This window comes from Equus przewalskii, chromosome 7 (genome assembly GCF_037783145.1).
Source record: "Equus przewalskii isolate Varuska chromosome 7, EquPr2, whole genome shotgun sequence".
Taxonomy (NCBI): Eukaryota; Metazoa; Chordata; class Mammalia; order Perissodactyla; family Equidae; genus Equus; species Equus przewalskii.
This window is the reverse complement of record NC_091837.1, coordinates 27063791-27207969: the sequence shown is the minus strand read 5'-3', so window position 1 is coordinate 27207969 and position 144179 is coordinate 27063791. Positions and strand designations below refer to the sequence as shown.

Below are 144179 nucleotides of genomic sequence, written 5' to 3'. Positions count from 1 at the left end.
ATACACACATATGTACACAGTCAAACATACACACAAACATGCACGTATACACATACACACATAAACAACCACACATTACATACCACACACACATAAATATTCCCCACACAGATGCATAAACACACACAAACACATATATACACATACACACAAACACACATGCACATAAACAGGTGCACACACATGTGCACACCACCCACACATACACATAAATACCCCCCACATTAACACCCACAAACATTAACACCCACAAACATACATACACATATACACATAAACATATACACACACACACCATGCACACCACACACATACACGCAACTACACACATGCATGCACACATCCAAGCTGTTAACAAATACAGCTCAAAAGAGGCACAGAGAGACGGCCATCAGATAACCGGGGAGCCTTCACTTCATCTGAGGGTCGGTTTGTTTGGCTCCTGAAGGATGTGAGAGATATTTGACATCTCCCTGTCTTTAGCACCCTGAGTCATCTCGCTACAAATAACTTGTCTGGGCTGCTACAAGAATAAATAAAATGTTTCTTAGAGGTGAGATTTCCCAGTGCTTTTAAGACTTTTTTTGTTACATTTACATTTATCTTTTCAGATTTGCTAAAAAGCACCAAATTCCTTAGATGGAAATGGTAAACCTGAGCTGTATGTTTGCGCCCCTGTGCCAGCCAGCTGGATAACTAGGAGTGCAGGGCCCGTTTATTTGCCTCTGAAAATCTGCATCTGATCCATGCATTCACTCCTATTTGCCAAAACCTTGGGGGAAATTGGGAGTATGTACAGGACTAGAAAGAATCCTGGGAGAATGTGTGGACCTTAGCGTGGGAGCCAGCATGCACAGCTGAAGAAACCGCTTCCTTTCACATGCATGTCTGAACGTGGCCACTCACCCCTTCTCCTCAGTCCTACGTTCCTCCCAGATGGCGATGTCCTTTGAATGACTGACAGGGAAAAGCTAAGGTAAGAGCATAAAAGATTGGAATGGAATCGAAGAACATTTAAATCTTACTTCCATGTTTAAATAGATGACACCCTGTGGTTAGCAGATATCTTTATGCTGCAAAATGAAGTCATTTCATTTCTGAAGTAATTCCAGGGGAATAAAATTGAAAAGGAATCAAGACAGAGACTAGAATGTTCCAGCAGTACCGTCAACCACCCCAAACATGTGCCAGGTTTCAAATTCAGTGCCTCTCATGCTTGTTCTCTCTAAAGGCCTTCTCTCCTTTAGGTTGACTATTTCAGAGTAGTTTGGCTGTATTTTTAAAATCAACAGTTTTGCACTCTTTTACTTTAAAACGTATTTATTCCAATCTATCTTTTGGTGTTTCAATATGTCTACACTGCATACATGAAGCCCACAGACAGTATTTTAGCATAACTTTTCCCCATCCTTTTAAATAAGGATTCTTTGTAACATAGAGAACATGTATTCTATCAGGTATGGTTTTGATTGGGGAGATGGCAGTTTAGTTCAGAAGGCACTTACGGGGCATTTCCACGGAGAGAGAAGTGGAGAATTGAGGCTGTTGAGTAGAGGGGGAAAGAACAGTTTCACTGCTATATTGAGATGGGACTTTCAAGTCGCCTAACGCTGTCAAAATAATAATAGGCTACGGATGTGGGCAGTGGAACAAATAATGCATCTTTCCACCTGCTTTGATGTTCTCTATTCCCCAATCGTTCTGGTTAGATTTAAGGATGATTCCAGCCTGGAGACTTAATCCTGCCTGTTTGCAAAATAAAAGCTAGGAAGTCAGTTTCAGCTTCTCTCTGTTCACACAGGTGTTTTCTGAGGTTGGCGAGGTGCTGTTTATTTCCAACGAAAACTTCCAGGGTCTTCTCTTCTTGCCTTCTCCCAGCTTAACGCACCTATGGATTTAAACTCGCTCCTTGCCTGTGGCCGCTGCCTCTCCATCGCTGTGTTTTGGCCTCTAAAACAGCGTATCTAACCATGGGAATTGACACCTCACGTTCTCAAATGTTTTGGGTGGTGGGGTCTTATTGAAGCCTCTGTACCTTCTATACCTTAAAGAATTCACAAAACTGAATGCACTCGACAGGGATCCTAGTGTCTGTCTGAGCATTAATCTGAGCCTTTCCATCCTGCCGTAAAGGAAGGGCCTTTCCCTATACTACATTTTGGATGAAATCATTTTTTCAGACCAATAATTTGGAAATCCCGTTCACTAAAATTTTGCTCCATTCAGGCAAAAATCCCAGGGAGCCGCATTTCAGACTCCAACAGTGCAGGTCCATTTTTCCACATGGCTTTATGTTTTTTAGGATGCAATGCCTGTTATGCAGGTGAAAAACAAGGGTGACTATAGCTCATGTTTTTTAATCGCAAGAAAATTTTAGAGCAGATATGATGCCGATGACATTTTGTTAAGTTTATGAAGGTCAATGCAAAGCTCAGAAAGATTTAGAGTCACTGTTGTTTCACACTAAAATGTCCATCCTTTCACTTTTCAGTAAATATCACACACACACACACAAACACACTAGAGAGGAAGATGGTTTGGAAAATTTGGAAACGGGGCCCAGTCCTCTGTTCGGCTCCTCACTTCAAGTTGACTGAGTTTTAGCTCAAGGAGCAAGTGCGCCTGCCCAGGACGGACTGTGTCTCCCACAGACTCTAGGTCATCCCTCTTTACAAAGCCCTGCTCAGGGAGGTGGCCATTTCCGGCTCTGACAAGAACCTCTGCCACATTTCCACTCTCTGGGGTGCGTCGTACACCAAGCCAATCGCCCTTGCCGTGGGAACTGCGTATTTTGCACGCTGCTTGCAACAGGCTCCTCGACACTAGGGTGATAGCGGTTGCCTCCCCACCCACCGTGAAGCTCCCCCCACAACTCCACAAAGTCTCCCTTTCCAGGGGAGGAGGCCTGGCTGACTATGTGTGACTCATCCTGCAACTGAGCTGCGACACTTCCATTTCAGAAATGAATTCCTATTATGCCTGGGCCAAATGTCAAGTATCCAAATGGAGAGAACATTGAAAGTAACTTTGAGAAGCAGCAGGCTTCGTTTGAATAATTATGTTCGAATTAGCATGTACTTCTCTCTACAACAGGGGCCACCTCTCCAGCGAACACTCTGGGAAACCCTGGAGCTATCTCCTGGCTCACAAAAGAGCTCTTCTTCCCGGAGCTAGCCATCTTTTAAATGGTCTTTGTTGTTGTTGTTAGTGGTTATTTTTGGCCATTTTATATTTCCTTTATACATGTATGCATTTTCTAGATATTTTACAATAAGCACCCATTTCTGTTATAATTGTGGAAACAGTGATAAGATAGGCAGTCGCTGAACCATAATTGGAGTCCCGGGTCTGGATAGTGGAGGCAGCCTGGGAAGTCCCCCCATTTGGACTTGCCCGTGACCGGTGTTTATTACAGAGTCCTTGTCATTTCCACAGTGGCTGGTGATTCCCCTAAGGAAATAAGGCTCCTTCCCCTCTCATGGGACCATCAGGTTTAGAGCAGTGGAGATGACAGGTAGTGCTTTCACAAAGATAACATAAATTTCCTTCTCTTTCTTAACAGAAAAATTTCGGGGTAAGTGAGTCCTTTTTTCAAGTCCAGCATGCTCACACATTCCAGGTAACATCTTAGAGGCTCTTTAAGGAGGATTTGACTCTGTGTCCTCACTGCGGTGTCTTATTTTCACATCAAATGACTCAGGTCTCCTGGTTTCATTCTCCAGCTAAATTGAAAAAAAAAACTCAAGCTTTATCAGCCTCACTTCTCAATCCCAATGATAGCAATTACAGGACTCAGAAGACCAGCTTCTGGGTCATGTCCACATCACCAGGGATTTGCACCCTGTCCAAAAACAAGAGATACAGGAAGAATACTTAGGTTGCTAGTGTGACGAGAACATATCGGAAGTTGGCTTGGATGTTCCCACCCACGAACAGTGGTGACAAGGGGATGGCTATGCTCTCTTTCGAATACCTGAGTCATCAGCCATTTGGAGTCAAGGACCCTGCAACTCCTGTGCCTTAAAATTCCATTTCTTAGATCTGGTCCTCAGATGTGCACGATCTATCCTTGAGGTTATCTGAGCTAACTGTGAGTAGCCAGGATAGAAGTTTCCATCAACTTTGTCAAAAAGTAGAAGACATCCTCCACACTGTTAAGAGAACAAAGCCAGGAAGGAGATGCTCGTCAAGGTAAGGGTGCGGCATGGAAGGACAGCCTCAGAATGCTAGTTGACCGTTTTGGAGGAGCCACTGCTGGCTGAGTGCTGTGTTAAGCTCTCTCTTTCATATTAAAATTTGTGTTATGAAATATTTGAAATTATAGAATAATAACGAGATGTCAATATACAGACCACAGAAATGTAAGATGCTAGCTTTGCCATTTTTGCTTAAGATCTGTCTCTTTTAAAGAAATAAAACATTACACATTCAGCTTAAAAATAAAAAATTAAAAAATCATAATTCCTCCCCCGTCCCTGTATCACTGCTGTCGTTCATCTCACTTCTGCAGAAGCGCGCATAATCAGACATATTATTGCCACTATTATTTTGAACAAGTTATTTGTTCCATCATTGAGAACAAGAAAAATGAAAGCTTTTATTTTACCTTCAAAAAAGTTTATTTCTTGGAGACGAAATGGCTCAGCAGAGACTAAGATGGCCATTCTAGCCCAATATCCATTTCAGCAGCTGTTCCATCTTAATAAATAAAAATCGTATTAAATCTTCCTACCTTTGAATTCTCGCTTTGCTTGAGATCATTCCTATGGTTCATCCAGCAGCACTTGATATTTTGTAAGTTACACAAGAACCATGTCATATGCAGTTTCTTTTTTCTTTGCCAGAGATTTAGTCTCTGTGTTTTTCCTAAGGGCAGCTTATTCATCTTGGAAGAGCCATTTCCCGCTAAGATTGTGTGTGTGCATGAATATGAACACCAGTTGTTTCTCCCTCAGTGTGCATTCCATGAATGTTTTGTTTCTGCCAGAAAAACAATTGTGCATGTTTTCCTGGTTATCGCATAGCTGGGTGTCTACATACTGTTAGACTGAAATATCATTCTATTTATTTCTCTTTCTTTTTATTCAGGCAAGTGGCAAGCTTCATCTACAGCTGCTTCCTAGGCATTTTCTTTCTATGTGTGTCAGTCCTATTTTTAGATTATTTAGAATGGATATTAAAAATGATGCTCATACAGTGCTTATATAAATACAGCAAAAAGTAGTTTTAACTGAGAGATTGTACCCTCCAGAAATGAACTTCATTGGTTCCCCCTTGAGTTCCAATTACCAGAGGGAAAAAAAAAGCATGTCAACGGCTCTCAACATTTCCCCAAAATTCAAGGGGAAAAAAGTTTCATGTAAAATTTATTTGTTAATAGAACTCTTTAATGGATACTCATATATTAAATAAAACCTCTTGTCCAATTCAGATACAAGATATTTCAATAAGGAAAACTCAGAAAGATAAAGTAGGGGTAAGAGTTTAGGTGCCACCCCTAAACGCTCAAGGGAAAAGTGGAGAAAACCACCATCCAATATAGACATGCAGGAAATGATGTGACATGACAAACCCCAGGGAAGAAAACTTACACGCCATCAAACAGATCTTGAAAAAACTACTTTTTTCCCCTATTTATATTTCCAAAAGAATTCCAGAAGCCAAAGAACCTAGCTGTTGATGCATATGTAGGGCAGGGACTAGGGTGAAGAGAATGAGGAGCCTGAGGGCATCAAATTTAAGGAGGCACTCACTCTTAGTCTTGTGCAGTGCACACCCCTGGCACCCAGCCACACCTCAGTCTCAGCCTTTGGCATACGTTCATCAAAGCAAGAGCAGTACTCACTGCAAGTAAGGGTGGCTACATTGATGTTTTACATGTGTCTGCTCTCCGGCCATGGATGAGTAACTGCGCTCCACGAGGCATGAAGAATAGAAAAATCAATTCCAAAACCCTTTCTAATTCCAAGTGGCTATCTACCCTGAGTAACATCGATGCGCTCTAGGTTCATTGTATTAGCACTGAGCTGGTCCCAGGAAGCACGTAAAAACAGGGTCCCACAGCCATCCCAGTGTCTGCTTGTAGCTATCGAAGGGTACATCCTGGCTTCTAACCCAGCTGCTATAGCCCCCCAGACCTCTGCCACCTGCTCAGGAAGGGACCCACCAGACCTCCACAAGTTAAGCTTTGCTAAATCATCCCCTATTGCTGATAAACTCACTGCTCCACCACTCAGAAAACAGAAGGCATAAAGGTGAGTACGGACATAAGAGAGGAGTTCACATCTGGTCCTGCAGTCTCTCCATATAGTCTCTAAAGTCCTGGGAGTCCCCCAGCCCCATGTCTTGGCAGACCCACTTGATGTTGTCATCGCTGTCGAACAGGATGGAGTTGGTGTACGGGCCGCCGTCCTCTGGGAGGATGGTTGTGTAGGAAGTAAACTTGACTCGCTTCCTCTTTGGGCCCGATGAATGTATAGGTTCATTTTTAATTTCCTTCTCATAGACGTAGTCCGAAGGTCTGAGCAGTTGACTGTGGAAAGTCTTCTGGGAACTGCCGTTCAGAAGGAAGTTCCTCTCCTCGAACTGCAGCCCTCTGTCTATCACGGTTGTGCACTCCTCCGACGGGAGTGTGATGTCCACCGGGCTCTCCAAAAGTTCCACTTCATTCCCGAGCCAGGCCCAGTCACGGGAATGGGGGACGTTGCCTTGCTCACTCACAGCAAACCTTTTGTGTCTGTATTTCCAAGCAAATGCCACACAGTTGATTAAGAAGACCAGAATGGCCAGGCAGAAGACACAGAGCAGGACGTACATGCCAATCTCCAGGTCGGTTAACCCCCTTGAGGTCACTGTAAGGTCACTCGGATTATTGGGTTTCCATAATGGTAACTTCTCTTGAATGGGAAAGCTTGTGAAGGCATGTGGACCACCACTCCTGAGCAACTTCTTATCCTTTCCTTCCATGGGAGACTGGGGGGTTGTGCTTTTGTTGGCACCTTCCTCTTGGCCAACAGAGGCGCCATGTTGGAAGCATTCCTGAACTGCTTTATCCTGGTTTCCCTTCACGCTCCATGGAATTACTGAGGTGGTCTTTATATTTGCAATTTATGCCCTCAATATCATTGGTGCCTCCTTGGTGATCATCAATATTTGGTTCATATTTGACCTTGACATTTCCTTTACCCACGGCAAGAACTCTCTTCCTCTTGGTCTTCTGACAAGGTTCACTAATCATCATTTCCAATTTAATCAAGGGTCCTTGCCCTTCACCCTCTGCCACCACCACTGGCCATTTGAACTGAAGGCTTTCCTGGACAGACACCACCATTTCATCCCATGATGAGGTAGCGATGGAAAAACATTCTTAGGATCATAAATGTCTAAGCGTGTCTCCAAACCATCACCGAACAAATTCTGAGAACTAAGAAAATAATGAAACTAAAGCATTTTGTTATAATTTCTTTTCTTCAAATTTCTAAACATGTTCACAAATGTGGTTTCCTATAAAATATGTTTTCAATATGCAAGCTGAGAAAAATAAATCCCTGTGTTTTAAAATCTAGAGCAGTTTCCGTCACACATTAAACAGACATAATCATGTGCTGTAGCCCCACTGGTGTGAGGAGCAAATTTACATACTTCGCTGAATGCAGTGCTGAGCATATTAACGTATTGAATGTCATATAACAGAATTTGACTTTAATTTTCCAAAAAGAGTTTGAAAGATCACGTGATGCGCCTGAATCAATTTCAGGTGCAGCTAATCAAGCTAGTGCTCAAGATAATATCACTTCAAGCATTCTTTATTAGAAAGACACGCTCGGCCTGAAGTATCTGGGAAAAGATGCTTTATGGGGACTGGCATGCTTGAAAGACACAATGACTTTGATCTAATTTACGTGGATTTGCTACGAGTTTAAAGATGGAGCAGAGGTTTAAAGTTGCCCACAGTTAATATAAACCAACAGATATCTGGTGCCTATTAGCCATACTTGTTTAAATAGTTGAAATAGAATTTTCAGGGATAATACTACTTATTTTAGAAAAGCAGAAACGTGATCCTTTGGTCATGGAGAACCCACTGCAAAATGGTATCTGGACATGCAGTCAATGAATTAAAGCATATATTGTGTAGGCAATGGATCTAAGGAAGATGTCTCTAAGCCACTGAGCGCTTTTCCCAGAGAAGGACAGACGGGGTAAGAAGGAGGAGGAAGCTTCAAGAGTCACCAGTTCTAGCTATGAGGGCTCTACTCCTCTCCTTTGCAGGATGGGAGGGAGAGAGAAACCATCTCAACTGAGCAGTGACAAAGGACTCTGGAGTCCCACCTGCCGCGGTGCTTGGAGAACGTCTCGGGCGGCCGCTGTGGAGACAATGGCTCTTTTGTCGGCTCTGTGCGGCTGCAGGGAAAGAGACAAGCCAGCCACCAGCTGCACGCCCGGGTCTGCGATGGTGACGCGGTCATCCAGGACGGTCACCGTCTTCTCGGCCAGGATGGAGTCAGACAGAGGTGAGAGGACCTTCCGAGGAAGCAAGAAAGCTTCAGCAGAAAATAGATCTGTATAATCAGCTGGATGTTTTCTTTTCCATCATAGCTTTGCCACAATCACTTTAACCCCTAAAGTGTGCTCTCGGTTTACTGCTAAATGAATGCCTCCTCCAGAAAGGAGAAACTCACTCAGACCAAGGCAGGAAATCCCTGCCTCGCCATCAGGTGCAGTAGCAGCTGCAGGTGAGGTCACCTGTGAGGTCAGCAGGAAATGAGATTCCTCCCAAGGACAGGTGACAACTGTAATGTCAGAACAACCCCTTTATTTGGGTGATTACTACTGCTTTTGCTCACTGAGAAACAGTGTTCTCAAAATCAAAGATTATCAAAAGCCTTAGTCTTTGAAATCACACGAGGAAGAACAAACATGCCTCTCTTGCCTTGAGGATTTAGCTCACCTGAACACGGAGAAGCAGCTTAAAATACTCATGATGCCAGAACGACACATTTTGGGGTGTCTGACTTCCGACTCAAGTGCAGGATTTCAGATAAGGGGTTTCTGAAGACAACATTCCTCACCCCTGAGTATTTTGTGTTTCACCAGCAAGAAGGGTCCCAGGTCCATTCACAGTCTGGACGGATGCTGGCTCCCTGCCCACTCTGCCTTACTAAGACCTTACCTACACGCAACCCTCCCCAACATCCTATAGTAACTCTCTCTCTTCTGCTGTTTGATATGATGTCCCATATATCCTCTGGGTGTGGTCTCCTTAATAGCAACAGGTCACTGAACCTGACTCTCAGACAACAGATTTGTACCTGACGAGATTAGGACAGATGGTCCCAGGCAAGGATAACTAAATGAAATGGTTTAGGAAAATTTTTTTTTAGATGTTCAATTATACCCATCAATTAAAAAGACAAGGAATTATAAACATACATCAGCCTAATATATTTTATTTCCTTTGATTTATACACATTAATTATTTGTTTTCTTCAAAGGGTTTGAGTTAATCTAGTAACAATATTAAAAAATCAAAGAAAATTATCTCCCTGATGATGTTGGCTTATTAAAGCACATGAAACATAACATCTTTCTCAAAACCAGTATTTACACTTTGACAACGGCAGAAAATTACTGCAAATATCTAGAGAAATGGTGTTGCAGGGAAGTAAAGTTTTCCACCCAAAATGTGTCTTTTTGGCATGACTATTATTTTAAGCTGATTATTTTTAAGAAACAGAAAGACTAAGACAACTTTTATCTTTCCCTTCACTGCCTGAAAGACTTTAGATAAAGGGAAGAAGAGCTTCACAGGGATATCTACAAAGCACACAAGCGAGGTGTGGTGGTGGAGGGGAGTCTCAGCAAGGCCCGTTGGATCCAAGTCCTCCCCGGGTCCCATTGTCTCTGGGTGGCATGGCAAACACTGGTTTTCCGAACACTTGCTCTTTTCATTCTCCCTGTGAATTGCCTTCCTTCCCTTCAAAATCCCAGACCCTTGCCTCCTCCTTAGCTCAGGATAGCATATAAACCCCAATTACTTGACTGTTGAGGAACCTCGTATCTTTGGGTTCCCGTATGTAAGAAATTAAATTTAATTTTCTCTCTTTAATCTGTCTTATGTCAATTTAATTCTTTGACCAGCCAGAAGAACCCAGAAGGCTAGAGAAAGACTTCTTCCTCTCCAACAGTTTCTAGCCTTCTTCCTCTGCTTAAATTCATTCTTTTTGAGTAGTTAGATGTTTATAAAGCAATAATTGTTGGTCCATGTGGCACCATTGAGCTCAAGAGGAAGACACAGTGGAAAAGGGAATATTAATGTCCTTAGGAAGTTGTCTCATCTCATAAAGCATCAACCTGCCAGCAGAGGTGATGCAGACCTGGACTAATGCAGCATCAATAAACCTGCTTTTGCAAAATTACGTTTGGGCAAAACCTAAATTGTGATGTGATCAAAATATTTAAACATCTTACAAAGATAATGAATGACCTGTTGTATAACCTCTTCACAGCTGTTCTATTCAAATCAGCTATGAAATATTTTCAATAACAGTATAAGAACAGAGAAAGCATGAAATTATGGAAGTGTGTAAAAATGAGTATGACGACAATGCGTCCAAACATTGCCAAGCATCCCTGGGTAGAGAACTAGAGACAGCAGGGGAATAAGATTGTTTTCGTTGTATGTGTCAACTCAGCATTCACTGGCGAAAAATGATTGATCTCAAGAGTGTCTTTAATTTGCAAAAGCTTTTTCGTGCTTCCTAAATTAAAAATTAATTTCTGAATATGAGTTATGAAGATTGATGAATCCTGTGTATTATTTATCATTACTTCCTCTCTCACACACACAAACACACATGCACAGAGTTACCTTGCACTAACTTGTATCCGGACACACACAAATAATGGGTTGGGTATTTGGGGGAAAGGTCAAATAATTAATTAATGAAGCTGCACAGTGGTGATGCCCGGCTCCCGACCCACCAGGGTCCTGCCATCCTGCAACTGAGCAATTTTTGGCTCCTCCACCTTCAAGAAATCCGTCATGAGGTCAGTGATGTCCAAATGCCAGTCAGGGCTCAGCACATAGCTCAGCTGACCTTAGTTGGGCAACTCCACCACAAGTTGGGTGAGGACGTGCACCGTGGCGTGCTGGTACTACAGTGGGCAGCCCGGCCCTTCCTCTCCTTGTCCTCCTCGTCTTCGCTCTCTCAGGTGGGCCTGGGACACAAACAAACCAGAAGGAGCATAACTATCATTAAGACATTACAAATACCCTCAATTTTCCAGCAACTGTGGGACTGTACAGAGTAAAACGAAAGGGCATGGCTCCTCTGCCCGTCTGCCGTGCCCACTTGCTGATCCGTCCCCCAGTCTCTTCAACCATCACCACTGGGGGCGGGGGGCTGACTATGAGCTGGAATCGCTGCTTCATGCCCAGAGCCCAGAGGACAAAGGCAGTGTCTCTTGCCTTCAATTTGTTTCACTCAAGTAGAAGATACAGGCTCCAGAGAGGCAGTTATAGGATCAAGAGGATGAGTCAGTGGTTCCCAAACTGTGCGGTGCATCAGAAGCATCCAGGGAGCCGTTAAGCATCCCATTGCCCAGTTTCAATCATGACATCTCGGAGCTGGGGCCAGGAATCCACATATTCTGAAGAGGTCCTGGTGAATCGAATGTGCAGCTAGGTTTGGGAGTGGCTGGTTTGAGCTCCAGGATGAAGCAAAACTGGTTGCACTGCCCTGCTCCACCCTGACTTAGACGAGGTGCTGGAACGCTCTGACCCCCAGCTTCCTCACCTGCAAAGTGGGCCGGCACCCACCTCTCATGTGCTTGGTATGCATTGAGGGAAATGACACCTGCCGTGTGCTTGGCATGAGACCACCAGAGAGGAAGCCCTCGTCAGAATTCAGGACTGATTGTCCTGATGATGCAAGAAGAGATTCCACGGAGTTCGGCACAGGCTCTGTGAGAGGACAGAGAAAATATGACTCACTACACCTTAGGGAACAGGTGAGGTTGAAAGGGGCTTGTTAGGAATAACTAAAGACCCATTTCACCTTTATGTCTCTGAACTGAGGACAAAAGACCAAATATTATAACAAAAGATGTTCAAATTGCTTTTATCACTTAGAAAACTCCGAGAGTTTTGGGAGCCGTGAGCCAGGAACCATAGAGGAGGACCAGATACATATTTCCTATAAATCACAATGTCACAAGCAATCTCCAGCGTGTCATCAGCCCTTGGGAGCACAGCAGCTGCCATCGGCATTGTTATTATTTCGCCCATAGACCGGATTTCTAAGCATGGGGCTACTTCCAGTTGCTGCGTTTCCTGGAGGGCATCAGAACTCCCCAGCACTCACAACCTTGACCACCCTCCGTCTCTGGGTGGGGCTCTGCTCTCTCCCCTCTTTTTAAATCTGTGCAGCTGCCAAGCAGGAAGATGAGCAGAGTGCCCGTTAGCAGCAAACCCTGTCTTCTCAAATAACAGCATCCTCTTAAGTGGCTGTTAGACTTCATAGGGCATAAACACTTTCCTCTCTAATTCACTTTCTGTTTACACAACGGGATAGGCACTTTATCCCCTCATTTTGGCTTTTCTTCTGCTTCAAAAATCAGATATTCAGCCCCAGGCAGTTATTGGTTCTCTCATTATGACCCCATGCTGGGGAATTCATTGCCTCAAAAATGCTTGATTCCGTGAGCTGATAACTATTTCTGAAGTCAAAGAAAAATAACAACAAGAAAAATCACTTATTTATGATATTAGGGAAAGTTTTCTTTTCTTCTTCTTTGGTCCCCAAGGGTGTTTATTCTGTGTGTCTCTTTATAGACTCTGCAACACCCATTATGGGAGCGAGATTATAAAAGCAAATTTATGTTGCTGTAATTGCTTTGGGACAATGTTAGCAACCAAGAAACTGCAAGCACACTGCTCTGATCTGGGCTATTTTGTTTCTCGATCAAGTATTTGGATAAAGTGAACACAGGGAGCAGTTTCTAAGAGAAGCAGGCTGTCCGCTCATTCCCACCCTCCATCACCCAGCCATTCAGCCCCCAGGAGCCCAAGTCTCCCTGCTTGTCAGCTGAGGCCAGAAATGTGGCCGCCTTCTTTTTTATTTTCCAATTTTATTTTTGTGGTAAGGACACAACCTGAGTTATTTCCCCTTACCAAATGTTTAAGTGTACACTATAGTATTGTTGACTAGAGGTACAATGCGGAACTTAAGTCTACTCTGGATGTGATGTGACAAAAATGGCATTTTACCTCTGCAGTGTTCCTCCCCAAAACCTACAACTACAGTCAAATATGAATACACACACACATCAAATTCCACTAGAAAATGCCTGACCAGAACCCCTGAAAACTGTCAAGGTCATCAAAAACAAGGAAAGTCTCATAACCTGTCACCGACAAGAGGCGCCCAACTTGCATGAACACTGAATGTAATGCAGTACCCTGGAACAGAAAAAGAAAATTGGGCAAAAACTAAAGAAATCTGAATAAAATATGGACTTTAGTTAATGATAATATATCAACATGCATTCATTAACTGTAACAAATGTACCATGATAACGTAAGATGCAAATGATAGGGGAAAGTGGGTGCAGGGGACATTGGAACTCTGTGCTATCTTTTTAATTTCTCCGTAAATCTAAAATTGCTCTAAAAATAAAGTCTGTTTAAAAAATAAATAAACTTGCAAAATGAGTAGAAAAGGTGTATCTGTTCTAGACCTATTATGATAACCCAAGGTTTGGTGAATATTATGCAGCCATGAAAAGAGTTAACAGATAGCCCATCTCTGGTGTGGTAAGACTCCAGGATTACGGTGCGAAGTGAAAAAAGCAAGGATGGAGCTGTGGATGAAGAATGCTAACTTTTATGTTAAAAACAAAGTAGAGGATATGAACATGCACCTAAATTCCTATCTGCTTATATTTAAATAAACAAACGAGGGAAGGACAAATAAGAAACTAACAAAAATAAATATCTATGGGGTACAGGGAATAAGGTAGACATGGACATGGGGTGGCAATGGGACCTCTCAGTGTATATTTTTTACTATAGTTTTGATTTTTGAACAATGTAATTATGACATCACCAACAGATAAGTTATGGATCTTTTTTCCTTCCATCCTTTAGGTTACTGGGTGCTTTCAGCAGGTTTCAGCATTAGGATACTGAAAAAAATTATATGTCTCGTCTTATTAATATTAGGCTAAGTTGAAACTATTCTCTTCATCTTGAGAATGTCAAGATTTTCAGGGCTGTTCCCCTGGTGCCATCTTTAAAAGCTTCCCCTCGAGTAAGAACCAACTCCTAAGGTCAAGGGACGAGAATATTTTCTTCAGCGTGTTCTTTTTTTTTTTTTTTTAAGATTTTATTATTTCCTTTTTCTCCCCAAAGCCCCCCGGTACATAGTTGTATATTATTCGTTGTGGGTTCTTCTAGTTGTGGCATGTGGGACGCTGCCTCAGCGTGGTCTGATGAGCAGTGCCATGTCCGCGCCCAGGATTCGAACCAACGAAACACTGGGCTGCCTGCAGCAGAGCGCGCGAACTTAACCACTCAGCCACGGGGCCAGCCCCCAGCGCGTTCTTTTTTTAAAGATTTAATTTTTTTCCTTTTTCTCCCCAAAGCCCCCAGGTACATAGTTGTATACTCTTCGTTGTGGGTCCTTCTAGTTGTGGCATGTGGGACGCTGCCTCAGCGTGGTTTGATGAGCAGTGCCATGTCAATGCCCAGGAATCGAACCAATGAAACACTGGGCCACCTGCAGCACTGGGCCACCTGCAGCAGAGCGCGCGAACTTAACCACTCGACCACGGGGCCAGACCCTCTTCAGTGTGTTCTTAATACACCACCTTGAAGGCAGAGATTGCTGAATAGTTTGAAGCTTATTTAGCAGTGACAACACATTATCATCAAATTTGTGTTATATCTTATTTTTCCCTCAAACCCAGGAATTCTTGACCACTGGCACATGCCCGAGACTCCACTGTTAGGGAAACGGCTGCATTTCCTTGTAGCTTCTGTTCCTGGCATAAAGAATAGTCACCAGCAGGCGTGCCCAAGGTCGAAGCAGAAGCCAGACGGCAGTGCACTGAGGGGCTTGGGGTTCTTGGCCACATATCCCCGGATGTGACCTCAGGGAACTTTTTCCCTTGCTGATTCAACACAAGGCAGCAAATTAGGCAGGGCCCACAAGACTTTAAAATGTGCAGTAGTAACCACAAGAGGCAGCAGACTGCAGGCTGCCCCACGATCCAGGGCCTCAGCCGCGCAGACACTGGATGCGGGGGAGCTGCCCTCTAGTCGGGGGTCACATTGCCCAGGCGCCCTTGCACCCAGGCATGGCCATGTGATTGTTCCCACAACAGAAGGAGAGAAAAGAGATAAGCCATTTCCAGGCCAAGACAGAAAAAAGTGTATGTGCCTCCTCCATATTCCCTTTTCCCATCCAGCAGCCAACATAGATTCTGGATCCCCAAATCACTGAATGGACAAGAATCAACGGCCCATCTATATATGTATATATATGTTTTAATATATATATTTACTATATATACATATAATATGTGTTTTAATGGATTATTATGCATTTCAAGTATATTTTATATTTATACAACATATAAATAGTTCGTATTGATATGCATTTTATATGCATTGTATATATTTATATGATACTTATTACATATATGATTTGTATGTATGTCTATGGATTATTCTGTATTTCGTGTATACGTTATATTTCTATGAGATGAATAGTTATTTATATACATTATACATATTTATATGTTTTTTATGTACAGATAGACAGAATGGTGCTTCATGCTGCAGAAGCCCCATATCATGTTGAAGATCCCCATATGCGATCATCCCCAATCGCATATGGGGAAACTGAGGAAGAGGGAGCTTAAGTAACTTGAGTAGGGTCACTGAGCTGTATGTGGCAGAACCAGGACAAACACCTAGCCAGGCTGACCCCAGCATACGCACTCCTCACCATTACACCATCATCAGTAAAAGTTTACTGGCTTCTCCAAGTAGTAAAGGAAAAATGACAGGAGGGATGACAGGGGAATCAGGGATGAAGGACGACTGTCAAGCCATCCTTAAGTGCCAAGCCTGGGCTGGATGCTTTGTACGCATGGTTTTGTTGACTGTTAACCACAACCCTACCGGGTCAGTCCTAGGGTTGTTCCTCTTTCCAGGTAAGAGAATGTAACCCAGAGAAGTTAAGTCATTTTCTCCACTCAGATCACGAGCGATGGGCAGAGGCTGGCTCCCCAGTGTACCCCCTCATCATGTCTCTCACCACAAACGGGTGGCAGAGTCTGATCCACCTGAACCCCAAGTCCAGACAATGTTACCCACCCTCATGCTGCTCCCTGGGGCCTGGGTGCCTGAGTGCCAATTTTACCATCTTTACAAGAAGTTCTGGGTCCACAGAGGATGGAATCTTTTCTCTGGCTCTCACCTTCTGCTGCAGGCCACCAGGATCCTCCATCCTTTCATCTGGCTCAGCTCCCTGTCCGAGATCTCCACCTGCAGGGGCAGTCAGGGCGCCCAGACCGTGACCTCCACCTGGGAGGTGAAGCACTGGTGGGTGAAGTCCACGATCGCGTCCACTCCGCTCTCCGTCTCCTTGTCGTTCACAGAAACGGAATCAGTTGCTGGAAAACACGGGGGAGGAGTGGGATCTTGAGATGCGTCAGCAGAAAAAAGCAAAACGAAAAAACGAAAAAAGACCACAAACAACAATACACATCAATGACAGTTCAGGAAACTCCAACAGCCCTGATTTACTAGAGAGCTGGGAGAATATGCTTGTAGCTAACATGATTTTTTTAGTGACAAATGATGATAAATAAATCTCAGAAAAAACATTTTGTCCCAATCAATCACCACTAGCAAAACTGTAAGACTAATGTAAAGGAATGACGTAATCTCTTATGCCTGTGTGTTTGTCTGTGTGTGTGTGTGTGTGTGTGGGTATGTGTGTCCCTCACCAAATGTACTCAGTCTTCCATAAATCAAATCTCAGATGCATCAAATTTTATGCTTGGGCCATTTTTGACAATATATAAGTGCTGGCCATATGGTACTGAGAAATAGTTTTATGCCAACCATAAATAGAATCTTTTTAAAAAAACTAAACAGTAGAGTTTTATCATAGACTGAAATTCTCCTGTGCAAAGTACTCAACAAAGCCTTTAAAAAAACGAGTATAAGTATTTTTTACTCCTTTAAACTGCAATTTTGGAGAATGAAAGTGATGGATGGCATTTTCATTACAGGCTTCGTCTTCAGCTTTCTGAGGGAGCTAATTAGCAGGTGAAGAATGAGACAACCAAGGCCCAGTTTTCCTTGATATCTTCCTATTGAGCAAATAAGACGCTTTGTGGCCATCTCTCCTAGGCCTTCAGAAAATCCCACACATGTACATAGATGGAGGAGACGCGTGAACAAGTATAACTTCATATGAGAAAGATGCTATGTCCGAGGAAAGCTCTCCCCAGAATCACAAGCAAAAAGGGGGCCCACAATCTTATTTTTCAGATGCCAAAACTGAGGCCCAGTAAAGTGAGAAGGCTGGCTCAGGAGAACCTGACTACTTCTGGAGACAACATCTGGTGTGGGCTGCTCACAGGGCTGCCCACTGCTACACACCTACAGTTATTCCACATCTCTCTCGAAGGGCTTCGACACCTTTCACAGACAAGTAAGGGCCGGTATCATCACTGGGGGAGAGATTTTGTCTGCTTTTGTCACTGGTGTATCCTGGGTACAAAAAACACTGCCTAGCACATGGAAGGCACTTAACTCATGTTTATTGCATATGAATTCTAAGGAAAGATATAGAAGAAAATTATCGCTCGAGGATGGGATAGCGCAGGGACAAGAGCATCAGCCAGAAAGCAGAAATAGAAGCGGCCCTCTCTGATGCTCCCTTTGCCTCTCTGCAGCTGTTTGTGCATCTCAGCTCCAATCCCAGGTAAGCGGATGCTACACTTTAACACCGACGTCACTACAGAGTATGGAAGACAGCTGATCCCGCAGGACTTTTCGGTTAATCCTACACCTTTGGGTGTTCCATCAAAATTAGGAGCTAGAATGAGCCAATCCCTTACTGTCCACTTATTTCCTCCTGTATCTCCTTTGAGACTCAGATCTACTAAAACAATACGAAGATTCCAGGTTTTTTTTCTACAAGACAAAATAGTAGAGGAACATTTAATAAAGAGGAAATGCAAAGCATCTTCAATCATACCAAAAGACACAATCTCATTTCTATTTAAAAACATGCAAATCAAACACGATTGAGACACCACTTCCCAAATCTATAAAACGTATATGTTGATAATCTCGGTTGGTACAAGCAGTGGTGTGAGTGTGGAAGCCGAAGCTGGCTCCTTCCGGTTCATAAGAGGCAATAGTTAAAAATTCAGAAATTAAATAATTGCAGGATTCCCCTAAAGCAAAATAATTCGTCAGCTTCTGAAGTGTCAACTAGTTAATCAAACAACAAATGTATTTGTATAATATGTAATATATATGTATATACGTACACATATACATGTATATATAATATATATGAATGTTAACAGAGGCTACTGAAGAGAGAATCTAGTCTCCCTCTTAGTAAAAGGGCATCAAGAACAAAATGAGGAACACAGGCCACGTGTGTTTTTCTTCTTCGTGTTATTGCTGTCCTGGAGCATCCCACAGCCAGTGCACCCAGGTTCAGCCATTTAACATCACGAGACTGTTAGGAAGGAGCAGAGGGGGGCGTTTTCTTAACTCTTCATATCTCCCGTGAGATAGCCCACTTCGTCCATCCCCCTTGCTATTTCCAAATAACCAGACACATAAATTATACCACGCTGAAAAGGTCACACTGACAGAGCTGTTAACTGATTTATAGAGCATGTTTGAGGGTTTTAAAACCTCATTATCATGTCCAGGTTTGTAAAAAGAACAATCGTGGCAGGATTTTCGATAAGAGCTGAAAATGGGATAGATGAGCACCTTTTGTTATCTTAAGAACCTATGATGCTGACAGGGCTGAGCCTGACAGCTATTCCCCGGGGTTCCTTCGGGGGACCAGAGAAGCCCCACGATAGAGGCCTCTCCTCTGAATACTTCCCTCCAGGTCACAGGCTGGGAGAAAAGGAAGATAAGCACATCCCACGCCAGCCCCTGGCCCCAGTGATTGCTGTAGCCTACAGCATACGAGCTCACCTACAAGCAATAAAGTTCTGATATAAACTAGATGCAAAATAGGAGGCTGCCTCTCACCTTCTTCTGTGTTTAAAGTATTCAGTATGTATTTCTAGAACTCTTCTCTTCTGAAAACCCTCAGGTATATATTCAATTTTACTTCATTTGTAGAAAATTTTGATAATTGTTCAACTCTGTACCTTCTTTATCAGTTCCTTTTCTTCCTACTAATTCCTGCTATAAAACTTCATGAATGGTAGCCTACCCTTAGAATAAGAATTGGCTTTGGAAACCATAAGGAATTCTGGATTCATAAGAAATGAACACTGAAATTATACAAATAGCATTCAGGACTGTTGTCCATCTTTTGCGACAGGCTTCTAGAGGATCCAGTGTTAGGTGGGAATGGTTAGACTCTGGAACCATCACCTTGCTGGTCATTGGTTGATGACATCCTGAGGGGAGCACGATCTTGGCTACACCATCTTACTCACCTGTTGGCTAGAAGCTGCCTCAAGAAGTGTGTGACCTCAGTTGAACCACCGTTTTCAGTCACCAAGTGAGGATGTATCAAGAAAGGCAGAATCTTGGGGCAAATGCTGAGTTGGAGCCTGAAAGAGTTGGAGAGCGTTGTCTAGCTACAACTCTTACAAATGGGTAGCAAGTCCTCTGTTGAAGGAAAATCACAGTGACACAACTGTGTGTTGGGCCCAGTTCAGCTTGAGCCACACAGATACAGCTCTCCACTCAGCTGGGTGCAGATGGATGAGCACACCTTCCAGGCCTCTGGGGTACCTCCACTTCTCATGGCAAACTTATGAGAGAGGGGTTTGAGGGATCAGTAGTCTTAGCCACTCCACTGACTATCCATCACAACAGACAGTCACTGTCTGTCTTTTCTATTCTCTCTTCCAAGTTTGCATCACCCCCGCCTACACCCTGCTCAGGCAGTTCAATACCATCAAAGTAATAGATCAGTATGATGTTCTGTGGTGTGCCCAGATGGTCCAGATCTCTTCTGAAGATATTCTGGAAAAGGAGAGAAAACTTAACAGAGCCCTGGGTAGAAACTGCAAATATATGTTGTTGTCTGTCTCACGTGAATGCAAACTGTCTCTGAACTCCTTTCCTGAGTGGGACAGAAAATAATGCACTAAACAGATTAATTCGCCAAATGATAGCCAATATGCCTGAGACCATATTGATATGCCCTAGCAAATATACCACATGTGGCGCTGTAGCTGTGATCGGGGCTACCACTTGTTTGAGCTTACAACTAAGCACAAACAGCCAAATGATCACTGGTCTATCTGGTTTCTTCTGGGACCTGTATTGGTGAATGAAATGCAAATATGAAAGGACGTTTGGAATTGCTTCTCCCTCTGCTTGGAATACTCTTTTTCCAGATCTTCCCCAGACTGGAATCTTCTCATCCACATCCGACACAGATATTATTGGTGGTCTATTCCATAACCACTTTTATATGTCCCAAAACACACACGTACTTTATTATTTCCTAAAATAACCAATATTTTATTGAGATAATCTGTTCACTTCCATTTGCCAGTCATTTTAATCCCATCCTTCTTGCTAGGGACGGGTTTAGGAATGGTGATATGCTGTGATTCAGGCCAGTGGGAGAGGGTGCTTCTGGAAAGGGTTTATTTGCTTTAAAAACAGACGCAATAATAGGTGCCTTTCCTGGAACTATTTCAGCAGAAGGACCAAGTTGATATGAAGAGCATAGAGTGAAGAAGGAAGAAAGAAGCTGGGTCTTTGATGACCTCATGTAATCACAGAGTTAACCAAACTGGGAGGAGTCCAGACAGAGTTCAGCAACTATGAGCTGATGGATTAATACATCTGTGCAGCTTTCCTCTCGCCCCGTTTCATTCTGTGAGCTGGGAATGACTCGTGTTGAGGAAAGGAGAGGAAGTTCTCTCGTTTCCATCACTGGAAACGATGAGGAATGAAGTTCCTTTCAAACAGTGAGGAAGCATGACAAAGAGGAGACGGGAAGAGTAAACTTTACAAAGTTGGCCAGGAAGCTGATAAATATTGGACTTTGCTTCCAAAGCGGCAAATTTGGCCTTTTGACATGGAATTCAGACCTACCTGTATCACATCAAACATTAATTGTATGTGAGGCGGGAGGAGGAAAAAAACAGACACAGAAAAATATGAGAGTCAGAAGTCCGTCATTGAGCTGAATGATACTGCCAGGCTCTCTGAGTCCCAGGAGGGGCAAGGAGAGACAAATGCCAGGCCTTCGAATGTTGTCAGAAAAGAACTGAAGGTGACGTGGACTTGGAGAGTAAGGATGGATGGTTCGTGCCGTTTTCCTTTGTGAACGTGCGTGAAATGGTCTGCAAATACCATCTAGAAAAAGGTCACCTTCGGAGAGTCATCATTTTCCTGCTCGTTCTTGCTGCAACGTTACTTGAGAGTAATAGTGGCACGAGGCGCCTCTTGAGAGGAAAGTATCTTTCATCTGAGGGTCCCGTAAGAAACGCCCACTGCTTTGTTTTCTGTCTAGAAGAGAAGCAAGAATTTAACCCCTGCGCCCACTCGCCACTGAATTTGCCACTGTATTGATCTGTCTGTCTGGACTGAAGAAGACCTGGCCGTGCATTGCAGTCCCCCCTCACGACCCCGCCCTCACCCCGACACACAGGAAGCTCTGTACCAATGAAGACAAGTTCCAGAATCAGATATGCTCCTCACACATACACGAAATGGACACTTCTGTGTGAAGATACGCAAACTACCTTTAATAATCTTTAATAATCTTCTTCATCAGAATCAAAAGAATATTTAATATCCCTTACATAGTTCTGTGAAGTGATGGCTTAGTGTTTGACACTTAGGGAGTACCCAATATATTTTTTGTTCTGCCTTATAGTCAGTAACTCCTGAAATAAGGCAGGGATAATAATCACTACCCTCAAGGAGGGCTTGCTGTGTCCTGGGCATTGTTCCTAGAACTTAATAGGCGCTATAGCCAACTAATCCTTGCAATAACTTTGTAAGGTAAAGTATTCTTATTCTTATATCATAACAGAACAAATGAGGCTCAGAGAGGCCAAACTGCCAAGGGTATAGAGCTGGTAAGAGACGGAGCCAGGATTCGAACCCACGCCATCTGAACACACAACCAGGGTTCTTAACCAATGTGGGTGAATACTTCAGCACAAACACACAGGGACAGAAGACCCGGCCCTCTCTGGAGCAGCACGGTCCTTGGGAGATATAGGAATACACCCACAGTGAGAAGTCGATGACTAATCACCTTGGTCTTTCGACTAAACTCCCAGCCAGGGGAGCCAGTGACTAGAACCAAGGGACCTTGGGCCACTGAGCTCTTCTGCTGCCAGGTTGTGTTCCCAGGTCTGACACTCACTCTCCTAAAGACCCACATACAAATGATATACTACTTAGTAAACTACTCAGGGTTCTGTACAGGCAAATGAAATTTTAACATAAGAAAAATTCAATTTTGTTTTGTGGGCTTTTTTTGGCAAGGAAGATTGGCGCTGAGCTAACATCTGTGCCAATCTCATTCTATTTTTTTGTATGTGGGCTGCCACCACAGCATGGCTTGACGAGCCTTGCATAGGTCCGTTGCCCTGGATCCCAACTGGCAAACCCAGGCCACCCAAGTGGAGCATGCAAACTGAAGTGCTATGCCAAATTAATTTTAATTCTTCCCTGAGCAAAAATGGAAAGAGAGTCTCCCTTCTTTTAGAGAATTTACTTTAGGAAACTTGTAATTGTGAATGCTTCCTCTGCCCCTTTGAAATGTATATGGTTCTTTTCAAAAGCTAAATAAGCCTTTTGCCCGCTGTACAACTCAGGAATGTCTTTCTCAGAGACCTGGGATCCCTCACCTTGCAATGTAAATATCAGGGGCGTTATCGCCCCTATCTCTCAGTTTCTGTGGGAGGCTGGGAGCCTCTCTTCAGCCAGTATCTGCCTTCAAGTTGCAAACCCACCTCCTATCATAAGACTGAGAAGTTTTTCTTTCAAGTCAAGTAGCGAACGCTGGTGACTCCCCTAATTCACAGGTGAATTTAGGATGCCCTGCATCTCACCATGGATGCTGAATCCTTTTATTTAAGGACTAGTTATTGTTTATCTTGAGAACATGTATGAGATGGGCTGATATCTGTATATAGATATGTACATATCATATCAATCTATTATGTATCTGCTTCACTATATAAAATGATGTGATTTCTTTCTGTCTTTGCAATCTCTTAGTGAATTGCCTGGAATGCACATCACATTCTGGCTTAATATTTATTTGATAATAAAATTGTTTTCTTTCTCTTCTACTTTTTTAGATTTTTCTTTTTTTGGTGAGGAAGATTTGCCCTGAGCTAACATCCATTGCCAATATTCCTCTTTTGTTTGCTTGAGGAAGATTCGCCCTGAACTAACATCTGTGCCAATCCTCCTCTACTTTGTATGTGGGATGTTCCACAGCATGGCTGATGGGTGGAGTAGGTCTGCACCCTGAATCCGAACCTGTGAACCCGGGCTGCCCAAGCAGAGCAGGTGAAACTTTAACCACTTGGCCATGGGGCTGGCCCCACTCTTCTACTTTTGTTAAAGAGATTTTCTGAGTTGGTAGAAGATTTTATTTTTAATTGTATTTCCCCAAAGCTCTCATGGGGGCGTGGGAGGTGCACCTATTCTGTGGCTGCTTTCACCTCAGAACTACAGGTCCCCTGCTCACCTTAATTTGGGACCCACAGAGCATCCTTACAACAGAATTCCTTGACACCTTTCCCGCATCCAACCTCCAACACATTGCTGGGCACAGAATATTTTTGGATTCTGTTTGATGGGCCACTACTATGGGAAAACCAAGACATGTCAGTCTTTCTCCCTTGGGGAAAATGCTCTACCCATAACACTTTTAATAAGCTTTTACTTTTTCCAGACAAGTATGTTCCAAAAATTATTCCTTATCAAAATTTCAGAGCATCCTGGGTCCATGACTCAGTGCAAAGTTTAGCATATGCTTATTTGTGGGATGTTTTCATTTTAGCGTTTCATCCCTTGACTCAGAGGATTTTAATCAAAGCTCCACCAAAGCTTGTTAGCTTAGGAAAAGATCCAAGCACTTCGTATTCATCCAACGATGCCTCGGAAGGGATTAAGAGTTGTCTGGTGGAAGCCCGGCATATGGCACTGCCCCGCTCCCCGCACCAGCTCTTACTGCGACCCTGGACCTGCTGGAGAGAAGCCCTCTTAATTAGGCTCCATCGGCACAGATGCCGGAGCCAAAGCTGAGGTGTTCGAGGATTGCACATAAATTAATTAGGTTAAAAAAAGATATTTTGGCAGGATAAACAGGTTTTCAAGAGGAAGTTCTGCAGAAATTTTCCAACGTCTATTAAAGCTACTCAGGAAAGTTTCTATTAGAAAAAAACAACACTTGAGAAAATAAGAGAATCATGTGTTGTGAACCTAAGGTATGAGGCATGGATAACAGAGTTTTCTCTGTGATTCCAGGAAAAGGGACATAAGCAGATACAAATGGTGGTCTCTCAACCACCTATTCCACAAACAGAAAGAGAAAAGAGGGACTTTGAAGGACCCAAGCAGACAGGACCTGGCAGACACAAGCTGCGCTCCCTGCTGCCGAGAGAGGGCTGGACATCTGAACTCGCACTCTCAGTGAGTACTTCTCAAGAGATCCAGAAATTCCGAACCCAGCCGACCCCTGGTGTTTCATGAGGAAATTCTCGGTGCACTAGCAACGCCCTCAGCATTATAAAATGCCTTAACAATGACAGACTTGTGATCGTTCCACCCACGAATAGAAATAGACGAAATTTCTGCCTGTAAAAACTTTTTCTCAGCTGCCTGAGAATTCCATCTGCAATCAAAATGACTCTGAACTAGGTAGGATGACACATATGCTGTTTCTACCAGCCCTTCCCCCACCCTGACTGCCATGGTGAAATTATACCCGTTTCTTTATGGGAAAAGTCGATTTACACTGGCAGAACACAAAAAACCTTATTATGCTCTTATCTTGTACATTCATGATATAATTCAATTTACAACAAAGGTAATTTACCCGTAAGTTCTCAGGGCTCCTGGACAGGAATGGCATTCATGAAGTACTGTTCAGACAAGGTAAACAAGGACAGAACAAAAAACCGTGCATGGCTCAGAGAGGCAATGTAGCATCAGGTCTGGTGTAACGCAATTGGGAATATTGAGGACCAGCCACGCTGGAATGAGCATATCTCACTCAAGGGAGGCAGCCACCACAGCCACAACTGTTTACAGGTGGGAATGCTGGCCCTGTCTTTCTAGAGCATCTGATTTTTTCAAGAGAAGCAAGAAATCCAAGTTTGGAATGAAATCTGTCAAATCTCAGGATTGGCCCCACTTGGAAAACAAGAAAGCAGGATGCTGGCCGAGGAAAGCAAGAGTTGGGACTGTCTCGGCCTCAAGAGCTGCCACCTTGTGGACTTTGGCAAATGCTTTTCTTGACAGTGTGATTCTGATGTCCGAGGAAAGACATGGAGGTGGGTTTATTTTTATTTTTATCTTCAATGTATAAAACAATCTGGTACAATTGCGTACCTCATTGACATTATGCTCCAGTCCTTATTAGATACTTGTCCTGGCTCCCATTGATTTCATCACATTTCTGAAGACAAATCAATTCCTAGAGGCTCCTGGGAAGAGCTCCATCCTGAGAAGGAATCTGGGCTCTGGCAAGAGGAATGCAAGGATTGATTAGTGATGCCTGCCTTGGACAGGTGCTGGGGAGCTGTGGCATGCATCTTATTCCTGCCATTTTTGCTATAAATCCAAGTCCAAATTCCTTAGCAGGTTCTGAAGGCCTTCAAATCTTAATAGCAGCAAAGCTTCCAGGATGTTTTCTCAGTAGCAACGATTGGTGCCTTCATCTCTTTTGCATGAAAGCCAAAAATCACATAAGCAGTATTTTCTAACAAATAGTTTTCTACCCATGTTTCACCCTACATCCAACCATCTTTGTTTGAGGGTAATAACCCTTTGTACTCTTGCCACACGTGGTTCTTTGCACAAAGTGTCTTCCCTCGTGGACTAAAGGAGACCCTGTGGCCTGAGACTCTCCAGAACATCTCTCACAGTCTTTCTCTCATGTAACCTGGTCACGAGTTTCTAAAATTAAGATAAAATTCACATATCATAAAGCTGACACTTGTAAAGTGTACAAATTGGTAATTCGTTAGTAGATTCACAGTTGTACAATAATCACTACTATCTAATTTTAGAATATTTTCATTAGTCCCCAAAGAAACCTCATCCTCGTTAGCAATCACACTTCATGCCTTCTTCCTCCCAGCCCCTGGCAATCACTAATCTACTTTCTGTTTCTGTGAATTTTTCTATTCCGGACATTTCATGTAAATGGAATTACACAATATATGGCCTTTTGTGATTGGCTTCCTGCCCTCAGCAGAATATTTTCAGGGTTCATTCATGTTGTAGCACCTATCAGTATGTCATTCCTCTTTACGGCTGAACAATATTCCATTGTATGGATATACCATGTGTTTTTATCCAATCATCAGAAAATAGACATCTGAGTTGTTTCTACTTTTCTGATACTATGAATAATGTTGCTATGAATATTCACGTACAAGTTTTTGTATGGATGTATATTTTCATTTATCTTGGATGTGTAACTAGGAATTTCTGGGTCGTATTAGAACTCCATGTTTCATATTTTGTGGAATTGCTAAACTGTTTTCAAAAGTAGGTGCACCATAGTACTTTCCACCAGCATATGGATATTACAATTTCTACATCCTGGACAGCCATGATTTTGAGAATAAACTCTCCACACGAAGTATGAGCTGTTACATTCCAGAGTTCTCTACCCATCCACAAGTAAACATTTTGGGAAGATCTTTCTTTGGGTTGTCTGTCAAAGGAAGACTTCTCTACTGAGGAGGGAACTCTTACAGCATCTAATCTGTGACACAGAAGCACCAATTGAAACATCTATCTGTTTCTGTTTATCAATGTGGACATTATTTGCTTTCAAATACCCACGTTTCAGCTAAGATTACTCTTTTTAATGAACCAGCTGGAGTAGGCATTCATTAAATGCTGCATTGAACATATGACTAGATATATGCATGAGTGAATAATGATTGAATAAATGAAGAATAGATGGATGAATGAACAAGCTCAGTGAATATTTACTGAACACCCTGTATGTACCAGATGCTGTGCTAGATGTGGATACAGTAGAGAAAGACAGAGACGTGTGAGAATTCACGGAGATCACAGACTGTTGTGGGAGATAGATAGAACCAAGCAAACAAACAAGTTAAAGGAAAATTTCAGCTAGTGGTAAATGCTACAAAGAAAACCAAAGAAAGTAATGGGGTGGAGAGTGGCTGGAAGGGGGTGGTCAGAGAAGGCAGGACCCAGACCCCACAGGACCTTGCAGTCATGGTCATGGGATGGAGACAAGAGAGGATTTTTGAGGATATTATGGTGCCTCCCACTCTGAGTCTTTAAATTTTCAATGAAAATTGTCACCGATGTTTCCATTGGTCTCCCTTTAGGTACTGCAGTAGATTATTTTGATCCTTGGAAGAGAACTTGAGAAGGACTCGTTCCTCTCTTATCCATCTCCTACAGTGTTGTCTGAATTTCTTTATTTTCTAAGCTAATTTTAAAAATGGTCGCTGGATGACCACCGTCCGGTGACTCTTCTCTGACCACAGCGTCAACTCCAAATTCCTTTGCTCGGCTTCCACGCCTTTCGTGCTTGTCCTCCAGTATCACCTCCCAATGCTCCCCTTCATCTGCTCTTCAGGAAAATTGGTGTCTCGAATTTCCCCAAGCACATCAGGCATTTTTTAAAATAGCCATGGCTTTTTCAATTATGAGAATGCCTTGTTTCTCATTGTCTTCCTAATCAAATTCCTTCTGTTCCCTCCCAACTTCTACATCTACTTCCAGACCCATTTCAATTATTCCCCAAATCACTAACATAGAGTTTATTGTTATCATTTGCTGAGATGACGTAGCACTCTGTCCCAGTTTAAGCTGCATATCTAATACACTTCACTTTTCAGAGGCAGGACACAAGTGAGCTAGTCATCTTTGTACCCCCAACACACAGGATAGTGAGTGGCACAAAGTATGTGATTGATTGATTGATGAATGAATGAATGAGTGAGTGAATGAATGAGAAAAGCTTCTTCCTTTCCCCTCAGCAGGAAACTCCTGCCCAGCAGATCACTTGAGCTGGCCTGGCCGGAGTCCCTCAGCTCCCTCCCAACACAGACAGCTCCAGAAGTGACTTTCAGGAAGATTTGTCACCAAGCTGGATGAGAGCCCTTCCTCAGGAGTTTTTTAACTGAACTCAGTTGGAGAAGATTCTTTTCCTTCCTTATTATAGAGTTCTACAAATAGGAGCTTCAATCTACTTGTGGCCATGGTCCCTATTTTGTGGAGAAGCTTGTCTGGAGGAATAAAATTGATGCCTAGAAACAATAAATAGAAAGTGTCCAGTCTCGGTTTCATCTCTGGCTCCCATCACCTGTAAGTCCCCAGCCTTCTCAATATTAGCTTACAAGGTCCAATATATTTTCCTCCTTCCCACTGATTTTTCTGGAATTTGAGCTCAGTGGTTCTTACCCTGGAACAAATTTATCCCCAGGGGACTTTTAGCAATGACTGGAGACATTTTTGCTTGTCACAACTCAGACAAGTGGTTGCCAGTGGCATCTAGTGGGGAGAAGTTAGGGCTGCTGGCGAACACCATACAACACATAGGACAGACCCTTACAATAAAGGGTTATCAGACCTCAAATGTCAGGGTTGAGAAAACCTGGATTAGTTCAAACTCATCACATGCAAGGACCTTTGTACGCCTGTACCTGGGATTTGTAAAGGCCATGCCCAGAGGCGGCAGGCTGCACTCCACGCTCTGAGGCAGACCCATCAGGTCAAATCTGCAAGTCAGTCCACAAACCCTTCATCCCACAAAGGGGGAAGTTCCATGTTAAAATCATTGATTTTCACTTGCACATTGTCTTCCCTGAAATGCAAGTGAAAAACACTTTCCTGCCTTTCGCTCAATGTCACAGACCAAGCTTTGAAGTGAAATCAAGTAACAACAAAGCTTATTAGCTGTGGTTTTTGGAAACAACTCTATCAACGTTTCATGGTTTATGCAGCTGGAGATGTGGGGCTATTGATTCAACTTGAAAGAATTCCTTCTTCCCGGAGAGTAGACGTCTACTTTTCTGCAATTTGCTGCCTCTGTCTGTCTGACAGGCCGTGGTCCCTGAAGTTTTATCGATTGGTGCAGCCACTGGTTATTGAACGAACCCGTGTACGGTACAGAATGTGCATAGCCTCGTATTGATTCAACCTCAAAGGATGCCTTCTTTCCGGAGAAAGACCTCCTCTAAATGTTTCTCATCTGATTGGGTTTTTTTTGTTTCGTTTTGTGTACACATTATCTTCAGGACACAGTGTAATGAGATGCTGCCCCGTGTGGATAACATCAGTCTGGGTCCACGTGGAAGTGCTGGCTCTCCAGATGCTTCCCAGGGGGTCAACAGACTCCGACTGACCTTGGTATGCTCACTTCAATCCTTCAGCCTTCATTCTGAAACTTGTGTACAGTCACGATGCATGGGGCCCTCCCACAGATACGCTGCCCAATTAAAAGTCCTTGAGATTCATAAAGTGTTTCCTTAATTTACATCATCATGGGGGCTAGCTCCTAACTGACAAGACACAGACTCTGGAGTAGAGTGGATCAGGACTCAACCCTCATTTTACTTGTTTGATACCTGAATGACCTTGGCATGAAAACTTCCAGAGCCGTGATCTCTCACTGTGAAATGGAGATGCTATCCCTTTTATCCTCAAGGACTGCTGTACCCATCACTTTAAATAATGACTGAAGGGCTCCAGGAGAGGGCCAGGCACCTGGGAATCATGCAGCAAATTACCTTCTCCATTCTCTTCTCTCCTGGTTGCTGGAAAGAAAGGACAACCTGAAGAAAGTTGGGAAAACTGGAAAATCTTCTCATCTTGGTCCTAAAACAAACCAGAAGACCCTTCAATAGAATAGAATGAATATTTTGAAAAGATTAAGAAACCAAGGCTCAGGCAGATTAAACAATTTGTAGCAGAGAGAGTAGTAGAACCAGGATTTGAATCCACGCCATGCGGCTCCAGACTCTGCACCCTGCAGTATAGACATCTATGCTGGATATCTACCCACATATAACCACAGTTGTAAAGACTGTTTGCAGTGTGTCATCAGGCATATGAATAGAGAGGAATGCAGTATTCTATTTAAGTGTTGAGACTGAAATGTGGACACAGAACTAGGGAAGAAATAGAGAGACGGGGAGAGTGGTGTGGATAGAGGATGGGGAGTAGAATTTGAACGTTTACAGCATCTGATTTAAAAGTCAAAATGCAGGTCCAACAGGGGCAGGGAGTAAACATAAAAGTCTGCTGGACTCCAGGTGGCAGGCAGAGCGAAGAGGTTCGGGAGAGAGCAAACGTGCCCGCGGCTCTCCGGGCACCCGCCGGGAGCTGCCCCGTCATCCGGGGGTCCGTGCATCCCTCAGCCACACCAAGCGACGGGCCAGGCCTCTGCGTTGTTCAAGGTCGACCAGGGTGCTTCTTCAGTGGGAGAAACTTCAGCTTTGTCTTAGAAAGTATTCAGTTTGCACTAGACATCGGTCACAAAGCGAGAATTTGGCAGCCTTAATGCAGTGACTATTAGCATCCTATAAAGTTTAGCAAAAGGAGCCCAATAAGGGCATGGGCAGGTCCCCAATGGCTCCAGTCCAAGCCAATTCCAGGGCTCTTGGTGAAACTCGTAGGAAAGAGAAATTCCCTTAACACTGGGCTTTCTAGATGGAGAATTTGTAAGCCTGGGATTGTCCGGGCCCCAAGGGGGATGACCTTTCCTGAAGGTGATTCTAACCAACAGGAGAGCAGGGCCGAACATCGGGGGGACCCAGCATCCTGAACCTGGTGCTGGTGAACTGAGACCCTTGTGTCTGGATCGTCTAGTGACATGAACCCAAATCCCATCACTTCTCTTAATCCCACTTGCGTTGAATTTCTGTCCCCAAAGCTGAAGGAACCCCAGTGAACACTCAGGGTAACTCCTGCAGGGACGCAGAGGAAAGGCTCAGGAAGCCGACTCACTGCACGTGGCGGGAATTTAAACTCTGCGTAAAGCACCAAGACGGAAACGAAGATCTTCTGTTCTCTCGTTGAGCACAAATTTTATACATCTCCAAAAAAACAAGACAGTCGGGCAAGGTGTAAACAGCACTTGAGGCCTGAGGCGCGTTCACAGGCCGCAGAGCTCTGAGGGCATCGCCCTCCTGAGAACCAGGCTGGAGGTGGCTGGAGACGTGCCCAGGTGAGGCTGGACTGGGAGAGAAGGAGAAAGCCCCTGGCCATGTCTCTGAGCGAGGAGGGAAGCTGGGGAGCTTGCAGCTCTAAGCTGCCACGTTTCTTTCTTAACTGAAAGAATTTCAATTAAGAATGTTAGTTTTTAATTGAGGCAGCCAAAACAGAACCGAAGAAAAACAACAACTACCAGCTGTCTAATTAATATGGAAATGATAATCTACACAGCAGGAACCGAGGGTTAAGAATGAAGCATTATCTATAGTCCGGCCAACAGGAAATACTTGCCGTATCTCCAACTGGAAAGAAATAATCAATGTCTAAATTGCTGATACAAAGAAAGACGAAATTAGTCAATAACATCCAAACTGCCTGACATTTTATACTTAAATTCCTGGCTCCTGGTGACAAAGAGAAGCTTTTTTTATTTTCCCAAAGATGGGCACCTAGGCTAACAACTGTTGCCAATCTTCCTTTTTTTTTTTTAAGGATTGGCACCTGGGCTAACAACTGTTGCCAATCTTTTTTTTTTTCCACTTTATTTCCCAAACTACCCCCCTCCCCCCGCCCCGGTACATAGTTGTATATCTTAGTTGCAGGTCCTTCTAGTTGTGGGATGTGGGACGCCGCCTCAAAGTGGCCTGACGAGCAGTGCCATGTCCGCGCCCAGGATCCGAACCCTGGGCCGCCGCAGTGGAGCATGCAAACTTAACCACTCGGCCACAGAGCCAGCCCCAAAGGGAAGCATTTTTATTCAACTTCTTCAACAGGTACTGGAGGTGCTAGCCAGAGCAATTAGGCAAGAGGATGAAATGAGACTCAAGAGGATGAAATGAGACTCACCTGGGTTGGAAAGGAAAGGATAACATGATCTCTATTAGCAGATGACAATTTTGAATACAGAAAACTCCAAGGAATCCACAAAATAACTATTAGAGCTAATAAGTGGGCTTAGCAATGTTTCAGGATATAAGGTCAATACGCAATAATCAATTGTATTTCTATACAGCAACAATGGAAAATCCCTGAATGAAATTAAGACAATTCCATTTACCATGGCGCCCTCCAAAAATACTTGGGAAGAAATTTCATAAATGAAAATAAATACTCGTATATTGAAAGCTGTAAAATATCATTAAAGAAATTAAAAAAAAAAAAGACCAAACTAACTGGAAAGACATCCCATGTTGAGGAATTGGAAAACAATATTGTTAAGGTGCCAATATTCCCTAAATTTATTTACAAATTTAATGTAATTCATAGCAAAATCCTAGTTGCCTTTTCCATAGGAGTTGACAAGTTGATCCTAAAATTCATACGAAAACTCATGGGACCCAGAATCTGCAAAAAAATCTTGAAAAAGAAGCACAAAGTTGGCGGACGCTCTGTTTCCAGTTCCAATCTTTCTGCAAAGCAACATTACACAAGTCAGTGTGGTATCGACATGAGGATAGAGATGTAAATCAAGGGAATGGAAGTAAGAGTGCAGAAATAGACTCTTACATTTCTGGTCAGTTGATTTTTGACAAGGGTGCCAAGATCATTCAGTGGGGAAGGAATAGTCTTTTCAACAAATCATACTGGGTTGACTGGATATTCATACACAAAAGAATGACATCGGATCCCCTGACTCACACAGTATAAAAATAACATCCGAAAAGACATAGAAATGAATATAAGAGCTAAAACTAGAAAAATATTAGAAGAAAACATAGTAGTACATCTTGTAAATTTGTACGAGGCAGTAATTTCTTAGATTTGACAAGAAAATCACACACAACAAGAGAAAAATTACATAAATTGAACTTTAACAAAAGTAAAAACTTCTTTGCTTCAAGAAATTCCATCAATAAAATGAAAAGATTCCCCACAGAACAGTAGACAATACTTGCAAATCATGTATCTGATAAGGGACTTGAATCCAGAATATATACAAAGAAACTGTACAACTCACAATAAAAAGATAAATAACCAAATTTTAAAATAGGCAAAAAATTCAAATAGACATTTCTCCAAAGAAGGTACACAAATGGTCAATAAGCACACGGAAAGATGCCCACCATTTGTCATTAAGGAATGTGAATCAAGTCCATAATGAGATACAACTTCACAGCCTCTTTGATGGTTAAAGTAAAAAAGACAGACAATAACAAGTGTTGACAAGGATGTGGAGAAACTGGAAACTTCCCAAAGAGTTGGTGGGAATTTAAAAGGTGCAGACACTTTGGAAAACACTGGCAGTTCCTCAAAATATTAAACGTTGCATTACTATATGACCCAGCCTTCCACTTCTAGCTATCTACCCAAGATAATTGAAAACATATTTCTCCATTAAAACTTCTAAACAAATGTTGTTCTTAATAGCCAACAGTGGAAACAGATCAAGTGTCCAACGACTTATGGGGAGGTAAGCAAAATATTGTATATCCATATAATGGAGCATCACTCAGGCCGACAAAGAAGCAAGTGTTGATACATGCTGCAGTAGGACGAACTCGGAAGACATTGAGTTAAGTGAAAGAAGCCAGTCACCAAAGGTCATTTACTGCGCTAGTGCATTGACATGAGATATCCAGAATTTAGCAGGTCCCTGGAGACAGAAGGTCTCCATTCGCACTTGCAGAGGATGGAGAGGGTGGGGTGAAGTGGGAGTGAATGAGTACAATGTTTCTTTTTGTGGTGAGGAATACATTCTAAAATTTGATAGTGGTGATGTTCCACAAGTGTGAATTTACCAAAATCCACTCAACTGGACATATTAGAAGTAGGAATTTTGTGATCTGTGAATTGTATCTCAATAAAGCTGTTTTAACAAATCCAGAGGTTTTCTTTTACATCAAATTGGACTTCTGCTTTCCTTATGGGGGGAGGGGACTTCTCCCACCCTGGGCTTGCATTCCTGTTTTGAAGAGATTGGGTGGAGCTGAGTTGGGGCTGCAGGCTTTGGCTGGGGCATGGGCAAGGCAAAATATTCCTGTATTTTCTCTGATTCTCTTCCTGCTCCACTTCACCCAATTATACGGCCAGATGAGCTTCTGTAGGCGGTGGAGGATGGCGAGACCTGCAGGAGAATACTCAATCCCTCTGATAGTTTAGAAACATCGTATTTAATTGAACTTGAAGAGAAAATGGAAAAAGGAAGGGTTATATTAATTGCTTGTTCTATAAATTTTACGTAAAGTAAATTCATGCTTATTAAAACCCTATTAAGAACCATGTACTGAAACTTTTCTGTGCCTGATAGCTCTAAATCGAGGCTAAAAATAGTACCAACCTCCTGTGGCTGCTGTGATATGAAATGGATTCCTGTGTATTGTGCACTAAATATGCACGAATCAGCATGTTAGTACACATCAAAATGCTTATTGTGGGGCTGGCCTGCTGGCGTAGTGGTTAAGTTCTTACACTGCGGTTCGGCAGCCCTGGGTTTGCCAGTTTGGATCCCGGGTGTGGACCTACACACCACTGATCAAGCCACGCTGTAGCAGCGTCCCACATATAAAATGGAGGAATATTGGCACAAGTGTTAGCTCAGGGACAATCTTCCTCAAGCAAAAAGAGGAAGATTGGCAACAGATGTTAGCCTAGGGCCAATCTTCCTCAAGAAAAAAAAAATGCTTATTGTATAATATTAGCATTACCTAGTATGAGTGCCTGGTAGTAATAATATTGTTGTTGTTAATAATAGTAGTAGTAACACAGACCTGGATAATATGAAGATAGATAAGACACAGTCTCTGCTTTCTAGAAGTTGAAATCTCAAGGAAGGGGCAAAGCTCTCCCACGCACATCTTCACAAAACAGGCCCCGGCTGCTGCGCTGCTTGCACAGGGTGATCTCAGCCCAGGGCAGAGAACCCTTGGGGTGAGAGAGGCAAGGAGAAGGTGCTTCGCAGAGGAGCGGGGAGCGGAGCTGGCCCTGGAGTGACTTGCATTTCTCCCGGCTTAGGCAGGGGGAAAGGAGAGGATTCTACATACAGAGAACAGCATGCAAATCACAGCGGGTTTGGGCACCTAGGTGGGCTCCAGTGTTACTCAGTACAGAGGGCCTCTCTCAGGAATGAAAAATTCTACCAAAATCTAATGTTTTGCTTTAAGCAGAGAAGACCTTCAGGATCCAACTTTGCATAAAGCCATCAGGACACCCTCTGTTCCATGAGCCAACACGCTTCCTTCGTGGAGAGAGTGCTTAAGCCAGTTTGATCTGGGTTTCTACTGTAGGCAGCCAAAACACCATAATTAATTTAAGAATTGATGGTAGACTCGCCAGTACCCACCGCCTCCCATCCTGGCGCAGGTCCCTCCAGCCAGAATCTTCCGTGGGATCTTCACCTAGTTACTGAGGCTCAAGCATGCCCCTCTATAGGATGACATTCAAGACGTCCATCACTCACATTTTATCCTTCCTGTAAATTCAACCATTTAAGGAAAGCTCGGTAGGAGCGCTCTTTTGTAGTACATTAACCCAGGAAATGCAGCTGCTGTCTCGAAGCTGCCGATATTCTCCAGAGGTGACATCAGGTTCTATTTCGGGACCCACCGCCTCTACATTTCTGAGCGAGCAGCAGGTCACTTTAGATTTCCTCTGACAGCACATGCATCAGGAGACGCTCTCTTACCTAAGCCACCAGAGACCAAGTCTGAAAATGAGATGCTTCCCTGGGGCGGAGAAGGCTTTCAAATGTGCACGTAACTACTTTGAGCCCTTTAGCATCTCATTAGTGCCCGGTCCAGCTGATATTGGAAGCCTGAGAACTTAATTATCTCAGAGTCGGTTGGCAGGCACTATCTTCCAGAGCAGCAATCGTGTTTTATTTATTTCTCTCCAAGAATGAAAAAGTTCGGCCCCATGCTGATGATGCTTGACTGGTTTCTGGTGTTCTGGAAGCCAAGGTTCGTTGGCAAATCTTAAATTACTAATAACTTAAGAACACGAGCTCATCCTTTAGTCAAAAAGAGATTCTCAAAGTTACAATATAATCACGCCCTGGAAATCATATTTTTCTTCCTTCCAGAAAAGACCTTCAAAGAAACTTAGTGAAAAGAAGAAAACAGGCTTTAGAGGTGATGTGGTTGAAAACACAAGTGTTTTGAGAATTCAAAAAAGCTTGTTCCAACTAACGGATCCCTTTGATGGAAAAGCAGGAGGAAGGGTACTTTGCTACTAGTTTCTAAGAACGCCCTATGTCTACACAACCACACTGACAATTCAGTAATGCACAATGCTGATGCGGGGCAGCTCTGGAGACAGCAAGCACCTGTGGGCCCATCAAGCACCAGCTAGGTGATTTAGGATGGGTTAAAGTCTCTGTACCTCTGTCTCCACATATATAACATCACATAATAAATAGTATTACCTACCTTGAAAACTTGTGTGGCTTAAATGAGTCTATACATCTAACGTGTTTATAATAGTGCCTAGTGCAGAAATGAGAGCTCAAAAAATCTTAACCGTCTATTTCCATTAGCCTGATTATAATCCTCTAAGGGAAGAAGTGGTAAATATCGCATCCAGGTAGCTTGCAAGGCTCTTTGTATATTACTCTGCTGAGAGCTCATCAGTGTATGTATTGGAACAAAAGCATTCCATGAAATCAAAAGAGCACTTGGCTCATTATTCCTAAGGTCTCACTTCAGTAAAGATGTTCCAAAGACCAATCCACACCTCTTTCAAGATTTCCAGTGGCAGGATATTCGCTGGACATGTTCTAGCAAAGACTATGTGGCCATTTGTATAGGAGCTCACTGCATCTTTGGATGGTGTTGTGGACGGAATTGTGTCTCCCCAAAATTCAAACGCTAAGCACCTACTCCCAAAGTGATTGTATTCGGAGATAGGAAACTGAGGAGGGAATTAAGGTCGAATGGGGTCATAAGGGTGGGGTCCTGACTCCACAGGACTGATAAGAAGAGGAAGAGACCCCAGAGAGCTCTCTTTTCTCCCCACGCCGCAGAGAAAAGTCCACGCGAGGACAGAGCTCGAAGGCAGCTGTCTGCAAACCAAGAAGAGACCTCGCCAGACACCAATCCTAACGGCGCCTTGATTTTGAAACTCAAACCTCCATTATTGTGAGAACATAAATTTCTATTGTGTAAGCCATTCAGTCCACGGCACTTTACTACGCCAACTCTAGCAGACCAAAACCCATTTCCCTAATATTCATCCATCCCACATACATATTGAGTACCTTCTGTGTGATAAACATCAGTGAATAAAAGAGACAGAGTTCTTACCCTGTGAAGCTTATAATCAAGTGGAGGTTAAAAATTGTGTAGATTTATACCCCTACAAACACACACACACTGTCATACACTTAAGTCGTGTTTATTGATACTTAACAAATAACGAGGTATGTGCAACGTCTTTTATAAACATCATCTTATTTTATCCTCTCCAAAATATCTCAGTAGAATTACATTGTACACATATTTAACGAATAAATACTTTAATTACATGGGCTTGAGGTAAAAAGAGGAATGAGAGAAAATATAATTGAGTCTCTGACTCCCCAACACTCTCTTTTGGTCTATGTTGATTTTGGTCTATGTTGATTTTGGTCTATGTTGATTTTGGTCTATGTTGATTTTGGTCTATATTGTGTCAGAGAATTTGGCCACAGTCCAAGTGCAAAGAAAAACAAGAAAAGGTAATTCTTGGCATTTGAGCGTCTAAGATCTCAGGCCCTGGTGATGGAAGTGGACTATACAAAGGGCTTTCCCTTACAGTCGCACTGGAACTAATATTCCAGGTAGGGATGAATTCCACACTATTATCATCATCCTCTTGCAGACAAGGGAAATGAGGCTCCAAGTGGTTAAGTAACATGCTCAAGTTCAAAGAGTTAGAAAGTGGCGAGGCCAAGATTGGATCACGATGCTGGATCTTGAAAGTTTAACCCCTGGACTGTGTACTGAGCCGTATTTTTGTTCTTTATCCTGAGCTAAAATTGGTTGCCTTCGACTTCCACTTTGGGATCCACTAAAAAAAGAATAAAGGATTCCACTGACATGACGACCCTTCCAGTCCTTAACAAGAGCTTCCACCCCTCCCCTTTTGCTGATCACCAGGTAAACACGGATACTTTCTGTGATGGCCTCTCCTGTGGTTCCATTTCCAGGGCCCTCGGCAGCACCGTGAACACCTCTTAGAGAACACGTGCCAACATGCCAGAGCTCATCACACACCTGGAATAAAAGAGGATGTGCAAAGGGACCAGGGACGTGAAGTTTTCCTGCCAGATTGGTAAAAGTGGGGAGCCTTCAATGGGCCTTAGAGTGCATAGTTTTGACAGAGACAAGGCTTATTGGCAAATGAGTTAGTTAGGCATGTTCTCTGTTTCCACAAACACACAGTTCTTTCTTGAAATTCTGGGCCTGCTCATTCTGTCTTTTCCTGGCTTGCTCTTGATAGAGACCAGGGCACCGGGGTCACATTCCTCTGAGCTTTACTATTAGAACATGAGCTGCACAAGCATGGAGAGAAGCGGGATGTGTAATTACAGTGCTAACTTTCCCAACGATCTATGTGATAAGTACTATTTTTCTTCTCTTTTATAGACGGATGATTTGGCTTTCATTGATATTAAATTTGGAACTAATAGCTGCTTGTCAACAGAACAGAAAATTTGGAGTGAAAATTTGAAAACATGATAACTGAGCTGGGGAAGGTGGAGCGTCTGTGTGTTTTACACGTGGGTTTTTTTTTCCCCTCTAGATAGTACTGTATTCATTCGTTCATTCATTTGTGCACCAAGTGTTACCCGAACATGTACTCTTGTCACATTTCTATTCTGGGCATTAAGATGATAAGTAAATAATCAACCCAATGGTACAGAGTCCAAGCTTGGAAGAGTCCATTCTCACCAGGGAGATTAAACAAACACGAATAAATATTTAAGATGTCCGTCAAGGAAGGGAAGCCCTGAGGAATTTGGGATAAAAAGAGCTCGTTGAATTGGACAAAATCACAGGTGTGGAGATAAGTTTTAGAACTGAGGCTTCCCTGAAGAAGGAATGATCCAGCCCGTCTACTGCAACATCCCCTCCTGGCGCATCCCCTTCCTGACGGCCTCCCCTACGGATGTCAGCCCTGCCTCGCCAGCCCCTCCCACCCCACAGGCCAATTCCTTGCAATGCTTCTCTTAATATACGCATATCAGTCTGGCTCTGTTTCTTACCCCCTGCTGGATAGAGTTGAAACAATGGCTGCCTAGTGGCACAGCCAAGACTGGAACAGAGACACACAGAGGTCAACGCCCACTTTGGTAGCCACCACGACATTGCTTCAGCCAGTCATCTCCTCCCGTAAATGAAGCTAAAATTTCATCCTATCTAAGTAGAAAGGGACCTTTGACTGTAAACACAAAACTCCTAAGACCTTGATTCAAACAAACAAGGAGAAAGACACAACGAAAACTGATTCAATGTGTTTTGCCTGATGTGAACTTCTGTTCACAGCAGCAGTATCGAGGAGCCTCAAAGCTAATGAACACTGACCACAAGGCTCGTGGTTCATCATTCACGGCATTCTCCTGTGTCCAGAAAGCCCAGGAAGCGGAACCAACTCTGAGCTCCATTTTCTAGTCGCCTATTGGCTGGTATTCCCATGCCAGCCTCTGAAGGGGGATCTCCATAACCTCACCGCCCTTCCCTCCCTTTGTCCTCAGAATCCTTCAGTTAGGATTGATAAAACGGCAAGACGGCTGTAAACTCAGTCAGAGAACAGCTAGGGTCTTGCTACAACTTATATAATGATTTTCAATTCCAGTGCTGGGCATCAGCTGTCTCTGAAGTCCGCCTAGCTCACCATTTCAATTACATTTTTGTGGCCTCTGATAACATACTATCCCAGTAGTACATGCTTTCAAAATCCAGCTACCTGTTGGCCCCTGAAGAAAGATATTTCAAATAAGATGTACTTAGAGGAAAAGTCAATAAAAATTCAGCGTGGCTCAAAGCACGGTTCTTGTGTCAAGGAGGTAATAGGTAATACAGGGAAGACGAGGAAACTGGAAGAAGCTTCCATTATCACTCTCCCTGTGGACGGAGAACATCCGCCAGCAGTGAGGGGTAACTGGAGAGTAGAATCACCCTGCCTGACCCTTCTAGGGGTCACTCCAAGAAGACGGTGGCCAGCGGGCCTTATGTGTTGTTCAGCAAGTTTTCTTGATCAAGTGTTTCTTCCCGACTTGCACAACAGAATATAAAACAGGCGAGTCTTTAACCTGTCCATAGAAAACTTGAAGCTGTGGAAGCAACAATAAAGACAACTGGTCCTCCCATAGGGAGTGGGGGGAATTGAACCAAGCAAAACCCCATGAGGGTAGAGACGAGCTTTCATGCCCGGCATTTGATGAGTGGTCATCCCATGTTTGTTGAATGGATGTGAAACCAACAAACAGTGCTGTTCTAAACACTCACTAGGAATTTCACTTTTCCTGGTATCCATCCCCCTGGTAACAGCAACAGGGACCTTGGCAGTCATTGTGGGAAGCATGGCCCCGCCCATTCTGGCCACTGTTGGTTGGTCCATAAGTGAACACCTGGCCCAAACCGGGTCAATGAGGCAACCGGAATGGAATTAAGGGATTGTCTGTCTTAGCTCTTTTCTTGAGAGGAAGGGATATAAACTTAAGAGCAGTTGGTGGCCATTTTATGCCACATGGATTGAAAAGCAGAGAAAGTGGTTCTGTAGGAAGGGCAATAATGAGATACATATGTAGAGAGAAGTAGTAATAAGAGCCCCAGTTCGTTTCCAGGTCATTCTTAAGCAAGGAGTGATTAATTTCCTACCCTTGACGTCTGTGAAACATTCTGCCATCATAATAACGAAAATCAATGCCCTTTTCACCTTGAGTCCTCTAGGAGGGTTGCTGGCCTAAGGCTCTACATTTTTCACATAATCCTGAAGCATTTAAGGCATGCCCACTTACACCCCTTTTTCACTTATCAGCCAGAGAGAAACACCAGATCCCACCCTCCCAGGTGAACGTCCTTGGTCTCACCACTAGGAAGATGTGATGAGTCATTGTAAGAGGCACTGAATCAAGAACGACAAGACGTGGCTCGACAGTCTGTCATGGTGAAGTGTCCCAGTGAATCTTGCTGGTCTCCATTTCCTCATCTGTAAGACTGGGAGCCAGTCTATCCCCCTGGAGCTCCCAAGGATAGTGATTTGACAATGATGAGAAAAGGAGGGAGGGAGGCGAGGTGGATGGACAGGGGAGGAGAAGAGAGAAACACCATATTGACAAGAAGAGAAAAGGTCAGTTTGGAACCCTGAAAAGAACAGGAGTCCCCGACACAAACCCCTCCAGAGGCCAAGCAGCTGCTGGATGTGAGCAGAACAGCCCAGGGAGCCCCGGGAGAAAAGAGAGCCACCCCAGAGGAGGCAATATTACTATGCCCATTTTACAAAGGAAGAAACTGAGTGGCAGAGAAAAGTGACTTACCTAAGATCATATGGCTGGTCCGTGGCTGAGCTGGGATTCACCGAACTTCAAAGCGCAGGCTTTGAACCAACGCCCCAGAGTTCCCCCCCGCCCCTGCCGCCGTGGAATCACATTGTGAGACGATGCACTTGCCCCAGGAGCTAAGGATGGAGGCGCAGTGCGATTGCCTTTACTGTGTTGGTACCTGAGTAGAACTGTACCGTACCACAGTGAATAAAACTATGAGAAACTGGAGGAAATTCCATTCGCGGCCGAGTCCCTCTCTGTAGCTGATCGATAATAAAGAACAGGCAGAGGGAAGCCTTGATGCTCTATCACCACTCAGCGCCGTCTCAGTCTGCAGAGTCTGAGTTGGGAGACGTATCTGTCAGGCTTCCGTGGGTGGGGGAGGTGACAAGTCATCTCCTGGTTCTGCATCAAGGAGGAAGAGCTGAGGACCCTGAGAACAGAACCCTCATCAGAGCCGGTGAGAGGGAAGGAACGGGAGACAAGCAGTCAGTCAGATAGAGACAGAGAGAAAGACAGAGAATTCACACACTCATATAAAGCAGAGAAAGACAGAACGAGACAGAGAGAGGCAGAGAAGCAAGCACGTGTTTAACCATAGCTAGAAGCTAGAGCGAGACACAGACCAAGAAATACAGAGACCACAGAGCCCCAGGGATGAGCACAGACAAAGATGAGTCGCAGAAGCAAAGCAAAAGGAGAGAAAGAGAGGGAACTCGGATGTGGACACAGGTTTACAGGTTGCATGCAGGGCACTGCGCTCCTGCCAGTTCGGGTGGACCCCGCTTATCCACAGAGCCCCACACTAACGCACATGTGTGGAGAGCAACCTCCCAAAGGAGGGGCCATTATCATACCCATTTTACAGGACAGGAAACTGAGGCTCAGAGAGGGTTACTGTGGGCCCAAGGTCAAGCATCTAACGAGCAGCAGGGGAGGGGACCTCAGTGCCCAGCTACAAAGCACAAGCTCTCACCTGATGCCCAGAACTGCCTGATGGAGATCACCTTGTGAAAGGAAGTGACTTCTAGAGTCCCAGACCTCGTAGGCCATGTTGGGGAAAGATGCACAGAACACACAACATATTGGCACATCCCTCTCCATCCTCCTGAGCGAAGGGAGGGAAAAGGAAGTCATGGCGTCCTCTCCCGCACGGCAGCTCTGGCCTCCGCTGCTCGGCTCAGAGGAGGATCCATCAGTCTCCACTTAGAGAAGCCAGCTCATTTCCAGTTCTGGGCCAAAGGGGAGCCGCTGAAGAAGGCCCTTCTCCGAGTGGTGAGAGGAAAAAGAGACAGGAGAGAGACAGAGAGCATGTCCGTGGTAGACGGAACACTGGTCCCACACCCTGACCCCGGGAATCTGCCAATGTCAGGTCAGCGGCTAGAAATGGATTTACAGACGTGAGTAAGTTCAGGATGCTGAGGAGACGGTCCCCAGGAGATGGTCCTCGACCATCCAGGTGAATCCTGAGTACAATGACGTGGATCCTTATCAGAGGGAGGCGGAGGGATCCGACCCAGAGAGAAGAGGAGAAGCCATGTGACCATGGAAATCGAGGCTGGAGTGATGCGGCCATAAGCCAGGGGATGCCTGAAGCCACCAGCAGCTGGAAGAGGCGGGAAGGATCCCACCCTAGGGCCTCCGAGGGAGCGCGGACCGGCTGGCACCTCGACATCGGCCAGTGAAACTGACGTCGGGCTTTCGTTCCTCAGAACCGTTAGAGGAGACATTTCTGTTTTTTTCAGTCTCCCATTTTGTAGCATTTGTTCTGGCAGCCATGGGGAGCTAACACACCATCGGCAGAGAGTCAGAAGGCAACAAACACACAGGTTGAGAGACAGAGACCAATTGCGAGGGAATGGGAGACAGAGACACTCAAGAACCAATAAAGACAGAGAAAGAGTGGAGCTTATCGCAACTTAAGCACGGACGGACTTTTGCATTCTTGCACCCCAGGCCGCCGTGGTTCAGGGACCCGGGTCCTGCTTATTCCCGCACCCTGGCACCAACACTGGAAAATAAGTGCAGGAGTGTCTGTCTGGAATTCCTTCCCGGCACCTGAATCCATTAGCAGTTCCGTCAAGCGCGGCCTAATTACGTCTGTAAGCTGCCAAGACAACCAGCTTTGTTGAATGAAGGAACCTTCTTATCCAGCTTAGGCCAAATTAGAATTTAGTATGACACCCAGTTGGCACAGAACTAGCATGCAAATATCAGTCATTTAATTATCACCTAAACCTGATTAAGGCAGCCCTTCTGAGAGAAATGCTCCGGAAGAGAAGCACGAGCTCAAGCTCACAGCAGCGACTCCATGGAGGCGGGAGCCAAGCCTCTGCACGGTCTCTGCAAATGGGTCCTGGGCAGGTCCGGCCAGCTGGGGAGATGGGGCTGGGGTCTCTGGCTGGTTCTCAATCCCTCAGACAAGTCCTGTTTCTGGATGTTTGGACAGAGATGGAAAGGGAGAGGGAGAGAGATAGAAGCCGATGCAGAGGGAAAGAAAGAGAAAGAGAAAGACTGAGAACCTACCTGCCCACATAGAGTCAAAGAGGGAGAGAGAGAGAAAGAGTGGGAGCGGCTGATTGAAAAAGAAGAGATAAGTAGCTGCAGAGAGAGGGAGAGCTAAGACACAGAAAGATATAAAAGCCAACAGAACAGATAGATGGTGAGACAAAGAGATACAGAGAGAGACAGAAAGAAATGCGACAGGAGAGGCAAGTTGACCTCTGACCCAGGGATGCTTGCCGTCAACATCCCACAATGCCCTGGGCTGCCTGGGGGACCACTGTGCCAATCCACACCTGTGACTAACTGGGGTGTTCTGGGACTGAGCAGCAGAGGCTGGCTCACCTCGGCCCCCACCCCAGGGCTCATCCTCACCCAGCCCCGTTTAAGCTGCGTCCCCAGTGCTTATCCAGCTGTCTGGCAGGTAGCAGATACTCAACAGACACATGTCAGGAAGGAAGAGAGAGGGAGGCATAAAGAAGAGAGGAACAGAAGGAAGGGGCGTCTCACACCCCTGAGAGAGAGGCCGCTTGCCGTCTGTTTTGCAAAGAAGCTGAGGTTCAGAAGGACTCGATTATCTGTGCCCAAGTCACACACTGGCGAGTGTCACGCACATTCCAGTCATTGGGCACATGAGACGCACACACTTCCATGAGGTTGCATCAACCTTCTCTCCTTCCCCACACTTCTGCCTGGAACACCCAGCACTGTGGTGTGATGGCTCAGAGCCTGGGTTCAGGGACAATCTGCTCCAAAAGCTGCCTGCACTTGGGAGAGTCAGTTCCTCAGCTTTCTGTAAAAAGGATTTAATGAGTCCCTGTAAGTCATACTGTTGTTAAAACATGTAAACGCACATGTGGCACACAGTTGCTGCTCAGTTAAGAGTAACTATTGGTTTTATTACCCACAGCTCTTGGTTCTTCCTGGCAAACTCCTATCTATCCTTCAAAACCCCATTGCCATGTTGCCTTAACCTTAACACCTTCCCAGATGAAATGTTTCCCTCTGGGGAGAATTAGCTCTTTCTTCGAATACATAACTATATCATTTGTAAAATACCTCCTCTTAGCATACAGGAACATAGTCAGCTTATATATCTGTCTCTCAGCTTTACTGCAAAAATCTTGAAGGTAAGGGGTGGGTATAATTTGATTTTATAGAATCAGGTAGAGGACCCACAGCAGAGAGGGTACTTGAATGAATTAATAAATACAACACCATAGAGAAATCTGGGAGGGCGAGGTGTGCGGAACTCACAGAGCGCAGGCGAGCTGGAGAAATGGACTGTGGTGGCAGCTTCTTGGCAGGAGCAGTTCTCAAGGTGCGCCCCCCGCCCCCTTAACCCTGAGCCTGCCCTGGACCCCAGCCCTCTCCGCTGCGTCTCACCAAGAAGCACAGGTCATCTCAGGAGAGTTTGTCTGGTTACAACGTTTGTTGAAAATATCTACGTGTAAAGAAAAGAAGGTTGTGTGTCATTATGGGAAAACCTGATAGAAAACTGTGCTTTTTTCCTCAAAGCCTTGGAATTGCTATCTTTCAGAAAAGGCCAAAGGAAGGGAGCAATAAGCCACACTCTATGAAAACCACAGCTCACGTTCCATTGATCGCCTCCACATTGAAGCTGCCCATTGGAAGCGAGTGCTCTCCAGAAGGGTGTGGAGGAGCCATCCTCCTACGTGCCATTTAGACCATGTGTGTGTGACTTTCTTCCTAGGTGAAAATTATTCACTACTTCTTTTGCTTTAATGAAAGTTCAACGAGATATGTCTGTTGAGCCAGCTTAATATATAAATTAGATGATTTGCCAAATTATGATAATTCAAAGCAATTCCGACGTGCCGCCCCAGTACTTGAGTCGTACCTCGGGGCACACATACATATGGATCAACTCCCTGGCTGCAAGGCTGTTTTGATTTCTGGTGTTTTCTCAAAGCAACTCCATCGTGTCTGTCTGCCTGCGTCTCACAGCCGGTATGTGGCTCGTTTCTCAAGGCTTCGTGAAGCAAGGCAAAACAAATCAGTCCCCAGCATTTATCTTGCCAGAAAAACTGATGGTCCTCACCTTTACCCGCAGTAAATCTTTCTCCTCCTCTGACACATACTTAAGTAGTTTGGGGAAACCATTCGTTTTCCCATTTTTTCAAAAAGTTTTTAAATTGTAAAACAAGCCTTTTCTAGGCGCCTTACTGGTGGGAAGCATGACTGTCACCACGTTATCATAAAGATCATCAGAAAGGTCTCATTTTGGCTTCCAGAGGTTCTACCCTAGAAAAGGATCCTTGTTTATGTCGATGAGAGGAAAGGAATCGAGACCTCACTCGTCACCAATTTGGTCAACAGCACACTGGTCGCTGAGATGGGTCACTGGCCGGGACGCAGGCTCTAAAGGTCGCAGATCCGGGACTCGATTACCAAACAGTGTTGATGGCGGGTGGACGGTGTCTCGGCTGCCTCCCCCCCGAAGAGGAGAGGGGGATGCTGATGGTCCCACGGGAGCAGAAGCCAAAAGCAGCCAGCAACTTCCTTCCGTCTGCTGTTCCCAGGCACAAACTCCTCCAAGTTCCACTTGGAAGAGGGCCCCCCGGGCAATGGTTTTGGATATTTGATTTGAGCTGATCCTATTACGAGATAGAAAACAAAATGCCCGCTCCCACTTCGTACATCAGTTTAAGGAGTGGCGTTCTTTCCTGAGGAGGCAGGTGGAGCGTGACAGGCGAGAGGGAAAGGTACTGGGCCAGGAATTTACACTGGGTAATGTTCAGCCGGTGCCCAGAGTTAACCTGATTTCCACATTTATGTGTCATGATGGAATTTAGAAACGACTTTCAACAGCGAGCTGTAAATGCTGAAGCTCTCAGGGTCACGTAAGCCCCACAGAGTGGAAGAAGGCGGGGGCCTTGTTATCTCAGCGGGAGGGACGCCGGCCATGCCTGGAAACCATGTGACCATGAGTTTTGCCCCAGGACAGACCTTCTGGTTCTGTCCATCAGCTTCACAGATTTCAGACACGTTTTCCAACTCTCGACTCACCCGTCCCCTCTCTTGAGGGGAAGACAGACGCTGCTAACCCCTGAGTGACAGACGGCGGAGCAGAGCGAAGGAGAGACCAGAGTGGATCCTCCAGGTCACCGGGCAGGTCCCCATCCTGTGCACCCTCTGATGCCTTCTCTCGAGAGGTGACAAAGGCCAGGAGGGCAGGTTGGTAAGACGCTCCCTAAAGAGGAGGGGGATGCTTGGACCCAGGTCACCGACAGAATCAGTCATCTGCAGAGCGTCCTGCCCGTGAGCAGACCCAGGTCATCCCAGGACCCAGCGCCCGCAGGTCCCACCTCTCTGCAGGCTACTCAGGTGAGGGCCTGTGACCAGTGAGCCCAACCCTGCACGTTCCCCCGACCCCCAGATCCGACCTTGGCTGGATTCTAGTCATCATTCCTGTCTCTGCTCAAATGCCTCCCGTCAGGCCTTTCCCTCCCTTCTCACCCGATGGGAAGTGGGTTCTGCCCCAAGTGAGCCTCTGCCCTTCCACCCTGCACTGTTCCCCGCAGCTCATCGCAGTCTGAGGTCACCTGCTTATTGGCTTGTCATGGTGTGTCTCCCACTCTACACTGTGAACTCCGTGAGCGTGGGGCCTGGTCCCCCTGGCTTAGTGCTACATTCAGGGTGCCCAGCCCAGAGCCTGGACTCAGGAGGCGCTCAGTAAATACAGATGGAAGAAATGAGCAAATCCAAGTCACCCCAAAGCAACATGTGGCTGCCACCTCTGCAGACGCCTCCTTAGGTAGGAGGCCGAGTGATTGCTACCTTTAAAATAACAAACATTCGCTGACAGAGATGGCCTTCTGCCTCCCCAGCGTCTACCCTCCTCCCTGAAACAGCGCCCAGTTTGATCAGACAGCTGGTGAATGTCCTTGACCTCAGAGAAGGTGGCCTTTCTGCAGCTTCAGAAATCAATCATAGTTGGTGTCTGCCAAAAATGGGACTTCAAGCCTCTAGCATGGTGATCTGCCCAAAGTCAGGCTCAACTCTGGCCAGTGAGATATGGGGAGAAGCCATAGGGAATGCCTTTATCTTCCTGGGAAAAAAATAATAGTAATAATAATAATTGGCAAGTAGATAGTGATCACTTAGCCAGTATTTAAATCACTACTGATATAACTGAATTAAGATAAAATTTGAAGAGGAAAGCCCTTTACTCTTGCCTGTTAGCCTTTTTTCCCCTACTGCTGGCATGTAGATGTGATGCCTAGGGTACAGCAGCTATTTTGGCACCATGAGGCAAAAAGAATGAGGAAAAGACCAAGAGATCTCAAGTGCTCTGATCCTGATATTATGGAGCTGCTGAACCAAAGCAGAAACTGACTGCTTACAGAGCTCCTGCCCTGGACACAATAAACCCCCTTTTTTTTTTAGCTACTATGCTTCAGCTGTTCTCCAACAGACAAAAGCATTTCTAACTGACACAGGCTGGCTAAAGACAAGGATGAAAAAATAACATGATCCATCCCTCTCAATGGCTTAGTGAAGCCCAGGACAGGACAAACAAACAAAAAAGACCAATGGGGCATCAGTCTCTGTAAAAAGCCGGGGAAAGATAGGGAAAGTGGAAAAGAAACTAATTGACCAGAAAAGCTCCTTCTTTGATTCCATCTTTTGCAAAGGATGGTCCTGGACTGCCTTTCCCCTGAGACACAGGGATATCTACTGTAGTGCTAACAGTGACTGTGCAGCCTCTTTGCTGGAATTAAAACAGACTTTCATGTATGCAAAGGAAGCTTCTCTTTCTTCTCCCCCAAGCCAGGAGCCTTCTGACAGCAGAAAGCTGCCTAGCATGTTGCTGCTGTTTTGTGGATTTCTCACAATCTTCTAAGGTTCAGAATTCCACAGCATCTTATCCTATATCTGGGTCCCCATCTCTCTCACCGGCACGCCCCCTTCTCCACGGCATCACTACTGAGAAAGAAACCGACATGCGGAGAGAGGAGTCTGTCTACTTTGCTCCCCTCGATGGATTTCTCAGCTTGAATTATACCTCATAAAATGAATCTTTGCTCTTTATCTCAGCTGCTATCGTTTCTGCTGCATAATTCTTCAAAGGGCTGTGCTAATTGCTTTTTTCCTCCTTTTCTCTAAAATTGGAAGGAAACGGTTTCCCCAGTAAAGGCGCCCTTCCCTCCTAATCTGTAACAGTGAGCGTCTCAAGACCTGCAGGCAGCTGAGACCTAGGCTACACTGTGAGTGGCCTTCTCACCTTCTACAACACTGCCCCACTTGCTTTTCTGAGTCACGAATTCAGACATCTGGGGTGGCTGAAGATCAATGACATGGATGACAAAGAAAGAATGTGTTTCAAGTGGGAACACAAGAGCACACCGGCTCCCTGATCAGAGCTGGAGTTGCTGTGGGAGAGAGAGCAGAGCAGCCTGAGACTCACCCATCTGCCTCCTTAAGGAGGCTGTGTCCCTCTAGGGGGTGGTGGGGGGCCGTCTGTGCAGCATCTCCGCAGCTGTGTCTCTGAGACGCTGAGGACGGCTGACCACACACTGGCCCATGCTGTGGCCACAGTTGGGCAGGTGAGCTCCCACCCAGATCTGAGGGAGGCGCAGACATTCCTCACCCACGACTGCCCGTACGCCGCCCCCCGTGGACACACGGTTTATTATATCCATGAGCCTTCACAATATTATTTACTTGATATTCTTATTTAAATTGACCTCACAAGGTAACGAGCCTTGTTGTAAGCAATAAGCGCTGTGAAATCCTAACTCTGGTATGCAGGCTTCATTTTACTTTGTTTCCAGTGCATTTTCATTATAGGAATAGCTGCATATATGATGTAGATGTGTGTACACACGTATAGATCTCCCGTTCACACACAAACACATACATGCACACCCTCACCCGTGCACCACGTGCATTATTGAAGAACCTTCAGTGACGAGTGTGTTACACTTTGACAAACATGAATCTTTTTGAAATGACTCATTTTAGTTGGGAGAAGATGAGGCCTGGACAGGAGAAAGGACCTGTCCAGAGTCACTGAGCTAAAACAATGGCAGAGTGCCCCCCCGGGTGTGGCGCGATTGGGTGGAGCACGGTCCACAGCCCCGGGGCCTGTGTTCAGACACACAGTGGGGGCTTGGGGCCACTTGGGGGAGGGGACACGCGAGCTGCAGCAGGTGGGTTGAAATCCATGGCTTTAAGCTTCCCTCCTACCTCGGAATTGACAGCCCAAGATGACTTCTTGCTCCAGCCGGCCAGAAGCCCCACTGTGCCCTTTCCCGACCCTTCCCTCGGTGGAAACCCCATCATGACCTCAGCAATATCCAAATAAATGCCAGATTCCAATATCCAAATAAATGCAGAGAATGTTGAAAAAAAGGAGTGAAGAGAAAATAACGGTAAAGCTATTGAACCCTAGTTAACCCACATCCTAAGAGTGTGCCCTTGTCCAAGTACAGGCACAACACAGACCTCACAAAGAAAAGAGTCAGTGACTTTGTGGGCACAGTGAGCAGGACACAGAAGGAGCCCTTTCTGTGGGGTCTTCGGCACAGGGACAGGAGACCGAGAAGACCTCAGGGTTACTGTTTCACAGAGTTGTCATTTCGTTCCTCCCTAATTGCATTACAACCCATCATAATTCTGTGGGACTCAGGGACTCAGCTCAGTCGAGGCCAGAGTTGACACCCGGTGCAGATTGGCAATGTCTGGAGATATTTTTGGTTGTCTCACTCAGCGGGAGGGGACTGGCATCCAGTTCCTAGAATCCTGGGATGTACCTGAACACCCTACAAGGCACAGAGCAGCCCCTCTCAGCAAAGCATCACCCAGCACACAATGTGAACCACGCTGAGATCAAGAAACCCTGAGGTCAAAACAATAGCTCGGAGCGTCACTGAAGTGACCGTGAGCGCAGCAAAGGAAGGCACCCCACTTCCATGCACCGAAATGTCAGAGGATGGGTCCTGTGGAGGCCTCCCCATCTCTTCCTGCCCTCTCACGGGGAGCCCACGCTGTTCTTCCTACCAGCTGCACTCAGCTGCTCCAGGAGAGGATGCTGCACAGACAAGGATGCTACCTACTCCTGCGATCGTTAATTTCCTCGTTTCCATCTGAAGAGAAAATTGCAAAGGCTATTTTATCGGACGGTGTTTTAAGTTATGTTCATATGCAACGTAATGTGACAGGAAGTATTACTGAGAGGAAACTGGGAGAAAAAATGAAAAGTTATTTCTTCTTTGAGAATGGAGGAGACTGGGGAAAAGATCCAAAAGGGGATATTTTGCCCCCTTAAAAGGGACAGCCTGTCTCTCAGCGTCGTCCTCTGCACTGCGGCTCCCAATTACGCCATCTGTGGACACGCTGGACTTAAACAGAGCCCGACTCACCGTGAGCGTCGCCTGGCACGAGGGACCCCTGCTCACATGCACTTTCACAAGGTCCTGCACAGTTTTAAATTTTCACCCCTTGTGAGTGCCCTTTGGGGTTTGTAAACTGATCCTGGTTTTTATTTAAAATCACTTCGTTCATAAATAATGATGATTAGTGCAATAAACTCCTCCCTCAGTCTTGCTCATCTCAATTGATGGTGATTTCATCTCTCCTGAATCGAAGGCAAAACAAGAAAACAAGCCAAAAAAAACCCACATAATGAAGTGAATCTGTCAGCACGTCTTTGGGGCTCTACCTTCAAATATTGAAAACCTAGCTCCTTCCTGTCACTTCCATTGCTGCCTCCCTGGTCTGAGCCGCCACCACCGTCTGTTACCTGGGCTCCTCCAACAGCCTCCTAGCCGAGGCCTTCAGTTCTGCCTTTGCACCTCTTCGGTCTGTCCTGAGAATGACGCCCAGAGTGAGTCTACGAAAATGTATAACAGAGCAAGCCCCTCCTCTGCTCAAACCCTCCACAGCTCCCTAATTCCTGCAGAGAAAAGCCGCAGTCCCTCGGCGGCCGAGAAGGCCCACCGTGATGCCCTCACTCGACCCCACACACCTTCCTGCCCCAGGGCATTGCCACTTTCTGATCCGTCTACCTGGAATGCCTGGGTATCCATGTGGTATCCATATTCTCTCATTTCCGTCCATGTTTACTAAAATGGAAAGAATCTTCATTTCTTGGAGAGAATTTTCCTGGACTCCCTCCAACATTGCAAATCTTCCTTTTATCCCTATCTCTGCTATCCCTTCCTGACCTCGTGGTTCCTTCTCCTTCGCACTGTTCATGATCTGACATGCTACCTACATCACTCACGTACTTTATCTCTGCCTGACCCCTAAGAATCTAAGTCCCACAAAACAGGGATTTGTGTGTTTCATTGTTATCAAATTTCCAGTCCCTAGAATCGTGCCTGCCACATAGACGAAGCTCTCAGTACACGTCTCTTGAATAAATTAATGAGATATAAACAGGAGAGTTGCTAACCATGTGGCCTTTAAACATACACTGTCTCTAAACAGCTCAAAATGATTGTAATACATGTGTTCCAATTTCCAAGAGAACAAATACCAGAAATCAACAAGCACAAAAAAATTCTACCTTACAAGTTATCAAAGAGATGCAAGTGAAAGCAATATGATATTTCACCTGTCAAAGTGGCAAGTAGTTTTAAAAACAAATTGATACTACCCAGTATCAGATGTACAAGCATTTCCTACACTACCCATGAGAACATAATAGAATACAACTTTCCTGCAAAATGTTTTGTCAATATGTAGCAAAAACCCTAAAAATACATCTGGGTGTTAAACTAATCATTCGATTTTAAGAAATAATTTAAGAAAATAACAAGAAAAGTAGACAAAGACGTATAAGCAAACATTGACTGTAAATTGCTTATAATATTTTAAAAAATGGGGAAATTCTTACTATCGTACAAGAAAAGAATTGCTAACATAAATTATATTTCAGCCATTTAGTGAGATACTCTGGCCAATGAAATCCTGCGTGGAAGCTTGCTGAGTGGCGTGAAGGAAGCGAACGGTATGTTCTTGTGGGAGATTAAGCAGTTGGTCACAATCTCTCACCCTTCCCTATATCCACACTCGCCCACAGTGAGGCCCGTGCTCTCACCTTCCTCTGTACGTGCCGGATGGTATAAATTCACAGCCAGTGAACTACTGCTCCTACTCAGAGTTACCTGAATCGTCGCCAGTACTAAACTCAGCAGAATCTGAACTTTCAATACATGTCCCTAAAACAGAGAGGCTTAGGAGGGTACCAGCCTCCCACAGCAAGTCAGCAATGGGATGACACACAAAATCTGTCTCCCAGGTCCGGGCTTAAGAGCTCCCGTCTTATCAGTGTTTCCTTCAGGTCCCTTAGGTGAAGATTACTGAACGATCCAGGGCCTCTGAAAGATTCTAAACGGCTGGGTGCTGCACCACCAAGCAGGCGGTGCTGAAATCCACGTCCAGGGAGGGGACTGCTCACGTTTCCCCAGATTCTCTTCAAAGACAGAAGCAATACACACCAGCTCCTCCTGCCAGCGATTCAGTGAATAAAAACGTCACAGTGACACTGCACCTGACACTGCAGGATGGAGACGGGCACCAGAGGATGGTGGGTGCAACGTGCTGGAGTCGCCCACCTGGAAGGCCAGTTCAGCACATGCCCAGGCATCAGGGAGACCAGCCTGGAAACCACTCGGCAGCTGAATCGACCTGCTGCTTGCGATCATGACAAGCCTCATTTATCTCCTCATCGATAGCAACACATTACAACAGGCTGCCAAGCCCATCTCGTGCAGCATCCCTTCTATTTATAGTTTACAGAAAATAATTTATTCTTCAAAACTTTCTAAGGGCTAACTTTCCTGTTGGCCAAAAGCAACTTTAAAAAGAATCACCGGTAACTGTCAACGTGACCGACCATCAACCTTTGGTCCAGTCCAGAATCCCCAAGTGCTGTACTCATATCAACTCAGGTCACACAGAGAAAGTACCTCAGGGCTGCCCTTCAAGGGGGACCTTAGCCACCTCCCCTGCCGCCACCCTGGGCCAAGCCACCACACCCCCTTCCCTGGATGCTGGCAGCAGCCGGGAAGTCGTCCCCCACCTTCCCCCCTTGCAACCCTCCAATCCACACCCCACACGGCAGCCAGACTCCCAGACTGAATCGTTTCAAGCATCCGTGAGTAAGATACTGCCACTCTTCTGCTTAAATCCCTTCAATGGCTTTCTACTGTTCTTAGGAAAAAAAACCCAAACCTGTTCCATGGTTCCGGGAGGCCCCGCCTGACTGGGCCTCTATGTACATCCCCCGTCTCATTTTGTACATTTCCCCGTGTTCAGTGCAGACAAGCCCCGCGGTCCTTCTCCTAATTCCTGAAATAACAGACTCCCCCTTGTCTGTCCTGTCCTTCACTGACAGTTCCCAAAGTGGCAGTCACCTTCCATTCATCTGGCAGGACGTAGGTTACAAGCCATGTTCACATGAAGTGGATTGTTCCCAGCTGCAGGTTGCCATCCATGAGCGTGCGCGTCTCCTCTTCATCCAGCAAGCGTCTCAAGGAGCAAGACGTCTGCAGAGGGAGAGCTGCCGTGGACGACCCCAGAAGCCCCCTCCCCTCCTACGAGCAGGACACGCAGAGCCCGCGGCCGCCCCCAACCAGTGTCCCAGTGGGGTCCCCACCTCCCCAAGTATCCAGTTCTTGGAGAGCAAAAGGTGAAGAAGAGAGGGGCGAAAAAATGAGGGGAGGAAATCGTTCTCGCTGACACAGCTTTAGTGCGATCTCCTCACCAAATATATTTGTCAAATATCTATCATGCATCAAGCACTATTTTAAAGAATTTTATTGAGGTATACGTGATATAAAGTATAACACATATGTGTTACATATATAATATTTGGTAAGCTTTGACCTATGCATAAACCTGGGAAATCATGACCAAAATCAAGACAAGGATCAAAAAGTTTACTTGTGCCACCCTGTCATCCCTCCACCCCACCCCTCCCTGGGCCCACACCTATCCACACACAACCGCCAATCTGATTTCTGACGTTAGAGATTTGATCGCATATTCCATAATTTCGTAAAAATGCAATCATCCATTTTCTGCATGGCTTCTTTCATTCACCATAGTGATTTTCAGATCTATCAATATTGGAACCTGTATCAATAGCGAATTTCCTTGTATTGCCTAGTCCTATTTCCTTATATGAATACTCCACTGTTCATCTGTTCCCCTGTCCACGGGCACCTGCGTGGTTTCCGTTTGGGCTAGTACACAGGGAAATGCCACGAGCAGTCGTGACCAAGTCCTCATGTGGACATAGTTTCATTTCTCTCTGGTAAAGACCTAGAAGTGGAATGCCTGCGTCACAGGAAAGATGCATGTTTAGCTTTCTCTTAAAAACTGCCACTGTTTTCCAGAGCAGCCGGACCATTTTACCTCCGTCAGCAGAAAGTTCTAGTCCCATCCTCACCTACAGTTGGAAGTGTCAACTGGCCCATTTTTTCTTAAATTTTAGCCACTCTAATAGGTGTGAGGTCATACTCACTGCAGTTGTCATTTGCGTTTTCCTAATGACTGATGATGCTGAGCATCTTTTTATGTCCATGCATCCGCTTGCCAGCCACCTGTTTTGCTATATTAGATGCTTAGTTTCAGAGTCACAAACGATGCCCTTTGAACTGGAACTCACGTGGAAATGACTGAACAATCGGTGCCGCCTGGGAGGAGAAAGCTGACTAGATTGGCAATAAAATGAGAATGAACCTTCTGGTGAGAAACGCAGGCGGCTTCCGTCCAAATGACTCATAATTGCTCGTTATTTGAGATGAACGGGGCTGCTCGGCCACTAACAGCGAGGAGGAGTCCTGCCTGTGATGGTGACAACTGATAACTCACGACACTAAAAACAGCAAAGACCTCCTAATAGTGCTCATCCCCGTCCTCACTGGGAGGCAAGTGTTCCACAGGAAAGAGCTGGTTGCTCTGTGACCAGCAAATTCTCTCTGAACCTTGGGAAGAGCAAGCTAATGACCTGGGACCCGGAGGTGAAAATTGATTCGATGGTCTCCATCCAAATCAGACACAGTCTGTGACTCTCAGCCTTTGGGCTACAACTGTTGGAGACAGAGATACACATTCTGATGTCAAGGACAGGCGGGCGGAAGAAGGGATGAGGCCGGCCTGGAGGGGATGCCGTGCTACAGGGAGGTGATGTGGAGGTCGAAACGTGGAGGCTGGTGCCAGTTTCTGCTTTCTTGCTGTGTGACCTTGGCAGCTCTTTAAACTCTGTGCCTCAGTCTCTGCATCTATAACACGGGGGAAACAGGAGCATCTGCTCAGGAGGTGAGTGATTATCGTTATGACCACTGGAGGGCGGTGTCCTGTCTGCGCGGGGCGGCCGCTCCCCGGTTTCAGTTAATTGTTCCCAGAGGGTAATGTGGATCCCCTTTTGCCAGATCTTCATATTCTTTTCCCCAAGATAAGCCAGAAATCTCGACTTCAAGCAAAATTCCTAAATTCAAATCTTTCATATACAAAAATATTTTGTGGGCCAAAATATTTTGTTGGTCCAGCCTGCAGATTGCAATTACACATGTCACGCAAAATGAGGCGAGGGGGCCCTTGTAATTCTCTTGTGGTAACCACAACGGCTGCCGCTACTGCTCGATTCCTTATCACGAGTTTAGGAAATGCACGGCGCTCTGCACACCACTCCCTCTTTGTTCTCCCTGCAGTACCACCTCCACTTGGCAGATGGGGAAATTGAGGTTCAGAGAGGTTCAGGGATTTGGCCAAGGTCACACAGCCAAAAAGTGGCAGAGTGGGGATTTGAACCCAGGTCTGCCATCCCAGGAGCAGTGTCCACATCCAGTCTGCTCTGGTGCCTCTCTCCCTGCTCTTTCTCTGGCATATCCAGCTCTTCAATCTCCCTTTCCTGGGGACAGAGGATGACCAAACTAACATTGGACCAGATGTCTCCATTCAGGACTGAACCGCCTGGGGCAGAGTTGACAGACAATCACCCGGGCAGGAGGATCGGCTTCCCGCCCAGCCTCCCTCTGCTTCGCACATTTGGAAACAGCCCTTAACGAAGTGAGTCTGAGCCCGAGGCAGCTCATTGCGGCGGCGCCCTGCCCAGGCATCATTAAGTAGAAGCTGCTGTTTCTCCAACAGATGGGGCTGCTCTGGTTCGTGCACATCTATGTGCTATGTGTAGAAATCCCATTCCATTTAACGTTGCCAGCTGGCTCAAAATATTCCCCATGGCTGTAAGGATACAATTTTCCCTCTTCATGGGTACTCCTGCTGCAAATTCCCAGGTAGGTGTTGACCACATCAGACTTTCCTCATCCTATTGGGGGATTCTCAGTGTGCTGAAAATCAAGGACTTTGTACGATACCTCTCTCTTCTTTCCTCTCTCTCATAGTTGGACTCACGATCATGGACTGGACCAGATGGGGTGGAAATAGTGGTTGATTTGCATGTGCCTTGGGTGGCACAGAGATGAGTCTCTTTGTCAATGATGATGCCCAATCCTGGGGGCCATTTCAACAGCAGGATGTCTGCCCCGGGGTGTTTGGAATGCCACTGGCCAACACTAAAGCGTTTGGGCTCATCACAGATGCAATAGAGGGCGGTGGAGGCAAAGGTGAGCTTGGTTCTACAGATGCCTAGATTCCAATTGCGCTTCAGTCGTGGTGTCATCTTGGGAAAGAAATTGTTTTGTTGGGTTTGTTGATTCATTTTTGCCTTGAAGGATTTATCCTATTATAATGTTGTTCCTGCTTGGGACTTTTTTTATTTCAAAGCATTGATTTAATAAATAATATATGCAGATAGTAAAAGAAATAATCAGAGTGCTAAAGAGTAAGTGTACCCAGAAACAAATCAGGCCCACGCTGGTGACGCTTCATGTCTTAAGCTGTGTGTTACCAATGTGAAGGCTCATTCTACTGTTGTTCTTTTCACAACACAGGTTTCTTTGTGTATTTGTATATATCTAATGTATACGTATTTACTGAAAATTCTCACTGCCAATGTTGAACCCATCCTCTCCTTCCTTCCTCATTTTTGTGTTTATCCTTCCAGGCACATCCTATTCACACACTCACTCGTGCACACATATGCACACACACAGAGGTAAACATTGCCTCCCTTTACACACGTGGCAGCGTATGAAACAAGGTGCTCAGCACCTTTCTTTTCTCTCTGAGAAAAATATATCAGTGGGTGGTCCATGTCAACAGGAAGAAAGATCTATTTCATTTTTAATAATTAGTTATTGTTTACTCCATATTTTACCTAAGTTGTCTCATGAAGATGGAAATTTAGACTGTGTCCAAATTTGCTGTGATGGATGATGCTGCAACATCTCTTCTTGGGCACCTACGTCCCTGTGCTCATTCGTTAGACTGCCGGTGGAAGTCGAGCCTGGAAGTGGGCGTGCTGAGTCTCTCGCGCACCTTCCCGGCAGCTCCCTTCTGGGTCTGTTCACCCGGCCTGCTGAACCTACATCTCAGGCAACCAGGTCAGCTGGTCCCCGGGGTGGCGGCCAGCATCAGACTCCGATCTCTAGTACAGAATGTCAGAGTAACTTCGCGGTTCCCAGGGCAGCAAGAACGCTCCTTTTGCCTCTTCAATGAACGCTTGCTACTTGGAGCAACACCATGAAGGAAGCTTAAAACTGTTCTAGTGAGAAGAGAAACAGTAACAAGTGTTGGCAAGAGTGGGAAAAAGCAGGACTCCTTAGGCATTGCTGTGGGGAGCGAAAATGGGGCAGCCGCTTTGAAAAACAGTTTGGCCGTTTCTGAAAATGTTAAACAGAAGTTTACCAAACTCCACTCCTAGGTATCCACCCCCAAAACATCACCATCTGTGCACACACATGCTTGCATGTGAATGTTCATGGTGTCATTGCTTATCATGGGCAAAAAGCAGAAGCACTGTAACCCTCACCAAATGGTGGGTTAATAAGCAAAAACTGGTGGTACATCCAGACAATGGGATGTTATTGAGGAATAGAGAGGAATGGAGTGAAGATTCATGCCGAAACACACATGAACCTTGCAAACATTACATTATGTAGGAAAAGCCAGACACAAGAGAGCATGTACAGTATGGTTCCATCTGTATGAGATATCTAAACACGGGAACTCTAGTGACAGAAAGTAGATTAGTGCCTGGCAGGAGCTGGGGATGGAGCAGACGTTAATTACAAATGGGTGTGAAGGACTCTTATCCGGTGATGAAAATGTTCTAAAACTAGATTACCGCGATGGTTGTACAACTTGGCCAATACAGTAAAAATCATTGAGTTGTACACTTAAAATGGGTAGATTTTAGGGTATATAAATTACATCTCAATAAAATTATTTAAAAATCAACCTTCCAGTGATCCCTCACCCAAGCATTGTACTTGGCTCTGTGGAGGACACCAGATGAGAAAGTCGTGGTGTCCTGCCTCTCAAAGGCTGGTGTCTAATAATGACCACTAGCAAAGTCACAAACCCGGACAGCACTGGTTCCTTCAAAGGTCTTTATTGTTTCCATACTTGGGCTGACATTTTAGAATGGGAAGATTTCACAATGAAAAATCTCCAGCTTTCTGTCTGGTCTTGAATATTGGCAAATCCGCAGCTCTGTCCTCACAGAGCCACGTGGAAACAGTTGCGGGGAGCTGAGTGGTGGCGCCCCCTGTAGACGGGGCGTGAGTCCTACGGGTCCCCCTCTCCATTCTCCCGCTCCCTGGCATCTTCAGTCATCCACAGTGTGAACCTGCTCTGCTGGAGAAATTTAATTTTCCACCCTGACCTGTGTGTTCTCAGCACTGTGCTAGACATCATGGGGTTTTCTGAGCACAAAACCCTACACCTGGCGCCAGGAGGCTCGCATTATGGGAGACCAAATGAAAACACAGGTGACCAGAAGTGAAAATGCAGACTGCTCGTCTTTCCACTTGGGCTTTCCTCTGTGGAAACCCACATTGCTGTCCTCCTCAATCCTGGTAATGGCCCTTTGCACTCACAGCAGCTTCATCTCAGCTCGCTCCTCTCTGCAGAGGTCTGGCATCACCTCGGTAGCACAGACGTACACAGATTTGTGGGACCCTGTTCTGGGCACCCTGTGCCTGCATTCCTTGGCAAGTCAGCGGGGCAGCAGAACTGGGGCAAACCTGATGTCTAAAAGCAGATGGCAGGGTCACCTTACACACCCTGACACAACACCTTTCTGCTAAAGTGAGCCTGGGTTTTACACAGCTGCCTCTTAAATGGGGGTTTTGAACGGCCCACAAGGGAGCCCCAGTGGGAACTCTGATTGGAGGTAAAACCACAGGGTGCTGCACGGCTCTTCCAGAAAATTAGACGGCGCTCTGTCCCGTTTAGGTTTCCTGCAGCCTGGGCAGCTCATTGTGCTGAGTAACTGCTTTCATCTGCATGCTGTCCTGCCCTGGAGAGAGACTGGGACCTCACAACCATCGTCCATGAATGAGCCACCTCATCAGCCTAAGGTAAATATTTTCCAGAGGCAGAGATGGTTCCGGGAGATGGGGAAAGGCGCCAAGTCTGTCCTGTGGTCCACAGCAGCCCTGGGCTTGGTCTTCTCTGAGTTTTTCCGCCCCCTTTCTGCTCTCAGTTAAAAACCCTACAGCTTCCTTCACCTAATCTTGAACAGGTTACTTGTCTCAAGGGTATCAGTGTTTTCAGCATGCTCTTTAATTGTGGGGCAAAACCTACGATAGATTGCATGTACCCAGGAGGTCTGCCACAGTGCATTCCACGCCATCTTAATGCGACGCTGACAGTCTTAGGTCTAAATATCCTCCCTTCAATCTTGGGCAGACATGTGGCCTTGGTAGAAGTTACACTACGTGACCTTTGAGGCCTCGTCATAGAAGCCCATTCCATCTTTCAAAGGAGGAAAGGCGTGACGTTCATCAGTGTTATCTTGGATCATTGGTCTCCTGTTAAACATAACTAAACACAAATTTCACACATTTTTATCAAAAATGGCATGCGGAGTACTAGGGTATTCTTATAACATATTATTCTCATTCATTTGATGATCTATTTATATCCACCCTGTAGCATGAGGACTGAAATTGACAGTCCTCTGATAAGAAACATGGAAAATTTAGGATCTTATGATTTGAGGTGAGTTTTTTGTTTTCAAGTTTCTAGGCTGTTTGACTTTTCTATAATAAGCATCTTTTAAAGTAAAAACTGAAGTCATAACCAAAACACAAAGGCATCCGTCTCTCCAGGGGGCAAGCAGTGGGGGTGGGCTGATGGAAGCCAATGCACATTTTACCTGCAAGCTGCCACGTACCCATCATTGCAGGAGCACCTGGGAAGCTCTGGAAGGAGCTTCATTCACTCGCCCTCAGGTGGGGGGTTGGAGGCCAGGATGTCCCTCCTCCTCGAAAGGAGGTGGGTGAGGTCAGGAGAGCATGAAAAGTGCCACCGGCAGGGAGTCAGGGAAAAGGGGGAGTCATGTTATCCACTGAGTAGCATCCTCGGGGGAAGAGCGAAAATCACCAGCAGTGGTGACAATATCAAGTGTCCATCAACCAATGAACAAGAAGCAAATGTGGTCTATCCACACGACGAAGAATTACTCAGACAGGACAAGGAATGAACTGCTGATTTGTGCTGCAACATGGACGATCTGGAACGCATCTTGCTGAGTGAAAGGAGCTGGACCCGAAAGGTCACATAGTGTGGGATTCCAGCCACAGTAAATGTCCAGAACAGGCAAGTCCACAGAGACAGAAAGCAGACTAGTGGTTACCTGCCTGCGGGGCTGGGTTGGAGGAAAATGGAGAGTGAATGCTAATGAATAGGAGTTTCTTCTCAGGATGGAAATGTTGTAAAATTGATTGTGGTCATAGTTGCACAACTCTGTGAACATAGAAAAAACAACTGAATTGTATACTTGAATGGGTAAATTGTGTGGCATGTGAATTACATCTTAATAAAGCTATGTATGTACATACATATATAGAGATTATATATATCTATGACACCTTTATCTCTCAGAAACATGTAGTAGGGAAAAAGAACTTAGACACAATTTTAAATGTCATCTGAGAGTAGGCAAAATAAAAACCATTAAAAACGCTGGAATCAGAAGTCTGCTTTGCAAAGACGTGGGTAGCAGTCGGTTCCTCTGTCTCTCCAGGGCAGAGCGGATGCACAGCCGGCAGCCATGCTCACGTCTGGACCTCGCACTTACAGCTGGTGTCTGCTCTAATTGCTTAGTGCTCGTGGCATTTTTCTGCTGAATCTTTGGAACATTATTTCTACTCTTAAATCTCTGTCTCTGTTTTTAAAGCACAAAGGCCTAAAATGAAGGGAATTGTTAATTTTCATTCTCTTACTGTGCACTAAGCATTTTATGAATTATATACTTTTAATCTTCAAAATACTCTGGTGAGGCGTTTCTGGTGGGAATGATTTTACTGTTTTATAGATAAAGATACTGAGGCCGTGAAACTCTAAGAAACTTTTCTAGGTCACGCAGGTAATAAACGAGGAGCTGAGATTTGCACTCATTCTAACATACTGTTATTATGCCTCTAAAGAAGCTGAAGAAGTGCAAAACGAGCACACAGCTCCATTTGTCATCTGTGTTCACTGGCAGAGAGGCCCGGTATGCGTGGGCATTTTTAAGCAGGTATGTCAGACTTAGAGATGGAGGTAGAAATTCTGGAATAAGTTAAGTGTCTCCTAGACAACCCAGTGTTGTGGCGAATAACCAGTTCACCCATGGACAGTGAGGGTGCTTATCTTTTCAAGGAGAACATCACTGTCTGAGAACACCGCATCCTGAGGACATCACCTCACACCCGTGAGGAGGTGTGGACCGGGAGCTTAGCACTTTCACGTCATTCCCCCCTTTGCATTCACCACTCATCACTAACCATGCAGAAAATTCCGTTGGCCAGCCTGAGGTGCAAGCGGCTGCTTTTGAAGCATATGATAAATATTAGAGGCATTAGCAGAACCTTTAAAAATTTGTCACATCCCATTCTTGCCACAGAAACAACCAAGATCCTCTTACTGGCTGACAAACAGCGGTTTCTCTCTGGACTTCTTTCACTGGGTCTGTATTTCCAATCTACCTAAGAAATTGCACGTCCAACAGGGTTTTCCTGAAGAGATGTAGGTCAATTGAACCAAATACTTTTATAGTTTATTTTCCGCCTTTGACATTTAGCTGACTCCAGTCAGCTCTCAGGGCTCAATCTTTTTGTATTTCTGTATGTCTAAATGTGTGCTAGGAAATGACCTAACGTGGAAACCCTGTGATGTGGCCACGGTGGTAATAGGTTTGCTGAAGATGCTCGCTGGGGTTCCGGTGCTATAATAACACTTCAATGTGGAGAGCTGACTTGCATGGGGCATCTTAGAAATGTGGCTGCCCACTCTGCAGTAGCCACAGACAGCACCGTTTACAAAGTGTGTTGCTCATTCTAGTTTGAGTAAAAGCATAAAAGGTTGACTTGCCCCAAGTTTATTCTGGAAACCAAGAGCCAGACAATAGAGTGCCATGTGGTGACAATCTCAAACAAACACTGACAAATTAACTTTGGGAGGCAGATGGGCAAAATCTTATGAAGCGAGAGTTCATCAAAGACAAGTCTTAAAGATATAAGAACTTATTTCTTGTCCTAATAAACAGAAACTAATCACTTTAATTAACTTGAAACTTTATTGTTCTCGATCACTATGAAGATCTTTAACGCTTCAGAGTCAGGCTCCTATATTTGAGGACGCCCTGGGAATTTGGAAGATGAAGGAAATTCTGCTAATTCCATCATACCATCTAGAACCAGGAAAGCAAGGATATGACACACCTGGTGTCCACCCCACGCCTGCACCCAAGGCAGACATTGCTAATCAATCACAGCACTCTTTCCATCACAGGTCCATTTTGTCTTCAGAACCCTCATTGCAGTGCTCCTGAGTGAAACCAATCACCTGTTTCCTATCCTCAAACCAGACCAGTCTGTAAAGCTTGCAGTGAGGAGGGATAATTGGAAATGTGTGGATAAATAGCCACAGTGTGGAGTATTAATCAGCAGTTTTAAAAATATGAAGACGAACTATTCCACTGGCTTAGAAAGTCACTCAAAACATGTTGGAGTACACAAACCAATCTGCACAGTATAACGTCCTTTATCTTAAAACACACCTATATTCAAAATAATCCCATATATTTTCCACGACTACATATATACATATGTAAATAGATAGATAAAAGATTTGGATGAAAATACCAAAATGGTAACAGTGGTTAATTTAGGGGAGGGGACTGGATTGGGGGAGAATCAGATGAGATCATAGCCTTGTCTGTAAATATTCCATAAGAGAATGCATTCATATATTATTTAGCTAATTAAAGTTTTACCTTAATTTTTTATTATGGTAAAATACACATAATATAGAATTTACCATTTTAACCATTTAAAGAGTATAATTCAGTGGCATTTAGTATATGCATAATGTTATGCAACCATCACCACTATCTAGTTCCAGAACATTTCATCACCCCAGAGGAAACCCTGTACCCATCGTCAGTCTCTCCTCACTCTTCTCTCCCCCCAGCTCCTGGCACCCATGAATCTACTCTCTCTCTTTGTGAGTTTGCTGTTCTGGATATTTTATATAAATGGACTCATATAATAGGTGACTTTTTGTGTCTGGCTTCTTTTAAAATTTAAACACCACAAAGAGAAAAGACTCAAGCGTAGGTCCTCAACCTTTCAGCGCAGCCCTCTGCCGTAATCAAGATTTTCCAAAGTTGCGGCTGATTCCAGGGGCCGCTGGCCTGTCTCCTGAGCTTTCCGAGTGGAACCTCGTTCCCTGGGGCTGGCCTGGAGGGTTGGCGGCTGTGTGGACAGAGGCTTCTCTCCGGGATCGCAGGGACATGCAACCTTTTGAGTTTCAAATAAAATATCTCTCCACTGTGGAAACTCATGACAGAAGTAACAGTTTGAGAAAAGTGTAGATCTTAGATTTCCGCTTCAAGATGTGTAATTGTTAATGGGACCTACAAAAACAACAACTCATATGGTTCCGCCTCATACGTAGGTGCCTTAATTGTGTATTGTTTGTCTCCCTAACCATAAACTTCAGAGGTCAGGGGCCAAGTTATTCTGCCAAGTGCAGGATACTACATTCAGTGTACTCAGTACGTAACTCTGTGTCCAGCATACACTGGGGATCAAGTGTAATCTGTAGAATAAATGAATGGATGGATGATGAACCAATGGTCTGATTCCCTCATGTGAAAGATGGAGAAACAGGCCTAGAGACTGAATCTGACTTGCCAAAGGCCAAACCTTTCTCCCAGAGATGCAGGCTCCATCTATCCATGCACACATGTCCTGAGTGTCTTAGTCTGTTCAGGCTTCTGTAACACAGACAGGGGGCTTAAACCACAGAAATCTATTTCTCACAGTTCTGGAGGCTGGAAGTCCAAGATGAACGTGCTGTCTGACCCAGTTCCTGGCTGCCAATGCTCACCTTCCAGCCGTGTTCCACAGGAGAGAGGGGGAGGGGTCTGCTGTCTCTTCTTTAGGGGCACTGATTCCATCAGGTTAGGGCCTCACCCTCATGACTTCATTTAACCTTAATTACCTCCCAAAAGGCCCTATCTTCAAATACATCATATTCAGGATTAAGACTTCTGCTTATGAACTGGGTGTGGGGGAGTGTGACACAATTCAGTCCACAGCACTGAGAAGAGAAGCAGCAACTGCCAATTCCATAAAAGCAAGCAGAATCCCAGGCCGAGTCATTTCCCACTTCCGTCCTTCCGTTTCCCTCTCAGACAGCTGCAGTCAGCACTTCAGGACACGGAGGCCCTCCCACCCTGCCAGGGAATGCTCCGTGCCTCCCACAGCAGCTAAGCAGATGCTGGCACCCCCTACAGACCTAGCCTGCTCCCCACGAGCTCCTGGTGCACTGGGTCCCATCCTGTGCAGGGAGCTGGAAGGGGAAAGGAGGCAGAAACACACGATGGATTGCCAGTTTCACAAACCTCACTAAACAGAAGCAGGGCCTTATCACACCAGACCGGTGGGCGCCCCAGCAAGTCTAAAGGCAGACCAGGCGGTGCCAGTTTCCCTCTCTTCATCTCAAGCCCTGGCCTGGACCACAGGTGGGAAGGGGGTTTAAAAGGAGACATTCACGCATATGCTGCCAGACGTTAGATGTGTCTAATCAACTGTCTAAGGGCCAGGAAGGGATGTTTGGAGGATGGTGCAAGGAGCCCAAGAATACGAGTTTAAACAGAAGCCTTTGGAGTGGACTTCTGGAGACACAAAAAAGACTGAGCTGTCATCACTCCGTCTTAACTGGCAGATGACAGTCTCCAAACATGCAGGAGAAAACCATTCAGCGCCCTGGTCCTGTGGGGGGTGTGGGGAGGGAAAGCAGGTGCCTTCATTAACCGTGGATGCCAACATTCCCACAACTATGGCCACTTTCCAGCCAAAGGATTATTGCTCTTCCTGGATTACCCCCGCCCCCCTCACCTTTTCTTGTAACTTTCTGCCAATCCGTTGTTTGTTTGTTTTTTTTTTTAACTTGGATGGATTGCCATCTTGACGGCTGTCTTTAGAATTTTCCTTTCAGTCTGACCCTGTTTTCTAGAAAAAGATATTTCTCTTTCCATTTCTACTCCTTTAATGAGGTCTGCTGGAAGTATTGTGCTCTCTCACCCAAGGCGGGCTCAGAAAAACCATTGGTCCACTTTTGAGCAATCATGGAGCACTTTCAATTCTTCTCAAGGATTCAGCCTCTGTCTACACTGGGATAAAAGTTTGGTCCAGACTCCTTAGTCAACATAAATCCGTGAGAGCAAGTTGCTGTCATATTCACATTAAAAGGAAGCAAATTAAAAATCCAGAATGCCCAAATGACTACGTTTGAATTTTCACCCAATGCTCAGGAGCTGATCAATAATAACTTAAACTGAGGAAATTTAGGATCCCAAAATAAATTTTGCCTCAAAAAGGAAAAAATAAATTTAGACCCTAGTGGAAAAATATATGGATTTTATTGAGAAAGATAAATCAGGCGAAGTCAAAGAGTTACTTATCTTAGCTAAATAAATTTTCAGAATACTTTCTCAGAAGGCAAGAGAGTGGATTGAATGAGAAAGAGAGAATATGCACCATAAATCAGAATAATTGCATTATTTCACTATCTCATTGGCTCAGTTTTCTCCTCACAAAATTTTTAAATTAGGAGGAAATCAATTTTTGCATTTAAAACCTTTTATAATGCACTCAGCCACTTCTAAGTGATAGTAAAATATATATCATTCTAAAAAGCAGGATAGAAATTTAGGTTGGATCCAAAACTCAATGGGCAATAAGGAATTCAGACCATTAGGACATAAATTGTCATTTGCATGCGGTCGAAGAGGGACTGGTTCTGAGACAGCTGGCAGTAAATTGAAATTAAAGGAACAGCTTCTTGAGTCTGATTGTAAGTGGGCAGGCACCCTCTTCTGGAACATTCTCAGCACTCTACATGTGGCAAGTTCCCATCCACCAACCCCATAAATTTGGGTGAAGAGGAAGATTAAATTTTATAATGCTCCATACAAATCAGTTCCAAGTCCTAAAATAGGGCATGTCATTAGGCTGAATTCTCAGAGCCTTCCTAATCAACTGGGGCCATGTTTGGGAGAAAATCAAGTTTTAAAGGGCAGTGGATCCTGAGAGGTAGGTGTTCCAACTGGCATCCAGCTCTGTATATGAAGCTATCAAATTTATAACTATTTTCAAACATTATTCCGTCTTTTCTCTTTTCATTTTCTTTATTTTTTAAAAACTAAATAGGCTCATATTATCACATTTTTTTTCTCCACTTTTATGACCACTCTTACCAAATCTTAACTCAAATGCATTGTGGTTGAGACACAAGGTATGCAGATATGTGACATTTTTACATTGCCAATCTAAAAACCAGACCTATGACAATTTTCAGATATTTTATATTCAAGATTTATGAGAGCAATGTTGAATAAAGTTTAATTAATAATGCAAATGACACCATAATGCTCTGGAGACATTTAACTCCAACCATCTGCTTGGCAAAGAAAAAAGAATTAATTTCTTCTCACCATTACAAAGAAAATGATAGGGAGAATTAAGATATTTCTTCCATCTTTCTTTTTGGTCCAACATCTCTTTTAAGAAATATGCACTTTTGGCAATTGGAAGTTATTAAAATAAAAAGAACTAACATTTATTAATTGCTAAGTATGGATCACATATTGTGCTGGATGCTCTATAAACTTAGCTCATTTAGGGAACCCTCCTCCACAAATACCAGCCGGGAATGGTGGACAGCTCTCCTGCCTCTCCCCACACACCCCCACGCTTTTGTTTACAACACCCGGATGGATTACTAGCAGTATAATTATCGTTAACACTCCTCAGCTAACCTAAGAAAACCAAGCCCATGGAGCCGCCGTGTAGACAGGATAGAAAAAAAGGGAAAATTCAGCTTCCAAGTATTCTGATATTTAGTGCAAGTTAAAAATGGTCAAATCAGACATTTCTGAAACAAAAGGCTTAATTTGAACTTTAATTATGTAGAAGGACAGTCTCCTGTGACTTGCCCATTCCAGCCTGCTAGAAGGAGAAGTTTTCTGATTAACCAGCTTTCCACGAAAACAAAAGCATTAGTCTACAGAGGCAGCGTTAAGCTAGTCACTTAATACTTTGGATGCATATAACAGAATTAAATAAGTGTAAATATGTTCAATCATATTCACTTTAGCTACTCCATAAAAATATTACTTTTTAAGTTAAATTAAGCTTATTTAATTTTTGTTGCATTTTAATAAGTTTATTTATAAGAAAGTAATCTTAAGAGGACAGTACATTTCATGGATTGAAATAAGAAAAACGAAAGGCTTCCAAATTAGAATCCATGGTTGGGCAAAATTCAGCAAATTATTATTAAATTAAATTCAGTAACTTATTACTATTATTTGATTGCTTGGGATTTTGACTAATCACCTCTCTAGGACCCAGATTACTGATTTACATGCCGTGTCTTCCAAAGCCATTAAATGTGGCTTCAATTCACCTCTGCCTGTTCTTCCTTTTCCGTTCTCGGTAATGAGTTATCAGCCGTTGAGTGGGAAAAAAGACTGTAGGTGTTTGCTAACATCCCTCTTCTCAAGGAGAGGAGGCTCATGATACCACAAAGCTAGGTGTCTCCTGCCTGTGTCTCAGAGTTTTTGTTTCATCTGAGCTCGGCGGAGAACAAGGAGATGGTAGAATGCCCTGACGTCACATCCTGGCATGCCCGCTCTTACAATGTACTAATGTAATGTCATCTATCTATATAGAATACTTAGCATATCAGAAGGCTTTTACTTTTACAAAGCTCAAACTGGTCTTTGTCCATGAGATGGCAGTCTAAAATAGTGATCCAAATTCTTTTTTCAGCTCATTCTACAAGTGGGACCATGCTGAGAAGAGAGAAAAACTGTCTGCATTATTGCTCCAACCCAGCTCCCGGCCAGTGCACATAGCTCCACCTTAGCCTCGTCACAGTGCGGCATACTAGACGGTGAAGATATTGCTCTGTTTAACCAACAAGTATTTACTGAGCACCAACTATGTGCAAAGCACTTATCTATACACTGGTGATGCCACGGAGAGGAAAACTAGACTTTTGCCATCATAGACTCTATTTTTTTAGAGTGAAACAGGCTACAATCAAATATATAACATGTCACATGGCAATACAGCAGTCCCCACTTACCCACAGTTTCACATTCCACGGTTTCAGTTACCCATGGTCAAATACAGTCCAAAAATATTACACGGAAAACTCCAGAAATAAGCAACTCATAAGTTTTAAATTGCCTGTTGTTCTGAGAAACATAATGAAATCTCGCTCCATCTCGCTCCATCGCACCCAGAGGTGAGTCATCCCTTCGTCCAGCGGATCCACGTGGCACAGGCTACCTCAGTTATCAGATTGCAGTGCTTGTGTTCAAGCAACCCTTATTTTACTTAATAATGGCCCCAAAGTGCAAAAGTAGTGATGCTGGCAATTCGGATATGCCAAAGAGAAGTTATTGTTGTTAATCTCTTACTGTGCCTAATTTATACATTAGACTTCATCGTAGGTGTGTGCATATAGGAAAAACAAAGTCTGTATAGGGTTCAGTGCTATCCACGGTTGCAGGTGTCCACTGGGGGTCTTGGAACATATGCCCCGCGGATAAGAGGGCCTATTATAAATGCAACGAGGTTAAACAAAGCAGGATAAGGGAACAGAGAATGAAGACAAGGGTGGTTATTTTAGATAGAGCGGTCAGAGAAAGCTTCACTGAAAGGTGCGATTTGAATTGACAACCGAGGATGAGGATGATGATGATGAAGAAGAAGACAATCACATCGATGATAATCGTGGGTACATTTGTTGTTACTGTACTCACCACTTGGCATGCTCTGTCCAATTCTGATGACCCTGCAAAGTGGATTCTGTTATTACCTCCTATTTTAAGAAATATACACTGACAAGGAAGGGGGTAGATGCTAGATTGGGAATGGAGGAAACAAATTCCAAGAATCTGGAGAGGGGTCACAGGCACAGTTAGTTAATTAGACACATTGAATCAATGACAAGATAGTTTGAATGAAAGCTAAGCCTAGATAAGGACAATTATATCCAACCGATGACAATAGGGAACCTAGGATGTCACTCGTGGGACACTGTTTTGAAATGGCAAGAGCAGAAATCATTGAAATTTGCAGCCGAAGATATTTTAGAAATTGATATGTTCCTCCCTCAGGGAATTCTGCCATTCTGTCTGTCTGGAAGGTTCTCACTCCAAACTTCCTATAGCAGACGCCTTCTCATTACTCACAGTGCCACTCAATGGTTGCCATTCTCAGCGAAGCTTTCCTTGATCTTCTCCCCAAGGCCACACCCCTCCAGGCTACCTCAATTATATTATCTGATTGTATTTGCATCCTCAAGTTATCCTTAGCTTAATTACTCATTTGCTTATTCATCTATGTGTCTGTTGTCTTTTCTGGTAGAATATAAACTCCTAGAAATTAGGAACCTTGTCTACCCGCATGACCTGCTGTTTTCCTATGCCTAGAACAGTGCTTGGCACATAGTAGTTACTCAGTAAATGAGTGGTCCAATTATTCTATAAGTGAGCAAGCTGGAGAAAAGGAATGTTAACTAATTGGTCTAAGGTCATGCACATATCCAGGGGCAGAGCTAGGACATAAGTTTAAGAATCTTGACTCTTGGTGTATTCAGATTCCCAGATTCCTGGTGAAAAGTCCCTAATATTCATATGCTTAATGGTGAATCTTAAATTGAATGCTCATGGTTTGGAGGAACACAAACATGGGGAAGATTATCACTATTTTTTGTTCCTTCTTGTCTGCACAGTGAAGTCTTGTCACCCAGGAAAGCTGAGCCCTCAGACTTTTTGGAAGCACATACATTTCACCTCCAGAAGAAACTCTGGAAATGTTTTTCTTCCCCCGATGACATTAGCAATTTAGAAAATGATTTGAAACATAAAGGCATTTCACAGTAATGCCAATAAGACTTGGCAAATCTCATTAATGAGATATACTAACTTGGAAATTACCACAATTCTATTTCACAGCGAAACTATTGTAATTAAGTCAGAGCGTGTCTGTGTTATTTAGGAAAATAAGTAATTACACTATGCCCTTGGGACGTATTGCTGATTGGGTGCATCGAGCTAATACTCTTGCAGTCTTGTCTGGAACTGAGCTTGATAATCAGATGTCTAGGACCATGCTCAGAGCAGTTGACTGCCTCCTACAAAAATATATTAGTGTCTCAGCGACACTGCCCCGTGAAATGCAGGTCACACAGCAAACTGCCCGTTGACATATACTCAAACTGTCTTAATTACGAAAGGCACAATGTTATTAATTCAACAGACCGTGACTGAGCAACCCCTATACACGAGGCCTGTGAGGAGCACAGGGTCCAAGGGTGACACGGGCCACAGGGTGGAGCTGGCTACATAGGGTATTATCAAGAACCCAAAATCAGCTCAAAGATGCAATCATATCACGAAACAGGGTATCTGAGGGCCCAAAGAATTGCATTCCAATATTTAGAGCAGATATGGCAGCCACAAAGGAAGTCAAATCCAGCTTCTTATCAATCAGCACATTAAAGATGAGTAAGTCTAGAGCTAACGTACAGCATGATGGCTGTAGTTAATAACACTGTGTTGAATACTGGAAATTGCTAACAGAGTAGATTTCGGGTGCTCTCAACACAAAAAAATGGTAACTAGATGAGGAGATGATATGTTAATTAGTTTGGCTGTAGCAATCATTTCACTATATATAGAGAGAGAGATAGATATCTATACTGACAGATAGCCATCATGTGGTACACCTTAAATATATACAATTTTTACTTTAAAAGAAAGAGGAGGGTGACTCGGCCAAGGATCTAACAGGCAGTTGACCTGCTGGACCAGTCAAAGAAAAGTTCAGACTCAAACCCCACACCACCACCTCTGGTCTCACCTCTGTCCAAGGCTTTCTGATGTCTTGTGCCCAGCAGAGATGACCCCTGAGGGTGGCAGTTCAGTTTGTTTCTGATTGATACGATTTACCATCAACATTGGGACAACCTTTCGATGAATGGGTATTAAGAGTTTTTATCCATGGCCGAAGGGGAAAGAAAGAAACAAGCCTGCATTCACCATCCCTTCTAATTATATTCCTCTAGAAATTTTAGGCAGGTTGTGACTAAAAAACTTCTTTTTCAACAAAGAAGAGTTGGGATTTCAGTGTCTCTGCCTACCTGGAACTGGATCTTTCTCTTATTAATTTTCCTATGAATGCAGTCATGGGTTCCCCAAGACTAGACAATCACAATTACATACAGGGAACACTGATTTCATACATCAGAAATACAGAAAGTACCCAGATGGAAGAAAGGGATATTTACAAACGATCAAAAGGGACTTTACCTTAAAAAAGTGAGAGGAAATGGGCTTCTGAAATGCCCATCATACTGTGAACACCTCCCATTAGCATCTATTCCTATTATGATAATATTGACGAGGGCATGCAGCACCTCAGACTACAGTGTGAGCTCTCTTGCCAGCGTCATGAACATTGGCAGATTATGAATATACATTTTAAAAATATTCTTCCTCTAACAAAATCCCACTTGTTACCCAAGTAGGATATGAATTAACTATTCTGGGTCAGGATAGGATTGGAAAAGTTATCAAATGGAAGTTTTATTTAACTCTTAATGCTAGTTCAACTACTTTTTGCCATACTCAATACAAAAGGGCTAAATTCTTAACTTACTCTCTTTAAGGCGAGTGGAGCATGACACTCCTGACATCGAGGTTTAAAATTACATTCACAAGGAAGAACGGCTAGCTTTACAGAAGAAAAATCCAATCCTGAAACACAAATTCCACTCCTGATCCCAGCTAGTTGGTTCACCAACGAGGGACATTGGGACTTAGGCAAGAAGATGTAGATACCTTCTCAAAGGAATTGCCGCCTTCATGGGAAGCCCGGTCTGAAGTGCACAAGCTGCTGATGGTGAGTTACTCAAGCCTTTTGTGCAGAGAAAGAAAGCACAATTGTACCGGTGGTATTCGTGCTCAGGAAGTTCTCTAGGATCATGTAAATTTTCATTTATATATATATAACATTTTACACATATACAATTTTTCTGTTTTATTTTGGCTAGTTTCTGTCACCACGTGTTCAAGTTGACTAATATCTATTCTGCCATTAGCTCCATCCAGTCTATTTTTCCTCTCAATCATTGTTGTTTTCATCTTTAGAAGTCTGACTGGAGACTTTTTATATATTCCATGTCTTTAATTAACTGATGAACATAAGGGATGCAGTTATAACTGCTTTAATCTCGTCATCTGCTGACTCTAACATCCATATAAATTCCGGCTTGAATGGATGGATTGTATTTTCTGACGTTGCGTTGTGTTGTCTTGCTTTTTTGTATACCCGGTACCTTTTCAGTGGACACCAGACATTGTGTATTTTACCTTATTGGATGCTGGATATTTTTATATTCCTATAAATATTCTTGAGGTTTCTTGGGGGACACAATTAAGTTCCTTGGAAACAGTTTGGTCCTCTCAGACCTCACCTTTGATTTGTTTGGTAGGAACAGAGCGGTGCTCAATGTAATGAGTCACCAGCACTGGGCCCAGACTCTCCTGCACACATGATTCAATCTCGACGAACTGTGGGGTTTCCAGGCTGGCTGGTGGGACAGGAACTACTCCCAGTCCCGTGTGAGTGTCACCCTGTTCTCACCAAGCCTTTCTGGTCATTCTTTCTCCAGCCTCACATCTTTGTAGCTTTCTCACATCTTTGCCTGATAACTACCCTTACGAACTGGAGGGGGACCTCCAGCAGATCTCCGGAATCCTCTCTCTGGGCTTCTTCCTTCTCTCCTATGCTCTGAAGAAATGCAGTTGCCTTAGTCTTCCTTGACTCCCAGCTCTATTTCTTCAACTCAGGGAGTCCACCTGTCTCTGCCTGGCTTCTCCTGCCTGTGCTGAGGTCTTGAAACTCTCTCAAGGCAACGTGCCAGGGCAATTGTAGGGCTCACCTCACCTGTTTCTCTTTTCTCATGGGTCACCAGCCAAAGGGACTGATATGAAGTGTCTTGAAAACTATTGCTTCATATATATTTTGTTTTTGAGTGTTTCACGAAGAGGGTAAAGTCATCCACATTACTCCACCCTGGCTTGAAGGAGAAGTGTTCTCATCATAATTGCACAAAAGCAAACTGCCTTTGCTACTAGAGTTATAATGTCTTGAGTACAGGAACCGTACCTGAATTGTTCAGCAATATGCATCCTAACTCAGTGGAGGGCCTGACCCACGATAGGTACTCAATATTTAAAAATCAAAAAAATAATGAATAAGAGAATAAATGATAGCACATCTGTTTGGGCATTTAAAATGGTTGATTAAAGATACTAGTTTATAGAGTCTAACCTATCATTACTGATTTAGGTGAGGATTCAAGTGGATAGACATCTGCAGTTTTAGCCACCCTGGCATCCTCTTTACTTTCTCCTGATAACAGCACACTAACCTCCTGCGGCAGACTGTCCCTTCCCCATTCTCAGTCCATGTGACAGAAGTGGGAGCAATGCCACTGCCAGGTCCAAGGGTAGCCCTGAAACCCAGGATAAACAATCAATGCATCCCATCCTATCATCACAGTTCAGAGAGAGACACGTGGCTCAACTGGATCTGTGAATCCAAACCTCATCTTTCTAGTAATTATTGAAACAGAAAAGCTTTGTTTTTGCTAAGTATATTGAACTGGCTGAATGGAAGCTTGGAGCTTCTAGGGGCTCAACTTCCAAATGCACGGATAAATAATAAACTCAGAAAGATGAGCAAAAAGAGATCCTAATGGCATTATTTCAACACCTGGATCCATGTGGATTTCCTGTCATGTGAGTTAATGAATTTCCCCTGTGCATTAAGCCAGTTTTACTCAGGTTTCTGTCATGTGCAGTCTTAAATAATATACTCATAAAGCTAGAGTATATTATGAGGTAATACATAAACTGTTTCTGAAACATTTTGTATATATAGTGAAGGGTAAGGTGATTGAAGAGAAGTAGCAATCAAAGTGGGTGTATCAGTTAGCCATTGCTGAATAACAAAAGATCCCTCAAACAGATAGCATGAATAGTAAGCATCTCTTACCATGCTCACAGGTCTTCACATCAGCCAGAGCAGCTTTGAGCCCGCAGGTCTGTGCCTCTGTGGGTCAGCTGAAGATGCACATAAACTTTGACCTAGTAATTTCATTCCTAGGTATCCTCAAAGGTACACAAGGGAACAGGTACACAACGTTCATCTAAGCAATAACCCCACTGCCAAGCTACCTGGATGCATTGAGTTTCCAGGCAAGGAGTCTGTCAGCTGACTTCCTTTACCTCTGGCTTGGCATTAGCTGTCAGAACACTTTCAAATTTGCTTTGTTTTTCTAATCTCTTCTCTCCTCCTTTATAATCACATGGTTTTCATCTTCATTTCCTCACAATAAGTGTGCCTCAAAATATTTTACATTAAGACTTTTTCTGCCTTTCTAACCCAATGTGCTGGGGCTTTGCATTTAACAGCTTTTAAAATTCTTATCACAGTATTTCAGGCGGCCTGTATGGTATATTCTATTAAAACGATTCCAGCCCAGGTTGTCACAATTCAGAGATTACAGCTTCTGCAGGATGTTTTGTTAGGAATATATTCATATATTCGCTTTGTTAGCCATCAGACACATCCCATAAGCCTGCATTTAATATCTCATTTGATAGAATAATTCAACAAAAGGGATGAAATAAGCAATACTTATTAATATTACAGACTGGATTTTACAGTTATATTATCTAGTCACACACTGTCATCCAAGCGCAAACGTTTCGCGTTTCTTGCTCTGCAGGCAAGGACAAATGGCAAAAGGAAGTGACAGAGGAAGGGAGAAGGAGGCAGGAAATGTGGGAGCTTCTCTTAATTATGCAACTCTGATTATATAATTACTTTTTCTCATACACTCTTTCCTATCTCTTCCAAAAAGAATGCAAAATTTATTCTTGCGAAAGTGATAAACACCATCTGTGTTGTTCTTTGAGCTTGAAAACATCACTACTTGATCAAATAGTTTGAGAAAATAGATGCCCTATGTAAAATCCACAGATACCACGATCAGTTACCCAGGCAGTATTTTCCAAGGGCGCAGAGTTGGAAAATCACAGTTGGACCCCTCAGGCACAAAATCTGCATTGGTAAGACAGTGGGGACAGCCTGGCCACCTCTTGTTTCTGTCTTCCAAGCATCTTTCCAATGGGCACCTCTCTGCTGCTCTCTGAGCCCAGATGGGGTCCATTTGCCCCCCGCTTCCAGGGTTGGCTACAGTGGTTGGTTCTGGGTGGGTTCATGATCCAAGTTACCCCAAACTAAGCCAGTGATGACCACTCCCAGGACTTGTGCTGGACCTGACGGGGAAAAGCATTGTGGTCCTGAGGTGACCAGTCAGCCAGATAGACACTGGGAGATAGTGGTGGCCAACCTGCCACCAGGAGGGATGAGCCTGACAGAGATAATCCCAGTCCAGAAGAAAGGCAAGAGGCAGGCTATGCTTGAGCATCTGGATCCAGACAGTCACCCCTGAACTTCTCCACATGCAGGAGGAAACTAGGTCTCCTTTTTGGCTTAGTCTTCATTAGAACAGTACCTAACGGCATCAGGTGGACAAATGCACCCTGGCAACCAAGAGGAAGTCCTCCAGTGGGGACACACACACAGGGCCCCAGTGCAAAACGGAATCAAACAGATGCCACCTTTGAGAGAGAGAATGACTTGGCTACCTATCCAGCAGGCATTCTCTCATACTTCATCCTTGGTAACAGGACTTGCTCCCAACTACAACTCCTAAAAATGTCAAAGACTCACCCTACCAAACTCCTCTGAATTCAGGACCCACTGTGGACCAATGGGATCTGAAGGGAAGACTACTGGCAGGGCTAGTGGAAAGGTTTTCCTCCCTGGTAAAGAGCTATACATGAGGAGAAACATCCTTCTTCCTGCCTTTGGATATAGCTGGGTGAGTTTGTGATGTCTGGAAGAGCTGCAGCTACCTTGTGATCATGAGAAACAAGCTGGAGAATGACAACCAGTGCCTGGGGTATCATGGAGAGGAAAAACAAACATCTGAATGACATAGTGTGCCACTGGATTAACAAAATATGGAACCAGACATTTCTGTTCTTCTTGTTATGAATTATAATAACTTCTATAATTTCAGCCACTTTGGGGTGGTATTTTACTAATGGCAGCTGACATCATCGGAAGTAATACACAAATCTCACACCCTCTCCATGTATTTGCAACTGAGGCTTAGGGAATGTTCATTGAGTGTGTGCAGATTTCCAAAAGTCCCATATGGCATGACAGAGTTGCATCATGAAATCCTTTCTCAGTGGTGTAATGGAGCGTTGAGTTTGGGAATGTTGAGTTTGGAATCACCTAGGTTCCTGAATATCTTGATCAACCACTATCTGCTTAGAAGGTTTTGACCACTCAACCTCAGTCACTTCTTACTCATTGAGAGAGAGCTTTTAAAGCAGACAGAAAATGGTCCCACACAAGGTTTGTTGGGGTCATCACGAACACAGTCCTCACTGCACACTTCCACTAGAAAAGGAAGTCCTAGCCAATCCCTCATGCTCTCACTCACTCACCCACTCGCTGATTCTTTCATTAAACAAGCACTCATCAGCACCTTCTTTGTGCTTAACATTGTAGAACGCAAGTATTTTAAGGATTGAAGAAGAAGAAAAAGGGAACTTTAAGGCTCTGTCACAATGACATAGCTCTGCTGTTGGAGCAGGAACATAGCCAGAGAAGATATAAATGAAAAGGTGTGGCTGTTTTCCAATAAAAATTTATTTACAAAACAGATAATGGGCCAGATTTGGCCCACAGCTATAGTTTTATGACCCTTGATCTAAGAAAAAGGAAGTTTCTGCACTTCTTATGTGAAGGCTCCCAGATAGATGAGGCTGTGGGGAGGAGCGTCTCTGTACGTTGATGGTGACCCCTTGGCCCTGTATCACCAAAGTGGAAAGGAAGAAAAAGACAAAGACAGAATCACTAATGGGACCCTTGGAAACTGAGTTAGGTCAACAAGCAGTTTACAAATGAGCAATATAAATTCTGACCTCCATTTGGTTTGAAATGTCACATTCCTTCTGGGAACTGCCAACAAATTACTCTGCGAGATCCAAGGATAATTATCATTCTGGAGTGCTGGCAAGTTACAAATGAGTTTAAGGTGTTATTTGCTTGAATGATAATTTGCAGTGTATTTAAATGGACTTTCATTCCTTCCTCTCTCACTCAGAGTTTGCCTCCTCTGAGAAGCCATGACTCAGGGCTCCCACGTCCCCTTTCTAATTCTCGTGCCCTCTTCTCCATGGTTGGATAGATCAGCCAAGGAATCTGAACCTCTGCCCCATTTGGGCCTCTAAGCCCTGTGGCTGCGGACACAGGATCCACCAAAATCCAAGTACAGAAAAGCTTTGGGCGAAAATGGTTTTCTCCCACAAAGGAATTAATTCCTAGACCCCCACAGCGAGCTTGAAGGGATGAAAACTTACTCTGAGGATGAACCATGAAGCTGAGGAGACAAAGAACCCAGGAGACGCCTGAGCTGTTTACACAGTGCCACAAACCATCAGGATGGTGGGAAGCCCATCTCAGAGCCGGGGGCCCCCTCACATGCTGTGTGGTTGAGGGACAGCCTCTCCAGGGGGAATCTCTCTCCTGTGCTGCCATCTTGGAGAGCGGAAACCCCACCCAGTTTAAAGGCTTCCCCAGAAGCACCAGCCAAGAGCCTCTGCTTGCATCTCAGATCTTGTCATGCCGCCGTACTCTCTGCTGGAAATGTGATTTTTTTGCTAGGCATGTCAGTGGTGGGGACAAAATCAGGATTCTGTAAGCAAAGGACAGAATTAAAAAGACTGATAATAAGAGTTGCTGAGAATGAGGAGCAGCTTGAGCTCTCCTGGATCATTAGTCATAAAACGGTACAACGACTTGCAGAAAAGCTTGGTAGTTCCTGGAAAACTTAAACCTATACTTATTATATGACCCAACGCATCTGCTCTCGGCAAAGGAAGATTGCACATGAATGTGTATAGCAGCTTTGTTCATAACAGCGCAAACCTGGAAACCATGCAAACGTGATCAACCGGTGAGAGATAAACGGGGGTGGGGGGAGGGGTATCTATTACCAGCAATAAGACGCTTCTCAGCAATAAAAAGGAGTATTATTACTCCTATTACTACAGAGCCACGTAACCACAGGCAGGAACCCCACAAACACTTGCTAATGGAAAGAAGTCAGACACACGTGCTGCGTGATCTTCTAGAAAGGACAAATCCAGCCTGCAGTGACAGAGAGAAAAGGAGTGTGTGCCTGAGTCTCCAGTTCGTGGGCGTATTGATTAAGAAGGAGAAAGAGGGAAATTTTGGGGGTGATGGCAATATTCTGCATCTCGACTGTGATGGTAGGTACATAGGTATATATATATTTGTCAAAATACATCAAACTATACATTGAAATGGGTATGCTTTAATGCATTTAATTACCTCTCCATAAAGCTTATTTTCTTCAAAAGATCCATATATTTGCTGAACGGAAAATACACAGCACATTATGATAGCACAGCACAGATACGACATTTATCAGCATCTACAGCACTTCCACCATCATCTAGTCCAGCTGTCATCTTCCACCTGGATAACTGTCAGAATCCTCCACTGACAGCCCTACATATAGTCTTGGAGACTTGGTGCCTCATCTCTCTTAGTAGCCAAGGTGAGCCTTTAAAACCCTGAAACAAATCATGTCACTCCTTGGCTTAAAACCCTCTGAACACTCCCTCTAGGTAAGAATAAAATTTGAAGTTCTTTCCTTGGTATATCAAACAGGATTATGCTCAGCTGTGAGTCACACGAGGACCCCAAAATGCAGGGCCTTAAACAAGAGAGAAGTTTATTTCTCTCTCAAGATAGTGAAATCTAAAGGTTATTAGCCCAGGGCTAGTATCAGAGGCCCAGGCACTCTTCTCTTGTTGCTCCACTGTGCAAAGCTTCCATTCCTAAGGTCACCTCATGGTCCAAGATAGATGCTGGGGCTCCAGCCATTACATCCATGTTCTAGCTGTCAGAAAATAGGAAGGCATACCTCCTCCCATTAAAAGCACTTAAGGGAAATTTCAAGCACCATGACCACTGACATATCATAAGTTAGTCAAAAAGCCATACATACGTGAAAGGGAAAAAACGTTAGAAAATATAGTCATTATTCTGCTCAGCTAAACATCAGGATTTCTATGCATGAGGAAGGTAAGGCGGAATAGATACTGGAGGACTCCAGCCTCAGCCACATGCCCATCAGGGGCTGCATGGGTTCCCCCTCCCTGATCCCACTTCCCCTCACTCTTCTCTTCCTTCCTCTGCTCCAGCCGCCTGTCCTTCTTGCTGCTCCCAACACAGCAAGCTTATTCCATTGTCACGGGCCCTGCCCTGTCTGAACAGCTCCTCCCAAGGAGGTGTTCCCAGCCTTCCTCTCTCAGCCCTCAGGACCAGCCCATCTAACATGGCTCAGAGTCTTTCACTGTTCCCTCCCCCAGCTTCGGCTTCCTTCTGCACACTCATCCTGGAGATCTGCTTTGCCTTTTCAAGTTGACAGAAAAGAAATCTGTCCCCTCCTCCCCAGCCCACTCCTGCATACCTGGAGTTCCAGGGAGAAAGGGGCACTATTTTAAAAGAGTAGATAAAATGTTTGTGAAAAACTAGGTGTAGTGGGGCTGTATGGAAATGTGGCACTTCAAAGAAGGGGGATTTCCAGGGAATTCCTGGCTATGCCTAGTGACTTTGGGAAAGCAAAACTTTTTAATGTCACTTAGCAACTGTCCTTCGGATGCGGTTACAGGCCAGCTTCAAGAGCCTGAGGCAGAAAGGCTCGGGGGAGAGAAGTGGCTCTCACCACGTGCTCTTGGCTTCCAAGACTCAGCCCATCCTGGACTGAAGGGGCAGCAAGAGGAGACGCTGGGCGCCCGCGGTGGAGTTGAAGCCCAGGGCCCGGCGCGCTCGGAGCCCGGATCCACAGCCCCTTCAACTCAGCGTAGGCGGCGTTCTTCCTTTTTCTGCACTTGACCGCAACCCGGAGACCCCGGACAAGGGCCTGTGTCCTGCGAGGAAGGGCGCCCTATGCCAACTGCTCCTGGGACCCAGACGCTGATCCCTCCCCTCCATCCTCTGGTCACCCGGACCCTGGTGCCGCTCAGTTCACGTGACCAACCGGACCCCATGTGCACGCAATAAAAATAGCAATTGTCATAATACCAGCTGGCCTCCTCGGGAACGCTCCAGGCGCTGTGCTGTGCGCCAACGGGCCCCTCCAATTCCCTCCACTCCAAGAGACCGTACATTCCCGCGCTGGAGAGGAGGAAGCCCAGTTCTGTTCCGGAGACTCGAACCCACCTCTCCCAGACAGGCGCCAGCCCCTCCGAGCCCCACATTCTCCACCCGCCATCCCAGACTGCTTTGAAACCAATTTCCGGTGCCCGCGGGGTGGTCCCAGATTCCTGATAGGAGAAAGTGCCTTTCTCCGTGGGCCAAGATCCACTCTTGGGCCCCATGGTGAGAGGCAGAGGGACGCAAAAGACTGGGCTCCCTAGTGCTGGATCGCCAGCCCCACAATTCAAGCAAAAGCGCGGTGCAGTGGGACCCCACAGGTGTAGGAATGGACGCACAGTTATACACTCCATCTTCCATCCTCACAGGTTGACTGAGCAGGGGGCCGGGCAGGGACCCCACGCTTGGGGCAAAGATGAACAAGAAGCGGGGATAGTTCTATCCCCAGTACTACAGCTGGGCCGACCTGGGGGCAGGAGGTGGACAGATCAAAGGAACCTTTCCCTTAGCCACGCCCCCTTATTAATTGTGGGGCTGCACCAAGGACACGCGGGACCTGTCAGACCGCCCCAAACGCCCCACGACTCCCAAGAGTATCTGCCCATCCAGGCAGGAGGAGCTGCGCACTGGCGCTCCCAGTGCGCCCTGCCGTCTCGCCAGGTCCCCTAGACGAACTCCTGCCTTACCTCTGCCCGGAGGCGCCGGGTACAGCCCCCGACCGCGTCCTCGGAGCGCATCCTGCGTCCCCCCCGGCACCCCGCGGGCTGCCCCAAGCCCCGGGGCCACCCCGGCTGCGGCTCCGATGTCCGGTACTGCCGATCCTCCCCGCGGTGGCTCCTGATCCACCACCGCAGGCGCTCCAGCGGCCACCATTACTCGGCTGGGTTAACAGTCCGGGCGCCTCAGACGGGATCGCCCCAGCCCCGCCCCAACCCCTTCCAGGTCCACCCGGCCCACCTGAGCTCCGCCCCAGTCCCGCCCCGCCCCCTGCGCGGATCTCTTCTAAGCCCCACCCAGCCCACCTGTGCCCCGCCTCAGCCCCATCTCAGGCCCCTCCCAGCCCACCTGTGCCCCGCCTCGCTCCCGCCTCGCCATCACAGGCTGAGCTCCGCCCCCAGCCCCACCCAGCCCACCTGAGCTCCACCCCCGGCCCGCTGTCCTCTGAGGTCCGCACCGCCCTCAGTGCCCCGCCCAGTTCCCGCTCCTGGTCCCCTCGGCCTCCGGACAACACGCCTCTCCCCACCTCCTGCCCGACTCCACCTCCGGAACCGCCCCTTCTCCCTTGGCCACATCTCTTCCCCTTCGGCCCCGCCCCGCCGGCCTGGTCTGGGGCCCCCACCCCGTGGAGCGCCAGGAGCGCAGCAGGAGACAGCGCGGGATGGAAGTGGTGGTGCAGAAGGAAGATGCAGAGGGCAGGACGCGGCGCCTCCGGGGGCGTCCTCTCCTTGGACCGAGAAACTTCAACGTGGCCACCCCCTCCTCCACGATCTGCGTCGCAGCCCTAGTGGCTTCTGCCCAGATCCGCAAGGACTCAGACGTGCAGAGGGCTCCTGCCACCCTCCCGCGGCCCTGTGGGGCCAGTGGTCAGCACTCCCCAACCCCAGCTTTCGGGTCACATCCCGCTCTTATCTTGGGAGCAGGGAACGTGTAGGATTAAAAATCCCCTGCTGTTTATTATAGAAAGATCTATAGTTACGTTTTTAAACGGGAAAATCAAGATGCAAAACTAGTTGATATGTATGCGTACATACACATCACACCAGAAACTGCTAACCGGGATCCTCGGGGAAGGGACTGGGACATGGGGATAGGAGAAAAATTATTTTAACTCCATGTTCTTTCTGTACTGTTTATTTTCTTAATGTGCATGTATTGTCACGGAAACAAGCAAACAAAAAAAATGAGTACCCCGCGGAGGCCCTGAGAGAGTCTGAGCTCCCAGATGGCAGGATTCTGTCACCTTCCCAGCAATTACAAGGTAAGAAGGACAGATGGACAGTCAGGGGCCGTCCACCCCCCAACCTCACCACCACGCCGGCAGCGCTGGCAGTCCCCTCGGCCCACTCCTCACCCCAGGGCTCCGGGTTCTGTGCTCAGCCCGAGCTGCCTCAGTCGAATATCAGAAGGGCGGCTTGACCTTTTCATGTGTCACCATCGGCCCTGGTTACTAGAAAACCCCCCGAGAATCCTGATCCCAAATGCTTTGAAACAAACAAACAAGAAAAGTACAGATTGATCGAATGAGAAGAAGCGATAGAGAAATCCAGAAGGACTGCACACCCATTTCTTTTTTCCCCAAGACTGATCCTAATAGAGGAACAGGAGCCAAGCCTGGGGCTGGGAGAGCGTTTTGAAGAGCTCGCTTCAGCAGCGCGGGCCTCTCCCAGCTCTGTGGGGCTGGGGTCCTGGACCAGGCTGGGAGAGGAAGAATCAGGGGTGTTCTCAGTCCCTCCTGCTTGGTGATGTCAGAGGGAGAAGGACACAAGGGACCCTCGTGGCAGCCGTCCCTTGTCGTTCCAAGGACACTTGTTGTCCACTCTGGTGGGAGCCCACAGAGGAGCAGGCTGGGGTGGGGCACTGACTTGATGCTGGGTCACCTGAGGGTGGGGTCACATGCTCTGGCCACTTTTCACTGCCCTCCCATCATGCTCAAACTCAGCCCCAGATGGACCTTTCACTTCTTATACAGGACTGCTGCTGGGCCCTTGTGACTAAAACTTGGCAGTTCTGACGGAATCCAGCCATTGGGACTTTCCCGACGTGGCTCTTGTTTCCCTGTGATTAAGAGTTTTATCTCACCCAGGGCACAGCGAGAGCTGTTTCTTATTTAAAAAGGTAGAGTGTGCTGCTTGGGGTGGCCCAGACTTGCTCTAGGATTCCAAGAGCCTGTCCTGTGACTCTCCCACTGGGACTTCCATCAGCTTCACGCCGTCCCTTTTTCCCCATGGACACCTCAACACCGTGGAGTCTGCCTGATGGTTTGGCCCAAACATTACGTTTGATTGCACCAACCCCTGGACTGACTGCAGTGCCCTTTACCCACCCAAATCCAGCAGCCTTGCAGTCACGTGGTGGATGGGCTGGAGTAATACTCCTGGGAGTGAAAGGTGTTCCCTCTGGACCCCAAAGAGGCCCACCAGGCACTGTGCTTCCCTCACTGTGGTATGGGATGAGGTGGCTTGCTGTTCACGTCAGAGAGGATACCCTGCAAGTCTGTGACCACTGAAGTTCGAGTCCCCGAAGCTTCCTGCCCGCCGGAGCACCTGTCCTTCCAAGGCCTCTAGTGCACTAGCCACCTGGTTACTTGTTCTGTCCGATCAGCCTGGTGTCATTGATGGAGTGGATCCATGGCATCTTCAGTGGGATGTCCAGGCAGGCCAGGTCTGGGGGCTGTATTTTCACAGCGAGAAGGAGTGTTAATCTAGTCCGGAAAGAGCTCTGTAAGTTCATATTGCTGTCCATCCGCGTGAATACAAAGATTTGTGTGTGTGCATGCATATGTGTGTGTGCTGGGTTGCCATGCAAAATCTATTTAAAAATGTATGCCCAACCTTTACAGTCTGTACATAGCAGGAGAATCCTTGCATCTTTGGGTATGTGTATCTTTAAGTTTCTGTGTTGCCAAATTGCTCTCCAGAATATTTGCACCAATAGGCAAGTTGCATTTGAGGTCAGAGGTTTCTTTACTTTCTGAAATGAGAGGATTTTCCAGAAGGTAGTGCTTGTATATCTTATTTTGGGGTGACATACATCTGGCTTGGTTTTATAGATCTGCAGTTGGTGTCTTGTTTTCCAGAGAAGCACTCATCTTTATGGCTCACCATTTAATTTCTCTGCTGTCAAGAGGCAGAATTAAGTTGTTCCTCTTTTTAAAAGAATGATCTAAGTAGGGAATAATGAATGCAAAATGCTGCAGTTAAACATCAGCAGATAAGCTGATGGATCGGCTGTCACTTAGATTATGCTGTAAACGGAAAGAAAGTAATATTTAATCATTTGCAAAAAACAAAAACAGTGGTGATGGATTTGGTGTACTTTGACTCTGAGTGACTCATTGCAGCAAACTGTTATTTTCCAGTTAGTGGAGGGAATTAAAAGGGCAAAGCAGAGAAAAGCCATTGCTTTCCAGAGCATGCCAGGTCTCCTCCACTGCTGAAACATAGGAACCGTGGCGAGTTAACTGTCATGGGCTGACTGGTGTCCTTCCCAAATACATATACTCAAGTCCTAACCCCTAGGACCCCAGAATGGGTCTTTATTTGGAGACAGGGACTTTAAATGAGCAATTAAGGTAAGATGAGGTCGTGTGAATGGTTCCTAATCCAATGTGACCAGTACCTTTAAAAGACGAGGAAGTGCAGACCCAGATGCACACCAAGGGAAGACGCTGTGAAGACACGGAAAAGACAGCCGTCAACAAGCCAACAAGAGAGGCCCCGAAGGAAAGCAGCCCTGCCTGCAGGACTCTTCCCTTGCCTTTCCCAGCTTCTGGCGGCTCCTGGCATTCTGTGGCTGTGGCAGCATTGCTCCAGTCTCTGCCTTCATGTCCACATGGCCTTGCCCTCTCTCATCTCTGTGTCTTCTCCTCTTCTTTAAGGACACTTGTTATAGGATTTAGGGCCCACTTGGCTAATCCAGGATGAGTGCATCTTAAGATCCTTCACTTACCTACGTCTGCAAAGACTCGTTTTCCAAATGAGGTCACATTCATTGGTTCCAAGTGGATATATCTTTTGGAAAGTCACCATTTGGTCCACTGCAGGGCCCACTGGATAATTCAGTGTTACCTCCTCACCTCAAGATCCTTAATTTGATTAAATCGGCAAAGATTTTGTTTCTGGAGAAGGTCACATTTGCAGGGTCTTGGGATTAGGGTACGGAATGGCTTTGGGAGTCATTATCAGTGCATCACACTACCCAACAGGGCTGTCATGGGGATGAAACTTTTCCTATGCAAAGTGCTTCCAACAGTGTCTGGCGCTGAGTAAGTGACCTGTAAATATTGCCTAAATTAATATCTTTGTTATCCACACCTGGATCAGCAGTGGGGGGAAGACAGACCAAGAGAGTGGTGAGTTTCAGGATAAATGAGAAAGCACATTTCTTTGTAACAAAGAAGAATATTCCCATATGATTAATATGCAGACGAAAGGTTTCCATGTTGTAAGAACCAATTTAAAACACCTATTAGGAATAGTCCTTAGTACCACGGTGATAAATTTCACAGAGAAGATGTATGATGAAAAACGTAATGACCCGGTAAAAAGGCTTAGATTTAACAGGGTTTCTTTCTAAATGCAAATAAGCCGAGTGTGGCTTTTGTGACCCATGCTAGTGCGTCACACCAGCGGTGGTCTCACTCCCTGAGGGTGTCTGCCGGCCCTTCGGGCATTTGAGACGCCCTCACACCCTTGCACACCCCACCCACCACTGGGCCGTGTGGAAGCCGCTGAGTGCGCTCTGGAGAGACGCTCTCAGATCCTGGGAAAAGGGGCTTTTTCAGAGGCAGGTGTAGCCTGGGTGTGAAGGCAGAGAGCTGGGGTCCGTGGTGGCTCCTCCTTCTCTGCTCAGCTGTGTGACTTTAGTCGGGTGACAGACTCTCTCTGAACCTCTTCTGTAAAATGAGAATTTCTTTGCAGGCTCACCGTGGGAAATAAAATATAAAGAGCAGTCTAGCCTGTTAAACATTGTTCTTCTAAACGGTTTCTTCCCTCTGCAGAAATCCACTCTGAAGAATTGAACCCAAGCGCAGTGTTGTTTGCTTCTTTTAAATTTCTTCCTCAACCATGAGGGCAAAATGGATTTTTTAAAACTGAAAGCACACTATTAGGTGAATGAAAATAGATCCTCAAGGATATTTTCATGCTGTATTTTGTTTTTCTTCCCAGAAACCCCTTTTCATTATAATTTTACCTGCTTCAAGGCAACAACAAAATAAAGTAATTGCTTTGTCAGAGCCCAGACCACAGCAGAGTCGGCCCTCCGTGAGAATCTCCTCAGAGAGGCTGAAGCAGTTCTGGGGGGGAGGGAGGACCAAGTGTCGGATGGGGGCCTGCGACACCCAAGCCGAGACCACCGGAGCTGTTTCTCTGAGGCCCCTTCTGATCATCCTGTGTAAGATCATGGTCTGTCCTGTGAACAGAGTGGAGTTTCTGACAAACAGAAATATGTATCTTCCCATGACATCTACGATTAAGTTTCGACCAATGGTGAGTGAGCTGAATGAAGGAGATCTGGGGGTCAGGGTGGGCCTCTGGTCGTCTTTTGGCAGTTCTTAGACACTAGTCAGTCCCTACAGGTTATGAACGAGCGGGTTGTGTAGTAAGGAATTCGGTCACTTAACCTTGCCCAGAGAGAGGTCTGACCTTTGCCCTCTGCTTCTGGGAGGTAATCTGCGTCATGCCCAGTTATCAGGAGTATCTTCGTTTGGGGCAATGACTGGCCACACTGGCTCTTAGAGTGGGGCCAGCTACACCCATTGATTCTAGAATGGGGGCTACCCATGCCAGAAAGACCAGCCCAGGGACTCAGGGTTGGCCTTTGGGTCACACAGTGTCATCGGTTGACTGGAGTCTGAGTTCAATGACTCATGCCTCCAGGATGGAGCCCCAGTAAAACATGAACTCTGAGGCTCGAGAGCTTCCCTGAGTGGCAGTACTCCTATGTATTGTCACGCGCTGATAGTGGGAGGGCAACGTGTCCGGACTCCACAGGAGAGGACAACGAGCTCGTCTGGGACCCTCCAGCGTCCCCTGCATCTCCCCTCTGCCTGATTTTGATCTGATTCCCTTCCCTTTAATAAACCACGACCACAAGGAGAGGAGCTGCAGTGAACTCTGTGAGCCCTTCAAGCACATTGCTGAATCTGAGAATGGTTTGGGGGACCCTCGAACAGGTGGTTGGTGTCAGAAGTGAGGATGGGGGGCTGTCCCTGTGGCCAAGTGGGTAAGCTTTTGCACTTTGCTTTGACAGCCTGGGGTTCACCAGTTCAGATCCTGGGCACTGACCTAGCACCATGCTGTGGCAGCGTCCCACATGGCACAACTAGAAGGACCTACAATTAGAATATACAACTGTGTACTGGGGTTTTGGGGAGGAAAAAAAAGAGGAAGATTGGCAACAGATGTTAGCTCAGGGCCAATCTTCCTCACCAAAAAAAAAAAAAGGAAAGAAAGTAAGTGAGGGTGGTAGTGTGGAGGGGTGTGTGCCCCCTACACTTGGCTGTAGGCTCTAAACTTTGCAGTTTGCCTAAATGTAGGCAAAGGCCAAGTGTTGGGTGTGTCTCTCCAGTTCCTCCCTTTCCAGGGCACATCCAGATTTTCATTTATAATCGTGCTTCTCGTACATGCTGTCAGCACCTCAAATCGCGGGGGCCTTTCCTGCTGGGAGGTCGTGGTGGGAACTAGGCGTCTCTGCAGCATTTCAGGGGGCTGCGTCTGCCTCGGGTGATGCTCTCTCGGCTGCTTCTATTGATTTTCTCCTCCAGGGTGGAGCGCGGGCTTCTCTTGGTTGTCCTTTGAGTCACCGCGGCAGGAGACCCGGGTGTGCGGTGGAGGACGGCGCCTGCGGTCCAGGAGCAGCCCCCGCTGTCCAGCTGTGGGGGAGGGCGGGCTGGTGGTGATGTTCAGGTCTGTCAGGGAAGCATTTCTGAGGGTTCCGTGGCTGTGAACTTTCTTTCTTTGTGCAGGGATGGGGGGGCTGTAGGGTGACCCCTTTCTCTGTGACCTCCAGCCGAGCCGGAGGACTTCCTGAGGGTGGGGAGGGGGCGCTGGCTGGGGCTCCTCTGTGATTACCTGGCCGTCCCTGAAAGACCCTTAAGCGGCCATTCTGGGATCCCCATCCCCGCAGGGGAGCACGGACTGGAGTCCTGGTCTAGGAGAGCTCGGGAGCTGGGCAGCAGTCATGGCGGTGGGTACTTTTCCGCTCTGTTTTCTTGGTAACAGTTCTTTCTTAAGCTAGGAAGTGAATTTATCTTAAATTGGAGTGGAAACAACTTACAATGAAACATTTGCAATTAAAGTATGTTTATCACTAAGATAGTCACATTTTTCTTTTTGAACAGTGCCATTGACGCTAAATATACCACTGAAACTGTAAGAGAAATATCTATTACCTGTTAATAATGGCTATTTTTATTCTATTTATTTCCTCTAGAGGCTTTGTCACAATAAAATAGACGAGAATTGTGCACTGTGAAATTGAGCTGAATTGGGAAGAGCAGGGTTCATAGAAAGCATTTTCACCCCCTGTAGGAGTTTATTGAATTTCTTTTCATCGATTGAGAAAAGTTTCCTCTATTTATGGTGTTTGCTGGTTTGGGGAAATATCTTTTCTTCGCTATAAATCCTCTCAACTCTTTGAAGATGAAGTTAGGTAATTACCTTCATTTGCCTGTAAAATTTTAGGATCTGTAATCAGATCAAATATTCCCAATTATTGGCATAATATCTCTCTTTTCTGCGTGCTTTGTATTTGGAATGTTTTTGCTTTATTTTACTTGTGCAATTCTAAAAGTAATACAAGGCACCATGTGACCTGGAATGACACTCTTGGTCATTTACTCCAGGGAAATGAACACTTATGTGCACACAAAATCCTGTATGTGGATACTCAGAGCAGCTTTATGAGTAACAGCCAAATCAGATGTCCTTCAATGGGTGAGTGGTTAAATATAGCAGTGGTACATCACGTCATGGAATACTACACAGCAATAAAAAGGGGAAAGCTGTCCATATACACATCCATTTAAAAGAATGTCCAGAAATTATGCTGAATCAAAAAATTCAATCTCAAAGTGTTCCACACTGAATGGTTCCTTTTATATAGTATTCTTGAAAGGACAAAATTACAGGGGAGGAGAACAGATTAGCGGTCCCCAGGAGTTAGGGACAGGCGAGGGTGGGGGAGGCTGGGAAGGAGGTGGCATCTCCATAAAAAGGAGCATGCTTGTGCCGACGAAGGTGTTCTTGGATGTGGTGGTGGTTACACAGAGTTACACACGGGGAACAATTGCGTAGAACGAAATACTCAAAGACACGCAAGTGAGTGTGTGTAAAACTAGCCAGATATGAATTATGTCAGTGGGTCATATCAGTGTCCACTTCCCAGCTGTGGGAAGTATGCTATATTTATGCAAGATGGTGCCATTGGAGGAAGCTCAATGAATGGTACATGGGACCTCTCTGCTTTATTTCTTACAACTATTTGTGAATTTACAATAATCTCAAAATTAAAAAGAAATAATTAATGAAACAATACAAGGTCATTGTTGAAAAACTGGAAAGCACAAAGTATAAAGAACCACTGTTACTATTTTTCTCTTGTCCCCTCCAGTGTCTTTATTCCATGTATTTATGACATACTTGAGTCCCGGGATGCGATCTCCAGACTTCTTGTTATGAAAGACAATATGTTCTACATTTTTTAGGATACAGTAATTTGTATTATCTTACCTGTAGGCCACAGCATCCTCGTGCATGCCCTGCCTGTGCTGTAAATCTTTGCGTGGTCATTCTGCCTGGTCTGCAGTGAAATTCAGTTTCTCTCCACTATGAAATGAATGTAAGATTTTATGCCATAAACAGCAACAACTTCCATTTATTTGAAAGGTTTTTTTTAAAATGTGTATGTACATGTACTTGATATGTTGCATCCATATGTCTTCTTTGGGTCAGGATCATGGGTAAATGTTTGAAACGGTATGAATCATACAAATGCACAATGCTATCCAGTAGCCTTATTGCTTTTTTGCAAAATATTGGAAACTGCCTAAATGTCTGCCTTCGCCACCTATCACTGTGTAACAAGTAACACCAATACTTAACAGCTTCAAACAACAAATGGTTATTATCTCACAGTTTCTAGGGGTCAGGCCTGGGCCCGGGATGGCTCAGCTGGATGGTTCTGACTTAGAGTCTCTCCTGAGGTTGTGTCCAGCTGTCGGCTGGGCCTGCATCTCCAGCTTGACCCGGGATGGAGGTTCCCCTTCCGGCTCACTCACTCGGTCATTGACAGGCCTCAGTTCCTCACCACAAAGGTTCCTTGAGGCCTGTGTGTCCTCGGAACATGGCAGGTGTCTTTCCCCGGAGTGGGTGACCCAAGAGAGAGAGCAGTCAAGGAAGAGAGGGGCCAAGATGGAAGCTGTGGTCTTTGCACCCTCATTTCTGCCTCTTGCGTTGACCGCACAGACCGATGACCCTGGCACAGCACAGGAGGGGCTGCCCGAGAGCGTAAATACCAGGAGCGGGATCCCTGGGGCCACACTGGGGCCGGGCTCCGGTGCTGTCCGCACAGGGGACGGTGGTATATAAACTACTGTCCACCACACAAAGGGACTCCCGCCAGGTGAACGACAAAGAGGGCGAGTTCCACAAACTATGGTTTCCAGGAGATATTGTTAGGTAAACATTCTACCTTTTGTGTAAGAAAGAAGGGAAAATAAGAAGACATCCATGTATCTGCTTATGTTTATAAAAACAAATAACAGGAAAATAAGGCAGCTGAAAATGAAGCTGTTGCCCTGAAAAAGGTGGGGCTGGAGGGGCGGGCGGACGGGAGGAGGGGCGGGGCGCTCTGTACACCTTCTTGAATAATTGTGACTTTTGGATGCAGGAAAAAATAAATCAGCAAGGATGGGAAAGGAGTTTAAAGTGATAAAACAGAGTATAAAATGAACAGGTGCAGCCAACTGTATTTCCAATGCAAACTGTAACCACACTGAGGGGAGCAAACTGAAAGAACCAACAGTCAGCCGTTGATGATTAAGTAGCTAGGAACTGCAGTCTTTTTCCTTTTTCACAATTACTGATTATAGCCGTTAGCTGTTCCCCCGCCCATTGTTGACTGTGCTGTTCAGGCAATATGCTCTCTGACCCCCACTAGGTTCCTACAGTTAACATCTCCTGGAGCCTGGGTCACCACGGTCATGGGGGTTTGAGCTGTTTTTCAGGAATTAGAACCCTTTGTCCACTTCAGGTGGATTGACACCAACAGCCCATCCACTGGGCCCGTGCAGGCGTCTGATAGGCAACCTTTTGACGTTAAGAGCTAAAAACTCCACCCCCAGATCATGCTAACGCCGCCATTTTGTGAACATGCATCCTATGAAGAGGCATGGGGTCTGACTACACTTGCGCAGATCAGCAATTATCTCACCTCTCCTCGCCTCCAATCACCTCTCTCCACATTTCAGACCAGCTTGCCCCCCCTGCCCCATAAGTATCCCTGAGTCCCCATTTTCTGGAATGCAAATCTGAGCCTCAGTCTCTTGCTTCCTCACATGGCTGCCTGGTGAGTAAACCCTCTCTCTGCTGCAATCTCGTCATCTCGGTGTTTGGCTTTCCAGGCGGTGGGCAAAAAGGAACCTGGTGTGGTAACAAAACTAAAAAAACAAAACAGAGGACAACCACCTAATCCGTGTGAACGCAGCATTTCCCTGTGTCCTCTGACTCGGGGGCAGAGCGTGGAGGCAGGGCAGAATCACGAACACATTCTGAACCCCTTCAGTTGTAGCAGCTGCGCTGACTAAGACGGGGGTACACCCCACTTTCTTTTCTTCCTTTTAAAGTGCAACCTGTCTTATCAGCCTCAAGGCATAGGGGACCCCAGCGTGCTGTGAAGTTTTCCTTTAGCTGGTGCGTGTGACTGTGGGTTCTTGGGTTTGTTCCTGTCTCTCTACAGGATTGTCATTATGATAATAATGTCCTGAGGTCCAGACCTGCCTTCTCTGACCTGGAGCCTGCTGCTCAGCCCCAGCTCCTACCCCTCGGCCACCCCAACCCCTCCGCTGTCCCACAGCCACCCATGCCCCTGGCCCTCCCCTGTTGCTGCCCCCTCCCTCCCGGGCCTGGAAACACACACATCCTCATGCTCCACCCTCATCCTGTCCCCTTGCTACTTTCCATAGTTGTGACCCTCTCAGGGGGGCTTCTCCAGCCTCTTTTATTTTAATTTTCCCTGATTTTTAAGAATAATTTTGTTAAAATAAAATGAAATGGAGGCCAGGCTTGAAAATCCACCAAGCAGACAGAACCATTTAAGCCATGAGAGCAAAACAAAATCTAGCTTATGTCATGAACATAAGCGAAAACTAACTTAGATTATTTCTTGTAAATGCCTCTGATAATCATCAACAAAGCTGAAGTCATCTTCCCAAAGTGGTAGAAGATAATCATCTTCTAAGCCATCCTGGCATGTCACGCCTCGGAACTTCGTACCAGCTCTGGGTTTGGTCTCTGGGTTTACAGAGAATCTGCTTATCGCTCAGTAAAATGTTCATATCGAGTAGAGCGCTCTGAGTTCTCTTTCAACAGCTTGTTGAGGTGAAATTCGCATAACATAAAATTAACTAATTTAAAGCGAACAGTTCAGCGGCCTTAAGTAGGTCACAATGTCGTTCGACCTTCATCTCTAGTTCCAGAACATTCCATCCCTCCAATGTGCCTTTCCTTGCAGGCTCTGCGCACACTGGCCTTTCTTCTTCTGTAGCCCACTGGTGTCCTCACCTTCCAGCTAGGAAAGCTGCTCCCCTGCCCCTTCCTCATGCCTCGATCCCTCCTTTCTCTCTCTGTTGTTCTTGTCTCCAGCTGGTTCTCCTCTTTCTGCCCTTCTGATCCTCACTCACCCCTCAAGGCCCAGCCCTGTTCCAATCTCTTCTAAAAGAGCCTCTTTGACTAGATTTTTTAATTCATTTTTCCCTTATTGTGTGCATGAGGTGGTTTGACTAAAAATATCCTGGTCTCCTGGTCCTTAGCCTCCTTGAAATAGTACTTAATTCTCTCCTCAAGCAACAGAAACCCAGCTCAAACTGGTATAATCCACAAAGAAAATAAATTTGGTCACCTAGTAATAAAAGTCCAAGAGGACAGCTGACATCAGGCATAGCTGGATCTAGGTGCTATAATAATATCAGGAATCTGTTTCTCTGTCTTTCAGCTTTGGGTTGGCTTTGTTAAACTCCATGGGGTGACAAAGGGGCCCTCAGCAGCTCTAGGCTTTTGTCCCATCATGTGTGCAATGTTCACAGAAGGAGAGCTTCTCTTTCCAGGTGATGTCATTGGCCCAGCCTGAGTCATGTGACCATTTCTGAACCAATCACTGTAACCAATGGAATGGGTTATGCTAATTGGCCTGGCCAGGTCGCATGCCAACCCCTGGAACTACTGATGGCATCAAGACTTCTTGGAACCACATGGACTAAACGTGAAGACTGGGTAAGCTGTCAAAGCAAAATTGGCATGCCACTATCAGAAGAAAGGAAAACGGATACTAAATTGGTTAAAATCAACCTAAATCAAAAAACCCCACCCAGAGGTCTTGATTCTGGGTTCAGAAATCTTGGTTCTCAGGCTCCCAGCATGTCTCATTAAGATGAGTTGGCCAACTTGGATCAGAGAGAGGGGACAAATGGTCACCTTAGGACTAAACAAAATTTTCAAAGAAACTGTCTTTGCAGGCGCTGATCTCGCAGGTTCAAAGCTGAAGTGGAAATTCAGTCTTTGTTGGATACTGCAAACCCCAGCCTGCAGGCTTTGTTCCCAGCAGTCTCCTGACTCTCCTGGGTGGTGGCGGATGGGGCCTGATATTGATGTTAAAGGTCAGTCTCTCATAATGGCCATCATATTGTCACAGGGCCCCTCATTAGTGCCATGTGGGAAGAGTCGAGTGGGCCCCAGTGTCACTTCTCATTCTATTGTTTTAGGCCAATTACTGGTCTCCGCCCCCCACAGGGCTGACCTGGTGCTCACGCCCAGATTTCATCTCTACCTGGACTTCATTCTTCTCCATTAGAATGCACTATTGGATCGTTTGCTAATGAGCTTTCCAAGTTCTGTTGATGTGAGCTGAGCACTGGGCTAGTGCATAAACATTGGTGCCTGAACCCATACGGACCCATCTTCCCTTTCCTGGAACCTAGAGAAATAGCTGCTCCTGTAATGAACATTGTGGCCGTTTCCTATCCTGAGCCATCTTATTCTTGCATTCTCGCACCGGACATGAGCAGGTTTCTCAAGACAAAAGAGAAACATAATTTTTTTTTAATGCAGTTTACCATTTTCTCACTCATGATTCTAGCTGATGGTTGCTCAGCCAGACAAAACAATATCATAATCAATGCATTATAGATGAGAGCACGTTTCCAGGAAAAGAACTCCAGGAGTACTTGCATGGATGTAATTAGCAAAGAAGTTAGAGAAATCACACGCACACAATCCTTTTAACTATGGTTGACTTAAGACCTAATTACTTTAGAGTAATTGGCCTCTCAGAAAGCTTTTGAGGCTGTTGTAATGAATACAATGGGCCAATACGGGATGTGATGGAATCATTGGGTTTTAATTAATTGGATTCGGGGGGATGCACGTTTCCTGAAGGAAAGCCCTTCACTCGGGTGATTTACACTTTGGGATTTCAGAAGCCTATAAAAATTTCTTCCATTGCATTTCTGTCCAGCTGAGGAGTATTGAAGACCACCAGATCAAGTGAAAGTTACAAGAACATCATCCGATTTCCTACTGAAATGATACTCAGCATGTCAATATGCTCCTCGGCTTCTCTCTCTCTCTTTTTTCCAATTTTTTTTTATTGTAGTAAAATACACAAAACACAAAATCTATCATCTTGAACATTCTAAGCGTACAATTCAGTGGTATTAAATATATTTTTAATATTGTGCAATCACCACCGCCTTCCATCTCCATAGCTATTTTCATTTTGTAAAACTGAAGCTCTGTATCTGTTAGACAATAACTCCCTCCTCCCTCCAGCCCCCCGCAACGAGCTTTCTAAGTACCTCATACAAGTGCAATCATACAGTGTTTGTCTTTTTGTGATTAGCTTATGTCACTCAGCAGAATGGCTGCAAGATTTACACACATTATGGTACATGTCAGAATTTCTTTCTTTTATAAGGATGAATAGTATTCCACTGTATGTATATACCACATTTTGCTTATCCATTCATCCATCAGTGGACACTGGACACTTGGGTTGCTTCCATGTTTTAGCTGCTGTGAATAATGCTGCTGTGGACACGGATGCACATATATCTCTTTGAGACCCTGCTTTCAATTCTTTGGAATAAAAAATAAATAAGTGGGATTGCCGGGTCAGGTGGTCACTCTATTTCTACTCTAAGAACAGTAGGCAGAATCTCCCAGAAAGACTACCTTTCAGCAGTTTACGGGATTTGGAGACAGCCAAAAGAGCAGATTAAAAATTAAATAAGTTAAAAAGAAAGACTACCTATTCTGGTCTCATTGTATTAAATAGCTCTAATAACTTGCAGACATTGCAGAACCAAGCGAGGCACTGTGACACATCTTACCACTCAACCATCAGTCTTGCCAGTTATAGCAAAGGGTAATTAAGACCATATCCAATTCAGTGTGCCCTCAAGACAGCCTCCCTAAGTAAAGATCAGCCCCCTAATGTGACAGAAAGGCAGTATGCACGACATACACAAAACTGCCCCCCCACCCCCCCCACCCCCACCCCCCCGCCCAAGAAGCAAGAAAGCCCAGACAGGACTGAGGGGAAGAAATCAAGGGTGGAGAGCAGAGGACAGCCTGGGGGCGGGGCAGTGTGGTTTTTATGTGGCTTTTAATCTATAAATTTACTTCAGGCGTTCAGGCTGCTGGGCCAGCAACTTGATTCATTCTATTCGCTGTACTGAAACTCCTCTGCTATGAACACGTTCATTTCTTTCCTCCCTGCCCCCAAGTCATCCAGTGAACAGACTGTGCAAATAACCAGCAATAACTACCTTTGCTGGCCAGTGATATTACACCTGCGCACTTGGTAAACGCAGCTGTATGCAGTTTCCAGGTGGTGGACCGCTGCACTGCTAACCTGTCCACCGCCCACAGCTCATAAGGCAGCTCGTGGACCAGCAACACATTCAGCAAACCTTTGCTACAATGTTCACTTAACAGGGTTCTGAGGTTATGCCATTTCCTGGTGCACAAGAAAAATACAGGCATACAAAAGGATTGATGTGAGAACGCAGGTGGAATCAGCTAAGGAGAAAAGAAAAGGGGAAAACCCATTAAGATGTTTGATTCAGTTGACCTGTGCCTACAGGAAAACCTCTGCTCATGTATTCTTTCTGAAGATGAAAGGGAAAAACAGACCCAGCTCGTGAAAGTTCATGAAAGAAACTGGTGGCTGTCAGAGAAACAAAGTGGTGGAATTCTGGGTGCTTCTGTGGCTGCAGCAATGTGACATGACAAGTTTTTAAGGCTCTGTCAATACCATTAATATTTATGACCCATCTCAGGAAAACGTCCGTTGTGCAGCACATTCATCAAAGACTTCTGCTCAGGAGTTGTTGTGTTTTGTTGGGCAATGGGCCCTGATTGACAAAATTGAGAGCGATGATGGGAAGGGTTTGATTTGCTTCTGTTTTACACGTCCTTAAAGGGGTAAAACCATCAGGAGGCTGTATTCTCAGAAAATAATTTTCTTTACGAAAAAAAAATCCCGTTCCCTGTTGACAGGTGAACTGGATTAATTACCACAATGTGGACTCCTAAGTATGCAAGTTGTCTACAGTTGAGGGGCATCAAGTTGCTCCCGCTTTCCACCTCCTTCTCTGATTTTGAGATACTGCTTAGAGATGCCAGACGTGAACCCTTGCCTCCAGTGTTTCTCTGCCTCTGAGCTGATCAATAGAACAATCCCCTCGCCAGGGCTGGGGAAATGTGGAAGTGTGCGTGGTTAAGTGAGGTCAAGAGCCCTTAGATTACATCCTGCTCCCACACTGACTTCAGTCGTGTGATCGAAGACTGGCTCCTTAGCCGTCCAGAGCCTCACTTTCCCTCTCTGTGAAGGCGGTAGTACAATTCCTGCTAGGACAACCTTTATCATAGGTTACTTCGAGGATTAAATGAGGCAACAATTTATGCACAGTTCTTGTTACAAAGTAAGAATGTGATCCATGTCAGCACCTTTTTGTAAAATTAGTATTCCCATGGCTTAAAAAGGAGATGCTCAAGAGCAGTGGTGAAATTGAAAGTGTTTCACAACAGGGCGGCGTGGTCCCTGGCGGATTGGAACAGATGCAGCTTGTCCGTACCTGCTACAGCCCCTCCGCTCCCCCCAGGGCACAGCAGCTGTGTCTCAACTGGCAAGGGAATGTTGCAACGCATCTTTTGTCGTCGTCGTCGTCGTTGTTGCATGGCTTACCGCAGAGCCCAGCAAGCCGTGTTCTAAATAGCTCTGACTTCGCAAACTGCCAAGACGGCATTCTTGCCGGGCTTCTCTTTCCGGAGCCGAGGGGATCACGGGCGGCAGTCCCCGGGGTGCCCACCAGATGGCGCGCACAGACCAGCGGCGGCCGCACCTGCCCCGGGGCTCCGCGAACACCTGCCCCTCGCCCGGCGTCTCCCCGGTGGGGGGCGGGCGGCTCCCCGGCCCCTGGGCCCCCGGGACTCGCGATCTCCCGGCGCCCGAGAGCGGGGACCCCTCCTGCCCCCCAGCGCTCGGCGCGGCGCCTGCCCGCACCTGCCGCGTGGCGCCTGGCGGCTTGGGAAGGCGGTGCCTCCCTCCGCCTCGGGCTGGATGGACGTCCTGGGCGGCTTTTTTTCTCGAAAGGCTTTATTGCTTTTATTTAAAATAATCCATATGCACTATAAAAATTTGAAGCTTAAGAAGAGCCCAAACCCCAGCCCCCTCCAGTCTGACTGGTTACGTTAGAGAATTCTTCCAGGTCCGCAGAGGGATGAATGGCTGGCTGGCTGGCTGGCTAAGTAACAAATGGACATCATATTTTATAACAACGGAATCCTATGAAATGCAGCTATATTTTATTTGTGAGAGTGTTAAGTTCCTTTTCATTTATAAATAAAAGAAGACAAAGATCTTCAAGTAGACTTGCTGTATTTGGTAAAACAAACAAACAACAACAAAAGAGCTGAGAAGAGATTTTGACTTTTTAAATAACCCTGGTAAAGTGAAGGAAGGAAAGCTTGTATAAACAACGATTATATCATTATTACTGTAGCTGCTGCTTCCCTGGCTACCACTGCCCCAGCCTCCACCTGCCTCACCGCACCACCTCTGTTTCTTTCATGATGCAGTCTTAGCCGGAGATAAGAGACAGACTCCCTTATTTGAAAGTTGAAGAAATGGCACTCAGATTTCTTGCCACTTGCCCCGTCTGGCTGTTTATTAGCTTTGCTGTTTTTGCGATGTCAAAAGCTGTAATGTTGATGGCTCGCGTGGAGCCTAATTCCTGTGTTTCTTTATTATTAATTCTCTGCCTACGTGAAGCTCATCTTTCTTGCTCCATCAGTTACTCCCATGCCATCTGCTTCTTTGCACCGTCAGAGATGCTGGGCGGGATTTTTATCTGCGTATAGCCACTTGTTGTTGTTGTGGGATTACATTTTTATTCCTTTATTCTCATTTTAGTGTGATCTAGAGGATAGATGAGATTAGGCCAATGGTTGGTCCACCATAATTCCAACTTTCTTCTGAAATTGTGGAGTGCTGTTCAGATTTAGGGGTTTGTCAGTCATTCCTTCCACATCTAATGGAGGGCCTGGTGCCAGCACTGGGTGGGGGGAAGGGGCAGGGGGGAAGCCAGGATGGATACAGAGATTCAGTTTGTGGCATCGGTGATGTCAGCAAGGGCTTTCTACCCAGAAACAGAATTCTCCTATTTTTGTGTGAAATTTCTTTAATGAAGAAGGAAGTATTCTATCCCACTATTAAAGATCGAGCTAAAACCCTGACATCCTCGGGTGGAGTAATCGTTCCTTCATTTATTTAGACTCAGCTGGAGAAGCTACTGGTTCTTTTCTGAGAAAAGGAGTAGAGCATTTAGAAAAGACCAGAAGGGGTGATGTGGACCACGGGGAGACCTGCCACCGCTCCCATTTTCCCAGAACCACCTTTGATTCTGAAAAACGCCCACCCTTGGCTGGTGATGGTTATATGGTCCTGCGCTTTTTGTAGAGAGGAAGCTCGCAGACTGGGGAATAAATTAGCACAAGGAGCTGTCCAGGCAGCAAGAAACTGATGGGCCAGAACTCGGTGTCGTTTCAGGGACCCGGGGACTTGCATTAGTCTCTCAGTTCCCTTCGGGACTCCTTTGGGGGCTGTTCAGAGTTCCCGCTGGAGAAGCGGCCTCGGAAAACCAGGCTCGCTTCTGCAGGGCATGGTAGTGTCTGGGCGTGATAAAGCTGCTGTGCCTTCTGTCCCCAAATGTCAGGCTGGCCCAGACCTTACAGTTCCTCTGACCCGCCAAGAAGGGAGGAAAGAGGTGTTCAGGCGCATCCTGAAAGGTGAGGCTGACTGCACATGCCTTCCCCATGGGTGGTGGCAGGCCGCTGCTCAGGGCAGTTACAAGTCAGAGGGAAACTGAAGCTGCTGCTGATTAAGAGGCATCTTCTCCAGGGACGATGCCATCGACATGAATTTCCCAGGTGTAAAGGTGGTACAACAGGCTGGCCAGGTCTTGCTGACTCCACAGGTGTTCTCATTGTCTTTCAGACCATCAGCCTCCTGAGGACAGGTCACGGGTTTATAAAACTCCCATAGTGCCTAAGGCAGTGCTGCCGGACCAGAGGTCAAGGGGCTTCAAATCACATTTCTCCAGGTTCGCGTGTGGATGAGCAGAGGTGGGGGGTGGGGAAGAGAAAAGAAGGCTGATGGAGGCACATGAACGGGCAGCTCATTCCCCATCTAAAGCGCGCCACCGCTCATCTCCACTCCACTGTTCTCACATGGGAGTGAAGCCCCGGATTGCCAGATCTTCCATATTTTCATGACAGGCCAAAAATTTTAAATGAAAGTTTTTTTCATGTTTTTAACTGTTATCTCAAATTTTTAAAAGGAGGTAAAGCACAGTATGGCCGACGGGCAACATTTTCAGGCAGGTGGTCAGCTGTGGACGGAGCCCCCGTTGAGGGCAGGGCCTCTCCACTTCTTCATTCTGCACCCTCTGCAGAGCCCAGCGTGAGGGACCAGTCAGGACTGTTTAGGTGTCTAGGGGTGGCTGGCTGTGCTTCTGCAGCATCAGTAAACATGTCACATGGCCCTAGCACATTTTGCCTGCAAAATCCTCGCAGCTGGAGCCTGAGGCTGGCAGTGACAGAGAGTCTGATACCCTGACTCAGTCTCGTTGGCTGAGACGTTGATGCCCTAGTAGGTCAGCTGTGTCTACCTGGGCGCATACCCTTTTCCTACAGCATAGACGGGCAGACAGCAAACCCTCGATTCAAGCCCAGCTCTCCCACTTACTAGCTCTAACCCTGAGCCTTCTACTTAGTTCTGGTGCATCAGTTTTCTCATCTGTAAAAAGGGGCCAAAGATAGTGTCCACCTTGCACATTGGTTGTGAGGGTTATAGGAGTTGATGTGGATAAAGTGTTTAAAACATTGCCTGATGCATAGCGGGCCCTCTACATTCGTCATCATCACCATCATCCTCCAAAGAGGTTATTTAAAAAAAAGGAATTGTTTGAAATTAACCAAATCACACCATGGATAAAACCATAGATCTATTTTGCAAGTTACCATCTTATTGCTCCTGAATATTTAGGTATCAAATGATAGAAAAAAATCCAAAATAAACTGATTTAAGATGTAAAAGGAGTTAATTAGCTGATGTAAGTGACTAAAGCAAGGACTGGTCCGTCTCCAGATCCAGGTGGCCAGCGATGTTCTCAGGAGGGCTTCTCTTTCCTCATTTCTTGTTGAGTACTTCCTTCCTTCTCTCCTTCATTCACTCGCTCACTCATGCAGTGCCTGGACTGGCAAATGTGAATACAGCAGGTGGCGTGTGGGTGAAGAGAATGAGGAATTACTGGATGGAGGGGGACGTTTAGCCCCGTGGGTTAGCTCAGGTGAGGCCACAAGGAAGGCCACGGCACTCAGGCCCAGCTTCCGTGAGGGCTGTGATTTTCTCTTCTCCTTCCACAACCCGGCCCACCGTCCCCTACAGAAAAGCATGGACTTAAGACATTTTTAAGAAAAAATTCTGTAGTAGAAGAGTGACTCTAAAAAGTACAGTTGACCCTTTACCAACTTCTCCAGATCCCCAGAGTGTGACACCAAGTTCCCTGGAGGAATTTAAAGCAGGAGGAACGCCCGTCTGCTCCCAGGTTGCTGGGGAGACGGTACTTACATGAAATTAGCATTCCACACAGACGGCAGAAATACACAGATGAGACGTCAGTGTGGATATACAGCTACAGATAAGGATAAAATACACGAGTATGTCTTTAGAAGTCTTAAGAAACATTATTACTCTTATGACTTATTTTTTGCACAGTTTGAGGTTTGCTTTTTCTTTTCTTTTCCCTTCTTTTATGTTGTTTTCAAAAGATATGGTTAACATTTATAAAAAATCCCCATAAGGACACTTATATTAAAATTATTCCCTAAAAGCAAAACAAACCAACTCAGCAAACACACACGCTTTCTAAGACTCCAGGTGGAGGAAGCATGACCTGAACCAGGACTCCCTGGCACCACCTGTGGCCTTCCCAGCCACCTAGAGTGACTGCTGCCCTTGGATCAGCTCCAGGAGTGGGCTTTGTCATTGGGGAAGGAAAGAGGAGATAGAGAGAGATAGACGGATCCATCCCTGGCTGTTTCCATGCGACAAAGGCAGAGCGAGGAGCAGAGGTGGGCCGTCTGGTCCTGATGTTGTCTTGGCCAGTTTGAGCAGGGGAGAGGAAAGATGCCACGCATCAGAGACAGCAGGTGGCAAAGCAGTAAATCACAGGGATGAGGAACACCGGGAGCTGGAGTCAGGCCAGCATGGGTTCACATCTCACCTTGCACGTTCTGGCTGTGTCACCTGGGGCAAGTCCCTGAATATCCCTGAGGCTCCATGTCTGCATCTGCCAAATGGGGGTGGCAATGCTCCTCAGAGGCTGCTGGGAAGGTCAAAGGCGTCTTGGCTCCAGAATCCACGCTCAATCGCTACCTCAATTCTCTGGTTCTCCCATCTGCCACCCCCACCCCACCCCACCCAGGCCTGCTCCACTCATCTGTGCACTTGGCTCTTGTTGACATTGGAACTGTATCCCCGCCTCATCCAGCTGTATTTCAATAGCTGAAGGTTCACACATGGTATTTGATTTGAATGGTAACATTGGAGATCATCTAATCAAGCTTAGTCTCCAAGGGAAACTGAGGCATGGTGGGGGGTGGCTTTTTCCGAGTCTTCTATTTGTTCTCCAGAATCAGAGAGAATTTGTTTATGATACCCAGGCAGGTAGGAGCTGAACTGACCTAAAAACCCACATCTCCTGAGTCCTAGTTCTTTCCTGTGATGAGAAATAACCACGTGGAGTCACCTGTGACGATTTCCATGGCCTCCGTTAGGTGGTCATCACTGACTTTAGTGGTGCAGCTGTTGGATGTCACCGTCCCAGGCAGAACGCAGACCCTCATTAGCATCAGATCCACGAGTGCATCTCGAGAGAATAACTGTTAGACAGTCTCTTGGACAGAGGCCCTTGGTGTTTCACCAGGAGCTCATTCTCCTTCAATTGCCTATTGACTAAGCGTTTTATTCCCGGTAGGTGAATGATTACTCAGTGTTTCTGATGTGAATTCCGCTTCAAAGGGCGTCATTTGTAACTCTGAGAACAAGCCTCTAATATAGAGAAATGCTTGTTAATCAACTCCTCCAGCAGCATTTGGTTTCGGAAATCTAGTTTGTAAAGGATTTACTAAGCTTTGGTAATTCCAGCGTTCAGGAGGTTCTTCCAGCCCCATTCTTTGTATTGACAGATCGGATTTTCCCACCAGGCTTCCCTGACTCAGCAAATGGCACTGCCATCCTCCCGGTTACTCAGATTGAAGATCTGGGAGCCATCCCTGGTGGTTCTCCATTTTTATGCCTCATCTGGAGCCCATCAACAAGTCCTAGAGGCTGTAACCTCAAAGATACACCCGGAATCCAACCACTTCCCTCCATCTCGCTACCAACCCGAGCCTGACCACATCCTCTCCCCCCAGGATGGTCGCCGTGCCCTCCTGACTGGTCTCCCTGCCTGCTGGATCTCACCTGCCTACGTATTCTCTTCATGGCTCTTCGCACCCTCCAACATCTTCTTGTTACGTTTGTTTACATCTCTCTCGCGTCCCAGGAATGTCAGGTCCGTGAGGACAGTTCATGTTTGTTTTCATACTTCTGTCTTCTTACAACCTAGAACACAGCTTGACATCTGGTGGGTGTTCAATGAATTTCTGTTGAAGACGTAGTGGCAGGAAGAAGGGCACAGATGACACTTTCAGCCTGGGAGTCCCCTCAGCCTGTCTCCTTTTCTCCATCATTCCACTCTTTCTCTTCTTTACTTTTCCCCTCCTCTTTACATCCACCGTGCTCCCATCTTTCCTAGGACAGCTGCGTTTTGGGTTGGGCAGCGGGTGATAGAGGAACGAGGTGAACCTACCCTGCAAAGACACATAGGGTACTGAGATGCAGAGCATGTGTGAGAAGGGGCGTTCTCTATGTAATCATCGAAGTTAGCATGTGATCATAAACAGGGTCGACGCCCAGGAGGCAGCTGCTGAATGAATAAACGGAGAACACGAATGGGCTCGCCAGACAAAGGGAACGTGGGGAGAGTGTTTAAGATCAGTGAGGATAAGTGGAAAAGAGGGCGGTATGGTTAAAGAGCAAGAGAGGGGGAAAGATTCTATCGGACATCGTAGGCCGTACTGCAGGCTCTTTCCATCTTACAAAACCTGCGTCTCTGGTGAGATGGGGTTTGAGAAGAGCAGGGTCTGGTAGACACTTTAATGGGATTGCTCTGACTGCTGTGTTAGCAAAGACTGAAGGGGTCTAGAGGGAAAGCCGGGACTCCGTGGGGCGTGCTGCATTGATTGAGGCAAGAGTCGATGGTGGGTTAGGCCAAGGATACAGTTCTGGAGCTGGAGCTGGTAAGGAGCGGTCATATTCTCGACACGTGAAGGACGATTTGAGAAGATGTGCTGACGAATCTCATATGGGCTATGAGAGAATGGTGGCACGGAGATTTGTACCTCAAAAAACAGAAAGGATAGAGTTGTAGCTAATTGAGACAAGAAAGCTTTAGAGGAAGTTGTTTGGTGAGGATGGAGGGACAAGCTTCGAGAGCAGAGCTCAGTAAATGATGACTTGGGGCCAAATGTGGCCCAGGGACTACTTTTGCAAATAAAGTTTTCTTGGAACACCCCTATGCTTATTTGCTTGTGCATTTTCTGCGACAGCAGACTGGAGGGGCAGCAACAGAGGCTGTGTAGCCTGCCAAACCTAAAATCTTCACTATCCATCCCAATAAGACCTCTGTCTCTAGCATGGAATTATCGTTATCTGTGAATTGAGTGATTTAAAATAAAAATTAGTGTATTTTATAAAATTCAACAATACAGTATATGTGAAAAGTTAGAAATAATGTTGGACCTGGCATTTTGAAAGCCTAATACATTTTCCAGGCAAAAGTTTATGTTCAAACTTTACGTCTGCGTCTGACCTCTTCAGTGGGGGAGCAGAGGCCAGTGGGGAACGTAGGATCTGTGTCTTGAACTGAGAGAATGACTTTGTCAAGAGGACAAATGCCTCCTCTTGGTCTCTGCCGCCCCCCACATTCCCGTGTGAGAAAAAGAAGTAACCTTTCCATTTTCTCTTCAGTTCCTTGTAGGAATAGCTCCTGTCACTTCGCATTCTCTGTCACTATCCAGGCTCATTTAAAACTCCATCTGATAAAATAACCTGCATGATTTTCTTCTCAGATGAAATGAGAAGAAAATAATGATCACAGAATTAGATATTGGCACCCTGTTGGTAGTTGGCTCTGACCTGCTGGGGAAGATGCAGATAAAAAAGTAGCCCAGCTCGTGTTTGTCTCCTGGACTGATGCAGTTTTCTGGGTCCCAGAGGGTCCCCGTCTCCCTGAGGTGACAGGATTTTTCTCTCAGCAGAGACGGAGTGAGGGGCCCTCTGGGCTGAGGTTTGGGGAGGGCAAAGGAGAAGCTGCTCTTCCTCTGGCTCCACTTTTTAACCACTTCCTGGTGGCAGCATGATTTTGAGTTAGAGCCTAGACGAAACAGTGGAGCTGAGCCCCAGAGAGTATGATGCCATCTCATTCGAGGTTAGCAAATATACGATTCAGGTAAGAAATTAGGAAAATGGGTGCTAGATTATTTTGCAATTTGAGTTTGTTGTACAAATGGAAAAAAAACCCATTAGTTTCTTCAAAACAGTTAGAGAACTGATAGACGAGAAAGATTGACTTTTCTCTAAAAAGAGGAGAGATTCAAAGAATTTTCTTTCTTTGTGTGTGTGTTTCTCTAGCAAGATAAAAGTTAGTCCCGAGAAGTAAGCCCACTTACATGCTTAAAGATTCAGGCAAAGAAATGATGAAGTTGCGTTTAATATACAGCTGTGAAGACAAAAATAGATTTATATCTAGCAGTTTCTTTCATATGTATTTGATTCTTGAAACACTATTTGTAAGTGCTGGAGCAGCACATTAAAATTGCTCTGGATTATAATAATTTAGCAAACCACTTACTTTATATATTAATCTTAATAGATGTATGTCTATTAAGAAAAAGGTGGTGAATAATTTAACAAACACAAAAAGTGCACGTTGTAATACGTCCTGTAACTTATGTTTTTTAATAATGGAAGATTGTATTCAATCCTAACATCACAAAGTTCCTCTGGGAAGGTTAAAATGGAAGAAAGAGAGAATGGATTCGTTTTCGCTGAGTTCTGGTTCTTGCTCCCTTCTTTGAGCTTGTTTTCAACAACAGAAATTTCAAACACACAAGAGAAGGTTGCAGCTCTCTGAACGATTTGCCCGTAATGACATGCAATCTTCTTGATACATTTTTCATAAAAAATGTCTGAATTCGACAAGTTCTTCTGAGAAGAGTTGTAGTTCTTGGGGAGCGGGGGTGATGGCCGGCCCAGGTGAACATTCAGACTTTGTCTCTATGATGAAAGGACCCCACGGTTTAAATGCCCCAACTCAGCTGGCTTAACAGCACCCAGTTTACTCCATGAGACTATCTCATAGCTTTGTATGTATTGTTTCCAGATATTGGATATGAAGAATAAAGTGTTTGTAAACAGCCGTGTACGAGTATTTTGAGTGAAATATGTTTTCATACCTCTTGGGTAAATATCAAGGAACCATTCCATCGTCTGTTGAGAAGTCTGCTGACATTCATATCTTTCTTTCTTTGTACCTAATGTTTCCTTTTTTCTGTGACGTCCTTTGATTTTCCTCTCTATCACTGATTTTCATCAATTTCATTTTCATGTGCCTTGCTGTGATTTTCTTTTTACTTTTTTCTTTTTGGTGAGGAAGGTTTGCCCTGAACCAACATCTGTGCCAGTCTTTCTCTATTTTGCATGTGGGATGCCTCCACAGCATGGCCAACAAGTGGAGCATGTCTGTGCCCAGGATCAGAACCCATGAACCCGGGCCGCCAAAGTGGAACGCACAGAACTTCAACCACTCAGCTGTAGAGCCAGCCCCCGTGATTTTCTTTATGTTTAGACCACTTTGGGTTTTTTGAACTTCTTGGAATTGTAGGGTTTTAGTTTTCATCAAATTTAGATAATTTTTGGCAATCATTTCTTGGAAATTACTTAATTTAGCAATTTATTTATATATCTGTATCTCTTTCTATTTTTATATATATCTATGCATCTATATATCTTTTCCTTTCCTTCTGAGACTAAAATTATATGCAGATTAAACAGCTTGATGTTGACCTTCAGGTCCCTGACTTGTTGATTTGTTGCAGTCTTTTTTTCTTTGTTCTTCATTTTTAATATTTTTCTATTGCTATGTCTTCAAATTATTTTCTCTTGAAATGCATCATCTGCCACTAATCCTGTCTAGCATATTTTTCATTTCTTGAGTTTCCATTTGGGTCTTTTATTATATCTTTTATTTCTCTCCTCATTAAATCCATGTTTTCCTTTATAATCTAGATCATATATTTGATATTAATAGTAACTATATTAAGGTCCTTGTCTGCAAATTCAATCATCTCCATCATCCTTGGGTCTGTTTCTATTGATGGTTTTCTCTCCTGGCTACAGACCACAAGTTTATGCTTCTTTTCAAGCTTGGTAACTTTTAATTGGCTCCTGGACATTGTGAATTTTATGTTGTTGAGACACAGATTCCAGTACATTTCTTTTACCAGTGTTGGGCTTTTTCTCTGCATGCTGTTAAGTTACTTGCAGATCAGTCTGATTCTTTTGAGACTTGCTGTTAAGCTTTGTTAGGGCAGGTGGAGAGCAGGCTTTGTTCTAGGGTTAATTTAGCCCTATTTTGAAAGTCTCACCCATCTGAGGACTCTCCCTGGTACACTCAGTATTATGCGGTCTCTCCTTCTGGCTGGTGGGGACATGGACTCTGCCCAGTCTCATGGGAGTTCTGGAAACTGTTCAGCTTGCTGCTTTTGGAAATCCTTTTCTCCACCTTGGGAAATTCAAACCATGTGTGCACATTATCAGCACTCAGGGGAAGAAGAATGGGACTGCTCTGCAGATGGTCATCTGCTCTCTCTGTCACCTCCCCTCTAGTCTGTTCGCCTTAGCTGCCTGCAGCTTTCCTTTGTGACTCCTCAGCTCAGCACCACTCCTGGGTACCACCAGTTTCTTCCTCCTCTACTGTTGCCTGAAAACCGCCTCCAGCCCCTCAGCTGGGACAATCGTGGGGCTTCCTTCGGGCTGGTCCTTTCTCTAGGTGATCATAGTCTACGTGTGCCCTCCCTGCACTGTATCTGAATACAGATATTTCATATATTTTGTCTAGTTTTCTATGGATGCCATGCAGGGAAATTCTGGTAGCAGTAAATCCTTCGTGGGTGAAAGCAGAAAGCTGAGGATTAATTGTACTGGATAAGACAGATCATAAACAAATAACAGAACAAATAAGATAAATTTTAAATGGTTGTCAGTGTACAAAATCAGCATGTGCAATGTGTAAAAATAATGCAGGGGAGTGAATAGCCAAGAAAGGCTCCCTGTCTGTGGGTTGATGAGATAGGACACGCAAAGTACTCAGTGCAGTGTAAGTGTTAAATGCATTTTAGGCATTGCTGTTATATTATTATACTGATAAGCCAAGGTGCATAGTGTTTAAGAGCATGACCTCCTGGGTTCGAGAACCAGGTCCAGCATCTCATAACCCGACATTGGGCAAGTTGTCTCTGCCTCCATGTCTTCATCTGTAATGTGGGATGCTAAAAGTCTCTCCTCCTTGTGAGAATTAAATAAATAAACTATGCCAAGTGGAAACTGTGCCCGCACATCACAAGGACCCCATGGCACTTTCTATTGTTGGGGTTGCTTTTCTGTAGGCTTCTATCATTAGCTGCACAAATCTTGTTCCTCCTGTTATCTGTGACCACTAGGAACCCCCAAGGATGTGACCTTGTAGACAATCCCTGACTGGTGCTGCCCATCTCAAGGGAAGCTCTTCCCGGGGTCCTGGCATCATGGACATGAGTCTCGGCAAAGGGCCGGAGCTCGGTCAGCCTCAGCTGGACAGTCACAGAACACACCGATCAGTAGGCCTTGACTGCACAGCCTTCCTGTCGTGAGGCCACCCCCAAAGCTGTTCACTTTGTTCCCAGCAGAGAGCCCCCGACCGTGAGGCGCACTGACCTGTCTCTCCAGTTCTTTGCTCTGTCTTTCTTGCTACTTCCGTCTGTCTTTCCACCTGCCCTTCTGGGTCTGGCTGCAGGCATGTCGCTGTCTCCCTCACTCTCAGCCTTTCTCTGCTTCTCACGAAGTGTCTCCATCCTCACGCCTCGCCTCAGTTTGTCACACAACCTTGCTCTCTGCCTCTTTCTGACTTCGTTTATGCTTACATGTTCTCTTTATCCGGTTCCTCTGATATTCTCTCTCCCTCTCTCTGTCTTTTTCTGTCCTTGTCTTCCTCTCCTTCTTGCTCTGCTCTCTCCCCGCCTCTCCCCTCCATCCACCCACATGCAGGGCCTGACTGAAGGACTGAGAATCAGCCAGAGCCCCAGCCAAGGCTGTCACTGCTCATGGCAGTCACCAGGGCACCAGCCAGGGCACAGAAAAACCGCACAGAAGGGTTTATTCGCATTTTAATCAAGTCTTTATTGTGGACTTGAGGCTCCGTAGTTCTGGGCTTTTCCTCTGGAGTATTTGTCTCAACGGTGCCATCTAATCAGGTTTGAGTTTTAATTGAGCAGCTGTCATTTGCTTGCTGGTTCAGTGGCAACCTGAAGCTTTATTAAATTTTAATTTAGCCCAAGATGTATACGGAGATTTATTTCAGACCACGGAGTAACTGTTATAATTAAGCAGAGCTTTGCCGAAGTGGAAATAGCAAGGTACCAGGAAGGAATTAGAGAGAATGCTTATATAATTATTATTGGCTATCAGAGCTGAGATGTGTAAATAAACTGGACCACTGAGTGCAGAGAAGGAAAGGACACGAGTGTGCAGGGCACAGACCAGTGCTTCATCTCCAGTGTCCTCCCTTCACTCTGACTTTATTTTTCTTTGTCTTGTGACTGTCTTTATCTTTCTATGTCTCTAAGCTTCAATGTTCCTGTCGTTCTATCTGCCTCTGTGTTACTCTTTCTCTAGTTGTCTACCTTTGTTTAAAAATATGTGTAACAATTACACCTCAATAAAGCTGTTAAAACATAAAATTTTAAAAGTGCAAAGAAAACTGTGTTTTCTTTACCTTCTATCCCGCTGCCTCTCCCTCCCTGTCTTTCTCTGCCCTATTTAAGCTGAGTGACACACGTTGGACTCCATGATGAAAAGGAGCAGGTGCAGCAGGTCGCTCCTTCCCCCTCAGCCTTCTCCCCGCTTAGACGGTGGACGCAGAGATGGCTGGTGTGATGGGCGCCATCTTGCTGCCTTGAGGAAGTGGCCAAGAGAACTGCAGAGAAGCAGCCCTGACCTCAGTGAGGCACTGGACCACAGCCAGCAGCCACGTTCCTCCAGCGCTCTGGTTATGTGAGAAGCCTGTAAACCCGTGTTGGGTTATTTCACTTGAGTCAGGTTTTCTGTAACTGCAGATTGACAGAATCCTCACTGAAACAGAGGCTGGGCCAGTCCCAAACCCAGACAGTCCAGCCCCAGAGCTTGTGCACCCGACGTCTCTCCTGCACAGCTCCTCACATGCCACATACCGTCCAGGTGCCGTGGATACGGTGGAGGTCAGAACAAAGATGGCTCAGACCCTTGGGGAGTTTGCAATCTAATGAGCAGTTAGAAATTAAAACATCAACACAAAATAAGCAGATAGTGAGCATCCGTGGTCATTGGCAGGCAGGGCAGACTAGGTGCTGTAAGGGATGCCAGTGGGGTGTGAATTCACACTGTCGGGGGCAGAAGAACCCGTCTTCTCGGAGGAAGTGGACATTTACGCTGAGATCTGAAGGATGGAAGGAACAGGGAGGCGTGTTTTGGGTCAGGAGCTCTGCATATGCCCAAGCAGAAGGCCTGGATGTGATCGCACTGTTGGGAGAACTGAGGAGACGTCTGTGAGGCTGGACCAGGGCAGCGGGAAGGGGCAGAGAGGGCTAGAGAGGTGGCCGAGGTCAGATCACTCGTGTTGGCGAATTTGGACTTCATCTTGAGAATAGTAGGACACTTTCAATGAGTTTTAATCTAGGAGAGAAATTATCTGAATTATATTGAAGTGAAAAAGATTATCTTGGACTATTGTGAAGAGAGCGGACACAGGGAGACGAGTGGGGGCCGCTGTGGCCGTCCCAGTGAGAGGACACTCCCTCAGGGGAGGAGCTGGTCGGGGGGACGGCAAGAATTTGGCAGAGTGGAGATAAGCTATGGAGACAGAGCCTGCAGGACCCCAGGGTGTCAGAGGAGGAGAGAAGCTACCTTGATGTCAGTGTTTAAAAATTCCCGGTTTGGAGGAAAACCTCGGGGTCATTGGAGGTCGGGGGAAGCGAGGGTGCTGGGGTCAGCTCAGGGGGCAGAGGTTTATGTTCTGTGACTGATTCTCTTCTGTCTGCGTGCTGTTCTCTTTCCTAATTTGACACCAAAGTGAAGGCTACGTCCACGAGGCTAATAAATGCAGAAAATTAGGCAATAATTTCCCGAGTGAACCTGTAGCCAAGATTTGGAAACTGTTGAAAAGAACTCTTGTGCTGTGTGTGAGACGTGTCTGTAGGACAGTGGGTGGGGGTCGGAAAGAGGGAGGGGAGGGGACGTCGAGGGTCGTGACATGACCCTGCCCCTGGGGACTGAGAAGGTCCAGCTCTCAGGCCTGCTGGTCAGTCTGCCGTGCAAAGCCGCCAACTGTTCAGAGTTTCCATTTTGCTTTGTTGGCCTCGTGACTTCATCCATTCACAGGTTTTTTAAACTGCAGAACAAGAACAAGGCAGTCGGTGGCGTGGTCAGTGCCCCACTGCTCCCAGGTCTGCCTGCTTGCTGACATGTGCCCTCTCCTCTCCTGCGTAGGACACGGAGGTGCTGAACACGGCCATTCTCACCGGAAAGGCTGTTTCGGTTCCCGTCAAGGTCGTGGGTGTTCAAGAGGACGGTTCTGTGGTCGACGTGTCGGAGTCTGTGGAATGCAGGTCTGCGGACGAAGACGTCATCAAGGTACAGCCCGCTGGACCTACAGGTCTCCCAGCTGCCAGGGCTTTGGGGGCCCCTTCTTCTGTCCCAGGTCTTGTTATGACCAGGCGTCCCAGGCTCCGAAGGGCGGGAGCCAGGACGACCACCCTAAGGAGTGAGTGACTGACGGCAGGGGCACCCCTGGGAGCAGGATGAAGCTGCACTGAGGTGCTGTTCCCTCCCCTGGCATGGGGACCCCTGGCCTTAATCTCCAGGAGAAATAATTTCCTCTCTCTCTCTCTTTCTGTCTCTCTCTCTACTCCACGCACCATCTTCACAATTTTTGCCAATTCTCCATACCATGTATTATTTCTCAGCACATTTTCTTTAAATGATTCACTTTTTTCAGCTCAGAAATCCATTTTACCCTCACCACTTGACAAGAGAACCATGAAGTGCTTTTTTTTCTTAATGTACATTAAATGCAATGACTATTGAAAAAAAATGTTCATCCATATGCCACCTAACTTGAATATTACCAGTGGGATGTGGCTCACCGTTTGGGAAGTCTGGCCATGGGGCATTTCTGCTGGGTTCTTCATTCTCCTTAGCTGGATTTATGACTCCAGGTGCAGCCAGGAACTAGCTGATGTGTATTTTTGTGTGTGTGTGTGGTCTTTGCAGAGGTTTGCTTGAATCACCAAATTTAAAGTTTCTGACTATTTTTTCTTAGCACACTGGTTGGCAGCTTCGTTTTGCGGCGGAGACCTCAGGGAGACAGGATTTAAATCTTCAGAACCATCTTTTCTCCTTCAAGGTGCTAAGAGAGCCCCAGGTCCTATCTGTTCGCTCATTTCAGAAAATACCGTCATGCTGAGAGCTCTGTCCCGCCTCGCCTTCCATCGGCTCCGGTTTAGAAGTCAAAGGAAGCGTGGTCCCGGCCTCAAGGACGAAGGTGTAGACGGGAGAGCCTGCAGGGCGGCCTGTGGGGGAAAGAGCCGGGGGCTGATCTGAGGATGTTTTAGACTCGAGCTTGATGGAGGTTTTGAGGGAGGCTGTGCCTGAAGCCAGAGGTCGTTTTGATAAAGAAGCAATGAGGTTTATGTGAGGCAGATTTTAAACAATGATAATAATACTTAGGAAATCCAAACCTGGCACCGCCCATTCCTGGGCTTGGAATGTTCATTCTCCTTCCAGGTGGAAGATGGAGATGCTTAAAACCTGTAAGCACAGCCCTGCCCTGGGGCTCCTGCGGGACTCGTGGTCTGTGCAGAGGTTTGATTAAACAAACCCAAGGCCTTAAATATTCAGAGTTTAGAAAGATCTGAAACAAGTCACAGTCAATCATCTGCTCAGGAACAAGAAGCTTCATGATTCACTGCCCTTCGTCGCCTTGGACAATGCACGTTATTAATTGTTTCCACATCGTTACCGATGGGAGACAGGAATAAGGATGTTTAGAGAGAGACTGTTGCTCATGCCACCCTGGGCTGAACAAATGACTCCCTCTGCAGTTCCCTCCCGAGAGCCTGCTGAGGGGTCCCTCTCTGCTGCCCTGGAGAACGCTACCCTGCAGAGGCGAGTCCAAGCCCTTGGGGCCTGGATTCCATCACTGCGTTGTACTCGGTTGTCTCTCCTCCACAGAAACGTACTGAAAACATCCTCTGCCCCACCTGATGGATGAACCACTTTGGAAAACAGCAGTTATGTGCTCACTGATCTCTCTTGTAGCTGCAGGAAGATGGGACTTTCCTACAGAAGATACAGAGCAACACACTGAGTCTGTGGATCACCAAACTCAGAGCTGCTCCGTCGCTCTTCCGGGCAATGCCAGGTTCTGCTCCAAATCCCGGGGCCCATGTAGATCAAGAGGATTTAACTAATTCGCTGTGTTGCACTTTCCGTAGCTGTAATGCCAACATTAGTGATGGATTTTGCCACAGCTCCTAGAGGATGGGAGGTACCCACAGAGCTGTGATCTCCTTGGTGCTGACATGGGATATTTCCGGGGCATCTCCAATAGTAATCACTCATTAGCACATGTGGAGAAACCCCCAATCTAGGATGTTCTCACTCTCATAAAAGTGCAGGAAATGCTGGGCGGTTCCCAAGGGGATCTTTCCAGGGTTGCAAGGATCTCATGGAACTTCTGTAAGAAAAGAATGTATATTGGGAAAATTCTGGCCTTTGGATTTAGCTAAGAGAGAAAGTGTGAATTTGGGACATGGCAAATTGTGATAATATAAAAACAAAATTAGTTTTTAATTCCAGGATTGTGATCAAAGTAGGGAGGGGGACCATTGTAGGCAATGACTAGAGTCTAGAAGCTGGAAGGATACAGAGATTTCAGAGACTGGAAACTTGACCTAATCTGGCAAGATGAGGAAGGATGAATATAAAGTCCTCCTTCTTATACTAAAAAAAAAGTCCTCGATAGTAGAAATTTTAGAAGATGCATTCTCGGTGTAATAGCAACATCTGTGTGAAAAAAGCCTTGACGTTTTTATCAATGGTGAGATCCAATGAGTCAACCATTTGAAGAGGTCGCCATCAGGCTGACCCAACATTCTTCGGCCTTGATCAGTGCATGACCACAGCCTAGAGGTCACACGCATGCAGACCACAGGCCAGTCTGAAATCTACTATCCTCTGAAATCTACTATCAGAAAACCAGCAGCACAAATGTAAGGAGAGGTGGCAAGTGCCCCTCAGCCTCCATGTGGGAGATGAGATGGAGTAGTGGGGAGTGCAGGACCCGCCTCTATAGATGGCATCGACCCCATCAGCTCCAGATGATGTTGACAGGCAGGAATTTGGACCCAGGGCAGCCCAACCACATAGTTTTTCAAGAGGAGCTGGGAATCTAGATTTCAAGGTGAAAGTGACAATTTCTACATGGTGGCAACTGATTTGATTTTAAAAGTGCAGAACACAAACACACCCCTCTGGGCCAGATCTGGCCTTTGTCTTCATGTGTGTGACCTCTAGGCTGGGATCGTGCACTGATCAATGCTGAGGAATGTTGGGTCAGCCTCATGGCGACCTCTTCAAATGGTCGACTCATTGGATCTCACCATTGACAAAAGTGTCAAAGCTTTTTCACACAGATGTTGCTATTACGCTGAGGCTGCATCTTCTTAAATCTCTGCTATTGAAGACTTTTATTTTTAAGGTAAAAAGATAGTAGATTTCAGACTTTGTACCCCAGTCTCTATCAAGTATAAGCAACAAATGATAGATCTCGCTCTGTCACTCTGACAGAGGATTCTGTGTCTTTCCAACCATAAGAGGAACACTGGAAATGGGATTGTGCTCTGTTCAAGAGTGTCTGGGGGGCGGAGGGCCCTTGAAATCAAATCACAGGAGAAATGATTAAAGGAAGTACGAGTGTTGAGCCTGGTGACAAGAAGAAAGGGCCCAGGGGTGAGGTGAAGAGGGGGATATGGCAGGTGTTTTTAAGCCTTTCAAGGGCCATCTTGCAGAAGATTGAGCAGATTTGTGCTTTTGAGATTCCAACAGTGAAATTTAAAAAGGAACCATTTTTAGCTCACTGTAAAGAAAGAGAATGCAAGGTAGTGAGTTCGTTGGTTAAGTTTTCAGATGCATGATGGTTCAAATTCTGGTTCCATCTTCCTCTCTGTTTGATCTTGGGAAGATTACTGAATTTCTCTGAGCCCAGTTTTCTTATCCATAAAATGGGATGATAATAATACAGTAAAAAGATACCTTCTGCAGAGATTTGTTCTAACATCAGCATATAAGGCAGAACTACCGACAATCAAAGCAATCCTCGAAAATCTTTTAAGGAACACCTGGGCTGTTAGGAGCTCAAAAGACAGTTGGTTTTTGTTTCGTTTTTAATTTCTCTCCTTTGAGCCATGGACAAATTTCCTGTGGCAACATGTGGCAGGGTCTAGTCTTACAGGCAGGGTTGAGTAGAGTCATAGATAAGTAAGATTTGAGACAAGTTGAAGATAAGTTAAATTTATCCCTCTGTTTTATTCATCTCTTCTGATGGATGTATCGTGAGATGAAATTTACAGTTATTCTGAGCACAAATAATTAAATTATCATTAAATGGTTAAAACAGTGTCTGATACAATCCGAATGTGGAATTTGGGGGAGAGTGAAATAAGATAATGTTTCTAAAGGCATCACACAATGCTTGATCTCCACTATATCAGTAAATATTATACCTACATCTGTGTCTATACTGTATCCACGTCTATGTCTTTAACCTCTACTTGAGTGAGAGACCCCTAGAGTCTAGGTTGTGTTCCATGTGTTAGCACGGTGCTTGATTCAAGTATGGTGTTCACTGAATATTTATTGAACTTATGAATGGATGATAGAATAATTCAGAGATGAAATAAGCTGCTTCAAGAGTGGTCACCCAGTCTTTCTTGAACCATCTCTGGTGAGTGTCTTGTCCATGAAAATCTTCGAAGATAGGTCGAAGGGACTTGGCATTGGCTGGGGCCTTGGACCTGAGCCCTTAGATCCTTGAATCTAAGTCTTCTTTGGATCATATGGAATGCTTTCATTCTAGAAATACATATTGAACAGATACTGTGTGGAGGGAGATGTACAAAGAACTGTGGGAGATACAAAGATGGAGTGGATGTGGCTTCTATGTTAATGAGCTTACGCTATAGTTAATGGATATTAATAGGTGACATTCACTGAGTACCTATATGACCGGTACTATTGCAACAAGCATATTACAAGTGTTGACCCATTTGATTTTCACAACAAACCTTCAAGGTAGGTAATACTACTATCTGCCTCCTATGGATAAGGGAATGGAGGCATGGAGGGGTTAAAGATCTTACCTAAGTCACCCAGCTAGTGAGTGCAGCAACCAGGTTTCCAAGGTGAGCAGGCTGGCATCACAGCCTGCAATCTTAAGCACTGGTCATTCCTGAATTGTCATTCCCTGCAGCTGTACAGGATTTGGCCAGGGGGAGGTTCTTAAGAGTTGGTAGCAAAACACTATTCCCACAGCTCACCCATCAAAGAAATCAGTCGGTAGAGCACCTTTTCCAACTTTTACAATACCATACCCTCAGGAAGGCATGTTTTTCTATTTTTGTCAAGTTGCTTTGAAATTCTTCACAGGGAGAATGGAAAATACAGTTTTAGAGAATGGTTATATTGTAATCTTATAGCGTCCATCTTTCTAGTCGGCTCCTGTTTGTGGGCTTGGGTTTTTATTTGACTAATAATTGTCTTGTTTGTCAATGAACTGTGGTTCCAAGAACTCCAGAAGCCAGTCATGCATCATCAACAGGGAATGAACTCTTTACTCTTGGACGGAAATAAAAATACGATCATGCTGATCTCAAGGATGGTACGCTTCATCTTATCCCTGCAATAATTCAGTTTCTCAGCTTCCAGTATCAGCTGGACTAGACATAACGAGATGCTAAAGGGCTGATAAAATGCCATTAACATTCTAAAGACTTCCCATCCCCAGGGAAGAATCGCATCTTCAAACTTGGTCTGCCAGTGTTTAAGGCAGAGTGTCTTCTGATGGCTGCACTGTCAGAGGGAGATCTAAAGTCACCCTGCTGTTTACATGGCAATGTGTGGTCACTAAATAGACCCAGTGTCACTTCTGGAGAAAATTATCAGCTTTGACATATCAGCTGCATTTCCTGGGTTAGTTATCAGCAGCTACCAAAGGGCTCTGTGATTGAGATTTCCTCAAGTTTTTGAACCTTTCAAGTTATGATATGGAAGGGAATCTATTTCTTGGAATCAGTGCTCTAGACAGACATGATGAAAGTGCAGTCATTGGTCTGAAGACGTCCTTATTCAGATGGACGGCATTGGACAGCTGTGACAGCCAGGGGGATCTGACAGGTAGAACTTGAATTCCCTCATCAGTTATATTTAGGCATTTTGTTTGTTTGTTCGAAAGTAACAGACATCCAAATGTCACTTGCTGGAGCCACTAAAGAAAGTGTATCGGCTCAAGTAAATAAGAGTGGCCAAGATGACTTCAAGCGGAATTGGATCAGAAGCTCATGAGGTCTGGTTTCTCTCTGTTCCTTGACTCTCATGGCCTCTATCTTGTATTTATTCTCAGTTGGACTTTCTTTTCTCCCTATATATAGAGAGCTGGCCCCCAAAGCTAAGAGGCTAAGAGGTTTATGTCATTTCACATTCAAGTCCAGAAAATGAAACCTCCCTTCTCTAACGCTTTCAACAAGACTCCTAGGTTTGCGTGGAGTTGGTCTAGCGTCCACTCTTGGTCCCGTAGTTCTGTTGCTGTAGGAGAGAAGACGTGCTTTGGTCTAGCCTGGGTCACGTGTCCCCCTCCGGGGCTGGAGGTGAGGTGGGTTTAACCTGAAGCACATGGTCTAGGATCGAGGGAGCAGGGAGGGTTGATTCCTCAGGGAAATTTTCATCTCCCTTTGTCTCAAGAACACTGGACCCCACTTACTTCCCAAACAGGCCGAGGTTTTGCGCACCTTTCTCCTGAGCTCGTGCTGTTTCCTCTGCCTCGCGTCCCCTCCCCGATCCCTGTGCCTGGAGGAATCCCAGTCGTCCTCCGGGCTCGGCTCAGACGCCCCTCCTCTGTGCAGCCACCTCCTTCCCGCCGTTCTCCCCCACCCCAGGGTCCTCCCCTCCGTGTTTCACCTGTGAAGGTGCCCGTGCGAGGGACTCAGCACATCGGACATCCTTGTGCTGGCTGACGCCTTTGCCCCTTGCGGCCAGGGTCTGAGCTCACTTCTCCTGCTGTCCCCAGGGTCCATTAGAGTGATCAGTGACAACTACAACCCGAGCGACAGTGACGCTGTGCTGGACCCTGTTCTTGTTTTAAGTGCATCGCAGCCTTCGACCCACACAGCCCCCCACGAGGCGGGTGCAAGCGTCACCCCATTCCACAGCTCAGGAAACTGAGGCACGGAGAGGTTTAAGCATCTGTACCCAGTGGGTTTTGAAGAAACTTTAGTCCACTGCATGTCTAAGTTCACAGTACCAAAAAGTGGACAAACAGTCCCTTCCTATTTCTTCTCTCATTTAAAGACAGATGTTTCCAGAAATCCAGATTTTCATGCAAGATTTTTGACTTTTTACTGTGGCAAGTCATTCAATTGTAAGAGCTCTGCAAGCAGATTTTGCGCCGGGGGCTATCAGTCTGACCCCCTCCAGGTGGAGTGCTGTGGGGGCAGGGAAACCACGTGGAAACCGGAGCCCCAGTCACAGGTGGGGGTGGGACTGAGGACGTGGTGAGGACCCCACGGGGTTGACGGAGCGGAGGAAGTGGGTTCAGAACAGTCTGTCCGCACTGACTTATCTTGAAAGGGTCCTCGTCTGCTGTGGCTCCAGTGGGCTTCCATAGAAACTCTCGGGCGGAACCCCATTTTACTTAGAAGGAGATGTAGAGAAATTCGAAAGAGATTAAAGGCTATTTCCTTCTCTTTTAACAATACTTGGCCAAAATTCCTACTAAAACCCCCACTATTTGTGTTCTATTCTATTTCTGGGCATGAATTTCCTTCCCTTCTTCCAGCACCAGGAGCCAGGCAGCTAAGAATAAGTTGTCAGGCAGTTTGGATGTTATTGCCTAATTTTGTCCTCTTTATGCTGGTAATTTGGCCTTGCATTGTTCCGTTCTAATTGGAGATGCATCACATATTTCCTGTTGGCCAGAGGAGAGAGACTGCCGCTTCCCAACCTTTTGTTCCTGTCAGTATCACTCGGATTTCAGGATTAATTCCATCTTCTGTTCTTGTCATCTTCGGCATCCCTAATTAAGAACTCCATACTGGAATCGTCTCTGCACAGTGCAGAGAAGTCCTGGGACGAGTAGAGTAAGCCAGCCAGCCTCCCCGCTCCCCTCCCCCAGCAAACACGCCAGGAGCCCCCTCCCTCCTCTCCAGTGGTCTTTCGTCTGTGCTTCTCCATCAGGCCCTGCTCGGCTCCAGGGTCGGGTTGACCAGAGTCCTGGGCCTGTGAATGGGTCTCGGGTGTCGGGCAGGCCAACCACGGCCCCTGGGCCCTGTGTCTCCTGGAGACACACTTGTCTTGTGTTCAGTGGGAGGGGAGGGGACATGATGTTTCAGAGCTTGGTTCACAGCTTAACCTCCTGCCACGCAGCTTTGATGGCGAGCAGAATGTATCCATTCCCTTGACGACAGAGAACAAGACGGCAAGATGAGGACTGAAGCAGGTTGCTACGCTGCTGGCTTTGAGGATGCAGGAAGGAGCCGTAAGCCAAGGCGTGGAAGTTACGAGCTCTGGAAACAGGAAGAGCTGAGCAAGCAGATTCTCCCCGGACTCTGTTCACAGTGAACAGTGTCTGCTCTCGACGTGCGAACCTTACCGTGAAAGGATGAGTGGGAAATCCCGGTTTCCAGGGGAAGCGGGCTCTTGAGATGGGCCAGAGTTCTAGGTGGCCTGAGAAAGGTGTTTTTGAGCAATCTGCTCTGTGCGATTGTGTTTCTGGGCCTGCAGCCTCCTCTGGAGACAGTTTCAAAAGTGTAAATCTGAGGTCTTTTGTGGATGTGAGGCCCAAGCCCAAACGGTTCTTGACGTCTGCAGCTGATGTGGTCACTGGATGACAGAGTCTGGGTCTCGTGTCCTGTTGTTGGTGGGGACCCAGCGAGGGCACGTGGGAAGCTCCCTAGAAAAGATAACAGTGAGCATGGCCGACCTCGAGGGCCTTTGCTACTGGCTGGGTGCTCTGCGGCTTCACCTGTGTGACTCCAAGGAACCCCCAGAACTGGAGGTGCTTCTATTGATGAGGAAGCAAGGGGCTGAAAGATACAGAGGTGTGTTTAACATCTCATTGCAGACGCCACAGTGGGGTGAGGACCCAGGCCTTCCTCTGGCTGACCAGTTGTAACCTCGTGACTCTGCAGGAGGAGCGGAGAGGGACACAGGGCACCCCACTGAGCTGCCGTGCAGTCTGAGCCACGGGCCGTGGGCCGGGGCCAGATCCCCATGGCAGACCCCAGAGGCTGACAGGCAATTAGCTGAAGGGACCTGCAGACTATTACGATGGCCTATAAACACCCCCCTCCTCCCAGAACAATTTCTCCAGGACGGCAGTGTCTTGGGAACAAATTAAAACTGAGGCACAGAGAGTGGGAAGGCTGATCCCACGCAGGCAGGCAGAAAATCCACACCAGTAGTGGCCGCTAAGCTCCTCTGCGGGCTGGCAGTGTCACTGGTGAGACCGTCAGTCTCATTAGCACTCACAAGGCGGTAGTCGTGCCCAGGCGTTTTCTCCGTGTTGTTATTATTCTAACATAATCACTATTGGAAACATCTGTTGTTGAACACAGCACTGTGTGCACAGTCTTGCTTGATTGGTTTCTATTAATTGCATCATAAATTATGCATTAAAGTGGATGCAGAAACAGAGAGGAATGTGGCAGGAGCTGGGCAGAGTGCACCACCATCACCCTGGTGAATCCAGGGACCCTTGTCTGTGCTCCTCTTGGCTGACGGCTTTCCCTTCATTTGCGTGTTCCTCTCAGCTCTAACACTGATCTAAGTCACAGAGCACTAACAAGCCATTAGGAGTCCAGGAAAGACCAGTCCCTAGGAGGCTGTCTCTCCAGCCTGCGCTGTGGTCTGTGCAGATCCACTCAAATGCTGTGTCCCGAGCCCCACAGAGAGGGAGCCCCCTGCACTGAGCTCTGAGCCCCCTCTGTGTTGAGCTCTGCTGGGAGCGTCACACCCAGTGTCCCAGTTCATCCTCCCAACCCTGCTGGGAGGGAACGGTTATCCCTGTAGAATGGGCCATGGATGTTTCCTTCTTACTGACCAAGGCCAAGGACAGGGCTTGCCTGCCTGTGCCGTGACAACCTCTGCTGGTGCTGCAGCCTCTGGCTCCAGTGCTCGCCCTCCCCATGCAGAGAGCCTCCTTATGTGCCCTTCCCACGTCCTCACCTCGCTCACAACTTGGCCACCGCCTGCGCTGGCCCCCCGAGCCTCCGAAGCCTTTCGGGAGGAGCAGAGCTGGGGGTTATGTGCAAAAACAAAGCACCCCATTAGACAGCACGTTCTGGAAAACTATGCTTATGTCATTGCCCCCAATTATGTACAGAGCTTCCTAGACTGTGACAGGGTAATAGCTGTGGGACATTAAACCCTCAGCGGCGTGGCTCTGAGCCGGTGACTCACCTGCAAGGTTCACCCTGGCACCACCCTGTCCCCGGGGCGTGACTCCTGGCTGACACATCTTGTTTTCTGGGCTGTGGGTCCACAGCCCTGGAGATCACGAGGTGGCAGATGCCCAGCCTGATAGTCCCGTCATGGGAAAAGGTTCTGTCCTCATGAATAAAACAATTGTTCATGTTCTGCTAATTGTTAATAAAGACATCAACTAGCATTAAGCAGAGAAACTGGGGCTTTCTGGAAAGCACACTGCCCTGATTGCTGTCAGAGCAGCAATCCTGTTTGGTTTAGTGGAAAGGAATATAGATATAAAGGAAGATAGAGAGATAGAGAGATACAGGAATATTCATATAGAGATATATAGAAGAATGTATCTATGGGTATATATGTGAATACACACACACATATGTACACACTTCGCATACATGTCATATATATCTCCCAGAGGTTGTACATGCACATTACCCTGGAGATGTTGTGACACTGCAGATGGGCACGCATGGGGACAGGTGATGGGCTTTCTCACCTTGACCAAGGGACTACAACCCAAGGATTTTAGGGGACCCATACAAGCAATGGCCACTGAAAATCCATGCTGACAATGCTGACTCCCCCTCTGTTCCTGAGTATGGGAGCTTCCCCCACATGTCAGCAGGTGCATGCCAGCAACTGATCTGTGACTGGCATTTACTGAGGAGGAAATGTGTTCATCCAACATTTGGACTTGGGACCCTTTTCCCCGCTGCTCTTAAATGTGAATGACAATCGGTGACTTGAGGTTGGCCGTGGGCAAATGTGGGGGATTTGGGTATCTGCAATCTGTCTGGTAAGCAGTGTAAGGTCATTTCACTGTTCCTGTGCAGAAAAGGGCATTGTTTTCATTGTAAAACCGGTTTAAATTAAATTTTACTTATATAAGCAATGCCCGCACAAACTGATATGAAAATTAAAATTAAAAATTTTAATTGAAGAGGGTTTCAACATAAAAATTCTAAAAATAAATGTAAACTATTTTAAATTAAAGTTAAAATCCAATTGAACATAAATGATTAAAATTGACTGTTCTCTTCTTTATCCAAGTTCCCACCTCATGGATAACCATCGCTGGTCTTTTAGTGTGGATTGTTCTAAATCTTCCCCTGGGCATTTCCACACATGTATGCACCTGCAGAAAATGCAGACAGTTGTCGTGTGCATATGTTTGCCTGGTTTTTGTATCATACACATCGGTCTGCCTTACTCTCCACCAGGCTCATTTGCACGGGGTTGGGGATGGAACCGGCGTTCTCATCAGTGGCGGCTGATCCCTCTTGGTTCATTGCCTTTCTCGGCTCTGCCACTTCTCGGAGAGGCTGTCATCAGGGGTGTGTCCTGCAGCCTCGATCCTTATCCTGGGAAGAGAATGGAGGAAGGATTTCTCTCTGGAGCAGGGTGGTGGTGTCACTGGGGAAAGATGAAGCTGCCCTTTCCTCCGCCCAGGTGCAAAGCTCCCTCCAGACCCGGCCCTGGCCCCACCCATCAGCTTCACCTTCACTCCATCACCCATTTGCCCCATCCGAGTGGAAAGGCTGCCCCTGCGCCAAATTAGCTGACAAAGGCTTGGCTTGAATATCCAAGACCAAGAGCCCTCCTCAAACCCCCAAGCAGGCTGCAGAGAAAGAAATCACAGAAAGGCACACACACAAATTATGATACTTCCCTCTGTCGGGGGGTGGAGGAGTCCCGGAGTGAGAGCTTGAGCACATGTGGCCCGGCTGCCACGCTTCCTTTCTGCTGTTTGGTTATACAAATTGTCTTTGCAGCATCGTGTATCATATTGCAATTAAAAATTAAAATTCTGGGGCCAGCCCGGTGGTACAGCTGTTAAGTTCACACATTCCACTTCTCAGAGGCCTGGGGTTCGGCAGTTCAGATCCCGGGTGCGGACATGGCACCACTTGGCACACCATGCTGTGGTAGGCGTCCCATGTATAAAGTAGAGGAGGATGGGCACGGATGTTAGCTCAGGGCCAGTCTTCCTCAGCAAAAAGAGGGGGATTGGCAGTAGTTAGCTCAGGGCTGATCTTCCTCAAAAAAAAAAAAAAAATTAAAATTCTCTAAAAGATGTGATTCCTGCCCAGGACCTGACAGCACAACATCATGGTTCTGTGGCCCTGCAACCATCTAACCATCAGGGCAACAATGATTTTGCTGAAGCCCGTGAATCCATTTTGAACTTTTTTTAAACGAAAGAGGAGCTATTTGAGGTAATGAGCAAAATAAAATCATGAGGGAAATTTTTTGGTACTTAGTCCTTTCCCTATCTAGGGAAGCGTTTTGTAAGGCCACGAAGGCTCCCTGAGTGCCTTCCTGGCCTGGCCCTAGAAGTGAGGGGACATGAGTTTTGCTTCCTCAGCAGTAAGAGATAAAGGCAACGTTACAGTTCCAGTGCATCAGGCGACAGAGTCAGACCCCGGGGCAGCTCAGACTTCAAGACCTCGGCCCTGAGTTCTTTCTGACTTAATTTAATTAATTTCTATACGAATTCATTCAATTAAGTGCAATTCATAATTTAAAAAAATAAACTTGCAATGAATGCTTGCTGTGTGCCAGGGCCCGTGTCCCCAGCACGGAGGTGACAAGGGGCTCCATCTCTGCCCTCAGCCTGCTCCCATTCCCGGGAAAGCAGCGGCCACAAGAGAGGCTCTGAAGGTGCGAGTTCCACACCGTTTGCAAACTGCCTCTGGCTTTCCAACCCTCGAGGATAAATGCAGAACCTTTTCCTGAGTAGGTGACCACCTGTCCTGGCTTTCCCACGACAGCAAGGTTTCCCAGGTCACAGGAACTTCAGTGCGAAAACTGGGAATGTCCCCAGCAAACTAGAATGAGTTGTTCACTCTATTCCTGAGGCTGTATCATATTTCTAGTAATTTCTCATTAGGGGCTGATTCGTGAGACTTAAGGCCTGATAAACTAGCCTCAATAAATTTGCCATTCTTGCTGTAAACCATTTCCTCCGTCACAGCAGCCTTTCCACCATGGGGACCTGTGCCATCGGCTTTTCCTCCGACATTTGTCCTTCCTCATAGGGAATTTCTCTTCCAACCAAGGAATCTACCGTAGAAACAGGTAATATAAGAGACCAAATATGTTGCTTTCTCTATTCACTTTACTGTGAATTTTTCTCCCTCCGTTTCCCCAGTTCATGTCCTCAGAGAGCCCACAATGTGGGTGCTTTTGAGCAAAATCCGAATTATTGTTCCTAGGGTTCCTAGGACTGCAAGCCGCTTTTCCCTCCTATGCTGTGTCAAAAGCCTAATTTTCTGATTATTGTGTATTCTTCCAGCACAAAAAGGAGACAATTAAGGAAACAGTGGACTTGCCATGAGTAACATTTAATTATTAATGGGATGAATTCCAGAGCCGCTTCAGAAACCATCAGAGAATGGCTGCAGAAGTGGATGCACAGTGAAGAGAAGAAAGAGAACACCTCACTCTGGAATCTTAGCTCGAGAGCGTGGCTTTCTTACCCACACTGTTCTCCTGAGGTTGGAGCAGAAGCAGGGGCATACTTTTCCTACAGAAACCATGATATGGTATTATAATCTTTTTGTTGTTGTTGTTGTTGAGGAAGATTAGCCCTGAGCTAACATCTGCCACCAATCCTCCTCTTTTTGCTGAGAAGACTGGCCCTGAGCTAAAATCCATGCCCATCTTCCTCTAGTTTATATGTGGGACTCCTGCCACAGCATGGCTTGTCAAGCAGTGCCATGTCCACACCGGGGATCCGAACCAACGAACCCCGGGCTACGGAAGCAGAACGTGCGAACTTAACCACTGTGCCACTGGGCAGGCCCCTATAATCATTTTAATGATGATCATAATAGGTGATTCCTATGAAGCATCCTCTTTTGTTCTGGGAGTTTTAAAAATATTTTAAGGTGTAATACTCACACCTAATAAAAGTCATGGCTCCTATGTGCCCAGCACTGTGATCCCCCAAGGTCATCTCCTTCATCGCTGGCCCCACACTTCTGAGAAGGTGACGCTATTGCAGCTCACGCTGGTCCCCACACTCTGGCATCTTCCCTTCCAGGCAGAGGCTAGACTACATCGCCACGTGATGGAGTTCTGGCCAATGCCAGTGGACAGAAGGATATCTGCCCAATTCAGACATAGACTGTTCACCTCCCACTCTGAGGAGGCGAGTTACTTCCTCTTCTGCCACCTGTTGTCCAGTTTACGAGGACCCAGTGAGAACCGACAATGATGGAAGAAGCCGGACCCCTGCACGACCTCATGAGCAGTCACCAGCCATATCAGACGGTGAGATGAATGAGAAGTAAGCCTTTACGGTGTGAAGCCGCTGGATTGCAGGGCTGTTTGTCACAGCAATTCATCTATGTTGACTGAGATCATTATTGCAGCCAATTTCCAGATGAGAAAATTGAACGGGAGGAAATTTATTGAACCAAAGTTATTTATATAGCAAGTGGAAGGGTTAGAATTTAAATTTAGGCTCACTTCACTGCAGAGACCACACTCCACCAAAATGTGAATCTGGTCTGTATGCCAGAGAGTGGCCTGTTTCATTTAATCTTTCACCTTTGGCTTATGCTAGGGTGGCAGATTTAGGCAGTAAAACTACAGGATGATAAATTTAAGTTTCAGATAAACTACTCTTGTTTATTTTTAGTATTGGTATGTCCCATGCAATATTTGGAATATACTCGTATTAAGAATGTGTCTGCCATTTATCAGAAATTGTAATTTTCCTGCCTCCCGTGTTGTCTGTGACGACTTTTGGTAATGTGTCCCATGAGGCTGGCTCCTACCTCGCAGAAACGTGCTGGGTCCAGTATTTGCCAACGCTCCTTCCCTGCAGGGGGAATGTTGCCAAAAGCTGAGCAGAGGAAGCACGCGGCCTCAGCAGCTGTGGGCTCCTCTGTTTCCCTCCCTCTCAAATCCTGCTGCTGAGGCCACGCGGCCACGTGGCTTTGCTTTGTTTGCTTTCATTTCCTTTTTTCTCTACTGCACAGCCTGCACCTCGGCCTGGGGCTGAGTAAGAGGGTTACTCCCTTGACTGCTTGTCGCTGTCCTGAGTACCTCCCAAAGCATTCCTATTTGAAGATGGTGCTCGCTATAAACACTCGGGTTTCGTTATCATTGTTTGAGACAAACACCATTCTTAGGCTGCCCATGAGCTCCAAACTGTAAACAGCCTCATGAGGGCACTTTATTTGGTGTTCCTTGTAAAAGATGTTTGGTGCAGACACTGAGTGTTTGATACTTAATTCTTGGTGTCCCTCATTGAGGGCAGAACTTGGGGATACTGTAGGAATATGAGAGTGGGCACTCCTCTGCCTTTTTATTCAGTGTGGTCCAGCTGCCTTGGATTCTCACAAAGAACAATAGCACAGGGCCAGCCCCACAGGGCCTAGTGGTTAAGTTCGGCAAGCTCCACTTCAGCGGCCCGAGTCCAGTTCCCAGGCATGAACCTACACCACCCGTCTGTTAGTGACCATGCTGTGGCAGCGGCTCCCATACAAAAAGAGGAAGATTGATAACAGATGTTAGCTCCAGACAAATCTTCCTCAGCAAAAAAAAAAAAAAAAAGTCTCACACGTCAGACTCCAGGCATCTATTTGATCAGCAAGAAACTCTGATCACCAATTGGTCACCGGTCTTGTTTTCAAAATGTCTACATGAAACCCACTAATGACAAGGATTTGAACTTGGATTTCAGGAAGGAAAAGAGGAGCAGCAGATGGTGCCTGGTGGAATCCTGGAGGCAGTGGACAGGCTGTGTCCTCTCTCCATTATGCATGATGTTTCCCGCACCTCCACACACCCCCACAGAGCAGGCTCCCACCCACAGAGAACTTAGGAGGGTCTGAGTGTGCGAGGGGCCATCTCTGGCGGTAACGCAGCAGGAGACTGGGGAAGACACACAGCGACGCTGCCCACAGGTTGGGTGGTGTTTCCTTTCTCGTAGTTGCTGCTGTGATGGCCCAGCCCCTTCAAGATGGGAGGATTATTCCCCAGATGCTGGCTGTGCGGCTCGATGACGGCCGCAGCTGTCAACCCTCTCCAGAAATTGTGCCTCGCTGGAGAAAGCCACTTTCTACCCAGGCCACTTCTCCTGGGAGGCCTGCTTCCGAGCTCCCCAAGGGATTAGCTGAGGCTCATCCCGATGCTACATCAGAGCACGTCTTCTGCCTCTTCCCAAACTGCTGCTGCGCACACAGGTGAACTTCCTGGGCGCTAATGTGCACCCGAGGGTCAGCTTCCCACGAAACCCAACCCGGCAGAGCGCACACTATTTTCTTCACGCTAAACTCCTGTCCTGTTCTTATTTTTCACTTTTCTTTTGGTTTCTTTTTCATTTGAAATAAGAAGTACCCAAAGGCTAGAGCACAGCATTGTATGTGGACAGAATACTTAGCATCACTTAATGAGGAAGGCTTGTAAACATCCACATAAAAGCCTGAACTTCTATCATGGGATGCAGGCTTGATTCAGGTAGGATGTCCTGGGTGTCAGTAGAAAAACCTCTTCTCGATCCTTCTTAAGAGTTTTATGTTCTTGTAAGTGAAAAGAACAGCACCAGGATGGCCTTCGTGCAAGGCCTCGTCACAGTGCAGAATGTGGTTCAATTTCTGGGTGATTCTCTCTGCGAGAATTCCTGAGCTCTGTCCTACCATGTGGTCTGCATCCTTGAGGGTGAAATCCTGCTGAAGTCCGAGGCCTCCGTAATCCACACTCTCCAGAACGAACGATTTCCTTTCCCACACCATAGGATGTGTCCACTTCTTGCACTGACCCAGGTTTGGCCACTTACGTGCCCCTGAGCTCTTCACTGTGCCTTGGCTAATCAGAGGCAATGGGAGTGACACGGATCAACGGATGGGGTGGGGTCAGCCACCCAAACCACATGGCTCCAGGTCATTGACTCCAGGTCATTGGAAGGTGGCGCCAGGAATCTCCTCCCTCCCGTGTGTGAGCAAGGACCGGGATGCCTCACAAGGCTCAGGCTGCAGGGACCTTTGAAACTGTCACTCTTGCAACAGGATAATTTGGATCAAGTTCTCCTTATAGCTTCATGCAATTTGGAGACAGTCTGCTGCCACATTTTGTTCTTATATTCAGATATTTGATGAACAAATTATACATCAGATCAGGCTAATGAAGTCTACCCTCATCTTTGCCAACTTACCACTTCACCTTCCACACAAAGGTCCTCATTCACTGTAATTTTGGAATACCCTCAGCTTGGTGTTTTAGACTATTTTAGTCCAATGTCACCTGTGTGGGGCCATTTGCATTCATTTTAGGCACAGAGAGAAAATCAAGCTGTCCGGGACAATCCAATAAATGTCTTTCCCGGGGATTCTGAGTGAGGGAGTCGGGACTCAGGCCAGCCGCCTTCCGGCCAGGAGAAGGGCTCAAGTCTGCCTGTGCTGACTCTCGCTGTTGGATTTATGTTGCTGAACTGTTTGGCAAAGTCATAAAAAGTTCCTGAAAGACAGCATTAGCAAAGACATTTCATTACTGGTCTCCCTCCCTCACTGAACGTCTGAATTCTCATGAGCTCAGGAGGTTAGTAAGGCACGTGCACAGCATCTGGAACTGAATTGCATCATCAGATTCATTAGATCTCATTACCTCAAATAACTTCCTGATTGGCCAGGGCATCTATGATGGGTGAGATGTTCTGTCACACATTTGGGAAACAATTTCAATAACATTAAATATCTCTAACACGGGTTAGCTGGGGAATCAATAAAGTATGTTTTGAAGAGAAATTCTCATTTCTAGTCTATCTGGGAGAAACACTCAATCCTTGGAGAAATTCTGCCTCTAAGGAGGAACTGATTAGATGTAAAATAAATTAAGATTTACAAATTGGTTGGGGTCATTCAACTTGACACTGGCCACAGTCACGTAGAACACGTAACAACGAAGTCACAGTCTTTTATGTTTATATCGCACATGTCACACTTTCAAACCCATCACGCATTCTCTTATTTGCCAGAACGGGAAGGGCAGCCTCTTTAACAATGATGGCTCCTTATTGTAAGACAGTGCTGTCCGAGATGCGTTCCTCCTTTATCCCGCCCTCCTGATTTCGTTACCTGACCGCGACCCAGGGGAGGTAGGCAGCAGAGGGACAAACATCCATCTTCAGATGAGGGAAGTGGCGCTCGGAGGCTGACCGGCTCAGGTCGGAGTCCAACAGGACGGAACCTGTGTCCTGTCCCCGAGGCAGCTGCTCATCCCTCATCCTGTGCCACCTTCATGCAGATTCCTGACCCCAGACTGCAAGGACATGGCCAAGGACCGAGCATCTCTCAGGGGTGGACGTTGCAGAAGAGAAGAGGCAGGAGTCATCATACATTGTTCTGAAGAAGACTATGGGATTCAGGCAGTCAGGTTCACATCCTCACTCTTCCGCACGCTGTCAGATGAGATGTTAACCTCTGGGAGCATCCGCTTCCTCTCACAGCAGTCGACTGGAAGACCGTATCCAGCTCATAGTACTGCTGTGGGATCTGAATGCAACCGGAAAACAAACCCCACAATTTAGAACACATCCCACAATTTCTTAAAAAACGGGATATAAATCGCAGAGTACGGTGAACAGGAAATCTATGAAGCTTGAACTACAAATGGCCAAAGGATGCACTATTTCCATTCAAGTTCAATAGTAATTCATGAAATATAAATTAAAGCAGTAACCAGATCTCAACTTATGCTAGCCAGATCGCAAATAACTTTACAAAACGCAGAAGTGCATTTCAAACCTCTCTGTTGAAAGTGCAAATTTCAGGAAAGAATTGTGACAATCTGTGTGCTTACAACTGAATGTGCCTTTTAACCAAGGAATTTTGTTTCTTTGGAACTATGCTAAGAAAATAGAGACATGTGAAAACACGAGTGTGGAAAGGTTATTTGTAGTGCTTTCCTAAAACCACAACAGAAAAAAAAATTGAAGCAACATAAATTTCTTAAAATAGAAGTGTAGATAAATATCTTATGTGCATATAATGAAGAAAAATAAAGATCTATCTAAGCCATAGATAGATAGATACATGATAGACGGATAGATAGATGATAGGTAGGTAGGTAGATAGATAGGTTGGTAGAGAGATAGATGATAGAGAGATAGGTGGATAGATAGGTAGATAGATATAGAAAATGGACACCACTACCACGTACAACAGTGCGGACAGGCAAGTTGTCTTACAATCTCGCTCTCTCCTCCAGTACATCCTCTGGCCGAGTCCCCCAGTCGAAGAAGTCTTCCCAGAAGGCCGACCAGGTAAGTTCACTTTCACCCCCTCGGCCAGCTCTCGGCCACGTGTCCAAACATGGCTCTAAGGGAGGCCAGAAAATGAAGTCTACTAGCTGAGCACATTTTCCCTCCCACCAAATAACTTAAATTTCAGAGACAAAGGTGGAAAAGGAGGATGGACAGTGTGAGGACAGCCAGCAGACTCTGTCAGCCCCTTTGCTCTGTTCTCCTCGACGGTCAACATCTTCTCTGCCTCGGGGTTACCTGTTTTCGTGATGTTTTTAGGCTCCTGGGGAGTCGTGTTTAAGTCAAGCATTGTGTTAACCAAATTACATTTTACAGACACCCAAAAAGCTTTTATAGATAAGAATATTTGGCCAAATATCTTTTAATTCAAGGTTTTCCAAATTGGATTGTGAAATCCACAGGTGCCTTTCCCACGGGCTATTATTTCTATGAGGATTTTGAATCATGCTGACATCGTGAATTTCTTACAGTCATAAAAGCACATTTTGAATCACCGTGCTTGTCTTTGAGGCAGAGTCTTTCAGTGCCCACACGTCTGTGTTTCTCCTTTCCTGAGTCCACTGTGGATCGCATGTTTCACGTCCCGGCTCTCGCTGGAGCCATCTCGCTAGATCTCACCAGGGAATGTGAGCGGAAGTAGTGTGTGTGGTCCCTTTGGGCTGAAACGGTTGAGAACAGGTCTGACTTCTCCACAGAATCTCTCCATCCCACCCATTGGCTGATCATAGAGGAGGACGGGTCCCAGGAGCCATCAGATGCAGAGCATGAGAAGTGCCGGGTCCCCGAATGATGCTGTGGAGCTGTCGGCCCCACTGCCCTGCCCTGTCCTGTGATGTGCTAAGAACCAGACCTGCACTATGATAGTCCTGAGGCAGCACGACCCCACAGAGCTGAGGACTGACATCCGATTCCAGCCCCCAAAGTTGTAGTTTTATTCCGGACTCCACTCGTGTTAATGATGTCTTAAGCAGAGGCTGCACTTGAGAAGCATGTGGTTGGGCCCAAGAAGAGGACTCTTTGGCTAACAACATATTCAAACAAATTTTGAGTAGTTGTCAACAATCAAAAGTCAGACATTTCACACAAAACCTGGATGTCTAATATCTCATTGCGCCAGGCAGAATTTCGGTCCCCATGACCTTTGCTCCTGATATCTCATCGTGAATATGTTACCTGGTAAGAAAGACTTTGCAGCTGCAATTCAGGTCACTAATGAGCTGCCCTTAAAAAAGGGCGATCATCCTGGATTACGCAGGTGGCCCAAGGGGACCACCCAGCCCTTAAAGCAGAGCTTTCTCCTGGCTGAGGACGTCAGAGAGATCTCAACGGTGAGCAGGACGTGAAGCGGGACTGCTGGCTGGAAGATGCAGGAGTCACCTGCAAAGCTCGAGAAGGAAACTGCTTCTGCCAGCATTCTGGATGAGCCGGAAGCAGGCTCTCCATTCCGGGGAGCCACTCTGCCCACACCGGGCCACCTCGCCCTGGGCCTCTGAGGCCGTCAGCAGAGAACCCGGCTGTGCCCGTCTGGGCTCCTGACCCAGGGAAGCTGGGAGATAGTAAAGTGGGCACTTCATCCCACCAAGTTCGTGGTAATTTGCTGTGCAGCCATAGGAGACTAACAGGTCTGTGAGCAAACCTTGCACACAAATCTGGAAAGTCTCCCTGGCGCTGAGTAGCCGTCTGACTTAAGGTGAGTTGTGAGAGCTCCAGCTGGTTGCTTCCTCCAGCCGGCCTCCTCACCCCTCCCAGCTGCCTGCTCTCCTGACTTGGTGGCACCTGAACTAAAATGGCATCGAGTTACCCTTCCTTCAGTACTGCCTACCTAGCCATCTGTAAAACCATCTTGGGTTCCATTTTTTTTCAGCTTATAAAAGGGGTAAAAAATAAACCTCAACTTTGTGAAACTGGTCTTCATTCTCCTCTTTTCCACATCTGTATTTCCTCACCTGGCCTCTTTCAAAAGCAGAGGATGCCCAAACAGCTTTTCTGAAAGTTTTGTTGTTGTTGTTGTTAAGGAAGATTTGCCCTGAGCTAACATCTGCTGCCAATCCTCCTCTTTTTGCTGAGGAAGACTGGCCCTGAGCTAACATCCATGCCCATCTTCCTCTACTTTATATGTGAGACGCCTGCCACATCATTGCTTGCCAAGCAGTGCCATGCCCGCACCCGGGATCCAAACCGGTGAACCCCAGGCCGCCAAAGCGGAATATGCACACTTCACCGCTGCGCCACCGGCCTGCCCAAGAAGTTTTGCTTTAACACAGGCCCAGAACCCTCTGTTTCCTTTGCTCTGTGTGGTCACCAAGAACCGAAATTTGGGGGGTCAGTGTGTTAGGAGTGGGTCATCCGTGCCGCGGTTGTACATATCTCCCACCCAGATCCCGTGTGAGACCTCCACCCAGGGTTCCTTTGATGCGTGAAAAACAATTCATTTTTAATTGTCTTTAAAAATGGTTTTTCTGGTGTATCAGTTTAGAACAAGCTTGTTTATCAAAACCCACTGATCCACATAATTCACAATCCAACTAAAATTACTTTCTGAAATAATAATGAGATTTTCAAGAAGGAGGTTTAGCTGCAAACAGCCCACGGGACTCTGAGATCAGAGATCAGGCTCATAAACAGCGCGTGCTATTTCGTGGGTAGCCTCTCTTGGGGTAAAACACATTCTTTTGGTGCTTGTCAGGCTGCCAGCTTATATCCTTTCCGATTCTTAGGTTGGCTGTTGAATTAACACCTGAATATCACTCCTGCTACTCCTTCCTTCTTTTGTACCTTCATTCTTTCCATCCTTCCTTCCCTTCTTTCTTCAGACATTTTGTGTCAATATCTTCTCATGTTTGAAAAGCCAGTGAGACCAGGATAAATGATATGTGGTCCTGACTTTACGAAATAAGTCAAGGGGCTCTCTCTTTCACAAGTAATACCAAAAAAATGGATCTGACAAACAAAAAGGGAACAGTTTTAGCTCATGTACTGGAACATCTCTTGGAAGTATGAATTGCAGGCACAGCTGTATCAAGGGGCTCATCAAGCACAGTTTCTGTTGCTCTACCTCCAAGCTTTTCCTTCTGCTGTGGGCTCCATTGTCAGACAGGCTCTTCCATCACATGGCAACATGGGCTGTCTGCTGATCCAAGGTAACCTCTTTCCAGGTTTATATCCAGTGGAAAAGAAGCTTTTATCCTTTCTTTCCAGTACCCCCCACCAGATTCTGGATTTTACTCTGACTGTGGTATGGGTCAGGCCTGCCTGCGACTGCCAAGCCCTTCTTAGGTCTTGAGGTGGTGGAGTCTGTCCAGAGACTGGATATTGGAATTAGTTACAAATCATCTGGGAAGATGTAATATCGATTAATCAGTGTCTATAACATGTGGGCCATGTGGAAAGATGGTCCAGGAAGGGTCGCAAGAAACCGAAACTGAACTTGAGCATTAGATTCTGACAAGGCGGACGGCCAAGGCCAGGTTTTGTGGATCCACAACGAATTAGGGCAGAGTTTTAGGCTGATGTGGTGGGGGAAACCGGAAGCTCGGTGAGCCTCACTCGGGACTTCCTGAGAGCTAAGGAGACCCCACCTCGAACAGTCCGAATGTCATCACTCCCAAGTCTAGATGGAATGGAAGAGTCAAGAAGCCACTCATCAAATTCCTAGCTCCCAATCTGCCGTCTCCTGAGACGTGTACATTCGTGGCCACTGCAGTGAGTTGTAAATGCTTTCAAAGTTACGCACCGGAGGGCTCCTTACCCCTAAGTCACCAGTGCTGCCCTCTGCGGGGTTCCAGGGTCACGTGTGTCCCTGAAACAATAATGGGGGCCATTAGGAAGCCCACGGGGACGCTGGGCACTCATTGGCTGTTGTGGGCTCACGTGGGTGGCCCTAAAGCCTGGGTGGTGCCAAATGGGGAGGAGGCTGCCTTCCCTCATCCTGCTCAGGAGGCGGTGACCTGAGGGAGCGCAGCGGATTCTGGGTGTCCAAAACTGCAAGATGTCAGACAGCTGTAACAACAGCATCACAGAGGTGACAATGCGCACAGGCGTGTCTCTCAGGCTCAGGGCAGAGGGAACAGGCAACGCTTCCAGGGAGCGTCAGAGAGGCCTCACTCCAACGGCACGGGTTGAGTGCGCCTGCCCGGGAGACAGAGAGACGAGCAGAGACAGGGAAGAGCGTGTGAGACAAGACCTTCTCCCTTTCGTTTTACGCGTCTCTTCCCCTCCGTTCCTGCCTTCTTCGGAGCTACGTGTTTGCGGGGTTTTTTCCGTTTTTCCTGTTCACTTGTGGGAAGTCTAACACCTATTTCTATTCTCCAGATGGCGTCATTTTACTGTGATCTGTCTAATCGCTGACAGAGCTCGCGAGTGTGGTTGTGAACGAGCCTCTCTCTGAAGGGGCCGTCACTGCCCACTCAGGATGTTTTCCTCGTTGTGGCTTCTGTCTCCTTCAGTGCTTGAGAATCGTAGTCCCAAGAAACGTTCTCAGTAGTTTAATTCCTTCATGTCTGTTCTGCTTCTCCATCAGCCCAGCTGTGCCCAGCCCAGGCTCTGCCGCTGTCGCCTGAGGGAGACCAGCAACACCGCCAAGGACTACCGGCTTCAGAAATACTTTGGAAAAATCCTCTGTGTAGACACTTCTTTTGAAACAAACAATTCAATCTACGACTTTAAATCAACTGTGGAAAACATCAAAACAAACTGTTAGTAGAAATATTCCTTTTATGGCTTCTTTACACTTTCTAGCCGTGGGGTCAAGAATAATTCCACGACTTTCTTATCTTTATCCCTCATAATTCCTGGTAAAGAGGTTTCCTTTAAGATCTTGCTGCACTGGAACGATGATGAAGAGCGAGTTCCTTATCTGTAATATGGAAGAATGCTTCATGTTTGTATGACCAACTCTTTTGAGATCCAGCATTAATATCAGATTAGTTTAGTCAATTAATTTTATATCTTGATATGAAACAGTAATATTTTATTACTTGAGCTGGTTTTGAAACAGATTTTGATAAATAGAGTCCAGGCTATGAGATCACACCTATGGGCTTTATAATTCAGTTTTATGTTTCCCTTTCTCATCTTTGAGCCATCTGTGTTCTGATCACCTTCAATTACACTAGCCAAGATTCCATCTGAAAAGGGAGAGAGATTAAGACAGCTGACTTTAACCACAGTCAGGTGACCTATGCAGGGCTTCCGTGGGAGAGTGTTCATATTATACCCTAATCAACACCAGGAAACATCCTTATATGATCATGTGTGTAAACAGTGTCTTCTTATTTGAACAGTGCACAACCTGTACAACTGTCTGTGGTTGCTTTCGAACACCTCAATTTCAGGCCCTTCCTCATCATGCTCTTGTTATTTTGTCAACTATAAGGCCCCCAGGCATCAAATCCACAAGTGGTTACTGAGAACCTGCCTTGTAATTGTCCCTGAGCTGGGACCTAGTGACACAGCCATGAATACAACATTGCCTCTAACTTCAAAGACTCTCAGTCTGCTGGAAGAGTTGGACTAGTAAACAGGAATTTTCTAGAAATTATGGCAACGGAATAGTACACTGGGAGCTTAACTTAAGGCACCAAGAAAGGAGAGAGAACAGATTCCTCAGCGAGCTTCGAGACAGGCCACCATATGGACATTTCAAAGTCACCCAGTGGTGACGGGTGGGAAGTCTCCACCTTGATGGAGGTGTCAACGGGCCAGGGCGGGCGATGGAGGAGTGATGAGATGGGTTCATGCGCACAGAGCCAGACCGTCAGGCCCACCCACCTCAAGCAGGAATGTGGGAGTGTTAGCCCCGAGAGCCTGGTCAGGTGAGAGCAGCTTCGTAGGACCCTTGCAGCCCGGGGCGAGCAGGGGAGAAGGTGTCCTCTGCCTGTGGCTAAAGGCGTGCACATCCTGGACTCCCTGAGAACCCGCATGGGGCAGGAATCCCGGCCTGGGGATGTTTCAGCCCAGGTCCTGCCCAAGGGGGCCGCGTGCGGGTAAGAGGGGTCCACTGCTCTTCCGAGGACAGAGCTGGGGGCGGCAGAGGGAAGGCCTTGTCTGGTCTGGGGGTGCACAGCCGGCCCCCCCTGGACCAGTGGAGGAGGGGCTGCCTCACCGCCCCGCCTCCCCTGAGCCCACAGCGAGCGGGCGGGAGGGGTTTGCCCAGAAGAGCCCAGAGGCCCCTGCGTCGTCCATTTACTTATTCCTGAGCCTTTAGGGCTCTGTGGAACAAACGGGATTTCTTCTTGGATTGATTCACGTTTGGCATTTTATGTGGCTTCCAAAATGCGTGTCCCTCTTGTATCATTCTGTTCCCTCTGTCCTTACATATTTGGACCTAAAAGAAAAATAAAATTCATGCATTGTTCCCTTAATTTGTTTTTAAATGTTGGGAGAAAGTGAAAATTCCAATTCCTTAAATTCTTCACATTTTTGTTTGAATGTTTTCACTAGTGTGGGTGACATTAAAACAGCATGAGAAATGTAAATGTCTAAATAACAATTCAGTGCACAAGGAGTTTCAGCCTCTCTTTTCACCATGTCGAATTCTCTAGATTTTTGTGCCTGCTAATCAACAAAAAGTAAAAAAAAATAAAAAAAAAGAGAGAAATTCAATGCATAGTTAGAATGGAAAAAGAAAAGAAGGGGAAAAAACAGAGCAGACAAGGAAATAAACTCCAGTGTGGTTGTTTGTTTCCTGCCGGGCTCTGCTAGGGATGGTCCCCCTCCCACCTCTCAGACAGAGACGCAAATCGGGCTCCATCAAGTGCTCACGTGACCTTGCTCCCTGGAGGCCGCACAGTCGAGGCAGGCTCACTGCCTTACAAACTATGCTTTGTCCACCTGAGGCTCAGTTTGCTGGGTGAATTTCTGTGTCAAATAATAATTAATCCCAAGGTCTTCACTTGCTAACATGGCACAGCGATGAACGACCCCGTGCTAAATGGCAAATCTTTGCGTTGTCTGTAGAGATTCATCATAACAGGGAAATAAGATGGTATTTGAATATGTCACTTGTCCGGAGGCTAAACTGTTCATTTTACTTTGAAATTCAAATGATTGTCTTGGTATCTTATGTGTGTGTATGTGTGTGTGTGTGTGAGGAAGATTGGTCCTGAACTAACATCTGTGCCTGGCTTCCTCTATTTTGTATGTGGGACGTTGCCACAGCATGGCTCGATGAGCAGTGCGGAGGTCCGTGCCCTGGATCCAAACCCACAAACCCGGGGCCACCAAAGTGGAGAGCACAAACTTTACTACGCCACCAGGCCAGTCCCTATCTTGGCATGTTTTTAGTTATTGTTTCATTGTTACTGCCATGTTAGTGTACTCCAGTCGTGAAAATTATACATCCCCTATAAGATGGTAGATTTTGGTGTGATTTACAAGTTTCATACTAAATTATGTCAAAGTAAAATATTATAGGAAAAGTGTGGATTTCTCTCTTCTTCCCTCCTCCCCCCACTCCTGCTTGCCGAGCACCTCAGTATTTGGTCTCTTCCATGAGAAATTAAAAGTGGATGGAGAGAGGACCCAAGGAGCCATGATCACTATTTGCTGTGGTTAATTGGCCCTTGCATGTTATAAACTGGTCATCACCTTTAATTTCTATTTCATTCCTTGAATTCTGGAAAGCTACACATTTCCCACTCCATCTACGTTACCCTTTGCCTACAGCCATCATCTGAAGTTTATTTTTGTGAGAGTCACCTTTTGTCCTCTACTGGAAAATCAGAATTTTCACTTATTTTTGTAGTGATTGTTATCTGCTTCCCTAAAGAAAATGACCTAAGGGAAATGCTGGATAATAGAGAAGCTAATGAAATCGCACACAAAGGAGACTAACTGGCACCGATCTGGAGGATGTGGGGAAGTGGGAGATGAGCCATCCTCCGCCGAGGGATAACAACCACAGTCAGCAAATGTGTCCGTGATGTCAAGTGTCTGGGCTTTTAAATATCCCCCGATTGGGATTGGTAATATATAGACCAATCATTTGAAGATTGGGCGGAAATCTGTACATTTCACAGAAATGTTTAGAGTACTACAGAGACAAATTTGAGCCCTATTCACATTTCTGGTTTAGGGAAGTAGCAGTAAGTGTTTCAGAAAACTCAACAATGTTTTACATGTTGCAACGATGGGCCACCGTCTAAACCATAGCTGTGTGTAGCTTACAACTTCACAACCCTTTTCTGGATAACAGTGTTGGCATTTAGCTTACCCCGGGCTGAAGGTCTGTCCCAAACCTGCAATTCAGGAGTGGTTCTGCTCTTAGAAATAAGTCTAGTGAATTTAGCTTCTATATGAAATACACCTGCCACCACCTGTTTAAGTTTCCAATTCCTCTTCAGTTATAAAGTTATTCCTGAAGCGAGTCCTCAGTTCCTAGAATTGGTTTTCCATTTATCCACTTGTTCTGAAATGCCGTTATATCTCACTGTCTTCTGCGACATCAGGGGATGACACCCTCACGTGCCTGTTCCTCTGGCCTCGGCGTGGATGGTTCCACTTTTGCCTCCCCGGGCAGGACAGCGGGTTTGTGCCTCAGCACATGGGACTGGCGGACACCTCTGGGTTTCCCAGCCTCCGTCCCCAGCGCTATCATCCTTGAGGTGGCGAGTCAGCTGGATGTGATGGCTTCTCAGAGCCACCGGTCAGGTTGCATGGGGAATAAAAGTGTTCTAGTAAAATACCCATCAACATGGAATGATAAAAAGAGCAAAACTGTTGTCAGATGATGATTAGAAAGCTCGTGTTTCCAGCAATGTTAAAATATTATAACAAAAGTGGATAACTTTGTATGTCATAAATTCATAACAACCATGTTTTCACGGAGAGTTGACTGCCCGAAAAGCTTTCCACTTTCTTGCGGTCTTAACGTAGGGCGAATTTAGGCTAACTTCCGGTGCAGAATCACCCACGTGCACTGGCTACTGCTGTGCCCAGTGAGGAATGCAGTGACTGCCACTGGAGCTATTGGTCTAAGACTGCTTGTCCCCTCATTAAATGACCCAAAGGGACAAGCTCTTTGAAATCTCCCCTTTGATTTTTACAGTGTTCCTCCCACCCACCGTCTGCTGTCACTTCTCCCTGCTCTTATCTTTCCCCCTCTATCAGGCACTACACCTTCTAAGTTGTTTCCTTTAAACCACTTTTACCCAGGAGACCAGCGGCCTCTAGACTACAAGCTGCCCAGGGAAGAGACCTTGTTCACTTTATTCATCTATTACCTAGTAGGTACAGAGTCAGGACATTTTAAATCAATCAGTAGATGTTTGTTGAATGAATATCCAAATGTATCACAGTTGTATGTAAAACAAGAGTATACTGCTCCCACGAATCCAAAGCAATTTCTTTTGCTCAAAATTCAAGTGTTTAAGGAATAAACTCAGTGGCCATACACAGGCTTTTAAGAAGCTTTAAAAATCCTCTCTTCACTTTTGGCTCCCATGTGGGATGATGCAACATTGCACATCACGGGTGCTACGACTTTGGTGCACAGTTCTGCTTTCCCACTTCTCTTGGGAAGTTATTTCCCCCTCCGTCTTCAAGTCTGTACAGGTCTCCAGGGTCAATATTCAGCCGATCCCCAGACATCTTTCCCCTTTTCTGTGTGTTGTTTTGTAGTCAGACTAGTGAGAAATCCTTGCAAAATATAACCACCAGAGCTTCACGGTGTTACTTTTTATTTACTTATCTCTTTCGAAAGTTGACTAAGTAACCATTCTCATATTTAAAATTTTTAAGTACTATAGTAACTTATTTGCAGGTAGTTACATCAATTCAAATTTCTCCAAATAAACAGAGCCCTCTTGCTTTCTTACTAGTAATTGTCTAAAAACTTTGAAGCTGATAAGGACACAATGACCTGAGTGAAGGCTTCGCCATGCTCTTTTCAGAATGTCCGTTTCCAGCACAAATATTTTCTGCTAAAAATAAAGCCCTAGAGACAGTGGGAAAGTTGCAGACTTAAAAATTGACATTAAATGCAGCCAGTGTTACCTTGACATATTTAGCTGAAAGTCTGAGCTGGAAAAACAGATGTTATTTTATTTAATAGGTTCAGGTTTTATAACAAAGGTTGCAGAGATGGGGAATTTTCTTTTCTTCCAGAGTTCTTCTTTTAACCACTAATGGAAACCATTTTTCATCAAGTCCTTCCTTGGGTGGGGGTGAGTAGCAAATCCTGAAAGGACCCTTTGCATGGATACTCTGTTCAAGAAAGCCACGAAGGAAGCCACTGAATATTATCTGAAAGAGGCTGATGCCACACGAACAGAGGCGCACTGAAGGGGTTAAGAAAAATGACCAGTGAGGATATGAAACTATCTGAAACTCATGTGCCTTTACCAAACTAAAAAGTCTACCAGGTGCTCCTAATTCACATTTTCAGATGTTGTAGTTATCTTGTGAACAGCATATTTACAATAAAAATATCTCTATGTGTTGAAGGCATTAATTTGGGAAATGTATATATTTAAAGCATAGCATAGTTTTTTAAACCTTTGATTGCCATTTCTTCACTGAAAAATTAAAATACCTTATATTTGTAAGTTAAAGAAAATATTACTG

At 45.9% G+C, this 144179-nt stretch overlaps 1 protein-coding gene, 1 long non-coding RNA gene and 1 pseudogene across 3 annotated transcripts; 1 reads left to right on the top strand and 2 right to left on the bottom strand.

Moving 5' to 3' along the window:
* Positions 1-5061: 5061 nt before the first annotated feature.
* On the bottom strand, positions 5062-16768 carry LOC103548055 (transmembrane protein 132B-like; annotated as a pseudogene).
* A 62304-nt stretch (positions 16769-79072) lies between these two features.
* Positions 79073-82497, bottom strand: LOC139084478 (uncharacterized). Its single transcript, XR_011541886.1, has 3 exons — positions 82206-82497; positions 79372-80144; positions 79073-79257 (listed from the first exon to the last, which is right to left on the bottom strand). It is a non-coding gene; the product is annotated as an uncharacterized lncRNA (long non-coding RNA).
* Positions 82498-93047: 10550 nt separating this feature from the next.
* On the top strand, positions 93048-133616 carry LOC139084909 (transmembrane protein 132E-like). 2 transcript variants are annotated; one of them, XR_011542847.1, is made up of 5 exons: positions 93048-93164; positions 95682-95847; positions 114080-114223; positions 114912-115133; positions 133562-133616. XR_011542847.1 is itself a non-coding variant. In XM_070630326.1 (4 exons), the coding sequence occupies exons 2-4, from the start codon at positions 95746-95748 to the stop codon at positions 115053-115055; spliced, it is 390 nt and encodes a 129-aa protein (XP_070486427.1). In that variant the 5' UTR covers positions 93048-93164; positions 95682-95745; the 3' UTR covers positions 115056-116432. The 2 variants fall into 2 exon arrangements, 1 of the variants encoding a protein (XP_070486427.1); XM_070630326.1 differs by lacking the exon at positions 133562-133616 and having other exon boundaries at positions 114912-116432.
* The last annotated feature ends 10563 nt before the right edge of the window (positions 133617-144179 follow it).

What these genes read in the sequence shown, in the direction of transcription:
- LOC139084909 (XM_070630326.1), top strand. Translation starts at nt 95,746, where the DNA reads ATGGGTTATGCTAATTGGCCTGGCCAGGTCGCATGCCAACCCCTGGAA. An exon ending in GGACTAAACGTGAAGACTGG is followed by an intron (nt 95,848 to 114,079) that starts GTAAGCTGTCAA and finishes TCTCCTGCGTAG; the next exon opens with GACACGGAGGTGCTGAACAC. An exon ending in CGGACGAAGACGTCATCAAG is followed by an intron (nt 114,224 to 114,911) that starts GTACAGCCCGCT and finishes ATTTTTTCTTAG; the next exon opens with CACACTGGTTGGCAGCTTCG.